This window comes from Nicotiana tabacum, chromosome 5, assembly GCF_000715075.1.
Source record: "Nicotiana tabacum cultivar K326 chromosome 5, ASM71507v2, whole genome shotgun sequence".
In the NCBI taxonomy this organism is placed as follows: Eukaryota; Viridiplantae; Streptophyta; class Magnoliopsida; order Solanales; family Solanaceae; genus Nicotiana; species Nicotiana tabacum.
This window is the reverse complement of record NC_134084.1, coordinates 148,921,221-149,065,399: the sequence shown is the minus strand read 5'-3', so window position 1 is coordinate 149,065,399 and position 144,179 is coordinate 148,921,221. Positions and strand designations below refer to the sequence as shown.

Below are 144,179 nucleotides of genomic sequence, written 5' to 3'. Positions count from 1 at the left end.
ACATGGTTTGGTTGGTTTCGGCATCGGTTGTAGAATCCTTGGGATTTCGAGTTCATTAGGCTTGGATTGGAGGGTGATTCATGGTTTTAGCATTGTTTGATGTGATTTGAGGGTTCGACTAAGTTCGTATGATGTTTTAGGATTAGTTGGCATGTTTGGTTGAGGTCCCAAGGGCCTCGAGTGAGTTTCAGATGCTTAACGATATTGGATTTGGACTTAGGCAATTTTCTAAACTTGCTGAAACTGTTGGTTTCGTACCTGCGGAGCTTGGGCCGAAAGTGCGGCGCCACAAAAGCGATTTGGCAACCGTAGATGCGGACTATGGCATAAGGTCAATTGGTCGCAAATGCGGCTCAAGGACCCGTAAAAGCCGAACCGCATCTGCGAGGTAAAGAGCGCAGGTGCGGAATTTGGTCATTTAATGAAATTCTGCATGTGCGGAGCATGAGCCATAGGAGAGGTACGTCAGGTGCGGTGGACCCCTCGCAGAAGCGTAAATTGCTGGGCAGAAAAGAGTGAAATCGAGGGTTTGAGTTCATAACTTCTAAAATTGATTTAAAGCTCGGTAGGAGGCGATTTCTTGAGAGATTTTAAAGGAGAACTATTGGGTAACGAATTATAACTCTAATTTGGTTCTAATACATTAATATATTATTATTTTTCTCATCTAATTAAGGAATTTGAGGGTGGAAGTGTGATGACCCAAAAGGTCTTGAAAGTAAATTCTGCGTTCCGAGGCCTTAAAAACCTCTTTTTTGTCTCACCTCGATTTGCGTGCATAATCCGGGCGCGTTTCTGGAAAGCTTTTATGTGAAAACTAAGTAAAATAAGGAAATTAGCTTTTAAAATTGAATAAAGTTGACTTTGGTCAACATTCTTGGTAAACGGACCCGGACCCGTGATCCGACGATTTCGTAGGGTCCGTAGTAAAATTTGGGACTTGGGCGTATGCCCGGAATCGAATTCCGAGTCCCAAGCCCAAGAAATAAATTTTTAAAGAAAATTGTTTCCTGGAATATATAAAGGTTTTTGGAAGTGAATTGATGCATTTTCTTGATAGTATCGGCCCGTATCTTGGTTTCGGAGCCCGGTACAAGTTTAAAATAATAATTAAGTTGAATCTGTAAAATTTGGTAAAGATCGGAATTGGTTTGGTATAAAACGGACCTGTAGTTGAGAAAATAATGATTTTGATGTGCTTGAGTGATTTCATGAATTTGAGGTTTAATTCATAGTTGTTGATGTTATTTTGATGATTTGATCGCACGAGGAAGTCCATATGATATTTTTGGACTTGTGTGCATGTTCGGTTTGGAGCTCTGATGGCTCGGGTGAGTTTTGGATAGGCCATGGAGTGAATTTGGACTTAGGGAAATGGCTGTTGCAGGTTCAGCTGTGTTGCAGGCTGTATCTCGTAATTACGAGGTCAGGCTTCGCAATTGCGAGCCCAACAGGCTTGGCAATTGCGAGGGCTTTATCACATTTGCGAAGAAAGCCTTGCCTGCCAGTGTTCGCAATTGCGAACCACCTTTCGCAAATGCGAAGTCATCAGAAAATGCCCAGTATCGCAATTGTGACTATTTGTTCGCAATTGCGAGTTTAGCAGAAAATGCCCAGGTTCGCAAATGCGAGGCCTTGTTCGCATTTGCAAGCTTCGCAATTGTGAAGCTCCTATTGCAATTGCAACATCTGCGACCAGTTAATTGGGACTTAGACGTATTTTTCTTCATTTTTCAAACTCCCTCAAACCCTAAGCTCTCTTGGGTGATTTTCTAAAGAAAAGTTCTTCTCCAAATCGATTGTAAGTCATTTCTAACTCATTTTCTTTAATCTATAACATCTTTTCACATGATTTCAACTCAAAATCAAGGGTTTTCATGGGGAAATTGAGTGTTTTGGGTAGAACTTAGGATTTTCAAATTTTAGGGATTTGGACCTCGATTTGAAGTCCGATTTCAAAACAAATTATATATTTGAGTTCGTGGGTGAATGGGTAACCGAGTTTTGGTTCGAACCTCGGCTTTTGACCATGTGGGCATGGGATCGATTTTTGACTTTTTGGGGAAATATTTAGAAAACTTATTTTCTGGCATTAGAATTGATTCATTTAGCATTTATTGATATTGTTAAGTAAATTGTGGCTAGATAAAAGCGAATTGGTGGTGGAAACAAGAGGTAAAACGATAGTTGTGGCTTGAATTGTGTTCCTGGCATTGAGGTAAGTGTTTGGCCTAATCTTAGCTTGAGAGATTAGGAGTTGTGTCTTATTTTCTATGTGTTAATTGTTGAGTACGACATATAGGCATGATGGCGAGTATCTATACGTCAGTGTCAAGCATGCCCGTGAGTCTTATACTATGATTAATGTGACTCCATTTCGTATTGTTCATGCTTTAAATGATGATTTCTATTGTTGAACAAGGCTTGTGGAAGTATTATTGGTAAATGAACATTGTAGAGCGTTGGCTCAAGTTAAGAATTGAGTTGTGAAGTAAATGTGGAAAAGAGAAGAGGTTTATGATATTGTCTCCCTTGACGAGATGTTATTGCTTTTGATATTATCTCCCTTGCCGGGATGTTATTACTCATGATATTGTTTCCCTTGCCGGGATATTGTTGTTATGATATTGTTCCCTTATCGGGATTTTATTATGATATTATTGATTCCCTTGCCCAAATTTCTTTGTGATTGTTGCTTGGGGTGAGAAAGAGTGTAAAGCACGAAGGGTGATGCCGTGCATGATTTTGAGAGTGTTAATGCACGAAGGGTGATGCCGTGCCGATATTGTGAGGTAAAAGCATGAAGGGTGATACCGTGCCGCACGATGTATAATGCCGTGTCATGATATGAGTGATAATGCATGAAGGATAGTTCCGTGCCATGATTATGTGAGGTAAAAGCACGAAGGGTGATGTCGTGCCGATTATATTGATTCTTATGGTGAGGACGAGAGTAAAAGTACGAAGGGTGATGCCGTGCACTTGTCTTTGGTATCCTAATTCTTGCTGATAATTGAATTATGGTGTTCTTTACATTTATCTATTGGTTTTCTGTTGTTACTTGATGTTCCCCGCGGCATGTTTCCCTCCTCCTATCCTTAACTGTAAATTTCTACCTTTATTTTCCCGCTGTATATGATTTAACTGCACAGGTTTATTTGGTAGTCTTATCCTAGCCTCGTCACTACTTCACCAAAGTTAGGCTAGGCACTTACCAGCACATGGGGTCGGTTGTGCTGATACTACACTTTGCACTGTGTGCTGATCCCGATGCTGCAGCTTTTGGACTGCAGTGAGGCTCCTGCCTTCAATCCATTAGGCGACCCGAGGTAGTCCTGTAGGCATTTGTAGGCCTTGGCATCTCTTGACGGCCTGAATAACCACTCTGAAAACTCTAGAGCGGAGGTGCACTGATAGGAGCTGGCAGTGCACTGTAGGTTAACTAACCGAAATACTGCATACGAGAACTACGGCCACCTGGAGCACCATGAAAAGCCTGAAGTGCTGAATGAAATGGCCTGGGAGGATGGCCCCTACCAAAAGAATCTCTACCTCCAGATGAGGCACCACTGAACCTGCCCGAATGACGAGGCCTCTTGTCAGACCCCTGACCACCCCCTTGTGATAGAACCATCTTAACTCTCCTAACCATATTGGTCGCATCCTGAAAACAAATCTCGCTTCCCATCTCCTTAGCCATCTGTAATCGAATAGGCTGAATGAGTCCGTCAATGAATCTCCTCTCTCTCTCTCTCTCTCTCTCTCTCTCTCTTAGTGGGAAGTATAAGAAGAGCATGATAGGCCAAATCAATAAATGTGGTCTTGTACTAAGTAACAGTCATAGAACCCTGCTGGAGACGCTCAAATTGCCTCCGATAGTTCTCCCTCTGAATGATGGGAATAAACTTCTCAATAAATAGCTGAGAAAGCTGATCCCAAGTCAAAACTAGTAACGCAACTGGTTTAGCCAAACAATAATCTCTCCACCAAGTCTTGGCGGATCCAGATAAGCGGAAAGCAACAAAGTCGACCCCATTGGTCTCCATTATCCCCATGTTCCTGAGAACCTCATGACAGCTGTCTAAATAATCCTGGGTATCATCCGAAGATGCACCACTGAAAGTGGTAGTGAAGAGCTTGGTAAACCTGTTTAATCTCCACAAGGCATCAACAGACATAGCTGCTCCATCACCAGTCTGAGCTACCACACCCGGTTGAACTGCTCCAACTGGCTAAGCTACTGGAGTTTGAAACTGGGGATCCATCTGCTCTGGAGTGCGGGTAGCGGGAGTTTGTGCTCCTCCCTTGGCCTGAGAGTCAGCTGGGGCTACCAGAAGTAAGACTGCCCGGGTGACACTCTCCATAAGGCCCACTAGATGGACCAGAGCATCCTGGAGTACTGGGATAGCAATGAACCCCTCTGGGACCTGAGCTGGGCCCACCGAAACTGCCTGGGCCGGAACCTCATCATCAAACTCAACTTGAGGCTCCGCTGCTGGTGCTGCTGCCCTGGGCTGAGCTCTACCCCTTCCTCAGACTCTAGCACGGCCTCGGCCTCGCCCTCTGCCCCTCGTGGGAGCTGCTGCTAGGGGCTCAGACTGCTGATCAGTGGATGAGGAAGCGCGTGTTCTCTCCATCTGTGAAAGAATAGAGTAGAAATTCAATTAGCATTGAGAAACCAAACCGCACGACAGGAAAGAATAAATGTGAAGTTTTTCCTAACTCTATAGCCTCTGGGGGATAAATACAGACGTCTCCATACCGATCTCTCAGATTCTACTAAGCTTGTTCGTGAATTGTGAGACCTAAGTAATCTATTGCTCTGATGCCAACAGTCACGACCCGAATTTCGCACCCTCGGGAGTCATGATGGCGCCTACTAGTGAAAGCTAGGCAAGTCGATTAGTTCAATTATTTAACCATTTTCAGTTATATCCCTTAGCAATTCCAAAACAACATAACAAAAACAGCGGAAATAATGATAACAACAACAGTGGGGAAGACGAAGTGTGATAATTTAAATTAATATAAACTGCATAAGTCTAAGTACAACTCTACCCAGAGTTTGCTATCACAATGTCACGGACCATCTATGAATACTACAAATAAAGTCTAAATAAAAATACACGAATCTGTCTCTGAATAAATAAAAACAGAAAGGAAATGATAGAAGGAGACACCAAGGCCTGCGGACGCCTGCAGGACTACCTCGGATTGCCTGAATGGACTAAAGACAGCACCCTTATTGCGGTCCAAAAGTTGCAGCACCGGGATCTGCACACAGTGCCATGTGTAGTATTAGCAAAACCGATCCCATGTGTTGGTAAGTGCCTAGCCTAACCTCGGCGAAGTAGTGACGAGGCTAGGACTAGACTACCAAATAAACCTATGCAGTTAAATCATATACAGTAGAAAATAAAGGCAGAAATGTACAGTTAAGGATAGGAGGGGGAAACATGTTGCGGGGAACATCAAGTAATAACAGAAGAACAACAAATAAATATAAGGAACACCAAAGTTCAATTATCAACAAGAATCAGAAATAAAAGACAAGTGCACGGCATCACCCTTCGTGCTTTTACTCTTGTCCTCACCATAAAATTAATAAAATCGGCACAACATCACCCTTCATTCTTTTACCTCACATAAACATGGCATGGAATTATTCTTCGTGCATTATCACTCATATCATGACATGGAATTGTACATCGTGCGGTACAACATCACCCTTCATGCTTTAACCTCACAAAATCGGCATGGCATCACTCTTCGTGCATTAACACTCTCTCACAAATATCATGCACGACATCACCCTTCATGCTTTAACACTCTTCCTTACCCAAACAACAATCACAAAGCAATAAGGGCAAGGGAATCAATAAAATCACAATAAAATCCCGGCAAGGGAACAATAGTATAACAACCATATCTCAGCAAGAGAAATGATATCAAAACAATAACATCCCGACAAGGGAGATAACATCAAAGGTAATAACATCCCGACAAGGAAGACAATATCATAAACCTCCTCTCTTTTCCACATTTACTTCAAAACTCAATTCACAACTTGAGCCAATGCTCTAAAATGATCAATTTCCAATAATACTTCCACAAATCATTATACAACTTGAGCCAACACTCTTTAATGTTTAATTACCAATAATATTTCCACAAGCCTTGATCAACAAAAGAAATCATCATGTAAAGCATGAACAATACGAATCGGAGTCACATTAATCATAGTATAAGACTCACGGGCATGCCCGACACCAACGTATAGATACTCGTCACCATGCCTATACGTCGTACTCAACAATTAACACGTAGCAAATAAGACACGACTCATAATCCCTCAAGCTAAGGTTAGACCAAACACTTATCTCGATGCCACGAACACAATTCAAGTCTCAACTACCGCATTACCTCTTGTTTCCACCACCAATTTGCTTGTATCCAGACACAAATTACTTAACTATATCAATAAATGCTAAATGAATCAATTCTAATGCATGAAAATAAGTTTTATAAAGTTTTCCCCAAAAAGTCAAAAATTGACCCTCGGCCCACAAGGTCAAAACCCGAGGTTCGAACCAAAACTCGATTACCCATTCACCCACGAACTCAAATATATGATTTGTTTTGAAATCGAACCTCAAATCAAGGTCCAAATCCCCAAAATTCGAAAATCCTAAGTTCTACCCAAAACACCCAATTTCCCCCATGAAAACCCTTAATTTTGAGTTGAAATCATGTGAAAAGATGTTAAAGATTAAAGAAAATGAGTTAGAAATTACGTACAATCGATTTGGAAGAGTAGTTGCCTTTGAAAAATCGCCCAAAGGTATTTAGATTTTGAAAAGGTTTGAAAAATGAGAAATTTTCGGCTAAGTTATGATTTAGCAGGTTGCAGATGTCGCAATTGCGACCAGGATTCCCTTCAGGACCTGCTATCATCGCATTTGCCATCAGATGTTCGCAAGTGTGAACTCGCATTTGCGAAGGGAGTGTCGCATTTGCGACAGCTGGGGATTTATGGGTTATTCGCATATGCGATGTCACGACCTGAATTTCCCACCCTCGGGAGTTGTAATGGCGCCTACTAATGAGAGCTAGGCAAGCCAATCCTTAACTGCTTACATCATTAATAATTACTTCTTTTAACAATTATCGACGATAGCATGAAAGCAACGAAATTAAATAAATATGTGGAAGACTTAAATTTAAAGAAAACTGAACAATAATGCGAGAATCAACATATGCCTCTACCCAAGAACTGGTGTCACATTACTCACGAACTTCTAAGAGTGCTAAATACAACCGTTTGAAAGAAAATATAAACTGTTTGTCTCGAATATATGAGATAACAGACGGAAATAAAAGATAGAGGAGACGCCGGGCCTGCGAAAAACTGCAAGGCTACCTCAGTGTCTCACTGGACTGAAAGTTGGCTCCCGCGCTACTGCTGCTGTCCAAAACCTGGATCTGTGCAAAAGAGCACAGAGCATAGTATCAGCACAACCGACCCCATGTGCTGGTAAGTGTCTGGCCTAACCCCGGCGAGGTAGTGACGAGGCTAGGACCAGACTCCAGATAAATCTGTACAGTTATATAATATATGGCAGAAAAGTAAACAAGTAATAAGCAGTTAAAGCTGGGGAAGGGGAACATACTTCGGGGATAGCAGTTAAAAGAAATAACAGGGAATAATAAGGAAGTTAGCACTATAACTTCTATCATAAATGAAGAAAATAAAGGCAACTTTCACTTTCAGTTTCCTCTGGTTGTAGGCGTGCAACCCGATCCCATTTCTCATATCTCGTGGTAGGCGTACCACCCGCTCCCATTTCATTCTATCTCGTGGTAGGTGTACCATCCTCTCCCATTTCATTATATCTTGTGGTAGGCGTACCAGCCGCTCCCATTTCATTAATCTTGTGGTAGGTGTACCACCCGCTCCCATTTCATTATATCTTGTGGTAGGCGTACCACCCGCTCCCATTTCATAATATCTTGTGGTAGGCATACCACCCGCTCCCATTTCATCAATCTTGTGGTAGGTGTACCACCCGCTCCCATTTCATAATATCTTGTGGTAGGCGTACCACCCGCTCCCATTTCATCAATCTTGTGGTAGGTGTACCACCCGCTCCCATTTCATCAATCTAGTGGTAGGCGTACCACCCGCTCCCATGTCATAATGTCTTGTGGTAGGCACACCACCCGCTCCCATTTTAGTTCATCACACAATCACAAGAAATCCCGGCAAGGGAACATAAGTAATATAATAACTTCTCGGCAAGGGAACAAGGATATCGAAATAGTCATCCCGGCAAAGGAGAATCAGCTATAACCAATCTCACTTTGCTAGTACTCAGTTCAATTAATGGAAATACTTAATCATAGAGGATCATTAATTAAAGTATACAAGGTGTCATTCAAAAACACAACAACTTTCAAGTTAAGACCCACAGTCATGCTTGACACCAACGTATAGATACTCGTCACCATGCCTATACGTCGTACTCAACAAGAAGCAAGTAGAAAATATGACTCAACTCCTAATCCCTCAAGATAGGGTTAAACCAAACACTTACCTCGATGCCTTGAACACCACTCAAGTCTCAATTATAGCTTTATCTCTTGATTCCACCACCAATATGCTCGAATCTAGTCATAAGTTACTTAATCACATTAATAAATGCTAAATGAATCAACCCCAATGCATGAAAATGAGTTTTCCAAAGTTTTACCCAAAAGTCAAAATTCACCCCCGAGCCCATGTGGTCGCAACCCGAGGTTCGGACCAAAACCCGATTTCCCATTCCCCCACAAATTCAAATATATGGTTTGTTTTGAAATCAGACCTCAAATTGAAGTCCAAATCTCTAATTTTAGAAAAACCTAGGTTCTACCCACATCACCCAATTTCCCTATGAAAATCTTTGATTTGAAGTTGAAATCATATTAAAAGATGTTAAGAAGTGAAGAAAATAAGTTAGAAATCACTTACCAATCGTTTCAGAGAAGAAAAGTTATTTGGAAAATCGCCTCTTATGTTTTGGGGTTTTGAAAAGTGTAAAATAACTTAAATTCACGTGATTTATACCCCTCTGAAGTTCCCACCGCGGACCGCGCAAGAAGGACCGCGGCTGCGCAGGCTCCCTGAAAACCTGCGGATCATTGCCCCGTGCGGACCGCACCAAGCCGACCGAGGCCGCACAACACCCACCACGGACCGCTCAAGGCGACCGCGGCCGCGCTGGCCTCTCCGCGACCGCACGTGATTGCTCGCGGACCGCGCAAGAGGGTTCAGAGACCTGTCAAAATTCCTGAACCTGCAACATCTAATCTTCTAAAGCCTAAGGCATCCCAGAACCTACTAGAAACTCACCCGAGCCCTCGAAACTCTAAACCAAGCATGCACACTACCTCAAAAACACCCTACGAACATATTCGTATAATTACATCACCAATATAACATCATAAACATCGAATTGAGCCTCAAGATCCATGAAATTTCTCAGATTTCCTTTTAAACATCAATTTTCCCAATTTGGGTCCGGATCACGTCAAACGACGTCCGTTTTTTACCAAACTTTACAGGAGTGATTCAAAACATATATAAGACTCGTACCGGGCGCCGGAACCAAAATACGGGCCCGATACCATTTCTTTCTGATCAGATTTCATTTCCATTTTCTTTAAACATTTTTAGAGAACAATTTCACTTAAAAATTCATAACTCGGGCTGGGGACCTCGGAATTCGATTCCGGGCATACGCTCGAGTCCCATATTTTCCTACGGACCCTCCTGGATCGTCAAATCAAGGGTTCAGGTCCGTTTACCTAAAATGTTGACCGAAGTCAATTTATTCATTTCAAGGTCAAAACTTAGCAATTTTCACAAGATTTTACATTTAAGCTTTCCGGCTACGCGCCCGGACTGCACACACAAATCGATGCGACTCTAAATGAGGTTTTTAGGGCCTCGGAGACACATATTTCAATCAGAAACAGGTGATGACCCTTTTGGGTCGTCACATGCGAAGAATTGCTCGCAATTGCGAGAAAGGCTGTCCAGGGCATACTTCGCAATTGCGAAGTGACCCTCGCAATTCCAAAGCCTGATAGGCTCGCAATTGCGACACCTGACCTCGCAATTGCGAGATCAAGGCCTGCAACACATACCGGCTGAAAACATGCAACTTCCTAAGTTTAATTCCACTCCGTGGCCTATCCAAAACTCACCCGAGCTCTCGGGACTCCAAATCAAACATGCACACTATGAAATCATCAAAATAACATCAACAACTATGAATTAAATGCCAAATTCATGAAATCATTCAAGAACACCAAAATTTCCAATTTCTCAACTTTAAGTCCGTCTTATACCAAACCAATTCCGATCTTTACCAAATTTTACAGATTCAACCTAATTATTTCAAACTTATACCGGGCTCCAGAACCAAAATACGTACCCGATACCATCAATTTCAAACATCTTTCATTTCCAAAAACTCTTATATATTCCAGAAAATAATTTATTTTGAAAAATTTATTTCTCGGGATTGGGACCTCGGAATTCAATTCCGGGCATACGTCCAAGTCCCATATTTTCCTACGGACCCCCCGGGACTGTCGAAACACGGGTCCGGATCCATTAACCCAAAATATTGACCGAAGTCAACTTAAATTCATTTCTAAAGCAAAATCTATTATTTTTCATAGATTGTCACACAATGGCTTTCCGAATACACGCCCGGACTGCGCAGACAAATCGAGGTGAGGCAAAATAGAGGTTTTTAAGGCCTCGAATCACAAAATTTACTTGTAAAACAAGTAAAGGTCATCACAGAGGAAGTCCCTATTCCTTGCATTCTACACTTATAGCGATGAAATGTTTTAGTAGGAAGCCCGTATATCTTCCCCATTTTGGACCACCAACAGACTCCAACCATATTATTTCAGCATCCCCGTCTGAAGGTTTGGTTGGCTTGCCCGATTCATAAGCCGGATGACTACGAATGAATTCCTCCACGTTACTTTGGTAGCGACCCTATATTATTTTAAAGTAAATCAGTATTTCAAAATTCTTATAAAAGTAAATTATAATACTTAAAGAAAATTGAAAGCTTACATATGCAGTCAAGGCCCGGTCCTCGAGCCACCTTCCTTGATTTGTCTCTTTCTTCTTCTTTACAATATGCGTCTCCTTGAATAGCTAATCATGGCTCATTGGACGCCCTAACTTCTTTTCTTGAAAATAAATTAATTTAGTTAATAAACAGAATAGATATACTTAGAAAAGTAAAATAATTTAAGCAATTACGTATCAATCTTCTTTTTATTGTCTTTGGGCTAATCGCACCTCCAGTGTGCAAGGAGCCTCCCTTCTCGAATGCGCGAGCTTTCATTCCTTTTTCGATCTTCTCTAAGAACTCTGCGGTAAGCCATTGCCTTTGCAAATCATCCCATAAATTCTGAAGTAACCAGCCAGGCCTCTTGTTCTTCTTTATAGCATCGGAGAAAACATCCCCTAACCTCTTGCGGCTTTAACATAAAATCTTTCAGCCACTTTCGAGCTATAGCGGTCTTTCCATACACACTTGCTTTGTATTTCAAAAGTTAAATATTAGATGGAAACATCATAAATATAAATTTATTAAACTGCTTAAAAGAACATTTATACCTTAAAATTGATTGAAAATTTGCTCCTTCAGCGAGAATGGAAAATCAGTCCAAGTCGCATAAGGGCCATCATAAAGCTTTCTGATGGCATTGGTGATTATCCTCGTAGTATTATTACTTGGCTTGAACCTGCATTTTAACAATAAAAACACATTAATATCTTAGTTACAAAACAATAGATGCAAAAATAACAAATAACTCTTACCCATCACCATCGGGGACTATGATGATCTTGCCATATTGATCATAATGCACCCCCTCGTAATCATCGTTCGAAGCATGTGTATCAGAGGCATGTGTAGATAGTGTAGGGGGTTAGAGCTATTGCCTCGCAAGCGAAGGACTGAAATAAATAGAGTTGATGATGAAGATGGTTGTGATCCCTGTGACTGCGACATAGCTGGATGCGAACCAAGTGGCTATGATACTGATGGATGTAACCTGAGTGGCTGTTACATGGATGGATGTGATCCATATGGCTGTGATATGTAGGGATGTTATATAGATGTCTGCAATGCAGATGGTTATGATCCACATGGTCGTGAGGCAGCTGGACTGTATGCCGGACGTATAGTCCTATGGCCCTGTGATGGAAGACTTGGTGTCCGGATGAAGGTGTAGGGCTCGTGATGCTATAGCATATCACTATAGCCGTGTGGTGGAGGATAAGACATAGGCATCTCTAAATAGGGTGGAAAAGAGGGAGTATTATTATCTACCCTCCTCTTTCCCTTCCTAGTCTTTTCTCGACCCTGAGAACTAGTAGGGTCATTGTTACCTTGACCCTTGTCTGCCATCTGCATAATATAATACATATTTAGGCTGAAACATATAAGAAACTAGCTAGAAAATGAGAGTGCTTTAAAAAACCAACTTTTTAATCCTCATCGTCGTATTGTTCCTCGTCCGAGAATTCTTCGTCCTCACTTGTTTGAGCTTCATCAGTTGATTCTTCGTCCTCATTTTCTATAATTGTTACTTCATTTATATCAACTTCTTCCAATATGCGTTCAGGATGTTTCAAATCATTTTCTAACTGATCGTCCACTATTTGGTGAACACTGGAGATATCATTTTGATATGCAACTTCTAACACATTCTCGACTTCCACCCTACCTACATGCTTAGTTTTTATTACAACTCACCAATCGGACTTATTTTGCCGCAACGGATAAGGAGCATAATACACTTGCCTAACGTTATGTGCAATTATTAAAGGATCATAGCCATCATACTCCCTCGTATGATTAACCTCAATTATATTGTATTGGTGGGGTACTCTTGTACTTCTTGTTGGATTTGGATCAAACCACTTGCATCTAAAGAGTATCAATTTCTTATATGGTCAACCTGTATATTCTAGTTCTATTATTTCTTTGACCACACCATAATAATCAATATCTCCAACTTGGTTGTCATCACCACCTTGAACCCACACCCCGCTGTTATTGCTATTTTTATTTTTAGAGCAATCCTCTATATGGAACTTATAACCATTCACTACGTACTTAGACATTTTTGTGACCTGAAGCCCAGGTCCCCAAGATATATCTTTCAAAAATTGATTTATATCATTATTTGAATTATTTACTTACATGGTGTTAAAAAATTCATAAGTTGGCATAACATACAAATACTATTTACCTACATAGTGTTAGAACATTATCATGATAAACTTACAAACTATTTGAACCACGTATCAAATCTCGTATATACAATATCATCGCCAAATTGACCCACGAAGTGACTGTGACACATCAAATATTTTTAGCAGTTGCATCAATATGTAATCACATTAAATTTTACATTTTGATAACTAATAAATCAATAATTACTTGAGAAATGGTACAACTTTGGGACAATTTAGCAACACATAAGTGTACCTGACTTGTACTCCATATCACTCAAACTTCTCTTTCTAACATCCTTTGAACATCGGCCTGATTAATTGAATATGGACATTGGTGGATATAATGGATCATCCACGCATTTGACTGTGTGCCTATTGGTCCTATTCCTAGAACATGACACGTTTCTCTCAAAATAATAAGAACAAAAATGTGCAGTTTCCTTTGCAAGATAGGCTTCGCATATAGATCCTTCAATCCTATTCCTCTGCTTAACAAATTATTTGCATTTGCCAATTGTCCTACATAATGTCATATTAGCCAAGAACATTAAAATAAAATAGAATATTACATCAAACTTATTATATTACCTCTCAAAGGGATACATCCATCTGCATTGAATAGGCCATCCAAGTCGTGCCTCGTGTACAAGGTGGATTGGAAGGTGTTCCATCACATCAAAGAAACCACATAGAAATATTTTTTCCATCTTACTAGAAGTTACATGATTGTTCTGATCCATCCGAAATAGGTTTTCTTCCCTTATTGTGGTAGAACACAAGTTTTTGAAAAACAAACTAATCTCTGTGATGGGTTTCCAGATTCTTTCAGGCAAACCACAAAATGCAATAGGCACTAAGGTCTCTATGAAAACATGACAATCATGACTTTTCAAATGGCTCAACTTCCCTACCTCCATATCTATTTTTTTTTCAAAGATTCAACGCATAACCCTCAGGCATCTTCAATTTCGTAACTCAATCACAAATTTGTCGTCTTTCCTCCAAAGTGAATGTGTAACTTGCTTTGGGCTTGAACACCTTACCATTCTGCAAGTATAATTCAGGTCGTCTGCAATATTCTTGTAAGTCCATTCTAGCCTTTAGGTTATCTTTTGTCTTACCTTTAATATTCATCACTGTGTTGAACAAATTATCAAAATAATTCTTCTCAATATGTAAGACATCAAGGTTGCGTCAGAGAAGATTATACTTCCAATAAGGCAACTCCCAAAATATACTCTGTTTCGTCCAATTATGAGTAACACCATATACGGGGAATCTATAAGGTGGAGCCTCAGTAATTTTACTGAAGTTCTGGACCCTTTCCCAAATTTCCTCACCTGAAAGTATCGGAGGTGGAGAATAATATTCCATTTTATTATTTTTGAATGCGTTTTTCATCCTTCTAAACTCATGATCATGAGGTAAGAATTGACGGTGACAATCAAACCATGATTTCTTTCGGCCATATTTCAAGGTGAACATTTTACCATTTTCCATGCAGTAAGGAAAAGCTAGATTCCCAGCAGTCATACACCTAGACAACATTTCGTAAGCAGGAAAATCGTTAATAGTCCACATCAAATTAGCATGCAAATTCAAATTCTGCTTGGTTGATATGTCATATATTTCAATACCATCATACCACAACTGTTTTAGCTCATCAATCAAAGGTTGCAAATATACATCAATCAAACCTTTTGGATTACGTGGACTGGGGATAATATAATTTAAGAATATATATGGACTAATCATACACAACTCAGGTAGTAGATTATATTATAAGGTGTAAGAAAGACATGTCGCATGAATATGGAGTCGCAGATATACAAAAAGGCGTGAAGCCATCCACACACAAACCAAACCGAATGTTCCTTGGTTCACTAGCAAAACTAGATATGTCTGTTGGCCCAAGAACAGGCGAAATTTTGAAGATTGACAAAAGAACTTAGTCATGGACCAGGTCCATCTTGTGAAGCACAGTCATGATCAACCTATACATGTGAGATGTACGTGAAGGAGATAAGTCCTACTGATCAAGCAGCAATATCTCCTGATCTGATCGAAAAGGTTGCATATTAGATAAGGGGAGAATGTTTCCTTATATGAAGAGAACACAATCTAGGATGAAGATAGTGTTAGAGTTTGAGAGTATCATGAACTCTTCCACGATAGAAGAGCAACAGTTGAGTCCCAATCAAACTCTGATTACTAACCTATTAAATATCAGTGTTGTTGTCTTTTACAGGTAGTGCACTTAAGCAGAAGTTAAACGTAAATTGAAAGCAAAAGAGCAAGGCGATTTTGCGATCAATTTATGTGTGATTCAAGCGTGCAATACTGAAGCTACTTGAACGAGATAGAAGAACTTGTTCCATTGTGTCTAACTTTTATTCTTGTTCAGTTGTAGTTGGTGGTTTAAAATTGTACCTTTCAGCTTTCATAGAAGCAATTGTATTAGGTACCTAGAGTGTTCAAGTTATAGCTAACTTGAAGTTGTTGCAACAGTTGAGGCTGTGTGCCACAACGGGGTTAGAGTTAATCTTTAAGTTTACAAAGAGTTTTTGTAAATGCTGTTTTGGCTTAGTGATTTTAGTGGAACTATGGGAAAATCCTACTAAGTAGTAGGTCGTGGTTTTTTCACCTTTTGAGCCAGGTGTTTTCCACGTAAAAATCTCTGTGTTCTTTATTTTCTGTATTTATTATTCCGCAAATAGTAGTAGTTGGAACACCTAGAAGAACCATGTTCTTCTATAGTTCAGTTAAGCGAAAATTGGGTACCACACAAATCACCCCCTCCCCTCTTATGTGGTATTGACGCCTAAAACATCAATTGGTATTAGAACAGGTTATCCTTGAAGAGGCTAACACCTTAGGAAAAGATCAAAATGAGTGCATCACCTGGAAACTGAGAAGGGCAATCCACTTCTAGGCCTCCACTCTTTAATGATCAGTAATATTCTTGGTGGAAGAATAGGATGAGAGATCACATCATAGGGGAAGACTATGAACTCTGGGACATAGTCACTGATGGTCCTCTGGCAACTACAAAGAAGAATGTTGAAGGAGTGGATGTGCCAAAGACAATAGCTGACTGCACTGCTGAAGACTTGAAGAAATGGGAGAAAAATGCTAAGGCCAAGAAATGGCTTGTGTGTGGACTAGGTCCAGACGAGTACAGCAATATTCAAAGCTGTACCACTGCAAAGGAAATATGGGACACTTTATAAGTGGGTCATGAAGGAACTCCTCAAGTAAAGAGATCAAGAGGAACACTGCTATATTCTCAATATGAGAAGTTCAGTATGAAGGAAGAAGAATCTATCCAGGAGATGTACACAAGGTTCACAATACTAACAAATGAAATTAAATCTCTTGGGAGAATTATCCTTGAAGAATACAAGGTTGAGAAAATCTTGACAAGAGTCTTACCAGTGACTTGGGAAATCAAAATCACTACTATTCAGGAATCAAAGAACATTGCTATCCTCAAGCTGGATGAACTGATTGGAAACCTCAATGCATATGAACTGAGAAGGCAAACCATGAAAATGGATGCACCCAAGAAGGAAAGAAGTCTGGCTCTCAGAATAGCTGAAGGTGCAGATCTGGAGGATGATGAAATGGCCATGGTCACAGGAGATTTCAAAAAGTACCTGATGAGAGGAAATGGTTCTTCAAGAGGTACAACCTTCAACAAACCAAGGGTTCCTGAGAAACAGACCAACGAGGTTTGCTACAAATGTAGTAAGACTTATCACATGATCAAGAACTGTCCTCAATGGGAAATTGAGCGGAAGAAGGAAATGGCTGAACGAAGGAACAGGTTTAACCCAAAAGGAACAATGAATCAACAAAGGGTATGGTTGCTGCTTGGGGAGAAACATCAGATGAGGACTCAGAAGATGAAGCTGGAGATGAACAAGCACTTATGGTCATCGGAGAATCAGATGATGAACAAGAGGTAAGTATCCTTCATCTCAAAGACAAGATTAAATTCCTGTCTAAAGAAAGGTTGTCTGAGCTATTGCTAGACTTCATTGACGAGTCTAAGATAATTAACAATGAGAAGGAAGATCTATAATCTAGAATCTAGGGCTAATGAGAGTGATAGTAAAAATGCTGAGTTGAAGAACCAAGTTCTTGAACTGGACACCAGTGTCTTAGAACTTAGGTCTGAGAACTTAAAACTGAAACTAGGAACCGGTAAGAAGAAAGCTGATCACACACATCTCACCCTAGAAGAAAACTCAGGAAAAATGAAGGATGAGTTGTAGAGGAAGGATGAACAGATAAAAGTCTTAAAAGAAGATCTAGGGAAGGTAAAACATGAACTAGACAGAACTTGCAAATGGAACAAAGCTTCTGATGCACTTTCCTGGCTACAAGAACATCACAGTAGCAACAAAAGAGGACTTGGCTATGGGACTCAAGTACCTAAGTGGGATCCTAAGAAAAGGCCAGTCAAAAGAACAAAGCTTTTGTTCAAGAGAAAAATAGGCTGCCTGTGTGGGCTAAAAGGCATTTGATTTACCCTTTTGCCTATAGAAAGGGACCCAAACTAGTTTGGGTTCCTAAGACTAACCCTTGATTTCTTTTTGCAGGTCCAAGTGAAGGGAAGTAACCAAATATGGTACATGGATATTGGCTGCTCAAAACATATGACTGGAAGCAAGAACCAGTTCCTTTCACTTAAGGACTTAAAGGGAGGTAATGTCTCCTTTGGAAATGGGAAGAAATGTGAGATTATTGGGGTTGGAAAGGTAGGTAAGACAGACTCACACTCCATTGAGAATGTCTACTTGATAGATGGCTTGAAATACAACCTGATCAGTATGTCACAACTGTGTAACAGAGGTAACCTTGTAGCATTCACCTCTACCAAATGCTTTGTGATTAACCTTACCACTGACAAGTTTGTTTTGCTGGGAAAAGGAGTTAACAATATTTACATTGTAGATTTGTCTACTCTTTCAGAAAATGAACTCACCTGCTTAAGTGTGTTGGATAATGATCCCCTCCTGTGGCACAAAAGACTTGGTCAGGCTAGTCTGAATCAGCTCAACAAATTAATCTCCAAGGATTTGGTGATAGGGCTACCTAACATCAAGTTCAAGGAAGATAAAGTTTGTGAGGCCTGTGCAAGGGGGAAGCAGGTAAGATCATCCTTTAAAAGCAAGAAATTGGTAAGCACAACCAAGACGTTGGAACTGGTTCATATGGATCTTTGTGGTCCAATGAGAACCTTGAGCAGAGGTGGATAGAAATATGTGATGGTTCTTGTTGATGATTATTCTAAATTTACATGGGTACTATTTTTAACATCTAAAGATGAAGCATTTGACATGTTTACTGCTTTTGTTAGAAAAACTCAGAAACAACTAGGTAATCAACTTGCATCCATTAGGTCTGATCATGGAACTGAATGTGAAAATGCTAACTTTGCTGAATTTTATGATAAGCATGGTATAGATCATAACTTCTCTGCCCCTAGGACTCCTCAACAAAATGGAGTAGTTGAAAGAAAGAACAGGACTCTTGAAGACATGGCTAGGACTATGCTTCTTTCTAGTAAACTGCCCCACAGCTTCTGGGCAGAGGCTGTAAACACTGCGTGTTACATTATCAATAGATGCATGACTAGACCTCTTGTAGAGAAAACTCCCTATGAGTTACTTAAAGGGAGAAAACCAAATATATCCCATCTTAGGGCATTTGGATGCAAGTGCTTTGTGCACAATAATGGAAAGGACTCCCTAGGTAAGTTTGATCCCAGAAGTGATGAGGGAGTATTCTTGGGATATTCTTCACATAGCAAAGCATATAAAGTGTTCAATAAAAGAACTTTGTGTGTAGAAGAAAGTGTGCATGTAGTGTTTGATGAAACTAACATTCTTTCTGAGAGACAAGAACATGAAGATGAAGCCATTGGACTGGTAAAGGATTTGACTGAAGTCTCAGCACAAGTTAAAGTGGTACCAAAAGAAGGAACAGGTGATGGAACGGTTTCTTCCATCCAGGGCAACCTAACAGGGGGAACTGATCAAAGAGGAATTGAAACTAATCCCCTAAAAGAACCTGTTCATGACCCTATTCCTTAGCAACAGAACATTTTACCAAATTAATGGGGAGTGAGTTTGAAATGAGTATGATGGGTGAGCTTAACTTTTTCTTAGACTTATAGATTAAACAAAGCCCAAATGGAACCATGATCCATCAGCAGAAGTATGCAAAAGAGCTGATCAAAAAGTTTAAAATGGATGAATCAAAGGAAATAGACACCCCCATTGCAACTGCCACTAAATTAGACATAGATGAACCTGGTTCATCAATTGATCAGAAGTTGTATAGGGGTATGATTGGTTCACTCTTGTATTTCACTCTTGTATCTTACTGCCAACAGACTTGACATAGTTTTCAGTGTAGGGATTTGTGCTCGCTTTTAGGCTAATCCAAAAGAGTCTCACTTGACTGTTGTCAAGAGGATACTAAGATATTTGAAAGGGACCACTAATCTATGTCTTTGGTATCCTAAAGGTAGTAACTTCAATCTAGTAGGATAAGCTGATGTTGATTATGCAGGTTTCCTTGTAGATAGGAAAAACACCTCAAGTATGGCTCACTTTCTTGGTTCATGTCTTGTATCATGGGCTACTAAAAAGCAAAATTCAGTGGCCTTATCCACTGCTGAGGCTGAAAATGTTGATGCTGCCTCTTGTTGTGCTCAATTGCTATGGATCAAATAACAGCTGGTAGATTTTGGCATTGAACTTGGTTGCATTCCTATATTCTGTGATAACACTAGTGCTATTAGTATGACAAAGAACCATGTTCATCATAAGAGGACTAAACACATAGATGTTAAACACCACTTCTTAAGGGATAACTATGAGAAAGGATTGATCTCCATAGAATTTTGTGCTACTGATAAACAAATTGCTAACATCTTCACTAAAGCACTGAGTAGAGAAAACTTTGAGAGGAACAGGCTGGAATTAGGGATGATTAAGATCACCTAATAGGTCCAGCTCAGAATGCACAAAAAAATTGAAAAATGAAAAAAAAATTGGCTAGGAAGTCTGAACTTGTGTAAATATCTAGATTAATTCGTACTCAATTTCATACTTTAATTAGTATACTCCTGTGACATGTGTTTATATGATTCACTGATCTCTTACAAAATTTTCTCTATTATGGCATTTGAGGCATGTTCAAGAGATTTCTAAATGAAGAACCTGGTTCATCAGTATGGGTTCATATGAAAGCTAAGGTATGTTTTCTATACTCTGCATAATTAGAAAGATTAATATTTAAATCATGAGCAGAAGTCCTATAGTTGTTCAATTCCTAGAAAATTCTATCCGTTAGTTTTGAACCAGTTCCATCTTTCTACAATTCTAAACCGAAAAATTTGCCTAAAATCTGGGGAAGATAAACCGATATTTCAAAATCTGGAATTTCAGGTTGATTAGACCTCTAATTGACCACTGCTAAAAGCTGCCGTTACCTATTAAATATGTATTTCTCTTTAAATATACATCATTTCTCCTGCCATCTTCATAATTCCAAACCGTCAAAAATTCTTCTTCTCTTTCACTTTCCCTCTTCTCCAAAACTCTAATTCTCAAATTCTCTCAAGAAAACCAACGATCATGACTAACCTACAAGACAATCCTAGAACTCCTCCACCACCAACTCCCTCAAATTCATCCATACCTCCTTCACCCAGTACATCTCTAAAACCTAGACTATGAAGGGTGAAAATTCTTGCTCAAAAGACTGTAGCGTATGGGCTCTAAGGAAGAAATTAAATGTGAAGTTGAAGGCAATCTAGGCCCAAAACTTCGACTCCAACTCTGATTCAGAATCATATCAATCCGCTACTGAGGCGGAAGGACCTGGGTCTTCTGACTCTGAAAAGACTCAAGAATCTCCATCTAAGGTAATTTCTTTTGTGTCTGAAAATCTAGAAACTAGGTTTGTTCTGGTTGAGTCTGTTAAGGATGTAGAATTACCAGGGTCATGAAGGAGTGGAGGTAAAAAGAATTCTGAAAAAGAAAAGGAGAGAGAGAGAGAGGGTGCATGTGATGAAGTGAGGGGTAATGGGAAAGGAGTAGTGCCTGCTATTTGTGGGATTGCACAAAAAAGGTAGAAGATAGTATCATGAAGTCAGGGGGAAGTGGTTCAGGGGAAGCCGCTGAGGGGTTGGTTCATCTGAGCACACAGAGAGATGAACCTGTTTCATCTACTGAAGACACCCTAGCAGACCTGCTAAAAAAGGTTAGGGCAAGCTATGATCCAAAGAAACGCAAAACTCCCACAACAAAAGCCCCCACTATTCCTAAGCCTTCCAAAAAAAGAAAGGCTTCATCCCCAACACCTACTGCCTCTTCATTGCCAAAGGGTAGAGCCACAAGAAGCAGGGTGAAACAAAGTGAAGCTGATCTGCAAAGGGCTTTAGCTGAAAGTAAGAAAAAGAAAATGGATAAAGGAAAAAGAAAAATTGCAGAATCCTCAGAGACTATTGAGGAAGAGGATATGTAACTGGTCCATCAAGAAAGGGATACATCAGTCGAGGTTCCTACCCCCAACCCCAAAAATCCCAAGACTTCCTCCAAGAAGTTTTCCTCTGTGTCTGAGGCTGTTGAACCTACACTAGCCAAGAGGACAAGATCTGCAGTGAAAAATAAACAATCAAAATTTTTTGAAGATGATGACGGGAGTGGAGAAGAAAAAGAAAATGATTCTGAGAAGGAACATGATAAGCTTGCCATGTTTGGAAAAAGAAAGATTTTAAAAGGTAGACTGCTGAAAGACCTGGTGGAACCAGGAATGATGAGATTGGTGGATGTTTTAGCTTCTCAAGGATGGAAGGACATGGTCCTTCAGATGGATAGTAGGCTAGCCAAAAATGAGCTAATTAAATTTATGGCAAATGCTGCAGTTAAGGATGGCAATGTTAGTAGCCTGGTAAAAGGAGTTCAACTGCAGTTTGATGCAAAGAAATTGGGAGAGATCCTGGACATACCCTCTGAAGGGTTTGATGACTATACAAGGCAAAGGTGGCCCTGCCTGGACTCCCTCCCTACTGCTCTTGCAATTACCAGGAGGTTTTGTGATTCAGAAGATGTGAATGAAGCCAGGCTGTGCAAAAAAGTGAAATGAGGCCTGAGCACAAGGTCTTGTTTGAATTTGTCAACAAGTGTTTATTGCCCAGATAGGAGAGAAGGAACATTGCAAATTACATGGATCTAGTTCTTATGGAGTGCCTGGAGAGAGGAAAGCAAATCAACTAGTATGCCTTCATTATCAAGCTGCTAGACAGGGTCATAAAGGGCTCCAAGGCTCATGCTATTCCCTATGGTTTTATTCTAACCACAGTTCTGGACAGACTCAATGTGCCTCTGAAGAAATGGGAAATGGCCTTGAGCAAAGATCACTTTGGCATCAATACTTTTCTTGCTTGTGACTATGCAGTCAATGCCATCCCAAATGAACCCGGTTCATCCCAGAAGGCACCCATCAACAGCAAAGTTAGGACTCTGGTTCAGGAATCTATAGCCAAGGATGCTGAAATAGCTAGGCTCAAGGCTCGTGTGATTGAAGTAAAATCTAATAGGGATGGTCTCAGAACCGAGCTTGCAAAAGAAAAGGAGAAGAGTGATGGAATTCTTCGTAACATGCTGAATCTTCTCCAAACCCAAACCCAACCCTCCAGTTCCTCCAAGCCTTAGGACTCCTAGTTTTTTTCTCCTGAACTTGTTCAGTGCCTCAGTGACCCGGATTAGGGATTTTTCTATCTTCTATTTTTGCTCATGGTTTATATGTTTGTCTTTCTTTTTGTGGATTGTTGGTGGCAACATATCTCTGTCAATGATAACTACTGTTTTGCTCTTGTTCAATGATTAATCTGTCCTTGATAGTTTAAATATGTTTGCTTGCTTACTGATGATTACACCATGATTGCACTTGCAGTTGCCCCAGTGGCCATGAGGACTTATAAAAATCTAGGAATCACACTTTGTATGCAACTTTTCGATGATGCCAAAAGGGGGAAGAGAGACATTGTGCTTTACACATTCTAAAATAAGTGATATTTATAACCTAATTAACCTAGTCCTTGATGATAAGTGAATTTTCTAAGTTTAGTATTGATGGTTAAGATGAGTTCTTACAGGTTCCAAATCAGTAAAAAACACATGTTTGTCATCAACAAAAAGGGGGAATTTGTTGGCCAAAGAACAGGTGAAGTTTTGAAGATTGACAAAAGAACTTATTCATGTACCAGGTCCATCTTGTGAAGCACAGTCATGATCAACCTATACATGTGAGATGCACGTAAAGGAGATAAGTCCTACTAATCAAGCAGCAATATCTCCTGATTTGATCGAAAAGGTTTCATATTAAATAAAGGGAGAAAGTCTCCTTATATGAAGAGAACACAATCTAGGATGAAGATAGTGTTAGAGTTTGAGAGCATCATAAACTCTTCCATGATAGAAGAGCAGCAATTGAATCCCAATCAAACTCTGATTACTAACCTATTAAATATCAGTGTTGTTTTCTTTTACAGGTAACGCACTTAAGCAGAAGTTAAACGTAAATTGAAAGAAAAAGAGCAAGGCGATTTTGCGAGCAATTTATGTGTGATTCAAGGGTACAATCCTGAAGCTACTTGAACGAGATAGAAGAACATGTTCCATTATGTCTATCTTTTATTCTAGTTCAATTGTAGTAGGTGGTTTAAAATTGTACCTTTCAGCTTTCATAGAAGCAATTGTATTAGGTACCTAGAGTGTTCAAGTTATAGCTAACTTGAAGTTGTCGCAACAGTTGAGGATGTGTGCCATAACAAGATTAGAGTTAATCCTTAGGTTTACAAAGAGTTTTTGTAAATGCTGTTTTAGCTTAGTGATTTTAGTGGAACTTTGGGAAAATCCTACTGAGTAGTAGGTCGTGGTTTTTTCACCTTTTGAGCCAGGTGTTTTCCACGTAAAAATCTCTATGTTCTTTATTTTCTGTATTTATTATTCCGCAAACAGTAGTAGTTGGAATACCTAGAAGAACCAGGTTCTTCTATAGTTCAGTTAAGCGAAAATTAGTTACCACACACAGACCTAACCGAATGTTCCTTGGTTCACTAGCAAAATCTGGAAATGTCCTATCAAAGTGCTTCCAAGCTTCTCCATCTGAAGGATGACACATAACACCAGGTGGTCTTCTATTTTCAAAGTGCCATCTCATATGAGGAGCATAACTCATCGATGCATATAACCTCTTTAACCTAGGTATAAGAGGTAAATAATGCATCGCCTTGACAGCGACCATATTCCCGCTGGAAAGCCTCTTGAAATGAGGCTTTTCGCAAAATTTACAACTGTCTAAAGTTGCATCATCTTTATAATATAACATGCAACCATCTTCACAACAATCAATTCTCCTTGACGAAAGTCCTAACTTAGAAACCAATCTCTTTGCCTTATAGAAATCACCAGGTAAGTTGATATTAGGGTCAACTAGTTCACTCATAAGGTCAATGAAAGAGTCCAAGGCTGCTTGAGAAATATTCCATTCAGATTTGATACTTAGTAATCTGACTGCAACAGACAGCTCAGAGTGCGGAATTCCATCACATAGTGGACGGCTAGCTTCTTCTAACTATTCATAAAAACGTTTTGCGTCATCATTAGGAGTTTGTTCAACATTTTCATTGGGCTCACCCCCGAAGTGCATCCCAAAAGCATATGTAACCATATCCTGAATTCTAGAATCAAGATTTGTATTCTCCATAGACCTACTACTTTCACCAACAACCATGTTATGAAATATCCCACAGCTATCATCGATCTCTCCATGATTAGTCTACAGAAAGTAATTCTCTATAAACCCCTTCCTATAAATATGAACCTTAACTTCCTCCGGTTTTTTAAACTTCATACAATCGCACCTGACACAAGGGCGCCTAATTACTCATTCACTTTGGTATGGTGGAAGTGACAGTGCATATCTAATAAAGTCATCAACCCCTTCTACAAAATTCTCCCACAATCCCCGCCGATTAGGATGATTCCTATTGTACATCCAAGTACGATGTTCTATCTATACAAATAAAACAAGAACAAATTAATTTATTCTACAATTATAAATAAATAAAATCATTTTTAGTTAATTCAAGATAATTATTTTTTTCTAATTACACCAAAAATTAAATTATATTAAATATAAACTAAAAGTTCAATTCATATCCTACGAGTTTAAACATAAACTAAAAGTTCAATTTATATCCTAAAAGTTCAATTCACAAGAACAAATCCTAAAAACTAAAAGTTCAATTCATATCCTACGAGTTTAAACATAAACTAAAAGTTCAATTTATATCCTAAAAATTTAACCCATACCCAAAAGGTTCAATTAATATCCTACAAGTTCAATTCATATCCTAAAAGTTCAATTCACAAGAACAAATCCTAAAACTTCAATTCATATCCTACGAGTTTAAACATAAATCAAAAGTTCAATTTATATCCTACGAGTGTAAACATAAACTAAAAGTTTAATTTATATCCTAAAATTCAACTCATACCCTAAAAGTTCGATTCACAAGAACAAATCCTAAACCCTAGATTCTAACTAAACTATTCAAGACAATACAAAGTTAATAATTCAATTCTAACAAAACTATTCAAGATAATATAAACTCAAACATTCAATTCATACCATATGTAATCAATTCAATTAAAATAAGACTTAAACCCTAGGTTTCTATAAAATACAATGTTAAAAAATCAATTGAAACACTAATCAATTGAAACTAATTCATAGCTAATTAACAAAATATTAGATTTATATACGAAATAAGTTGTAATTCAAACCTGAAATTTTTAAAAGTTGGAGAAGGAGAGGCGTGGCAGTAACGACGGCGCGACGACGGCGGTGGCTGGGCGGTGGCGACGCGGGGTGAGAAATGGGATTTGTGTGAGGCAAATAGAGAAGGAGAAGGGAAGGTATTCAGTGAGCAGTTAAGAAAATTTGGAGAAGAGAGGTATGAAAAAAATGTGGGGAATCCCGTATATTTCAGAACTATTTTTAGAATTACCGACCGAAGTTGGTCGATAATTTTGGTCGGTACAATAAGTGTTGGCCGTTTGACCAAAAACCGATCAACTTTGGTCGGTTATTTTTAAAAAAACTAAGTTTTTTTGTTTATATTTCTTAAAATATTATAAAATTTTAACTATATATATATATATAGCTTGTTATAGTATATGTTAGTGTATTCATTATTTGTATTACAAAAGTGTTAATGGATTATATTTATATTATTTAGATAATAAATATAAAAGTGATTCAAAATTTTGACCAATGTTAACCTAATAACCGACCAACTTTGGTCCAAGCTGGACAGTTTTTGATCATTTTTTTGGCTGACCAATGTTGGTCGGAAAGTTTTGGTTGGTTTTTACCGGATTTCTAGTAGTGGGCCTTGTCCGTTGACATGATTCAGAAATATAGGAATCGTCTCACTATCAGTTAGCAATTGGAGATGTAACGACCCGACCGGTCATTTTGTGAATTATAGCCTCGTTTCCCCCATTTATTCTTCTTTATGTGTTCTTCAGATATATTTCATCGTATCGTGTTGGTTGGTTCTGGTTCGGAGTGGTTTCGGTGTGGAATGAGACACTTAGTCTCTTATTTAGAAGTTTAAGTTGGAAAGATCAATCGGATGTTGACTTATGGGTAAAAGATCTCAGATGTGAATTTTGATGGTTCGGTTAGCTCCGTTAGGTAATTGTGAACTTGGCAGCGCGTCCGGAATGAGATTTGGAGGTCCGTGGTAGAATTAGTCTTGAATTGGCGAAATTGAAAATTTGGAGTTTTTCGGTCGGCAGTGAAAATTTTGATACCGGGTTCGGAATGGAATTCCGAAAGTTGAAGTAGGTTTGTAGTGTTATTTGTGACGTGTGTGCAAAATTTTAGGTCATTCGGAGGTGATTTAGTAGGTTTTGGCGTCGTTTTGCGGAATTCGAAAGTTTAGAAGTCCTTGAGCTTGAATCCGAGGGTAATTTGGTGCTTTGATGATGTTTTTAGCGTTCCGGAGGTTCGACTAAGTTTGAATGTTGATATGTGACTTGTTGGTATGTTTGGTAGAGGTTCCGAGGGCCTCAGGTTGATTTCGGGTGATTGACGGATAAAGGATGAAATTTAAGGAATGCTGAAGATTTCATTCAACTGTCATAACTTCACCTCCGGAGTGGGGGACTGCAGGTGTGGGCCCGCAGAAGCGAAGAGAGGGCTGCAAATGCGGCCAAGGCTGAGGAGGGCAGGAACCGCAGATGCATTTGGTGGACGCACCTGCGAGACCGTAGGTGTGAGTAGTGGATCGCAGAAGCAGTTTTGGGCGGATAAGTGATTTCTGCAGGTGTGGTTGCGCAAATGCGCTAAAAGGGGCCGCAAGTGCGAGATGCGTGAGCAGAAGGTATATAAGGAACATTTCGTAAAATTTGGGTTATCTTCCACCATTTTTATTCGGACTTGGAGCTTTTTGGAGAGTTTTGAAGAGGGAATCAAGGGGGTTTCCATTTAGGTAAGTTTCTTGAGCTCAATACTTGTGATTATCGTAATTTTCAGTTGTGTAAGCATGTAATTAGTAGAAATTAGGGATGAAATTGAGGGGTTAGGGCTTAGAAATTGGAGAGTTTGATTTGAGGATTTGGGGGACCATTTGATGTCGGATTTTGATGAATTTGGTATGTATAGACTCGTGAGTGAAAGGAGTTTCTAGTTTTGTGATATTTATCGGATATCGAGACGTAGGACCGGGGGCCGGGTTTGGGTAAATTTCGGGATTTTGATCTAAATTGATAGTTTTTCGTATGGAATTAGGGATGCCTATATTGATTGCATTGTATTGCTTTTGGTTAGATTCGGAAGTTTGGAGGCCAATTCCAGAGGCAAGGGCGTAGGGGAGTAGGATTTGGCTTGGTTTGAAGTAAGTAACGCTTCCAAACTTGGTTCTGAGGGTTCAAAACCCAGAACTATGTGCTTTATGACTATATTGAGGTGACACACATGCCAAGTGATGGGCGTGCGGGCGTGCACCGTGAGAATTGTGGCCTGATTCATTCTATGGCACCGCTTAGTGACTCTTTCTTGCTGATATTGTAACAACCCGACTGGTTGTTTTGCTGTTTAGAAACCCGTCCCCCTGAATAAAACTTCCCGCACTTGCTTAAACTAATTTATGATATGCGGGGATGGTTGGTTCGGGAGTTGGAAGAGTTTGGGCTGAAATAAACTCATTTGATTCCTTAAGATTTTCTTAAAAGGCTAAGTTTGACTTTGGTCAACATTTTGAGCAAACGGACCCGGATTCGTGTTTTGACAGTCCCGAGGGGTCAGTAGGAAAATTTTGGACTGGGCATATGCCCGGAATCAAATTCCTAGGTCCCTAGCCCGAGTTATGAATTTTTATTAAAAATTGTTAAACTGGAATTCTAAGGATTTAAAGAAACTAAATAATGATTAATCACATTGGTATCGAGCTTGTATGTTGGTTCCGGAACCCAGTACAGGTCCAATATAACATTTAAGACTTGCTCGAAAAATTTGGTGTCAATCCGAGTAGTGTAAGTACGTTTCAGCACGTTAGAAGTGAATTGAAGAACTTGAAGTTCATAAGTTTGATCCAGTTGGTTTTAGGGGGTGAATCTTAGATTTATCTTTGTTCTGGGCATTCCAAAGGTTCGAGCGGGTCCGTTTCATGATTTCAATCTTGTCGGTATGTTCGGGCGGGGCCCGGGAGCCCCGAGCGTCAATCGGACAAGGCTCGAGTGATGTTGGAAATTTTGGGAAGGAGCTGAAACTCCAGTTATCTGTCATAACCGCACTTGCGGTTGGTCTGCCTCATGTGCGAGACTGCATAAGCGGTCAACCCCTCGCAGATGCGGCCAAGCCAGGCTAGGCCCAAAGCCGCAGAAGCGGCTATTTTTTCGCAGAAGCGAAGCCGTAAATGCGGCTTGCCTCTCACAAATGCGGCCCAGTCGCAAATGGCTTGAGTTACTAAAGGACTATGACATCACCATTTTTTATCATCCGGGCAAGGCAAATGTGGTCGCTGATGCCTTAAGCAGGAAAGCAGAGAGTATGGGTAGCTTGGCATTCATTCCAGCAGAGGAGAGACCACTAGCTTTGGACATTCAGTCCTTGGCTAACAGACTTGTGAGGTTGGATATTTTAGAGCCCAGCCGAGTTCTTGCGTGTGTGGTTGCTCAGTCATCATTGTTGGGACAGATCAAGGCCCGACAGTTTGATGATCTGCATTTGGTTATTCTCATAGAGACAGTGCTACAGAAAGGTGCCAAGGAGGTTTCTATTGGCGAGGATGGTGCTTTGCGACTCCAGGGTCGTCTATGTGTTCCTAATGTTGATGGTTTGAGGGAGAGGATACTAGAGGAGACACACAGTTCGCGGTATTCTATTCATCCGGGTGCGACGAAGATGTATCGTGACTTGAGATAACATTATTGGTGGCAGAGGATGAAGAAGGACATAGTGGAGTATGTGGCGAGGTGTTTGAATTACCAGCATGTTAAGTATGAGCACCAGAGGCCGAATGGCCTATTTCAGTAGATGCATATACTAGAGTGGAAGTGGGAGCGCATTACCGTGGACTTCATAGTTGGGTTGCCCCGGACTTTGCGGAAGTTTGATGCAATGTGGGTCATAGTTGACAAGTTAACCAAGTCGGCACACTTTATTCCGGCTGTGACTACTTACACTTTAGAGAGATTGGCTCAAATTTACATTCAGGAGATAGTCCGGTTGCACGGTGTGCCTTTGTCCATCATATCAAATAGAGGCCCTCAGTTCACTTCCCATTTCTGGAGAGTCGTTCAAAGTGAGTTGGGGACCAGGGTAGAGCTTAGCACAACATTCCATCCTCAGACCGACGGGCAGTCGGAACGAACAGTTCAGATTTTGGAGGACATTGACTTTGGAGGCCAGTGGCCTCAGTTCTTGCCTTTGGTAGAGTTTGCTTACAACAACAGCTACCGGTCCAGCATCAAGATGGCTCCATTTGAGGCTTTATATGGGCTGTGATATCGTTTTCCTATCGGGTGGTTTGAGCCTGGTGAGACTAAGTTGTACGACACAGACTTGGTGAAAGATGCCTTGGATAAGGTGAAGTTAATTCAGGAAAGGCTTCATGCAGCTCAGTCCAGATAAAAGAGTTATGCGGACCAGAAGACGCGTGATGTAGCATTCATGGTTGGCGAGAAGGTCCTCTTGAATGTTTCGCCAATGAAAGGTATTATGAGGTTCGGAAAGAAGGTCAAGTTGAGCCCAAGATTCATTGGCCCATTTGAGGTATTGAGGCGAGTTGGAGAGGTTGCTTACGAGCTTGCTTTACCCCCAGCTTATCGGGAGTTCATCCAGTATTCCACGTGTCCATGCTTTGGAGGTATCATGCCGACTTTTCCTATGTGTTAGACTTCAGTACCATTCAGCTGGATGAGATTTTGGGTTATGAGGAGGAGCCAATTGCCATTGTTGATAGACATGATCGCCACTTATGATCCAAGAGGATTTCAGTGGTGAAAGTCCAGTGGAGGGGCCAACCGGTCGAGGAGGCGACCTGGGAGTCCAAGGAGGACATGCGGAGCATATATCCACATTTATTCGGCACCTCAGGTACTTTTCTATGTCTGTTCGAGGACGAACGTTTGTTTAAGAGGTGGAGAATGAAACAACCCGACTGGTCATTTTGCTTTTTAGAACCTCGTCCCCTTGAATAAAACTTCCCGTGCTTGCTTAAACTAATTTACGACCTGCGGGGATGATTGGTTCGGGATTTGGATGAGTTTGGGTTGAAATAAGCTCATTTGATTCCTTAAGTTTTCTTAAAAGGCTAAGTTTGACTTTGGTCAATATTTTTAGCAAACGGACCTGGATTCGTGTTTTGACGGTCCCGGAGGGTCCGTAGGAAAATATGGGACCGGGGCGTATGCCCCGAATCTAATTCCGAGGTTCCTAGCCCGAGTAATGAATTTTTATTAAATATTGTTAAACTGGAATTCTAAGGATTTAAATAAACTAAATAATGGTTGATCACATTGGTATCGGGCTCGTATGTTGGTTCCGGAGCCCAGTAAAGGTCCAATATAACATTTAAGACTTGCCTGCAAAATTTGGTGTCAATCCGAGTAGTGTAAGTACGTTTCGGCACATTAGAAGTGAATTGAAGAACTTGAAGTTCATAAGTTTGATTCAATTGGTTTTAGGGGGTGAATCTTATATTTAGCATTGTTTCAGGCGTTCCAAAGGTTTGAGCGGTCCGTTTCATGATTTCAAACTTGTCGGTATGTTCGGGCGGGGCCCGGGAGCCCCGAGCGTCAATCGAACGAGGCTCGAGTGAAGTTGGAAATTTTGGGAAGGAGCTGAAGCTCCAGTTATTTGTCATAACCGCACTTGCAGTTGGTCAGCCGCAGGTTCGAGACTGCATAAGCGGTCAACCCCTCGTAGATGCGGCCAAGCCAGGCCAGGCCCAAAGCCGCAGAAGCGATTGTTTTTCCGCAGAAGTGGAGCCGCAAATGCGGCTTGCGTCTCGCAAATGCAGCCCAGTGGCCCAGTTGAGATTCCACAGAAGCGGGCCCTTTTCTGCAGATGTGGTGGGCACAGGTGCGGCCCAGGACCGCAAATGCGAAAATCACTGAAGCAGTGAGCTTCATTTAATACGGGCTCCAACCATTTTTCCCCATTTTGCACTCGTGTATTAGGCGATTTTCGAGCTCTTGAGAGAAGATTTCCACATAGCACCTTGAGATAAGTTTATCCCCCTTATTTCTAAGTTTAATACTCGAGTTTTGGGTAGATTAACACCTAAAGATTTGGAAAAATCAAGGTGTTAGAGCAAAACCTAGGGTTTTGATAAAGCTTAGATTTTATCACGTAATTGGTTAAGAAATGAAGTAGAAATCATATATTATTGATCCTTAGGTTATGAAGAACAACTTTCTTTGAAATTTTTTGGAATCCGGGCACATGGGCCCAGGGTCGGATTTTAGGAAACTTGTGTTTAATGTTGGAAAATCGCTTAAATAGTTAGAATGCGATCTTGTGAGCTTGTATTGACTAGTTCCTACCTCATTTAACTAGTTTTCGATCGTTCGGTTCCAAATTGAGGCTTTTGGGCTCGTTCTTGGTATTGGAAGTACACTTTGGAGCGAGGTAAGTCTCCTTTCTAACCTTGTAAGAGGGAATCGTCCCCATAGGTATAATAATTGAATAAATTGCTACTAAATATGTGGGTCACGTACGCACTAGGTGACGAGAGTCCGTGCGTAGCTACTATTATGTTAATTGTCCGGGTAGTCTAGGACCCGTATCATGCCATATTTGCGTCTGTCTATATTTTCTTGCTAATGTGATCACTTATGATATGCTAGAGAATTGGAAAGGAATATAAGTGAACATATATACTTGTTGACCACTTGTATGAATTTATTTGGATATATGTGCCTTCGTGTGTTTTCCTGATGATAATTGATATTTGTGGATCGGGCTGATCTCCTCGGTAGAAATAAATGCATCTATAGTTCGCGCCATTCGACCCTCTGGCAGTGCACAATTTCTTTTCTGTTGGATCGGGCCGTCGACCTCGGCATAATGTGTGCATGATATCTATATGAAACCTTATTCATGACTTGCTTGTTAAGTGTTTTGAAATGTAATTGGCTAATTCTGATATTGTTAAGGACATGACTTATTACTTTTTGCCACAACTGTTAATTATTTGTGACTTCCATGCTTAGCATAACACTATATTATATTATTTGACCTTAGTAAGTATCAAGTCGACCTCTCGTCTTTACTTCTTTGAGATTAGATAAGATACTTACTTGGTACATATTGTTTATGTACTCATACTACACTTCTGTACTTAATTGTACAAGATCTGAGGCAGGTACATTCGGCTATCAGTCTGGTGCGCATCCCTGAGCATATTACGAGACTTTCACGGTGAGCTGCTCCCTTCCTGTGTTGTTCAGCAGCTTGATGGAGTCTCTCTTTATTTTATTTTGCTGTCTATTCTATTTCGGACAGTAGGGTAGACTTATTCTTTTGTATATTCTACTAGTTGCCCACAACTTGTGACACCAGGTCTTGGCACACACATTAGTAGACTATTCTTTTGGGAATTATATAATTATTTTTGGTACATTACTGGTTATTACTTATTTTAATTTTAACTTAAGAAATTATTGTAATTATTTTGGTAAAAGTAACATGAGAACTCATTTATATTTCCGCGTTGGCTTGCCCGGCAATGGTGTTGGGCGCCATCATGACCTATAATGGAAATGGATCGTGGCAGACATCCTTGTTTCTATTATGTGATTAAGTAAATGTGCGGTAAATCATGCTACTGTTGAGACCCGAGTGGTCGTTTCTTGCTGTCATTTCATTAGATTCATTTATATTATGTACTCAGTCTTATTCATGCATATCATATCATGTCTCAGTCTCAGTTGTTATTATTTGGCACATCGTATCATTATTTCGGGCTAGTTTCATGGCATTGTGAGCCCGTGTGTGTGAGACTGGTGAGTGATGACTAAGTGAGGCCAAGAGCCTGATTATGAATGACAGTTATGGGATCGGGCTGCATGCCGCAGCGGTTATGTTGATGATTATGATAGCGCTTGGGCTGTAGGAGCCCTTCCGGAGTCTGTAACACACCCCTAGTGAGCGCAGATGATATTTTGAGGGATGGATTTTCCTGGACATGGATTTGTCCGAAGCATTGATATCTGGAGATAGATTTTTCCCCAGCGTTGGATTGCCATTTTACCTCGGTACCGAGTGACTTATAGTCAGCGATGAGTATGTTCTAGGATGGATTTCCCCTGGGCCGGATGGCCATATGCGGTACCAAGTGGTTGAGTGTGTGTGTGTGTGTGTGTGTGTGTGTGTGTGTGTGTATATATATATATGTACCCGGAGATGGATTTCTCCTTAGGGTTGGAATACCCTTGTTCCTCAGTACTGGTTGACTTGTAGTCAGTGTTGTATATGTTCCGGGATGGATTTCCCTGGGCCGGATAGCTATATGCAGTACTGAGTGGTCGAACACTTGATAGTGGGAGCACATGGTGCAATGCATACATTCTGTGCATTGGCATATAGAGTTACCTGAGCTTTATATCTTACATTGTCAAATCTGTATTTATTCTACTACTTGAGTTGTATTCCTGAACTGATAGCATGCCTACTCTTACTGCACAATTTAATTCTATTTCCTGTTGAGGTTACGTTCGTCACTACCTATCAGTCCATCGTTTTGACATGTTACTTACTGAGTTGGTGTACTCACATTACCCCATGTGCCTTGTGTGCAGATCCAGGTATCTCAGGTCACGGTAGCGGCTGTTGACTATTCCAATCGCGGACTTTCATCGGAGAAAGCGAGGTAGCTGCCTGGCGATCGCAGTCCTGCCTTTCTCCTTCTTTATCTTCCTTTTAGTGTACTTTTGGCTACTCTTAGACTATGTTAGTCTTATTATATTTCAGAAGAGTAGTATTTGCTCATGACTTAGTTACAACTGAGGTGGGGCTTTTATTTCCGCATTTTGCTTTTTGAATTAATCTCTTTTACAGAATTTCAGTATGAAAAAGGTTATTATCTAGTTTTTAATGAAATATCAAATTATTTGGGAATGTGTCAGTTAGCCTAGTTCCATGATAGGCGTCATCACGACCGGGTTAGTTTTGTATCGTGACAAGAGATTAACAGAAATTTACCTTCTACAATTTTGCCCTAATTGTAGCGAATCAAAAATTCTCGAAGAGGAGAAAATGAGAGAAAATTGAGTGAAGCTTTGACAGAAATCGATTGAATCGAGTGATTAAGGAACGAATCGGAGCCTATGCTCTGATACCATGACAAAAAACTGAAAGTCAACAAACAATGGTGATAAGCTCAGATTGAGCTCTAATGAATGAAGAAGAAAGACATTCTCACTGGGAAGTTTCGAGAAATAGAGGGAGGTATACAATGTCTTATATACGTATACAACTAACTCTCCTAACTACCTATTACAATAATAGCCTAACTAATTACAAAATTGGCCTATACAAAGAATAGCCTATGTAAATGTAAAGTAATTACAATGTGGCTATCTATTAAATAATTTCAACATGGTCACATTTCGACACGTACAATATTCATGATATTTTCTCAAAATGTACTATTATATATTTAAAATAAGAGTATGAGTAAAACAGATTGTATTTTTTTAGGTGTTTGATCTTAACGTATAGCTAATTTCAGGTTCAATGTAGCAACAGACATGGATTAATTGTTTTGGTTTACTTTAGTAAGTGCAGTTGCTTTTGCATCAATTTTATTTAGAATCTTAAATCCGTGTAGCTAACCAGACCTTAGCTTGATTGGAGCTTATCAACGATCATCAAATAAGATTATTACAGCTTTCATTTTCTATTTGTTATTTTTTTTGGGGCATTTATGCTGGTAGTGCCATATGTCTTTGTAATTGTTGGATTCTTAGCTTCCACTGGAACTATACTATCCGGAAAAATTGCTGGTATTTGCATCGGAGTTAATTCGAGTCGTGTAAAGATATAACGACTCCCCATTCTCTTCTTCTCTGTTGTTAGGATGAAAGTTAAATTAATCATCTTGTAGGGTTGTGCATGGATCAGATCGAATTGGATTTAACACATTTCGAATTTGAATTTCGGATTTTAGAAAATGCAATACAAATTAGATCCGAATTAATATTGGATCGGATCGTATTTTAAAGTTTAGATCAGATCGGATTTTTAGATTTCGGATCAGATTATTATGTCTCAAAGTTGCAGATTTGTATGTATATTTTCTTTGTAAAAGAGGTAATACAATAAGAAAAATTTATGTTTCTGCAATTGTGAGAGTACTATGGTGCCAATATAACTAAATCCATCAATTGTAAAGGTAATAACTTGGAGGAAAATGTAAAGGAAGTACTAACTATCCAAAACTAAAGTTTAATTTTTATACATGCCCAAATAATTTTGAATTTCGGATCGAATCGAATCGGATTAAAATTATACCAATCCGAAATCCGAAATTTATTAAACACAATCTGAAATCCGATCCAATCTGAAATCCATAATCCGAAATTGACGTATCGGTTCGGATTTCGGATATCCGATCCAAATGAACAACCCTATCTCGTATATCACATTCAAATACTATATTTGTATGCATCATTTTTGCGCATCAATCTTAATTTTTTGTATATTGTTCCAATTTTATCTGGATGCTCTTACAAGGGTCATTCAAATGCATGCTATTTTAGAGGTATATATAGCTCAGTTAGGATAAAGAGTTTATTTCTGATCAAAGGGAGACCTATGCTATACCTAGAGGGGTTACCGGCACCTGTAAAGTTCGGCAATTTTGTTTATGTATGTATGTATATATTTTTAGAAAATAGTGATATATTAGTGATGGACACCTTATATATACACAAAGCATATATTTTGGTTAAATTCAAAAGTGCACCCCAACCTTCAAATCATGGGTCCGTCTCTGTTTCCGATTTCACTAACCTTTAAAAAAAGAGACTTTTTCTTTTCTATACCATATATGAAACTTTATTACCAAAAATGTGCATAGTTTCATATTTACCCGTCATGTTCACGGTTTTTCTACAATTGTTATACCATTCGAGTCGACAATAGTAGTATGAAGTCTTTCTTATCCATTGCAGATATCGTAGATGGTCCTGTGAAGGTAACACAAGGCCAACAGTCATCTATTGTTCACCGTCGAAATATTGACATTCTAAAGTCTTTGAGGCATCCCCGTCACTATGGCCGCCATTATTCTCGACGGAGGTCTACTGCTGCAAAAGCTCAATTCGTCGACATTCTCTCAGTTCTGCAAAAGCTCAGTTCGTCGACATTCTCTCTACATCTCTCTATTTCTCAATTGCAAATTTCAGTAATGCAAAGCAAATGAAAAGAGAGCATCAATTCCACCATTGACAACCATTAAAAAGCTTGAAAGCTTTGAATTCAAATTTGGGTTTTCAAAAATTATTATTTGTTTGGATTGGGTGTTGTTGAAAATAATCGGGAATATGGTTTGGAGTTTATATCTCAATTTTGAGGAGTTTTGGTGAAGATTAGACTTGGTTTTGACTGAATTTCAGATTGAAACTCGAAGAAGAAGAAGACATATTGCAGAAATTGTAGATAAATTGTAGATTATTTGTATTCTAATTGTAGATGCTTTATTTTCTGTTTTCACAAATAAAAAACGGCTAAAACTTCTACAAATCTTCTAAAAAATTAAATTATGTCAAAAATCCCAATTATGCTACAATTGAATGAGAATTGGAATATAAAAATTTAATGTACCCAGTTTGTAGATATTTTGTAAATAAATTATAGATTATTTGTATTCTGATTGTAGATGCTTTGTTTTCTGTTTTCACAAATCAAAAAACGACTAAAACTTCTACAAATCTTCTGCAAAAAACGCAATTATGTCGAAAATACCAATTAAGCAACAATTGAATGAGAAATTGTAGCAATGTTGAAAATACTAATTAAGCTACAAGCTACAATCGAACCTCAATCCCACGCACTAGCAGGTTAGATTAATTAGTGATATACATTGATATACATGGTGATATATATGTTATTGCCATGAAGTCGTCTGTGTGGATTGCTAAAGTTCCACATCGGTTGTGGGCAAAATGTTTATGGAAACTTCATCTATAAAAGGAGGCCTAATGTTTAGGATTGAAATACACCTCTCATTTGCCTTCTTATCTTCTTAAGGCATTTGTATCTTCTCTCTTTAGTATTATTTCACTTGTATTTTTGGAGTGGAATAAAAATATTGGTTGTGTCCGAGGAAGTAGGCAAAATTGGTCGAACCTCGTAAATTCTGGTGTTCCTTTTATTGTTGCTTTATTGTCTTATTTATTATTTGGTGGCTGTCATAATTTTTGGTATAGTAGTTGTGACTCATTCACACTATATACATTTGGCTTCCACAACAATTGGTATCAGAGCCAAGGTACTGTCTAAGTATGCTCTGTGGTTGCAGCATAATCTGATCTTCCACAACAGAAAAGATTTATCTTGGTAACTGAGTCAAGGTTTTGTCTGAGTATGCTCTGTGGTTGCAGCTTAGTCTGGTCTTCCACACCATAAAGGAAATAATCTTGATTTGTGTCATCAACTATTAAATAATATTTGTGTCACAGATGAGAGACAATAAACAAGAAGAATCTACATCAAGTGTCAATAATACGTCATCATTGGCATCTTCGCTTATGACAAGAATTGTGTCAAATGCGAAATTTGCGGTATAAATTTTTGACGGGTCAGGACATTTTGGGATGTGGCAAGGCGAGGTTCTAGATGTCCTTTTTCAACAAGGGCTAGATCTTGCCATTGAAGAAAAAAGACTGTATGTTATTGGAGAAGAAGATTGGAGAATTATCAACCGTGTTGCTTGCGGTACTATTCGATCCTACCTTGCTAGAGAGCAGAAATATCCATACACAAAGGAAACTTCTGCAAGTAAATTATGGAAAGCACTGGAGGATAAATTTTTGAAGAAAAACAGTCAAAATAAATTGTACATGAAGAAGAGACTGTTTAGCTTCACCTATATTCCCGGTACCACAATGAACGAACATATCACCAGTTTCAATAAGTTGGTCACAAATTTGCAAAATATGGATGCAACTTTTGATGATGGTGACTTGACCTTGATGTTGTTGGGGTCACTTCCTGATGAGTACGAGTACCTTGAAACTACTCTACTCCATGGGAATGACGAAATTTCTCTCAGAGAAGTTTGTTCGGCTTTGTACAACTATGAACAAAGAAAGGGAGAAAAACAAAAGGGCGGAGAAGGAGAAGCACTGGTTGTGAGGGGTCGTCCTCAAAATCAAATGAGGACAAAGAAGGAAAGATCCAAGTCAAGATCTAGACCCAGCAAAGATGAATGTGCCTTTTGTCGAGAAAAGGGACACTGGAAGAAAGACTGTCCGAAGTTGAAGAATAAGGCCAAACATAACAATGGAAAGGCCATTATGGATTCAAATGTAGCTGATTGTGATGATTCAGACTTCTCATTAGTTACAACAGAGCCATCAACATCAGCAGACATATGGCTGATGGACTTGGCTTGTAGCTATCATATGTGTCCCAACAGGGATTGGTTCGTGGATTTTCAAGAAGCAGAATATGGAGTCATCCACACAGCGGATAACAGCCCTCTTACGTCATATGGCATTGGTTCAATACGATTAAGGAACCATGATGGAATGATCAGAACATTAACAGATGTTCGATATGTACCGGATTTGAAGAAAAATCTCATCTCTGTGGGAGCTCTAGAATCAAAAGGGTTCAAAACCATTGCAGAAAATGGAGTGATGAGAGTATGCTCTGGTGCACTAGTGGTAATGAAGGCCAATCGGAAGAACAATAACATGTACCGTTATCGCGGTAGTACAGTTATTGGGACAACGACAGTAACATCCAGTGACGAAGAAGAGGCAGAAGCAACCATGTTATGGCACATGCGCTTGGGACATGTTGGAGGAAAATCCTTGAAAACTTTATCATATCAAGGATTGTTAAAAGGGGTAAAGGCTTGCAACTTGGAGTTTTGCGAGCATTGTGTCAAAGGGAAACAGACAAGGGTTAAATTTGGCACAGCGATCCATAAGAATAAAGACATTTTGGATTATGTACACTCTGATGTTTGGGGTTCTTCCAAAACATCTTTATTGGGTGGGAAACACTATTTTGTAACCTTTGTTGATGATTTTTCCCGAAGAGTGTGGATGTATATAATGAAGAGCAAAAATGAAGTGTTGGGAATTTTTCTCAAATGGAAAACGATGGTGGAGAATCAAACAGGCAGGAGGATTAAGTGTATTCGCACGGACAATGGAGGTGAATACAAAAATGATCATTTCAATAAGGTCTGTGAAAATGATGACATCGTCCGACACTTTACTGTCAGACATACACCACAACAGAATAGAGAGGCAGAACGTATGAACCGGACCTTGCTGGAGAAGGTACGGTGTATGTTGTCCAATGCTGGCTTGGGCAAAGAATTTTGGACTGAGGCAGTTACATATGCATGCCACCTCATTAATCGTCTGTCATCTGCTGCTATTGATGGCAAGACACCATTTGAAAAATAGTATGGAAAGCTTGTTGTAGATTATGACTCTTTGCACGTATTTGGCTCAACTGTATATTATCATGTGACAGAGTCAAAATTGGATCCAAGGGCAAAAAAGGCTATTTTTATGGGGATTACTTCTGGAGTCAAAGGATATCGCTTATGGTGTCCTATGACAAAGAAAGTAATATTCAGCAGGGATGTTACCTTTGATGAATCTGCTATGGTAAATAAGGTAACAAAAGATACCAAACAAAATGAGGGTGCTTCTAAGCAGGTGAAGTTTGAGGGAAAATTTATTTTTTCTACACAAGAAGCAGAGGAGGAAACAAATGAAGATTATCCTCTGGAAGAAGAGCCAGTAGAGAGGGAGGTTCCAACTCAGGAACCTCAACAACAACTTGAATCAATTGCAACCAGCAGACCAAAAAGGACAATAACAAAACCTGTTCGTCTTATAGAGACGGTTTCTTGTGCCGCCTCAATTGTAGCTGATGATGTTCCTACCACTTATAAAGACGCAGTCCAAAGTTCAGAAGAAGATAAGTGGAGGATTGCCATGAATGATGAAATACAATCCCTTAATCAGAATCATACATGGAGATTGGCCAATCTCCCGAAGGGAAAGAAAGCAATTGGGTGCAAATGGGTATTTTCAAAGAAAGAAGGATTTCCTAACCAAGAAGATGTTCGCTACAAAGCAAGATTGGTGGCCAAAGGATATGCTCAAAAGGAGGGAATTGATTACAATGAAGTATTTTCTCCAGTTGTAAAACATTCCTCCATTAGAATTATGTTGGCTTTGGTAGCACAGTTGGATTTGGAACTAGTTCAGATGGATGTAAAAACTGCGTTTTTACATGGAAACTTGGAGGAGGAAATCTACATGACTCAACCAGAAGGATTCAAAGTTGCTGGAAAAGAAAATATGATGTGCAAACTTGAAAAATCGTTGTACGGATTGAAACAATCTTCTAGACAATGGTACAAACGATTTGACAAGTTTATGTTGCAGCAAGGGTACAAGAGAAGCAAATACGATCATTGTGTGTATTTGCGCAAGCTTAAAGATGGTTCCTTTATATATCTTCTCCTATATGTTAATGCTATGTTGATAGCTTCCAAGAATTCGGAAGAAATTGATAAGTTGAAGATTCAACTAAAGAAGGAGTTTGAGATGAAGGATCTGGGTGAGGCAAAGAAAATTCTTGGCATGGAGATAATAAAAGATAGACGTTCAAAAAAACTCTGTTTATCTCAGAAAGAATATTTGAAAAGTGTACTACAATATTTTGGCATAGATGAGAAGACTAAGCCAGTTAGTACTCCACTTGCTCCCCATTTTAAGCTAAGTATTACTATGTCGCCAAAGGATGAAGCTGAACGAGAGTATATGGCAAAGGTACCATACGCAAATGTTGTTGGTAGCTTGATGTATGCAATGGTCTGTACGAGACCTGACATTTCACAAGCTGTTGGAGTTATTAGCAGATATATGCATAATCCCGGAAAGGAGCATTGGCAAGCTGTGAAGTGGATTCTACGGTATATTCATAATATTGTAGATGTTGAGTTAGTTTTTAAGCAGGAAGACAATCAGTCTGTAGTTGGATATTGTGACTCAGATTTTGCGGGTGATCTGGACAAACGAAGATCAACTACTGGTTATGTGTTTACTTTTGCAAAGGCACCAGTTAGTTGGAAGTCTACTTTGCAGTCAACAGTTGCTTTGTCTACAACAAAGGCAGAGTATATGGCTATTATAGAGGCTGTGAAGGAAGCAATTTGGCTTCAAGGATTGCTAAAGGAGCTTGGTGTTGAACAAAAAGGTATCACAATTTTTTGTGATAGTCAAAGTGCTATTCAATTAGTGAAGAACCAAGTTTATCATGCAAGGACGAAGCACATTGATGTTCGATATCATTTCGTACGAGAAATCATTGAAGAAGGTGGAGTCACGGTGAAGAAAATTCATACTACAGAGAATCCTGCTGATATGCTGACAAAAGTGGTGACTGCGGTCAAGTTTCAACATTGTTTGGATTTGATCAACATTGTTGAATACTGAAGATTGAAGATGAAGACACAACCAAAATTTGTTACTGAGAGAAAATTGAAGATATGGAATTTTGCAAGGTGGAGATTTGTTGATTGCTAAAGTCCCACATCGGTTGTGGGCAAAATGTTTATGGAAACTTCACCTATAAAGGAGGCCTAATGTTTAGGATTGAAATACACCTCTCATTTGCCTTCTTATCTTCTTAAGGCATTTGTATCTTCTCTCTTTAGTATTATTTCACTTGTATTTTTGGAGTGGAATAAAAATATTGGTTGTGTCCGAGGAAGTATGCAAAATTGGCCGAACCTCGTAAATTCTGGTGTTCCTTTTATTATTGCTTTATTGTCTTATTTATTATTTGGTGGCTGTCATAATTTTTGGTATAGTAGTTATGACTCATTCACACTATATACATTTGACTTTCGCAACAGTCTGAACTTATAGGATTGAAGATTTTATTAAATGTGTGCGATTTTTTTTGGGCGAATCTGAATTTTAGAAACGGACAAGCATAAAATTGGAGAATTAAATTAGGGGTTGAATACTCATATTCTCCTAATCTTTAGTTTGTTTGGTAGGATTTAGCTATTCATTGCCAATGTTTTAGGATGTAGCTATTACTTAGCCTAACCTTTGACTAATTCTTGCCAGTAGTTGTGAGAAGTTGTTATGAACACTTCCGATGCCCAATCAGCTATCCTAGTCAGCAGCCACGTCATGGATCCTCAAGGAACTGGAAACGTGAGGCACAACACGAGAAGTTGCAAAACACCATAAGCTCTAACTGATTTTGTTTGGCACCATTAATTGTACCCTTAAAATACACTATGGTATAGAAATGGTAATATGGTATACTAAGTGTAATTAAGTCAAACCTTAAACATTAAGGGTAATAAGGTTTCCTATGTGACATAGGAATGTAAAAATTCCTTAAAAAAATAAAGACCGAACAATCACAATATGGAAAGGGAAGGAAAATACATTAGAGCATTCAATATGGAAGAAACAAAGGGATGGGACAGTATTAGTGCCCTATATTTTGGATCAACTTGGACTATATGTAGGATGCATTATACGAGAACTGTCCGAAATGGGGGAATTTCCATAGGAGTTAATTGGAATTGTGTAAAGATCTGATAATTCATTCTGGTCATTCTCTTCTTGTTCATTTTGGTTAGACCAAGGGATCCCAGTTAACTTCCTCAGACCTTCAATTTCAATGGCCACTTCTTTCATTGTAGGCCTATCTTCTCCGTGCACGCGAAGGCAATTCTTCACAAGCTCAGCCATCTTTTGAATTTGCTCAAGACTCCCTTCCCTCAAAATACGACGATCAAGAATCTGAAACAAGCTATTCTTATTCATGGACATAACAAAAAAATCGGCCAAATTCTTGTCCTCACCGTTTCTATCCTTAGAAACAGGTTTTAATCCCGTTAGAAGTTCTGCTAGTACGACTCCAAAGCTGTAAACATCACTTTTCTCTGTCAATTGACTTGTGCGAAAATATTCAGGATCCAAGTACCCTGATGTCCCTAGAACTAATGTAGCCACATGTGTTTGATCTAGAGGTATTAACCTTGAAGCTCCAAAATCTGCCACTTTAGATGTGTAAACATTATCCAACAGTATGTTGGCAGACTTGACGTCCCTATGAATTATAGGCATGGACGCAAATGAATGAAGGTAAGCGAGTGTAGTGGCTATTTCTGCTGCAATTCTCAATCGGTTTTGCCAAGATAACCAATCCGATCCACGTTGATTGTGAATGTGCTCGTAAAGTGTTCCTTCAGACACAAACTCATAAACTAATAAAGGAACTTCTGCTTCCAAACAACACCCAAAGAGTCTCACCACATTTCTATGGTTGACTTGAGTAAGAATAAGCACCTCATTGATAAACTGATCAATTTGACTCTCGTCCACAAATCTAGATCTTTTAATGGCAACTACGCGATTATCACGTAGCACGCCTCTATATACAATCCCATTGCCACCGCGACCAAGAATTCTGTCATTGGCATAACTGTTTGTAGCTTTCTTGAGCTCCTCAGCTGTGAAAATTTTTGTTGCTTTTAAACCACCCTCGTTAGTGGAGATTCTATGTTTCAACAGTAAACCACCATTTTGTTGGAAGAATTTCTCCCTGACTCTCATCAATTTTCTTTTCTTGATGCTGAAATAGAGCCAAGTGATCACAACTACCAGGGAGATCAAGCCAACTCCGGTACCTGTAATAATTAATGGAATTGAACTTTTATTGTCTGCTTCAACAAGATCAAAATTACGTGATTGTACATTCATTTTGCTATTGAATGTATATGCTGAACACGAATTGGTGTTCCAAGTGGCTGTTTCAAGCACATAAAAGAAAGTTCTCTATCATTCAAATTACATAGTCCGGATTTCTGAAAAAAAAAAAAAGAGTAGTTCTAGGTCCTAGATCATAATCATCATACCAAATATTTGGTGTTTTTTAACTTCTTAATTTTTAAAAAAAAATACAGGGGAAAAAAAACTGTTTTGCCACATGTGTGGTGTGTGTATGATGTACTATCATACAAGAGAAAAATCTAATTAGAATTCAAATATTTTGTTAATTAAAGATGTTAGCAAAAATAGTTTGAGTTGAAGTGACAACATTCGTATATTATGGAAACAGAACAAGAACCACATACTTGATTTTTCACTAGCTAGTATTCGTCGTTATGAAAGTTTTCCAAGATATTTACCTACAGAGAACTTGATCCATGGGAATTCAGAGTAGGGAGCAACACAACCACGCCCATCCTTTTTGCCTTCATCGATATATCCATCAGGACAAGAACAAATATAACTGCCCGGAGTGTTTGTGCAGTTCTTTTCGCACGTGTCTGGATCAGCACATTCATCAATATCTGGCAAAACCAACACCGTCATATTTCTATATTATTCGAAATTGAGCAACATTTTAATCCGTTAATCGTCCTACCTTGACAGCCTGGACTGAGATAAGGATTGCCCTCATAACCTTCTGTACAGCGACAGCGGTAGCCACCAAGGCCAGTGTCTGAATCAACACACTCGCTATTTTCCCTGCAAGCATAATCCTTGCTTTTCCGAGCTTGAATGCACGTAAGATTGCCAATTGCCCAGTCCAACACAATGGGGACACTGGCCTTAGTCCTCTTAAAAAAAGTAATATCACTTAGATCCTGTAGACCTCGGAAATAAAAGCTATCTGCCTCGCCTAGAAATGCATATCCACATTGATTAAAATACCAAACATCCGTATGGTTTCGCGTGCTAGAAATCGTGGGCGCAAAGTATTTCAATCCCTTGGGTATTTGTACCTGATAACAGCCATTGCCCGTACATTCTCCTTCTATCACATCCCTCGTGCTGTTACAGCTGGTGGAGCAGTTATACTCAAAGTTACGCCCCCTGATTAGAGCATTGTCGTCGCAACCAACGATGGTAAACCTGTTTCGGGAAGAGAAACTATAAGGATAAGTTGAGTTTCCCAAACGGGTCCAACCAAGCTGAAATTCAGCGCGCACGGCTCCGGTGGAGGTGTAACATCGCCACGAAATGGCATTGGAGACGCGTAATTCAGAATCGGATATGTTGTACACCTCAAGGTTTCCTATGAGGGGTTTCTGTGAACCATCAGTAGAAGTACTGCAGTTGATCTGGAACCCTGCATTAATGGCGCAACCTGATCCTATGCCAATACCAAATGGATATGGAACCGTAAGGTTCCCACACTGCTTACGGCATCCTGGTTTTGCAATATTGCCAGCTTTAGTGGTGTTGGTGCTGGTTCTGGTGCCGGTGCTATTAGTAATGGTTTGGGCCATGGCTAATGTCAGTATACAAGCGTACAAACAAACAATTTGGTAAGGAAGCAAAATCATTTGTTTTTGGTACATGGTTTTTGAGTTTCCAAAATGATGCAAACTATGGTTGGAGTAACAACTCACTACAACTATATACTCCCTCCGTTTCAATTTATGTGAACTCATTTGACTGGGCACGGAGTTTAAGAAAAGAGAGCAGACTTTTAAACTTGTGGTATAAAATGAGGCTCATATATTTTGTGTGGCTATAAATCATTGCATAAAGGTAAATTATTTCCAAATAAGGAAAGAGATCATTCTTTTTGGCAGATCAAAAAGGAAATAGATTAACATAAATTGAAATGGAGGGAGTATGATTTTACATACTACTAATAAAATGCAAAGACTTGGGGTCAACTATCTGTTCATAATAAGTCATGCGTTCACCATTGGTTAAGAAGAGTACACGACGTTGAGTCCTATGTGGATAAGAAGATTCGGAAACCAAATTAAATTAAAAGGCATGACATCGTTGACCACTTCAATTTACGTAGTATCTAAAAGGCACGACTAAACACTGAGTCTTGCAAGTTTTGTCACTCTTGAACGTGTGATCAAAGTCCCACATTGGTAGTTCAAAAAAATTAAAAGTCTATATATAAGATGGGAGAATCTCTTAATTGTGTGAGGCCTTTTGGGAAAAACCATGCAGATTTGGCCAAAAGCGGACAATAGGTATCTACACCAGATGTTTAAACCAAGACATATGTCATCTAATTTATCATGGTCAATTTTATGCATTTTCACTTTAATTTTAACATTTATACTTAAATTATTTGGTTTCATATAAATAAGGATAGGATATGTAAGGAGATGAACATGCATTATTGTGAACCCCTAATATCCAACTTGGCAAACAATGACCACCCTCACATAAGTATTACTAGTAGTACTTATTGTATTTATTTAGCACAATTGATACAGCTAACCGTTTGAGCTTGAAAGGTCAACGAAAAGGACACGTAATTAATAATTTTTCAATTGTATTTCTGGTATTTGCATCATTTACTATTTCTTTTTGTCACTAATCATTTGCAGACTGAAATTTTTGAAGTAAGACTGATTAAATTGAGAGGAAAGGAAGGAACGTACAATGTAGCAGTACATTCAATATGAAAGAAATATAGGGATGGGAAGAGTAGGATATACATGTTATATGAGAACTATCCGAAATCTGTTTTCCAGATAGAATTCCGCATTAACTAGAGTTAATTGGAATGGTATAAAGATCTGAAGATTCATCCTCATTCTCTTCATTTCCATGTTGATTAGACCAAGGGTTCCTAATTAACTTCTGCAAGCCTTCAAGTTCACCGGCCGCTTCTTTCATTGTAGGCCTATCTTCTCCTAGCAATTGAAGACAATTCTTCACAAGCTCAGCCATCTTTTGAAGTTGCTCAAGACTCCCTTCCCTCAAAACATGACGATCAAGAATCTGAAACAAGATATTCCTATTCATGGACATCAAAAAATAATCGCCCAAATTCATGTCCTCGTCGTTTCTAGCTCTAATAATAGGTTTCAACCCTGTCAAAAGTTCAGCTAGAACTACCCCGAAGCTATAAACATCACTTTTCTCAGTCAATCGACTTGTACTGAAATATTCAGGATCCAAGTACCCTAACGTCCCTTGAACTAATGTAGCCACATGTGTTTGATCTAGAGGTATTAACCTTGAAGCTCCAAAATCTGCAACTTTAGCTGTGTAATCATTATCTAACAATATGTTGGCAGACTTGACGTCCCTATGAAATATAGGCATGGACGCGAATGAATGAAGGTAAGCAAGTGCACTGGCTATCTCTGTCGCAATTCTCAGACGATTTTGCCATGATAACCAAGGCGCCCCTCCACGTTGGTTGTGAATATGCGCATAAAGAGTTCCTTCTGAGACATACTCATAAACCAACAAAGGAACTTCTACTTCCAAACAACACCCAAAGAGTCTCACCACATTTCGATGGTTCATGACTTGAGTAAGAATAAGCACCTCATTGATAAACTGATCAATTTGACTCTCGTCCACAAATCTGGATCTTTTAATGGCAACTATGCGATTATCATGTAGCACACCTCTATATACAATCCCATTGCCACCACGGCCAAGAATTCTTTCATTGGCATAATTGTTTGTAGCTTTCTTGAGCTCCTCAGCTGTAAAAATTTTTGTTGCATTCACACCACCCTCGTTAGTGGAGATTCTATGTTTCAATAATAAACCACCATTTTGTTGGAAGAATTTCTCCCTGATTTTAATCAATTTTCTTTTCTTGATGCTGAAATAGAGCCAAGTGATCACAACCACTAGGGACATAAAGCCAACTCCAGTGCCTGTGTAATTATGTGGAATTGAACTTTTAATGTCTACTTCAACTAGATCAAAATTAAAGTACATGATTGTACACATTCATTTTGCTTTTGAATGTACATGCATGCTGACGAATCTTTCAAATACACATAAAAGAAAGTTCTGTATTAAAAATGAGTAGTTTTCATAATCATCATGTCAAAAAATTTGGAGTTTTTTTCCTTCTGTTTCTTAATTAATAAAGATACAAACCAATATATTTACCTACAGAGAACTTGATCCATGGAAATTCAGAGTAGGGAGCAACACAACCACGGCCATCCTTTTTGCCATCATCGGTATATCCATCAGGACAAGAACATATATAACTTCCCGGGATGTTTGTGCAGGTCTTTTCACACGAATTGGCGTTTGGATCAGCACATTCATCAATATCTAGCAAAACCAAACAATTATATATACTACCGTCATTTTAATGAATGAAAGTTGGATGGAGCATAAAGCTTTTCACTTCACAAAAAAGGTGTACAACCCAGTATAATCCTACTAGTGGGGTCTGGGAAGGATAGTGTGTATGCAGACCTTATCCCTACCCTGGGCAAAGGCGGCTCAACAAAATTGGTGGCCTAAAGCCGAACATTTAGAAGAAAATTTTGTTTAATAAAATTATATATATTTATGATTTCTTTTCTTTTTTTGTTATTAATAATAGTTTTATGGACCGTCTTGTACGTATTTTGGCCATTCACTTGGTTACCTGCTAGCGTCCACTGTCGAAGATATCTAGTAACTCTACTCACCAAGGTTTCAAAATTTATTATAAGAGATCTGTAGTTAAGAAAACGTTTTTATAAGTTTCCAGCATCTAATGATCGTAATTTTATACTACTAATGTAGATTTTAAAATAATTTTATACGTTTGAAATAATTCAAAATTATTTGAATTTAATAAAAAGACTTGATCTACTCTTTATAAGAAATAATTTACTTTAAAAAATATTACAAGAGATTTTATTTTTTATTTTTTATTATCAATGTCATCATCAAATAGTTATTTTGCCATATTGTATGTTTATTATGAAATTCAAGTATTTATCTAAATAACCTCTATTTTTTCTAAATAACTTTTATATCCAAAAAGAAAAAAACATAAATCTAGTATCTTTTTTATAATATTTTTTTAATAATATAAAATTAATTAATAATGAAAATTGGGGCCTTCAATTAGGGGCCTAAAGCAATTGCTTTAGCTGCCTCCCCTTGGGCCGGCATTGACCTTGGGATAGAGAAGCTGTTTCCGATAGACCCTCGACATCCTTCCCTCCAAAACCCCTCTTGTCTAAGTAACTTTTTAAATTCCTTTAATCTTTTCCATTTATGAAAATGACATACGGTACTCACTTTATTTGGACAAAATGGTCAAATTTATTCCTTTATTAATCGAAATTGAGAAACCTTTCTATCCGTTAAAAATGTCTTTTTTTTATCCTTGACCCGAATGAGCTCCAATCAGAAGGTAATTTTAAATTTAGTCAAAAATAGTAAATTTTAATTTTTTATTTATTTATCAATTTGGACACATGGAATTCACCTATTTCAATTAGAAGAAAAGTGCATTGAAAAGCGAATTAAGACTTTGGATAATACATGGACAAATTTGGATCTCTTCCCTACTTAAAGAAAACTAATAAACATTTTTTCATACTTTTAAATTTTTATTTTATACATTTATATTTCTTAAACAATAATCTCCTAATCCACGATTGATTATGTAATTTGCTTTCTTGGAATCATTTTTTAGGAGTATCCTTTTTCCGCTTACTATTTTGGCTTTTTTTGGGGGAGAAGTGCACGGTTGGCCACTAATAACACATGTATTTACTTTTAAGTCACCGTTTAAAATGCCTTTAGTTTTTAGCCATTGCTTTAATAAACTTTAATTGCCCATACGAAAATACACTTCTGCTCATGTCCTTAACTTTTGTACTTAACTTAAGGACTACATGTCCTTAACTTTTGAACTTAGAACTCTATGTTCAGGACTTAAGGACTACATGTCCTTAACTTTTGAACTTGGAACTCTAAGTTCAGGACTTCAAGGCTACATGTCCTTAACTTTTAAACTTGGAACTCAAACTTCAAGACCAAGCGTCCTTAACTTTTGAACTTGTAACTGTAAGTTAAGGACTGCTTGTCCTTAACTTTTGAACGTGTAATTGTAAGTCACTGTCTGTCCTTAACTTTTGAACTTGGAAATCAAAGTTAATGACCTATTGTCCTTAACTTTTGAACTTGTAACTGTAAGTTAAGAACTGTTTGTCCTTAACTTTTGAACTTGTAACTATAAGTTAAGGACTGCATGTCCTTAACTTTAGAACTTGTAACTGTAAGTTAAGGACTGCATGTCCTTAACTTTTGAACTTGTGTCCTTAACTATTGAACTTAACTTTAGGACTTCAAGACTACATTTCCTTAACTTTTGAACTTGAAACTCTAAGTTCAGGACCATGTCCTTAAATTTTGAATTTAACTTTAGGACTTCAAGACTACATGTCCTTAACACAATTATCTTTGTCCTCAACTTTTTGGCTTTTTACCATATTTTTGCTAATTATCTGTTGTTTAAGAAAATCTAAAAGTCACTTCTTTTAGAAAACCAAAACTCACGTCCTCCCACGTCTGTGATTATTATGAGTGAAACCAAGCAATTCAACTCCTGAAAGTAGACACAAAAGAAAATGAGAGGCTTATAAAATTTATATGATTAATCATTTCGTTTCTTCTGTTCAAAATTGGGTTTCATATATGAAAATAATGAAAATACTCATACGGACGCCAAAACGCCATTGCAGAAGGAGAAGTGGAGCGGTAAGGAATGGATCTGAAAATGGAGTATTTCCGTTTGGGAAGAAAAGAGTAATATTGTCTTTTCATATTAATTTTAATTGACTAGTGACTACTTTTGCTCAACATTAAAACTGTTGGACATCTTCCCACTTCTTAGGGCCCATTATATGAAGAAACAATGAGTGTCTCCATTTTTAAGGCTCAAAAGGCCTCTCCATATTATTAAGGTAGAGGAATCCTATACACCTCTCTATATCACTTAATAATATAGTGATATTTCGACTTCTAACTTCGTATTATCTCCAAGTATTTAAAAATTTCACTAAAACATTTTTCAAGAACATATTTTCGGCGAAAAACATTTTCTAAGAAGAAAAAAGAAAAGTTGTTCTTAATTTGCCATTATACCATTCTACAGATGATTTTTCTCTACATACATATAAAACTGAAGAAATGGGTCCTTATTGTTGAAGTTTGGCAAAATGCCAAAGTCCCACATTGGTTGAGAGTTAAGTTTGGAGGGGATTTTTCCCCTATAAAAGAAGGCCTAATGTTTAGGATTGATACACACCTCTCATTTGCCTTCTCATCTGTTTAAGGCATTTGTATCTTCTCTCTTTAGTATTATTTCACTTGTATTTTTGGAGTGGAATAAAATATTTGGTTGTGTCCGAGGAGTAGGCAAAATTAGCCGAACCTCGTAAATTCTGGTGTTCCCTTTATTATTGCTTTATTGTCTTATTTATTATTTGGTGGTTGTCATAATTTTTGGTATAGTAGTTGTGACTTATTCACACTCTATACATTTGGCTTCCGCAACACTCATAACCTTCATTACAGCTGCAGTGGTAGCCACCAAGACCAGTGTCTGAATCAACACACTTGCTATTCCTTCTGCAAGCATAATCATCTCTTTTCTTAGCATCAATGCATGTAACACTTCCGATGGCCCAATCGAGCACGATTGGCAAACTGGCCCTAATCCTCGTTCCAAAATTAGCAACACTTAGATCCTGTACGCCTCGGAAACGGAAGCGATCTGCCTCGCCCACAAATGCATACCCACATTGATTAAAATACCAAACATCGCTATGGTTTCTTGTGGTAAACATGTTTATGTTATAGTATTTCAAGCCCTTAGGTATCTGTATTTGACAGCAGCCTATGCCCATGCATTCTCCTTCCCTCACATCCCCTCGACTGTTACAGCTGGCTCTGCAGCCATACTCAAAGTTATGTCCCGTTATGAGAGCAGCGTCGCCGCAACCAACGACGCTAAACCTGTTCATCGCCGAGAAACTATACGGACCTGATTGTGGTAATCTTGTATACCCGAAACCTTTTTCGACCATAGCTCCGGTGGGTGTATAACATCTCCGAGCGACAGCACTGATGATGCGCACTTCAGCATCGGAGATGTCGTACACTTCAATGTTTCCTATGAGAGGTTTCTGTGAACCATCACTAGAAATGTCGCAGTTGATCTCGAACCCTGAATCAAAGGCGCAACCGGAACCTAAACCAATACCAAATGGGTATGGAACCGTAAGGTTCCCACACTGCTTACGGCATCCTCGTTTTGTTATATTGGCAGCTTTAGTGATGGTGTATGTCGGCATTAATTTGGTGGTATTAATAGTAGTAGTTTGGGCCGTGGCTAATGTCAGTATTATTAGTCCACAGACATAAAAGCAAGCTACTATTTGGTGAGGAAGCAGAACCATTTTTTGATGGGGTATGTGGTTTTGAGTTTAATTTCCAAGATGATTCAAACTCTAGTTCGAGTTACTGCTTATCATTTTTCATCATATATTAATAAGACGCAAACAGTTAGGGCCAATACTGAATCCTGCCGTAAGGACTGGTTAAAAAAAGTCAACACGAGTCTTGCAAATTTGTCATTTACTCGTACAAGTAGTCCTTTCCCCACGCAACAACCAACAAGGAAAAGACTATATGAAGAGATTTGCATTAGCAAATTATTTATATTCATCCATTAGTAATGAATTGGCATAACATCTGTATAGGAGAGTGTTTTCAAGTAATGCTTGATATGGTGTCCATCTCATTCAAATAATTTGGTAGACAATTTTGTTGACTTGGTTTGGTTTGGTAGTTATTCTTGTTGAATTAGTATAATTTGGTAGCCAATTTTATTGACTTGGTTTGGTTTGGTAGCCAACCTTGTTGAAATTGTGAAAAGGGTGTGTAAATTGTCAAATATTGTAGGCTTTAGAGAGTGAGGTTTTGGCTATAAAAGGAGAGCCTTAACTCTCATTTCTACACACCAACAAAGAGTGAAAGATAGAGAGCAAGACATTCCATAAACTATAAGAAAATAGTTTGTGAAGAAAAATAGAGTGTGAGAGATATTGTAGTAAGGTGAAAAAGCAAAAGAGTATTTTTTCTTTTGAGGGTGTAGTGGTCTTAGGAGTATTCGTACTCGTTACTACACAGTGTAAAATCTTCGCTATAGTGATATCAATTGCTCTTCTTGGCCGTGGTTTTTTCCCTTATTCAGAAAGGTTTCCACGTAAAATCTTGGTATCATTATTGTTGCATTTCTATTTTTGCTGATTTAACCATAACTTAGTGTTCCGCGTTTATCACTAATACCGTGAATATTATTTTTACGGGGTTTATTCCCAACAAGTTGTATCAAAGTCAAGGTTCTGTCTGAGTATGCTCTGTAGTTGCAGCACAGTCTGAACTTCCACATCAGAAAAGAATTACTTTGGTCTCCTAATAAATAGTATTTGTAGTTGTGATAAATGATGGAAGTCAACACTAGTAGAATGGTTACTTTTAAATGGCACAAATTATGTCATTTGGAAGGGCAAAATGGAAGATTTGCTCTATGTCAAGAATTTTCATCAACCTGTCTTCACCACTATAAAGCCTGATAATAAATCAGATGAAGAGTGAAATTTATTACATAGGCAGGTTTGCGGCTTTATTAGACAATGGGTTGACGATAATATTTTGAACCATATTTCTGAGGAGACACATGCTCGGACCTTATGGGAGCACCTTGAAAGTCTGTATGCTCGGAAAACTGGAAACAACAAGATGTTTCTGATAAAGCAGATGTTGGGTTTAAAATACCACGATGGTTCCGCGATGACAGATCATCTGAATAATTTTCAGGGAATCATGAACCAGTTATCTGCTATGGGCATTAAATTTGATGAAGAAATTCAAAGCTTGTTTCTACTTGGTTCCCTACCAGATTCTTGGGAAATTCTTATAACTTCATTATCAAATTCTGCTCCGGATGGTGTGATCTCTATGGATCTTGCCAAAAGCAGCCTTCTAAATGAAGAGATGAGAAGAAAATCTCAGGGTTCCTCCTCATTAGATGTCTTGGTGACTGACTCTAGGGGGAGAAGCAAGAATCGGGGTTCTCAAAATAGAGAACATAATATAAGCAAATCCAGAAGCAGACTTAAAGATATTGAGTGCTATCATTGCAGGAAGAAAGGGCACACAAAGAAGTTCTGTAGGATTTTGAAAAAGGAGAATAGAGACAAGGAAGAAAAGAAAGAAGATGGCAATCGTGTGGCCACCATCAGTACAGAAGATCTTGTTACAGTCCTTGATGCGGATCTGATAAATATTGCTTGTGATGAGTCAAGCTGGGTTGTGGACAGTGGTGCCGCATCTCATGTGACTTCAAGGAAGGAATTTCTCTCATCCTATACTCAGGGTGACTTTGGAACTTTGAGTATGAGTAATGAGACTGTATCTAGGTTGGCTGGTGTTGGAACGATTTGTTTGGAAACTAGTATTGGAACTAAACTAGTTTTAAACAATGTAAAACATGCACCTAATGTTTGTTTGCACTTGATCTTTGTTGGTGTTTTGGATGATGAGGGATATATCAGTATCAATGGTGCTAGAAAGTGGAAGCTCACTAAGGGTTCCATGATTGTGGCTCGTGGGGAAAAGCGTCGTGGTCTATACTGGACTACGGCCTCTACCTGTGTTGATATGGTGAATGCCGTTGAGAGCAATAGCTCTTTAACGTTATGGCATAAGAGGCTTAGCCACATTAGCAAGAAAGGACTAAATGTTCTAGACAAGAAGAAATTGTTGTCAAATTTTGAAAGTGCAAAATTAGAAAAATGTGAGCACTGCTTGGCTGGAAAACAAAAAAGAGTTTCTTTCCAGTCTTTTCCTCCTTCATGAAAGACAGAGTTGCTTGAGTTAGTGCATTCAAATTTATGTGGTCCAATGAAGACAAGAACTTTGGGTGGTGCACTTTATTTTGCTACCTTTATTGATGATTGTTCAAGGAAACTTTGGGTCTACATCTTGAAGACTAAAGATCAAGTGTTGGGTTTCTTTAAGCAGTTTCAGGCTTCAATTGAAAGAGAAACTGGAAAGAAGCTGAAGTGTACCCATACTGATAACGGTGGTAAATATTGTGAACCGTTTGATGAATACTGCAAACAATAGGGTATCAGACATCAGAAGACTCCTCCTAAGACTCCTCAGCTTAATAGTTTAGCAGAAAGGATGAATAGGACCTTGATGGAAATAGTCAGATGTTTGCTTTCTGAAGCAAAGTTGTCGAATTTCTTTTGGGGTGAGGCTTTGTTAACCGCCGCACATGTTATTAATCTATCCCCTACAGTTGCTTTGCAAAGTGATGTTCCAAACAAAGTTTGGTATGACAAGGATGTTTCTTATGACCACTTGAAAGTGTTTGGTTGCAAAGCTTTTGTACATGTGCCTAAAGATGAGAGGTCAAAATTAACTGCCAAGACAAGGCAGTGCATCTTCATTGGTTATGGCCTTGATGAGTTTGGTTATAGGCTATATGATCCAATTAAGAAGAAGGTCGTGAGAAGCCGTGATGTTATCTTTGCGGAGGATCAAACCATTGAAGATATTAACAAAGCAGAGAAGCTAAAATCTCCAAGTTCTGAAGGTTTAGTTAATCTTGATAAAGTTCCTCATACAAAATGCGGATAGTGTTGGTGGGCTCAATGATGATAGTGATGCCCAGAACCATATTCCAGGTCAACATATTGATGGTGATGGTGATAACAATGCTAATGTTGATGAGGTAGATGCTCATACTCACGAAGTTGTGGACGAGTTAGATATTTAATTCAGGAGGTCTTCTAGACCTCGTACTCCTTCCTCCCGTTATTCACCCAATGAGTATGTATTACTCACTGATGGGGGAGAACCTGAATGTTATGCGGAGGCCATAGAAGATGAGCACAAAGATCAATGGATTGAAGCCATGCAAGATAAAATGAAATCTCTACATGAGAACCATACTTATGAGTTGGTGAAATTACCTAAGGGCATAAGAGCTTTGAAGAACAAGTGGGTGTTCAAAGTTAAAGCTGAAGAACATAGTTTGAAGCCCAGATACAAAGCTAGATTGGTTGTCAAAGGAAAGGTATTGACTTTGACGAAATATTTTCTCCTCTCGTGAAAATGTCCTCCATTCGGACAGTTCTTGGTTTGACTGTCAGTCTTGATTTGGAGATTGAGCAGATGGATGTGAAGACTACTTTTCTTTACGATGACTTAGAAGAGGAGATTTATGTGGAACAACCTGAAGGATTCAAGGCAAAAGGTAAAGAAAATCTTGTATGCAAACTTAAGAAGAGTCTATATGGATTTAAGCAAGCTCCTAGATAGTGGTACAAAAAGTTTGAGTCTATTATGGGGGAACAAGGCTACAAGATTCCTTGAGCACGAAGATGTGTCCAACAACAACGGAGGAAAAAGAGAGAATGGCCAAGATTCCTTATTCCTCTGCCGTCGGAAGTTTGATGTATGCAATGGTATGCACTCGACCAGATATTGCTCATGCAGTCGGTGTTGTTAGCAGATTTCTCGAAAATCCAGGAAAAGAGCATTGTGAAGCTGTAAAGTGGATATTCAGGTATCTAAGAGGAAGCTCACGTGAATGCTTATGTTTTGGAGGATCAAATCCACTTTTGAAGGGCTATACAAATTCTAATATGGCAGGTGACCTTGATAATAGAAAATTCACTACTGGATATTTGTTTACTTTTTCAGGAGGAGCTATATCATGGCAGTCAAAGTTGCAGAAGTGTGTCGCACTATCTACAACTAAAGTGGAGTATATTGCGGCTACTGAAGCTGGCAAAGAGATGATATGGCTCAAGAGATTTCTTCAAGAACTTGGATTGCGACGGATGGAGTATGTTGTCTATTGCAACAGTCAGAGTGCAATAGACCTGAGCAAAAACTCCATGTACCATGCGAGAACAAAACACATTGACATCAGATATCATTGGATTCGTAAGCAAGTGGAGAACGAATCACTTCAAGTCAAAAAGATTCACACGAGTGAAAATCCTGCAGATATGTTTACCAAGGTGGTACCAAGGGACAAGTTCGAGCTATGCAAAGAACTTGTCGGCATGCACTCAAACTAGAAGATAGTGCTATCTCCTCTAGATGAATGAGACTGGAGGGGGAGATTGACATGGTGTCCATCTCATTCAAATGATTTGGTAGCCAATTTTGTTGACTTGGTTTGATTTGGTAGTCAACCTTGTTGAATTAGTATAATTTGGTAGCCAATTTTATTGACTTGGTTTGGTTTGGTAGCCAACCTTGTTGAAATTGTGAAAAGGGTGTGTAAATTGTCAAATATTATAGGCTTTAGAGAGTGAGGTTTTGGCTATAAAAGGAGAGCCTTAACTCTCATTTCTACACACCAACAAAGAGTGAAATATAGAGAGCAAGGTATTCCATAAACTATAAGAAAATAGTTTGTGAAGAAAAATAGAGTGTGAGAGATATTGTAGTGATGTGAAAAAGCAAAAGAGTATTTTTTTCTTTTGAGGGTGTAGTGGTCTTAAGAATATTCGTACTCATTACTACACAGTGTAAAATCCTCGCTATAGTGATATCAGTTGCTCTTCTTGGCCGTGGTTTTTTCCCTTATTCAGAAAGGTTTCCACGTAAAATCTTAGGGTCATTATTGTTGCATTTCTATTTTTGCTGATTTAACCATAACTTAGTGTTCCGCGTTTATCACTAATACCGTGGATATTATTTTTACGGGGTTTATTCCCAACAATGTTGTCATTTCCTCAAAATTAATTCACAATATTCCTTGATAGCTATTATACTCGGTTTCATTTGGTACGGTAATGTTTCACTAGACACCGGTGTTTAAGAAAAAAAGAAAAACTTGCACCACATACCGAAATTACCATTAGAACTTGTAGTATTAAATATGTCATAACTTGTAGGTGTGTTGGGTTTTTAAGCATTAATATGACTTAAAAAAGAGGGTGAATGGGAAATGAATGGAAATGAAAATTTTAAGTGAATTTTTAAGTTTACCCCCCTTGACAAAGGGACATTGTCCCATATTGGAAGAGGAAGAGGTTTTTGATGGGTATATAAGCAATTGCTCTTCTTCTAGCTCTTAAAGAGTTGAGAAGAATGCAAGCCTCACGCCGTCATCGTCGCTCGCTCGGCTTCAGCTTCGGTCAAATGATTGATTGATTAATTTTTTGGACCAAATTTATTTGTTAATAGTAAATATTAACAGAAATGTTATTAAATATCCATTTTAATAACAGAATATAAATATTAAATCCAATGGAATATTAAACGTTTTTACTATGATGCAAATTGGATCACCGGTTCAGCTGATTCGAAGTCCACAAGTGGATATGTATTCACTATTAGTGGAGGAACGATATCTTAGAAGTCGTTCAAACAAACTTGTATTGTCTTCTCTACAATGGAGGCTGAATTCATAGCCTTAGATAAAGCCGGTGAAAAAGTTGAATGGCTCTGGAATTTCTTGGAAGACATTCAATTTTGGCCCAAACCGTTGGCACTAATATGCATACATTGTGAAAGTCAAGCGGCAATTGGAAGGGCTGAGAGCGTTATGTATAACTGTAAATCTCGTCATATACGACGAAGACATAAAACTGTTAGGCAATTACTCTCAAGAGGAATTATCACGATTGATTATGTAAAGTCAAGTGATAATGTGGTGGAACCACTTACAAAAGGCCTAACTAGAGAGGTAGTTGAGAAATTATCAAGGGGAATGAGACTATGGCCGAGAACAAGTCATTGTGGCGGTAACTCTACCTAGAAGACTAAAGATCCCAAGATCTAGGTTCAAGGAGATCAAACAAATTCATTAATGACGGTTCAACATTGTCAACTAAAATTTTGGTCCATTCTCGTGATGAGACAATGTTCAGTACCAAGGATAAAGCATTAAGGCTTTTTAATGATTTCTAAATTTGGTTTGGGATATATCAAATAGTGTATCTACGGGATGACACGTTTAGGAATCACCTATGTATGTGTAAAGTGTTAGCCGCTTCAAGGAGAATTTTGTAAGGCCAGTTCTCTACGCACTTATGAAACCAGGAGGTGTTCATGGCTGAAACGAACACAACAATGAGAACCAAAGGCGGTTAAGGGTTGGTTGTGTGACTTAGGTATACACCAAAGTTCGACGGTTCAAAGATATCAAATCTATCCATTGACCAAGTATGCGACATAAGTTCACTACGGAAAGTTCAAAAGGAAACCTACTTATCCAGATGCAATTAATCCTTGCTTGCAAATCACACAATTTTTCATACATATTTCTGTGATATAGCCATTCCCCATTCATATGGGCGATTGTTGGGTTTTTAAGCATTAATATGCCTTAAAAGAGGGTGAATGGGAAATGGAGGGAAATAAAATTTTTAAGAGAAATTTTAAGCCCCCCCCCCTCCCCCGACAAAGAGACATTGTCCCATATTGGAAGAGGAAGAGGTTTTTGATGGGTATATAAGTAATTGCTCTTCTTCTAGCTCTTAAAGAGTTGAGAAGAAGGAAAGCCTCGCGCCGTCGTCGTCGTCGCACGGCTCGGCTTCGGTCAAATGATCGATTGATTGATTAATTTTTTGGACCAAATTTATTTGTCAATAGTAAATATTAACATAAATGTTATTAAATATCCGTTTTAATAACAGAATATTAATATTAATATTAAATCCAACGGAATATTAAATATTTTTCCGTTATCCATTTTTAGTTTTTCAGTTGTGTAACTGAAAATTAACCTCCCTCTTCAATTCCCGATTTATTCTTGCATAATTAGCCATTTATGTTATGGCATTTATGCTATGGCCGTTTCGCATAAACAGCCATTCTGAAGAGTTGCACCTCTTCAGATTTCAGCCCAACATTGGCTATAAATACAAGTCCATTCTCTCAGAATTTCCATACGCTTTTCTGAGTTCTCCTCCTTTTTATGCATTGTTTTAACTTCAAAGAAAGCAACAGTAAGTGTGATTTGCTACCGAACTTTGTGTTCGCTGAAACACTGGGGTTTGAAGTACCACTACACTAGTATGTAATTCGTTCTGTCCTGGGAGAAAATAATCCATAACCTTGGGTATTAGGAGGGGATTAAATTCCTTAAAGAAACACTGTGAATTCAATGGGTTCGAATTGACTTTTGTTTCATTTACATTTTCTGTTTATATGTTATTCTATCTTTTCCAGAATTAGTTTACAAATACAGTTTACTAACAGTGTGTAATGTGTCTGGCAAGAAAGAAATCAAAAATTATTTCAAGGAAAGCTGAGAAGTATTGTGACTCTAAATAAGCTAAGAGTCCAAGATGTTCATTATCGAGGGGATGCAAGAAGAAGATTGCTGGACAGTTGCAGAAAATTAACTTTTATCCTAAGCAATATCATTGTCTTATTTATGGATAGGAGGGCATAGGAGAATAGTAGCTTAGCAGTTCACTGAAGGTTATTATAGGGGTTTTTTTGTTTTGATTGTACATATTTTTCCATTGATAATACAAATTTTACTTCCCAAAAGAAAAATATGTCCTGAATTTTTTATGAAGCTGGTTATTGTTTTACTTTTTCTAAAATACCAAAATAAATTTATTATAAACTGTTACATGTTGCTGCAAATTACTTTGATTTAATAATTTATAATGACTATACACTATAGAAAAGTTACATAAAATGTAAATATTCAGGGTCAATCGTGCCTAAGGGGGCACGGTTCATATTCCTTAGACGACTTGTTAAAGAGTCAAGGGAGGGACGACCCTTGACGATTCTGCAAGGCAGGCACGACTAAACACGAGTCTTGAATATTTTGTCATCTAATCATTTAAAAAGAGTTAATATCTTAAAACTCTCTTAAACTATTACGTTTTTGTCAGTTTCTTACTTAAACACTCACTTGAGAGGGCGTGACAGTCGGAAAAAAAACCATCAAAATGGCCAACCTAATCCTCTTTCCTCTTTATTTTTTAACTTTTCTGATCCATATAAAAGATTTTATGGCGGAACTCAAATCTTTATCCACAACTATAGTTGCCAAATTGTTGCTGATTAAGCTAAAAGCATGTTGCAAATGAAGTTCTAGCTAGTTCCATAGTTTATTACTCCTATTTGGGATTTACAGTTCTCTAGCATATTAAAATGAAAGACAAATCATCCTGTAAGCCTTAATTTGACAATAAAATGGAAGTTTATATCGTACTGGAAAAAGTGCACTAATTTCTCATACCGTGTAAAGACATTATTCAAAATTGAAAATGGAATCCTTAAAGGAGATCCAAACGACTTCTATGAGACATCAAAAAAGTGACAAACATGCAAAAACAAGTAAAACTACGTATGTAATTACTATGGCATTATTAGTACCATAATCACTTCCACACCACCATACGCAACAACAGCCCCATCATAGAACTGCAGTTATCCTTAAGATGTTGTAATCACACAGCTATGAGGACTCGATTTTCTTCATCATATTAGTTTAGGAGAGGAAAAGGAAAAAGCAACTCTGTACATCCTCGAGCCTTCCTTCCAAATCACTGGTTCTTGAAAGACTGTTGTGAGCAAGCAAGTAGATGTTGGGCCTAAGTTTGGGCAAGCTAATGCACTGGATGAAAACATTGGGCCTGAGATAAAACTGAGAAAGAGTCTGCGAATCAAACAGCCCAATACTTTGCTGAAGGACTTTGTGTAGAATCTGGAGGGACAGGTGTCAAGAGACTAATGGTAGCCAAGAGAATGTCTTTATTATTAGTAGCAGAATAGTAGTGGAACGAGTAGGCTATTTTGTATTCAGTGTCAGTCTGTTTTTCTCTCATCCCCGTTTCCTCTATCAAAGTATGTTTCCCATCCCCTTCTTATTCTTCTTATGCATTTCTACTTCTTCATAAGTTCTATTGTAATATTGCTCTCACTTTGCAATAAAAACTCTGTTAATCGTTTGTAGTATTTGGAGTGTGTTACAAAGACTCCAGAGAAAAATATTGTATTGGTCAAAATATGACCGTCACGACCGAGCTAACCAACGTCCCGCCTAAGTGATCGGGCAGCGAAAGATAGTATAGCCCACTCCATACTCCTTTCCCGACATCCGACGAGTCGGAAAGAGCGGCGCCTAAAAGCATGGCTAAAACACATTGGAGGCAAGAGGACGTCGGGCCAAGCAAAGGGCAAGGGTGCCACGACTATATAGCAAGGGAAAACTTTCAGGGGGGGGGGGGGGGGTCGTCTGATCTCTCTCTAAAAAGCTAAAAAGCTCTCTTTTAATATTCTTGAGAGAGGGGAATTAGTCTCTAGAAAAATATGTAAAGTTGTCTCCTCATCGATTGATGGGAGACACAATATTGAATCTCAATAAGATTATTTACATTTTCTTCATCTTACATATGATCCGTACTGCTAGCTCTTTAATTTGAAATTTATTATGTCTGACTAAAATTTACTCCTTCATCTTTGATTGATTTGTTCAAAAATGTTTCAATATCTTTTGAGTCAAACAATTTGGCGCCGTCTGTGGGGATTTCTTAGTGAAATTTCCAAGTCTCTCCCAGATCAAAGACAAGAAATACGGTTATTCACCAAAAGGAGCGCGAAGGAAAAATCCAACCCACGCGAGACAAAGGAGCAGTGCAGTAGGGGGAGGAGAGCCAAACAAAATTATCAAGCTTAGAAATCTTCGCCCCATCGGACCACCAGACGGGGGCAAGGAAAGTTTCATTCTAACTTTCCTCCTAATCTCTGCTCAAGTAGGAATACAATGCCCACGCAGGCAAACGAATGAAGAAACACCTCAATTAAAGGACGAAAAACTACTGCAAAACAACTGTGATACCGCCCGTCGGTGATATCTCCGAGCAAGAAGACAGGAGCCAGACAAGGAAACCACAATTTCTGCGTAGAGCGAACTTAAGCTAAACCGCAACGTTTCGCATTCTTTGACGTAGTACCCTCCGTTGCGAGCAATACCAAAGGGACCAGGACTCTCCCAGAATATATATGGCTCTCCAAAAACTAGGATTGATGATGGGTTACTATTTCGACAAGTTCGAAATAATACCCTTTAAGGTCAAGGGCCTTCGCCAAAAAGAGAAGAGTTCGACCTCGATTGAACGATGACGGGTTACTATTTCGATAAGTTCGAAATAACACCATTTAAGGACAAGGGCCTTCGCCAAAAAGAGAAGAGTTTGACCTCGATCGAACTACGACAGGTTACTATTTCGATAAGTTTGAAATAACACCCTTTAAGGCACAGGACCTTCGCTAAAAAGAGAAGAGTTCGACCTCGATCGAATGATGACGGGTTACTATTTCGATAAGTTCAAAATAACACCCTTTAAGGCCCTGGACCTTCGCCAAAAAGAGAAGAGTTCGACCTCGATCGAACGATGATGGGTTACTATATAGAAAAGTGTGAAATAACACCTTGTAAGGCCAAGGTCCTTCGCCAAAAAGAGAAGAGTTCGACCTCGATGTAACGACGACGGGTTACTATTTCGATAAGTTCGAAATCACACCCTTTAAGGCCAAGGGCCTTTTCAAAAAAGAGCATAGTTCGACCTCGATCAAAGGACGATGTGTAACTATATCGATAAGTTCAAAATAACACCCTTTAAGTCCAAGGGCCTTCGCCAAAAAAAGAAGAGTTCGACCTTTATCGAACGATGACGGGTTACTATTTTCGATAAGTTCGAAATAACACCCTGTAAGGCCAAGGGCCTTCACCAAAAAGAGAAGAGTTCAACCTTGATCGAACGACGACGGGTTACTATTTCAATAAGTTTTAAATAACACCCTTTAAGGCCAAGGGCCTTCGCCAAAAAGAGAAGAGTTCGACCTCGATCGAACGACGACGGGTTACTATTTCGATAAGTTCCAAATAACAACCTTTAAGGCCAAGGGCCTTCTCCAAAAAGAGAAGAGTTCGACCTCGATCGAACGATGACGGGTTACTTTTTCGATATTTTTGAAATAACACCCTTTAAGGCCAAGGGCCCTTCGCCAAAAAGAGAAGAGTTCGACCTCGATCGAACGACGACGGGTTACTATTTCGATATGTTCGAAATAACACCCTTTAAGGCCAAGGGCCTTTTCCAAAAAGAGAAGAGTTCGAAGTCGATCAAACGACGACAGGTTACTATTTAAATAAGTTCAAAATAACATCACGACGGGTTACAATTTCGACAAGTTCAAAATAACACCCTTTAAGGTCAAGGGCCTTTGCCAAAAAGAGAAGAGTTCGACCTCGATCGAACGACGACGGGTTACTATTTCAATAAGTTTGAAATAACACCCTTTAAGGCCAAGGGTCTTCGCCAAAAAGAGAAGAGTTCGACCTCGATCGAACGACGACGGGTTACTATTTCGATAAGTTCGAAATAACACCCTTTAAGGCCAAGGGCCTTCGCCAAAAGAAGAGTTCGACCTCAATCAAACAACGACGAGTTACTATTTCGAAAAGTTCAAAATAACACCCTTTAAGGCTAAGGGCCTTCGCCAAAAAGAAGAAGTTTGACCTCGATCGAACGACGACAAGTTACTATTTCGAAAAGTTCAAAATAACACCCTTTAATGACAAGGGCCATCGCCAAAAAGAGAAGATTTCGACCTCGATCGAACGACGATGGGTTACTATTTCAATAAGTTTGAAATAACACCCTTTAAGGACAATGACCTTCGCCAAAAAGAGAAGAGTTCGACCTCGATCGAACGACGATGGGTTACTATATCGATAAGTTTGAAATAACACCATGTAAGGCCAAGGACCTTCGCCAAAAAGAGAAGAGTTCGACCTCAATCGAACGACGACGAGTTACTATTTTGATAAGTTTGAAATAACACCATTTAAGGCCAAGGGCCTTCGCCAAAAAGAGAAGAGTTCGACCTCGATCGAACAATGACGGGTTACTATATCAATAAGTGCGAAATAACACCATGTAAGGCCTAGGGCCTTCGCCAAAAAGAGAAGAGTTTGATCTCGATCGAACGACAACGGGTTACTATTTCGATAAGTTTGAAATAACACCCTTTAAGGCCAAGGGCCTTCGCCAAAAAGAGAAGAGTTTGACCTCGATTGAATGACGACGGGTTACTATTTCGATAAGTTCGAAATAACACCCTTTATGGCCCTGGGCCTTCACCAAAAAGAGAAGAGTTAGACCTCGATCGAACGATGATGGGTTACTATATCGATAAGTGTGAAATAACACCTTGTAAGGCCAAGGTCCTTCGCCAAAAAGAGAAGAGTTCGACCTCGATCTAACGATGACGGGTTATTATTTTGATAATTTCGAAATAATACCCTTTAAGGCCAAGGGCCTTTTCCAAAAAGAGCAGAGTTCGACCTCGATCAAACGACGATGTGTTACTATTTCGATAAGTTCGAAATAACACTCTTAAAGTCCAAGGGCCTTTGCCAAAAAAAGAAGAGTTCGACCTCTATCGAACAACGACGGGTTACTATTTTCGATAAGTTCGAAATAACACCCTGTAAGGCCAAGGGCCTTCACCAAAAAGAGAAGAGTTCAACCTTGATCGAAAGACGACGGGTTACTATTACGATAAGTTCGAAATAACACCCTGTATGGCCAAGGGCCTTCGCCAAAAAGAGAAGTGTTCGACCTCGATCAAACGACGACAGGTTACTATTTCGATAAGTTTGAAATAACACCCTTTAAGGACAAGGGCCTTCGCCAAAAGAGAAGAGTTTGACCTCGATCGAACTACGACGGGTTACTATTTTGATAAGTTTGAAATAACACCCTTTAAGGCCAAGGGCCTTCGCCAAAAAGAGAAGAGTTCGACCTCGATCGAACGACGATGGGTTACTATTTCAATAAGTTTGAAATAACACCCTTTAAGGCCAATGGCCTTCGCCAAAAAGAGAAGAGTTCGACCTCAATCGAACGACGACGGGTTACTATATCGATAAGTTTGAAATAACACCATGTAAGGCCAAGGGCCATCGCCAAAAAAAGAAGAGTTCGACCTCGATCGAACGACGACGGGTTACTATATCGATAATTGCGAAATAACACCCTTTAAGGCCAAGGGCCTTCGCCAAAAAGAAAAGAGTTCGACCTCAATAGAACGACTACGGGTTACTATATCGATAAGTGCAAAATAACTCCCTGTAAGGCCAAGGGCCTTCGCCAAAAAGAGAAGAGTTCGACCTCGATCGGACAACGACGGGTTAATATATCGATAAGTTCAAAATAACATCCTGTAAGGCCAAGGGCCTTCGCCAAAAAGAGAAGAGTTCGACCTCGATCGAAGGACGACAGGTTACTATTTTGATAAATTTGAAATAATACCCTTTAAGGCCAAGGGCCTTTGCCAAAAATAGAAGAGTTAGACCTCGATCGAATGACGACGGGTTACTATTTCGATAAGTTCGAAATAACACCCTTTAAAGACAAGGGCCTTCGCCAAAAAGAGAAGAGTTTGACCTCGATCGAACTACGGCGGGTTACTATTTCCATAAGATTGAAATAACACCCTTTAACGCCAAGGACCTTCACCAAAAAGAGAAGAGTTCGACCTCGATCGAACGACGACGGGTTACTATTTTGATAAGTTCGAAATAACACCCTTTAAGGCCAAGGGCATTCGCCAAAAAGAGAAGAGTTCGACCTCGATCGAACGACGACAGGTTACTATTTCGATTAGTTTGAAATAACACCCTTTAAGGCCAAGAGACTTCGCCAAAAAGAGAAGAGTTCGACCTCAATCGAATGACGACGGGTTACTATATCGATAAGTGCAAAATAACACACTGTAAGGCCAAAGGTCTTCGCCAAAAAGATAAGAGTTCGACCTCGATCGGACAACGATGGGTTAATATATCGATAAGTTCGAAATAACACCCTGTAAGGCCAAGGGCCTTCGCCAAAAAGAGAAGAGTTTGACCTCGATAGAACGACGATAGGTTACTATTTCGATAAGTTTGAAATAATACCCTTTAAGGCCAAAGGCCTTTTCTAAAAAGAGAAGAGTTAGACCTCGATCGAACGACGACGGGTTATTATTTCGATAAGTTCGAAATAACACCCTTTAAGGACAAGGGCCTTCGCCAAAAAGAGAAGAGTTTGACCTCTATCAAACTATGACAAGTTACTATTTTGTTAAGTTCGAAATAACACCCTTTAAGGCCAAGGGACTTCGCCAAAAAGAGAAAAGTTCGACCTCGATCGAACAACGATGGGTTACTATATCGATCAGTGCGAAATAACACCCTGTAAGGACTAGGGCTTTCACCAAAAAGATAAGAGTTTAATCTCGATCGAACGACGACGGATTACTATTTCTATAAGTTTGAAATAACACCCTTTAAGGCCAAGGGCCTTCGCCAAAGAGAAGAGTTCGACCTCGATCGAACGACGACGGGTTACTATTTCGATAAGTTCGAAATAACACCCTTTAAGGCCAAGGGCCTTCGCCAAAAGAGAGAGGAGTTCAACCTCGATCGAACGACGACGGGCTGCTATTTCGATAAGTTTGAAATAACACCCTTTAAGGCCAAGGGACTTCGCCAAAAAGAGAAGAGTTCGACCTCGATCGAACGACGACGGGTTACTATTTTGATAAGTTCGAAATAACACCCTTTAAGGCCAAGGGCCTTCGCCAAAAAGAGAAGAGTTTGACCTCAATCGAACAACAACGGGTTACTATATCGATAAGATAAAAATAACACCATGTAAGGCCAAGGGCATTCGCCAAAAAGAGAAAAGTTCGACCTTGATCGAACAATGATGGGTTATTATATCGATAAGTTCGAAATAACACCCTGTAATGCCAAGGGCCTTCGCCAAAAAGAGAAGAGTTCAACCTCGATCGAACGACGACAGGTTACTATTTCGATAAGTTTTAAATAACACCCTTTAAGACGAAGGGCCTTTGCCAAAAAGAGAAAAGTTCGACCTCGATCGAACGACGACGGGTTAGTATATCGATAATTGCAAAATAACACCTTGTAAGGTCAAGGGCCTTCGCCAAAAAGAGAAGAGTTCGACCTCGATCGGACAACGACGGGTTAATATATCGATAAGTTCGAAATAACACCCTGTAAGGCCAAGGGCCTTTTCCAAAAAGAGAAGAGTTTGACCTCGATCGAACGACGACAGGTTACTATTTCGATAAATTTGAAATAATACCGTTTAAGGCCAAGGGCCTTTTCCAAAAAACGAAGAGTTAGACCTCGATCGAACGACGACGGGTTGCTTATCGATAAGTTCGAAATAACACCCTTTAAGGACAATGACCTTCGCCAAAAAGAGAAGAGTTTGACCTCGATCGAACTACGGCGGGTTACTATTTCCATAAGATTGAAATAACACCCTTTATGGCCAAGGGCCTTCGCCAAAAAGAGAAGAGTTCGACCTCGATCGAACGACGACGGGTTACTATTTTTATAAGTTCGAAATAACACCCTTTAAGGCCAAGGGCATTCGCCAAAAAGAGAAGAGTTCGACCTCGATCGAACAACGACAGGTTACTATTTCAATAAGTTTGAAATAACACCCTTTAAGGCCAAGAGCCTTCGCCAAAAAGAGAAGAGTTCGACCTCAATCGAACGACGACGGGTTACTATATCGATAAGTGCAAAATAACACACTGTAAGGCCAAGGGCCTTCGCCAAAAAGATAAGAGTTCGACCTCGATCGGACAACGACGGGTTAATATATCGATAAGTCCGAAAAAACACCCTGTAAGGCCAAGGGACTTCGCCAAAAAGAGAAGAGTTTGACCTCGATCGAACGACGATAGGTTACTATTTTGATAAGTTTGAAATAATACCCTTTAAGGCCAAGAGCCTTTGCCAAAAAGAGAAGAGTTAGACCTCGATCGAACGATGACAGGTTACTATTTCGATAAGTTCGAAATAACACCCTTTAAGGACAAGGGCCTTTGCCAAAAAGAGAAGAGTTTGACCTCGATCGATCTTTGACGGGTTACTATTTCCATAAGTTCGAAATAACACCCTTTAAGGCCAAGGGCCTTCGCCAAAAAGAGAAGAGTTTGACCTCGATCGAACGACGACGGGTTACTATTTCGATAAGTTCGAAATAACACCCTTTAAGGCCAAGGGCCTTCGCCAAAAAGAGAAGAGTTTGACCTCGATCGAACGACGACAGGTTACTATTTCGTTAAGTTTGAAATAACGCCCTTTAAGGCCAAGGGCCTTCGCCAAAAAGAGAAGAGTTCGACCTCGATCGAACAACGATGGGTTACTATATCGATCAGTGCCAAATAACACCCTGTAAGGACTAGGGCCTTCCCCAAAAAGAGAAGAGTTTGATCTCGATCGAACGACGACGGGTTACTATTTCTATAAGTTTGAAATAACACCCTTTAAGGCCAAGGGCCTTCGCTAAAAAGAGAAGAGTTCGACCTCGATTGAACGACGACGGGTTACTATTTCGATAAGTTGGTAATAACACCCTTTAAGGCCAAGGGTCGTCGCCAAAAAGAGAAGAATTTGACCTCGATCGAACACGACAGGTTACTATTTCGATAAGTTTGAAATAACACCCTTTAAGGCAAAGGGCCTTCGCCAAAAAGAGAAGAGTTTGACCTCGATCGAACGACGACGGGTTACTATATCGATAAGTGCAAAATAACACCCTGTAAGGCCAAGGTCCTTCGCCAAAAAGAGAAGAGTTCAACCTCTATCGAACGACGACAGGTTACTATTTCGATAAATTTGAAATAATACCCTTTAAGGCCAAGGGCCTTTGCCAAAAAGAGAAGAGTTAGACCTCGATCGAATGACGACGGGTTACTATTTCGATAAGTTCTAAATAACACCCTTTAAGGACAAGGGACTTCGCCAAAAAGAGAAGAGTTTGACCTCGATTGAACGACGGCGGGTTACTATTTCCATAAGATTGAAATAACACCCTTTAAGGCCATGGGCCTTCGCCAAAAAGAGAAGAGTTCGACCTCGATCGAACGACGACGGGTTACTATTTCGATAAGTTCAAAATAACACCCTTTAAGGCCAAGGTCCTTCGCCAAAAAGAGAAGAGTTCGACCTCGATCGAACGACGACAGGTTACTATTTCGATAAGTTTGAAATAACACCCTTTAAGGCCAAGGGCCTTCGCCAAAAAGAGAAGAGTTCGACCTCGATCGAACGACGACGGGTTACTATATCAATAAGTGCAAAATAACACCCTGTAAGGCCATGGGCCTTCGCCAAAAAGAGAAGAGTTCGACCTCGATCGGACAACGACGGGTTAATATATCGATAAGTTCGAAATAACACCCTGTAAGGCAAAGGGCCTTCGCCAAAAATAGAAGAGTTCGACCTCGATCGAACGACAATAGGTTACTATTTCGGTAAGTTTGAAATAATACCCTTTAAGGCCAAGGGCCTTTGCCAAAAAGAGAAGAGCTCGACCTCGATCGAACAACGACAGGTTACTATTTTGATAAGTTCGAAATAATACCCTTTAAGGATAAGGGCCTTCGCCAAAAAGAGAAGAGTTCGACCTCGATCGAACTACGACGGGTTACTATTTCCATAAGTTCGAAATAACACCCTTTAAGGCCAAGGGCCTTCGCCAAAAAGAGAAGAGTATGACCTCGATCGAACAACGATGGGTTACTATATTGATCAGTGCGAAATAACACCTTGTAAGGACTAGGGCCTTCACCAAAAAGAGAAGAGTTTGATCTCGATCGAACAACGACGGGTTACTATTTCTATAAGTTTGAAATAACACCCTTTAAGGCCAAGGGCCTTTGCCAAAAAGAGAAGAGTTCGATCTTGATCGAACGACGACGAGTTACTATTTCGATAAGTTCGAAATAACACCCTTTAAGGCCAAGGGCCTTCGCCAAAAAGAGAAGAGTTCGACCTCGATCAAATGACGACAGGTTACTATTTCGATAAGTTTGAAATAGCACCCTTTAAGGCAAAGGGCCTTCGCCAAAAAGAGAAGAGTTCGACCTCGATCGAACGACGACGGGTTACTATATCGATAAGTGCAAAATAACACCCTGTAAGGCCAAGGGCCTTCGCCAAAAAGAGAAGAGTTCGACCTCGATCAGACAATGACGGGTTAATATATCGATAAGTTCGAAATAACACTCTGTAAGGCTAAGGGCCTTCGCCAAAAAGAGAAGAGTTCGACCTCGATCGAACGACGACGGGTTACTATTTTCGATAAGTTCGAAATAACACCCTGTAAAGCCAAGGGCTTTCGCCGAAAAGAGAAGAGTTCGACCTCGATCAGACGACGACGAGTTACCATTTCGACAATTTCGAAATAACACCCTGTAAGGCCAAGGGCCTTCGCCAAAAAGAGAAGAGTTCGACCTCGATCGAACGACGACGGGTTACTATTTCGATAAGTTTGAAATAATATCCTTTAAGGCCAAGGGCCTTCGCCAAAAAGAGAAGAGTTCGACCTCGATCGAACGACGACAGGTTACTATTTCGATAAGTTTGAAATAACACCCTTTAAGGCAAAGGGCCTTTGCCAAAAAGAGAAGAGTTCGACCTCGATCGAACGACGACGGGTTACTATATCGATAAGTGCAAAATAACACTTTGTATGGCCAAGGGCCTTCGCCAAAAAGAGAAGAGTTCGACCTTGATCAGACAACGACGGGTTAATATATCGATAAGTTCGAAATAACACCCTGTAAGGCTAAAGGCCTTCGCCAAAAAGAGAAGAGTTCGACCTCGATCGAACGACGACGGGTTACTATTTCGATAAGTTTGAAATAATATCCTTTAAGGCCAAGGGCCTTCGCCAAAAAGAGAAGAGTTCGACCTCGATCGAACGACGACAGGTTACTATTTCGATAATTTTAAAATAACACCCTTTAAGGCAAAGGGCCTTTGCCAAAAAGAGAAGAGTTCGACCTCGATCAGACAACGACGGGTTAATATATCGATAAGTTCGAAATAATACCCTGCAAGGCCAAGGGCCTTCGCCAAAAAGAGAAGAGTTCGACCTCGATCGAACGACGACAGGTTACTATTTCGATAAGTTTGAAATAACACCCTTTAAGGCAAAGGGCCTTCGCCAAAAAGAGAAGAGTTCGACCTCGATCGAACGACGACGGGTTACTATATCGATAAGTGCAAAATAACAACTTGTAAGGCCAAGGGCCATCGCCAAAAAGAGAAGAGTTCGACCTCGATCAGACAACAACGGGTTAATATATCGATAAATTCGAAATAATACCCTGCAAGGCCAAGGGCCTTCGCCAAAAAGAGATGAGTTCGACCTCGATCGAATGACGACAGGTTACTATTTCGATAAGTTTGAAATAATATCCTTTAAGGCCAAGGGCATTTGCTAAAAAGAGAAGTGTTAGACCTCGATCAAACTATGACGGGTTTCTATTTCCATAAGTTTAATATAACACCCTTTAAGACCAAAGGCCTTCGCCAAAAAGAGAAGAGTTTGACCTCGACCGAACTACGACAGGTTACTATTTCGTTAAGTTCGAAATAACACCATTTAATGCCAAGGGCCTTCGCCAAAAAGAGAAGAGTTCGACCTCGATCGAACAATGATGGGTGACTATATCGATCAGTGCGAAATAACACCTTGTAAGGACTAGGGCCTTTACCAAAAAGAGAAGAGTTTGATCTCGATCGAACAACGACAGGTTACTATTTCTATAAGTTTGAAATAACACCCTTTAAGGCCAAGGGCCTTCGCCAAAAAGAGAAGAGTTCGACCTTGATCGAACGACGACGAGTTACTATTTCGATAAGTTCGAAATAACACCCTTTAAGGACAAGTGCCTTCGCCAAAAAGATAAGAGTTTGACCTCGATCGAACGACGACGGGTTACCATTTCGATAAGTTCGAAATAACACCCTTTAAGTCCAAGGGCTTTTGCCAAAAAGAGAACATTTCGACCGTGATCGAATGCTACCGGTTACTATTTCAATAAGTTCGAAATAACACCCTGTAAGGCCAAGGGTCTTCGCCAAAAGAGAAGAGTTCGACCTCGATCGAACGACGATGGGTTACAATTTCGATAAGTTTGAAATAACACCCTTTAAGTCCAAGGGCCTTCGCCAAAAAAGAGAAGGGTTTGACCTCGATCGAACAACGACGGGCTATTATTTTGATAAGTTTGAAATAACACCCTTTATGGCCAAGGGCTTTCGCCAAAAAAAGAGAAGGGTTTGACCTCGGTCGAACGACGACGGGTTACTATTTCAATAAGTTTTAAATAACACCCTTTAAGGCCAAGGGCCTTCGCCAAAGAGAAGAGTTCGACCTCGATCGAACGACGACGGGTTACTATTTCGATAAGTTCGAAATAACACCCTGTAAGGCCAAGGGCCTTCGCCAAAAAGAGAAGAGTTCGACCTCGATCGAACGACGATAGGTTACTATTTCGATAAGTTTTAAATAAAACCCTTTAAGGCCAAGGGCCTTTGCCAAAAAGAGAAGAGTTAGACCTCGATCGAACGACGACAGGTTACTATTTTGATAAGTTCGAAATAACACCCTTTAAGGACAAGGGCCTTCGCCAAAAAGAGAAGAGTTTGACCTCGATTGAACGACGGCGGGTTACTATTTCCATAAGATTGAAATAACACCCTTTAAGGCCATGGGCCTTCGCCAAAAAGAGAAGAGTTCGACCTCGATCGAACGACGACGGGTTACTATTTCGATAAGTTCAAAATAACACCCTTTAAGGCCAATGACCTTGGCCAAAAAGAGAAGAGTTCGACCTCGATCGAACGACGACAGGTTACTAATTCGATAAGTTCAAAATAACACCGTTTAAGGCCAACGGCATTCGTCAAAAAGAGAAGAGTTCGACCTCGATCGAACAACGACAGGTTACTAAATTGATAAGTTCGAAATATCACCCTGTAAGACCAGGGGCCTTCGCCAAAAAGAGAAGAGTTCGACCTCGATCGAACAACGACGGGTTAATATATCGATAAGTTCGAAATAACACTTTGTAAGGCCAAGGGCATTCGCCAAAAAGAGAAGATTTCGACCTCGATCAAATGACGACAGGTTACTATTTCGATAAGTTTGAAATAATACCCTTTAAGGCCAAGGGCATTCGCCAAAAAGAGAAGAGTTCGACCTCGATCGAACAATGACGGGTTACTATATCGATAAGTTCGAAATAACACCGTGTAAGGCTAAGGGCCTTCGCCAAAAAGAGAAGAGTTCGACCTCGATCGAACGACGACGGGTTACTATTTCGATAAGTTTGAAATAATATCCTTTAAGGCCAAGGGCCTTCGCCAAAAAGAGAAGAGTTCGACCTCGATCGAACGACGACAGGTTACTATTTCGATAAGTTTGAAATAACACCCTTTAAGGCAAAGGGCCTTTGCCAAAAAGAGAAGAGTTCGACCTCGATCGAACGACGACGGGTTACTATATCGATAAGTGCAAAATAACACCCTTTAAGGCCAAGGGCCTTCGCCAATAAGAGAAGAGTTCGACCTTGATCAGACAACGACGGGTTAATATATCGATAAGTTTGAAATAACACCCTGTAAGGCTAAAGGCCTTCGCCAAAAAGAGAAGAGTTCGACCTCGATCGAACGACGATGGGTTACTATTTCGATAAGTTTGAAATAATATCCTTTAAGGCCAAGGGCCTTCTCCAAAAAGAGAAGAGTTCGACCTCGATCGAACGACGACAGGTTACTATTTCGATAAGTTTAAAATAACACCCTTTAAGGCAAAGGGCCTTTGCCAAAAAGAGAAGAGTTCGACCTCGATCAGACAACGACGGGTTAATATATCGATAAGTTCGAAATAATACCCTGCAAGGCCAAGGGCCTTCGCCAAAAAGAGAAGAGTTCGACCTCGATCGAACGACGACAGGTTACTATTTCGATAAGTTTGAAATAACACCCTTTAAGGCAAAGGGCCTTCGCCAAAAAGAGAAGAGTTCGACCTCGATCGAACGACGACGGGTTACTATATCGATAAGTGCAAAATAACAACTTGTAAGGCCAAGGGCCATCGCCAAAAAGAGAAGAGTTCGACCTCGATCAGACAACGACGAGTTAATATATCGATAAATTCGAAATAATACCCTGCAAGGCCAAGGGCCTTCGCCAAAAATAGAAGAGTTCGACCTCGATCGAATGACGACAGGTTACTATTTCGATAAGTTTGAAATAATATCCTTTAAGGCCAAGGGCCTTTGCCAAAAAGAGAAGTGTTAGACCTCGATCAAACTATGACGGGTTTCTATTTCCATAAGTTTAATATAACACCCTTTAAGACCAAAGGGCTTCGCCAAAAAGAGAAGAGTTTGACCTCGACCGAACTACGACAGGTTACTATTTCGTTAAGTTCGAAATAACACCATTTAATGCCAAGGGCCTTCGCCAAAAAGAGAAGAGTTCGACCTCGATCAGACAACGACGGGTTAATATATCGATAAGTTCGAAATAATACCCTGCAAGGCCAAGGGCCTTCGCCAAAAAGAGAAGAGTTCGACCTCGATCGAATGACGACAGGTTACTATTTCGATAAGTTTGAAATAATATCCTTTAAGGCCAAGGGCCTTTGCCAAAAAGAGAAGTGTTAGACCTCGATCAAACTATGACGGGTTTCTATTTCCATAAGTTTAATATAACACCCTTTAAGACCAAAGGCCTTCGCCAAAAAGAGAAGAGTTTGACCTCGACGGAACTACGACAGGTTACTATTTCGTTAAGTTCAAAATAACACCATTTAATGCCAAGGGCCTTCTCCAAAAAGAGAAGAGTTCGACCTCGATCAGACAATGACGGGTTAATATATCGATAAGTTCGAAATAACACTCTGTAAGGCTAAGGGCCTTCGCCAAAAAGAGAAGAGTTCGACCTCGATCGAACGACGACGGGTTACTATTTTCGATAAGTTCGAAATAACACCCTGTAAAGCCAAGGGCCTTCGCCGAAAAGAGAAGAGTTCGACCTCGATCAGACAACGACGGGTTACTATTAAACTTAAGTTCGAAATAACACCATTTAATGCCAAGGGCCTTCGCCAAAAAGAGAAGAGTTCGACCTCGATCAGACAATGACGGGTTAATATATCGATAAGTTCCAAATAACACCTTTTAAGACCAAGGGCCTTCTCCAAAGAGAGAAGAGTTCAACCTCGATCGAACCACGACGGGTTAGTATATCGATAAGTTCAAAATAACACCCTGTAAGTCCAAGGGCTTTTGCCAAAAGAGAACAGTTCGACCTTGATCGAACGACGACGGGTTACTATTTCAATAAGTTCGAAATAACACCCTCTAAGGCCAAAGGCCTTCGCCAAAAAGAGAAGAGTTCAACCTCGATCGAACGACGACGAGTTACTATTTCGATAAGTTTGAAATAAAACCCTTTAAGGCCAAGGGCCTTCGCCAAAATGAGAAGAGTTCGACCTCGATCGAACGACGACGGGTTACTATATTGATAAGTTTGAAATAACACCCTTAAGGCCAAGGACCTTACCCAAAAAGAGAAGAGTTCGACCTCAATCGAACGACGACGGGTTACTATTTTGATAAGTTGGAAATAACACCTTTTAAGGCCAAGGGCCTTTTCCAAAAAGAGAAGAGTTCGACCTCGATCAAACAACGGCGGGTTACTATTTCGATAAGTTCGAAATAACACCCTTTAAGGTCAAGGGCCTTTTCCAAAAAAAGAAGAGTTCTACCTCGATTGAATGACGACGAGTTACTATTTTCGATAAGTTCGAAATAACACCCTGTAAGGCCAAGGGCCTTCGCCAAAAAGAGAAGAGTTTGACCTTGATCGAACGACGACGGGTTACTATTTCGATAAGTTCGAAATAACACCCTGTAAGGCCAAGGGCCTTCGCCAAAAATAAAAGAGTTAGACCTCGATCGAACGAAGACGGGTTACTATTTCGATAAGTTTGAAACAACACCCTTTAAGTACAAGGGCCTTCGCCAAAAAGAGAAGAGTTTGACCTCGATCAAACGATGACGGGTTACTATTTCGATAAGTTTGAAATATCACCCTTTAAGTCCAAGGGCCTTCGCCAAATAGAGAAGAGTTCGACCTCGATCGAACGACGACGGGTTACTATTTCGATAAGTTTGAAATTATACCCTTTAAGGCCAAGGGCTTTCGCCAAAAAGAGAAGAGTTCGACCTCGATCGAACGACGACGGGTTACTATTTTGATAAGTTTTAAATAACACCCTTTAAGGCCAAGGGCCTTTTCCAAAAAGAGAAGAGTTCTACCTCGATCAAAAGACGGGTTGCTATTTCGATAATTTCGAAATAACACCTTTTAAGGCCAAGGGCCTTTGCCAAAAAAAGAATAGTTCGACTAGATCGAACGACGATGGGTTACTATTTTGGACAAGTTCGAAATAACACTCTTTAAGTCCAGGGGCCTTCACCAGAAAGAGAAGGTTTCGACCTTGATGGAATAATGACGAGCCACTATTTCGATTAGTTCGAATTACTGTGGCCAAAAGCCATCAGGAAGAATAGAAGGAAAGAAAAACCGGGACTCGCCATACAAACGCCTATCATGCACCAAAGCCATAAATAGTTGGAATACAGGTGAAGTACAAGGCAAATAACGAAGAAAAAACTCTCCCTTATACAAAGCATTGTGCGGACTATCGCCACTTACATATGGCCCAAGCCAACAATAAAAAAAGGGGGGAAAGAAAGAGGAATGAAAAGGAAAGGGGAAAGAATCAACGACAACAGACAACGAACAATTATAAAAAAAACAAAAACATACAAGCAACTGAAAGTAAGTACAGGCAAGGACAACATTCTTCATTCGGCGCCATCACCATCTCCAAGAGGCCCTCCATTACCATTATCCGCACCCCCATTAGCTTCAGGCGTCGCCGCATCATACCCACAATTTATGCGAGCCTCCCGCGCTTTCACTCGCGCTTCTTCATAGGCAGTCTCAGTCACAGTACCCGCCTCCCAAAACTCTTATATATATCCTGCTGGGCTTCGCCGTAAACCCAAAGCTCGTGCATATGGCGGGGAACGGCGGTGGAGGAAGACTCCATCTGAGCCAACAGTCACCCATTTTTTGCCTCCAATGTTGCAACCCGATCTCCCAGAACCTATGCCTCTTGATCGATCTCGCTGATGCGCTCCTCGAGCCTTGCCTCCATGAGGGTAGACATTGCTCTTTCCGAGTCCTATTCGGATTGGAGGACGCGGATGGTATTCTCCAGGGCCGCCGCCCTCGATGAAGCCTCGGACCAAGCACCCTCGATGCTCTCCAACCCAGCGCCTTGTTCTCCAGCGCGGTCAGTTTCCCTATCCATTCCACGCTTATTGCCTCGACCTTGATCAAGTTCTGATCCATCTTCGCCTACATAGACCTCAATCTCTCATGCAGATGCTCACATTCTGCGGTGACCCCCTCGCCCAACTCGATCTCCTCATCCTTAATTTGAAGTTGCTCCTCGAGCACACTCTTGCTGCGGATAGCTTGCATCAACTCCTGGTCCCTTTTCTCCAACTCCTCACCAAGAGACCGATTACTGGGGTTTGCCTTCAGCCGCTCATGCATCTCGCGGAACTTGTTGCGGTAGCTACGATACTTCTACATCTTCAAGAAAATCTTTGCCCGAATGTTGGCCCTGCGAATGCTTTCCACTTCCACCATATATGTCTGAAAAATGCAAAGACATGTTAAAACCGTATCATCAAGAAAGGCTAGGAAAAAGCGAAAGTGAGCATAAACGTACCCTCAAGCCCATAGCGACCACCTCATCCATCAGATCAACATCAGGAACAGACCGGAGGTCCGTTCTCAGCTTCAGAGCACAACATGCTGAATTACGGCACCAGATCCTCCGTGTCCCCCAAGAGATTGATGTCCGAAGGGATCTCAAGAATACGATCCGAGCCCCTAACATGAACCACCGAGTAAGTAAGGGCCTCCTCAAACTTCCTGACATCATCAAGGTCGAGGTCCAACTCGGATTCGTAATCGTCGACCACCACGCCTTTCCCTCTTTCGACAGCCGAAAGGGGAGCAAGACCAACTACAGAAGATGAGGGTACATCCGAAATTATGACGGCGGACTTGGAGATTTGATTCTCTTCCATAATAGGTTGCTGATCACCGATAACGGCAGGAATTTTTGATTGAGCCGAAACAATGGATGGTTCCATCCCTACGGGGGGAGCCACGACAACACGCTCTCCAGAGCCCGTCGTGGGAGAGTCGTCCAGATGAATCACTGTTGGAGGCGCAGTCTCAAACTCCACTCTCCGTCTCTTCGACGACCCCTCCTCTTCCCCAGTAGACGGTGATTCAACCGTCGGGCGAACAACATAGGTCGGGACCTCGTCCTAAGAAGTAGCCCTCGTAGGAGTAACCAAGGCCGCAGACTCAACTAAAGCAGCCATCGATGAAGGTCGGGCGATAGGTACCACGACAGGGTGAGCAGATGAGGCCAGCTGACGAAAAGCTAACGGAGGAGCCCTTGCTCTCCGAACTCTCCCTGACATCGACAAACAACACATAAGTAGCCAAGTAAAAAGAGAGGAAGAATAGCAGACAAAAATGTCATCTCACCTGTAAGAGGCCTGCGTCCGAACCTGTCATGAAAGGTCGACCATGTGCGAATCCCCACTGTATGGGGAAGGATGGCACCCACCTAGTCATGAATACCTTCGATGGGCGGAGGGGGCAATCTCTCATCTGCAAAGACATGATAAAGTTTAGTACCATAACAGAAAACGGTCGGGCAACTCACCGACTAAAGATACAAAAACTTATGCGCAAAGTTCCACTTCTCAGGGAATCTCGTTGGGTCCGCCACAATGTGCTCAGTCCGCACGTAAAAATAATTATCGTAGAAACGACGGTTGGTCCTGTTGTCCATATTTACCACCAGACTCCTCGACCCCCTAGGACGCATGTGAATCATCGTACCGCGAATAAGTTGAGGGGCGAAGATGCTGAGCATATGGTCCAGGGTGACCTCACGTCCGGCTAGTTCCGCGTACTTAAGCAGCATAAGGAATAACTTTTACAAATACGGCGAAAGTTGGGCGAGGCATACCTCGTTAAAACGGCAAAAATCCACCACCAACAAAGGAAGAGGAAGTGTGTACCCTACAAGGAAGGGGTAGGCAATAGAACACACAGTACCAAGGGCGGTCGAAATAACTATGTCTTTCCCCACTGTCGGCCGCATATCAACGTAATTGGGGATTCCCCACCTTTCTTTCAAATGTGCAATGTCCTTTTCTCTCATAATGGAGTGGACAGGCTCCAGTTCAACCCCGGCGGGAGTACGGAAGTCGGTCAACTCTCTCCCAGGGCGAGGCAAGATCTCAATCGCTGATGGGATCTCCTCATCTTCCACCATCTCTACCCCTCCTACGGCCTGAGCAACGCTTTCCGGTACCGGACTAGTGACAAGGAGATCGGCGCGAGAAAAATCGCCAGCCATTTATATCAAAAGACACGCCAAAGAAATAAAGAAAAGAAGGGATGAAAATTTTTAGTGAACAAGAGGACAAGCAGAAACTCGGGGTATCAGAAAGAAAGTATATCTACAGAATCCTCTCAAGTAAAAGGTGAAGAAGTGTGTCAATCGAATGATAGGCTTCTTCTATTTATAAGAGATATAAATCCCCCGAGCACGAAACTCAAGAGTCGTTAATTGAATCTGATAGGGCACGAAATGTTTTTTCCTAGGAACGTGTGTAATAATGGCGGTAACCACGAAACAATTTTTTGATACCAAACGACGTTTCGGTTCTGAAACCACTGCAACGGTCCATAGGAATCAAAAGAACGCCGCCACTCCGCCAAAAACCCAAGAAATATAACTAAGGAACAAAGAGTCAAAGGTCAGATTTCGCTCGAATTCGTAACACTCATGATCCGTCTGCCGAGCCCGACAGAGGACGACCCCGACAGACGGAGGGACTAACTGTATTGGTCAAAATCTGACCGTCACGACCAAGCTGACCAACGTTCCGCCTAAGTGACCGGGTAGCGAAAGATAGTATAGCCCACTCCATACCCCTTTCCCGACAGCGGCGCCTAAAAGTACGACTAAGATACATTGGAGGCAAGAGGACGTCGGGCCAAGCAAAGGGCAAGGGTGTCACGACTATATATAGCAAGGGAAAACTTTCAAGGGGAGGGGGGGCTCCTCTAATCTCTCTCTAAAAAGCTAAAAAGCTCTCTCCTAATATTCTTGAGAGAGGGGAATTAGTTTCCAGAAAAATATGTAAAGTTGTCTCCTCATCGATTGATGGGAGACGCAATATTGAATCTCAATCAGATCATTTACATTTTCTTCATCTTACATATGATCCGTACTGTTAGCTCTTTGATTTGGAATTTATTATATCTGATTAAGATTTACCCCTTCATCTTTGATTTATTTGTTCAAAAAGAATTCAATATCTTTTGAATTAAACAAATATCAGTTAGTAAACTAATTATTAGTTCGACGCACATTACAGTTACTTTTAAATGTTTCACAGCTAAAACCTCGGAGTTTTTGGACACATCCTTGATCAGCTCAGCAACTTCTCTCTTCTTTTGCTCAGCTGCAGAAGTACCAAAACATATGCTCAGATAAGCCTGAAAACTCGAATAGAATCAGGACGAGATGGTATATGATATATTAGTTACCCATTTTAGATAGATCCTCCATTCTCCTTGAGGTCCTCACTGAAAATCTTTAGAAACCAGGGCTGAGATAAAAAGAAAGATACAGTTTAACTAGTAAAATGACAAAACTAACCTTTCGTAATAGCAAATAAATTTTTATTTGTTTAATTCAAAAGTGAACATATTGAAGGATTGCATATAGGTGTTTGTAACACGCAGCGGTAGATAATAACAATCCTAGGCAGATCTTTTCGTGTTTAAAATTTATTTACATGTTAAAGATTGGATCTAAGACGTAACTGGTAAAGAGAGTCTCGTTTCAAAAAAAATTCGATAGTGCGAAGACTCTACGTATTCACACCGAGACCGATCCTTGCTATCAACTCTTTGATCAATGAAACCCGCGAATAAATTGAACGAAAAACTTGTGCTAAAATTTTTCTCAAAAATCTCAACTCAAATTAGAAGAACAAGAAACATTTTTCTTGTAATTGTATTTTCTCTCCTGGCTTTGTATTGCACTCTCCTTTTCACAAAGTATTTTTCTTCTCAAGAATTAATGAGGTAAATTTTCTCCATAACCCTTTATATAACATTACCTATAAACTCTTTTTTTATTTAGTTGAGGTAATAATTTACTTAGGATAAAAGTTTAATTCAAAAACAAACTTATGGAAAAATCGAATCACGTTTCCCTGGGTGACTGCCGAAGGTATTTTATGGACTTTCCATAAGTCCAATTCCAAATGAGACACCACAAAGGTTTTTCAATGAAAATGTATATCCCATTCCTAATGGGAATTACGTGTACGTCATGGTCCTTTTGTGGACTTTCATCTCCAATTCCAAATTGGTAAGAGTGAATTAATTTTATATATATACCCTTTATATAAATCAATCTTATTTTATATTATATATATCACATATATATTTCAACCAAGAGATATAATTTAATTTTCTATTCTAAATAGAAAACTTCAATTTGTTCACAATATTAATTATACCCCCTGTACTAGCAAGGAATATAATAATATTTTATTTTGACTAATAATTTAATTTAGTTGACTAATTAAATTCTTTAATTTAATTATCAAATAATTTAATTAATCCTTTAGCAAAGATCAGAACACTCGTTAGTGTGCGACCCCATAGGTTCAATACTAAACTGGTAGCAAATTGATCACATCAATATATTAATCAAGGGTGGTGTCTAACTCTTTAACGACCGGATAGCATGAAGTATACAATTTACTCTCAAAAACTCACAGAAGAATAATGTAGTATTTCTTTCTGTCTTTATAGATCTAGATCACCCTAGGATATGGTTCAACTGTCAAATCCTAACAGGCGACCAACTGTGTGTTCATGTCAAATATAATCGACCATTGAATGACCTAAGAAACTCTTTTCTTCTTTCATTCAATTGCCTGGTCAAGGTCTTAGTTTTGTCGTTATAATTCATGACAACATAGAGCTTAAACTCATTACCAAGAGTTGACAGATTCTATCTTGATCGATCACTAATTTTACAAGTATTCAGTCGTACCCAATATCCTTTCAACTATCGTCCTAGGGCCATAGGTGTCTAGTATCAAAGCACAATAAATAACTTGTTAATTACTATGACGATCTCAGATTAAAGGAAACTTTTACATCACATTCTTCAAGAGAATATCTTATTGACAGTTTATGGTAATTCTAATCATTAGAAATTATTTAATGAGTCGGTTCAATGATCATATCTCTAATATACATCATCTATCTATGTAATTTAGTTAATGAGATCAACTAATCTTTATCTCATAAAAACGATCACATAAACATTGATTTAACCGGATTACTAATGTCCAAATTAATAATCCTACAATCAAGAACAAAATTTAGTTTAAATTGTAATAGACTTTTCTCTCATTATCATGATCTCCAGCACGATGACAAATCACAAAATTTAATAAAGAACCATATTATATTAATCAGGCAATTAATAATAACTATGATAAAAGAATATCAAATGCCATACATATTTTATATCAAACAATGTTCACAAAAATATGTTTAAATCATCAAATATGATATTTGATCTAGCGCATGTCTACTATATTCCTGACACATATATTTATTTCTCCCATTATTTCTTTATGTTGCCATTCTCATTGTGGTCATTTTAAGTACCGTTTGGACGACTTCAATTCTTGGAAAAATATTTTGCAAGAGAATGAACTTAGACACTAATTTGAAGAAAATTTAAAGTGTGTATATATATATTAGGGTGTATTTAGAAATTTCAGAATTAGACCACACACTGTAAAATTTATTATATTTATTTACGTAAAACTAATTTAAATATTGGTCAAATTGGCTTGTGCATTAGTACTAGATGACAAATTTGCAACTCATGTTTAGTCGTACCTTTAATTGGTTACAAAAATCTTATCCAGTCAGTCGTCCCTCCTCACTCCTTTGAAGTTTGCACCAGTCGTTAAGGCAGGACTCATTGTATTGGGAAACAAATTGAGTTTATATTAAAAATGATGTGGCATGACATGTGGATTAGTTGAATGGTCAAAGAACAGCAATTGACTAAGAGGCACGGTGAAAACAGCCACGGGAAGAAGAATTTAAATAAGCACGAGACGACGTATAGATACGAGTCTCGTACCAATTTAAATTATTTGCAGCCAACGGATTAGAAGGCATTGAAAGCAAGGATCAGATGACAGAAAGGAGTCCAAATTCATTATTAAATGTCTGATACGTTATAAAGTTGGTATTTAATAGGAATGATTGTATAACGGTTTATTTAATGTCATTTATTGCTCATGATTATGTCATTAAAACTGATGCTTTATTCCTTTACCTAGAATGATCTATAAAAGGAAGAAGTATCATCATTTGTAAGGACACGAGATACTATTGAGAATACACTGAAATACTTATCTATTTACCCTCTACCATTGTTCTCAAAAGTATTTTATTTTTTGTCTCCTGATTATCAGTAACCCGAATTTTTCTTTTAGCTTTGACCAAGGATTCAGATTTTTGGTTAAACAAATTGGTTCCGTTACCGGGAATCTGATAATCTTTCCTTTTAAGCTATATCTTATCTATTATTGTCACCATGTCAAACAATAACGCCGACAACAACAGTAACAACACATTGGGAAGCCATGAAAATCAAATACATCAAAATCAAGATACCGTGGTTCCCTCTCCTTTAAATTCACCACGTCAATCTCGTGAAGGCACTCCTGTTACTGAATCCTGTGCTGATCAACAAGAGCAATCTGGAACATTTTGAAGGAGTTACAACTGAAGCTTTGCAAAAGCTAATCGATGCACAAGTCGGCAAAGCTCTTCAGGCACTTGTTAGTCGATTGCCTGCTGCGCCACCTACGCCGACTCCTAATAATAATACATTGGAGAACCCCCATTCTGGTCTTGATAATTCTAGAAACGGAGCAACCCCCAGTGAACCACAAGAAGGGGGACCAGGTAATTTAAATAATTCATATTTGCAAAATTTAGTACTAACCTTGCAGAAACAGCTGAAGGAACAAAATGAGCGAATAGAGCAAATCCCTGGTGTTCCACCAATAATAAAAGGAGTAGACATGGACAAATACTCACAACAACCATGGAAGCCTAGTGCTGCTCCCCTTCCAATTCCGAAAAAATTCAAAATGCGTGACATCCCGAAATATGATGGTACTACAGACCCACGTGACTGCATTTACAACTGGCGTGAAAGGCAACGACTTGACCAAACAAGAAATTGAATCAGTATTGGTCAAGAAATTTGGAGAAACACTCACCAAGGGTGCATTAACCTGGTATTCTCTTTTATCTGAAAATTCTATTAATTCTTTTGCTGAGCTTGCAGATTCTTTTATTAAAGCACATTCGGGAGCACAAAAAGTTGAGAAAAGGATGGAAGATATCTTCAAAATCAAACAAGGGGATTCGGAGTTGCTTAGAAACTTCGTTGATAGGTTCCAACGTGAAAGAATGACTCTACCTCGTGTGCCTGACAATTGGGCTGCTATAGCTTTTGCAAGTAATTTAAATGACAAAAGTTCTGAAGCCACGAGACGACTCAAAGAAAGTCTTCGAGAATTTCCTGCAACCACATGGAATGATGTTTACAATAGGTATAGCACGAAGCTGCGAATCGAAGAAGATACCGTACCTAAGCTCCATCATGAAGAAAGGGGCGGTACCCGAAGGTCAGATTCCGAAAAAAGATCAGGTAAAAACAGGTACGATCCATATATGGGACCCGCAGGAAAGGACCCACGGTCGAAGCAAGATAACCAACAATACGATCAAAAGTCAAGGAACCGGGATTCTAGCTCTTCTTCAAAGTTCAGGAATGATAGGAATATACAAGAATCACGTGATAATGACCGGAGTTTAAAGGCACGATTCGGTGGATATAATTTCAACGTCTCTACCTCCGAGCTCGTAGCTGTTTAAAGAAGCATGAGAGATAAGGTACGGTGGCCGAAAGAAATGCGGTTAAACCCAAGTAGACGCAATCCGGACCATTGGTGCGAATTTCACAACGATCACGGGCACAAAACTTCAGAATGCAGATTCCTGCAAAGTGAAGTAGATCATCTATTAAAGCAAGGATATCTCACTGAGTTATTTAGTGAGAAAGGAAAACAAGCTTATATGAAGAACAGACAAGAACCACCACAACCTCCTTCACCCAAAAGGACAGTGAATGTCATAAGCGGGGGAGAAGATATTCATGGCATAACTTACACAGCTTCAAACAAGGTTTCTAAGGTAACAATTACACACGGAAAACGGGTGCGGCAGGTCCTTGACAATGAAAGCATTTCGTTCGATGACGCAGATAACGAAGGAGTGACAACTCCACATAATGATGCACGGGTAATATCTTTACTTGTATATGATACTAATGTAAAGCGAGTTTTGATTGATCCAGGAAGTTCTGTAAATATTATATTACTAAGGGTACTGCGGGAAATGCAAGCTGAAGACAAGATGTTACCCAAGGCGCACACCTTGTCAGGTTTCGACAACTCAAGTGTAGTAACAAAAGGTGAGGTAATACTAACAACTTTTGCTATGGGTGTTGTGAAGGAAACTAAATTTCAGGTAGTTGATATGGAAATGGCCTACAATATGATCATGGGAAGGCCATGGATACACGATATGGATGTTGTCCCATCAACCCTGCATCAAGTTATCAAATTCCCATCACCATGGGGAGTTTGTCAAATACGTGGGGATCAGCAGATGGCCAGAAATGTCAACGCTGTAACAAGTACGAGCGCCGTAAATAAAGCAAAATAGCAATTACAGGAAACAGTTGAAAGTAAAAGAGATCAAACTTCAACTGAACAAGAGAAAACAGATTTGGACTCAAGGCCTGACACAATTCAAGAACCTGAAGAGAACGAAAGCATCAAAACGACGATTGAAGAGCTTGATGCAGTGACGTTATTTGATCAACAGCCTGAACGGAAGGTTTATATCGGGGCTAATTTAGACACGAACATGCGAGGTATGATAATCGAATTTTTAAAAGCTAACTTAGATTGCTTTGCTTGGTCCCACGCTGATATGACAGGGATACCTCCAAATGTGATGACTCACAAACTCAACGAGGACCCTTCTTTCACACCAGTAAAGCAAAAGAAACGGAAACAAGGTGCTTTCAAGAACCAGGTGATTCAGGATGAGGTCCAAAAATTATTAAAAATCGGATCAATCCGTGAGATAAAATATCCAACTTGGTTAGCTAATACGGTGGTTGTACCCAAGAAAAATGGTAAGTGGCGTGTTTGTGTAGATTATACTAATTTAAATAAAGCATGTCCAAAAGATTCCTTTCCCTTACCACATATAGATCAACTAATTGATGCGACCGCAGGTCATGAACTTTTAAGTTTTTTAGATGCATACTCAGGATATAATCAAATCAAAATGGATCCTGGTGATGAAGAAAAAACTTCTTTCATCACAGACAGGGAGATTTATTGTTATAAAGTAATGCCCTTTGGTCTCAAAAATGCTGGGGCAACCTATCAAAGGTTGGTCACCAAAATGTTCCAAGAATATTTAGGGAAAACAATGGAGGTATATATAGACGATATGCTCGTCAAAACCCAGCAATCTCATGATCATATTTCTCATCTATCTATTACTTTTGAAATTTTGCGAAAATTTAATATGAAACTCAACCCAGAAAAATGTGCATTTGGAGTTGCATCAGGTAAGTTTTTGGGTTTTCTTGTTTCTAACCGTGGTATTGAGGTGAATCCTTCTCAGATCAAAGCAATAGAAGAAATCCCGGATATCCTTACTAATAAAAAGGAAGTACAACGATTAACGGGAAGAATTGCATCTTTGGGGAGATTCATTTCCAAATCCTCAGAAAGGAGTTTTAAGTTTTTCTCTGCACTTAAAAAGCAAGATCATTTTTAATGGAATGAAGATTGTCAGCAAGCCCTTAGAAATTTGAAAACTTATTTTTCAAAACCATCGTTGTTGGCAAAACCGAAGGTAGGGGAAAAACTTCTTATTTATCTGGCCGTATCTGAAGTCGCGGTAAGTGTTGTTTTAGTCCGCGAGGACCAAGGTAAACAATCTCCTATTTATTACGTAAGTAAGTCCTTATTGGAAGCTGAGACACGATACCCACAGCTAGAAAAATTAGCATTAGCTTTGGTCATGGCATCTAGAAAGTTAAGACCTTATTTTCAATGTCATCCCATTGTTGTAGTTACTGCTTTTCCGCTTCGAAACATTTTGCATAAACATGAACTTTCAGGAAGATTAGCAAAATGGGCTATAGAACTAAGTGAATATGAAGTTATTTATCAACCCAGGACCGCTATAAAGTCTCAAGTACTAGCTGATTTCGTGGCTGATTTTAGACAGGGGATGCATTTAGAAGCGGAAAAAGAATTATTAGTTTTTAATGGCGCGAACCCGGGGACTTGGGTTTTATACACTGATGGTTCATCTAATGTAAAAGGGGCAGGCTTAGGAATAGTCCTCGTACCACCTGCGGGTGAGACCATTAGACAGGCTATAAAATGTCATTCTATAACTAACAATGAAGCAGAATATGAAGCTGTAATTGCAGGTTTAGAATTGGCACGAGAACTCGGCATAACACAGATTATAATCAAGAGTGATTCTCAACTCGTGGTTAATTAGATGCTGGGGACTTACACAGCCAGAGAGTCACGAATGCAAGAATACCTCGCAAAGGTACGGGAGTTAGTAAAGCAATTCCAAACTTGGAAAGTAGTGCAAGTCCCAAGAGATGAGAATGCAGAGGCAGATGCTTTAGCAAACCTTGCATCCGCAGCAGACGTGGCAAACAATACAGATGCTTCAGTCATACATCTATTTCATTCCGTTCTCGAACCTGACAAAAACGAGATAAATTTTAATCATCTAACATGGGATTGGAGAAATGAAATTGTTGCCTTTTTACAGCACGGAACCGTGCCTAATGACAAAGGAAAGGCTTTCGCACTTCGCAAAAGAGCTGCACGATATTGTTTATATCAAGGTAATCTTTATCGAAAGATGTTCGGCGGACCACTAGCAAGGTGTCTCGGCCCTTCTCAAACCGAATATGTCATGAGAGAAGTACATGAAGGACATTGTGGGAATCACGCAGGAGGACGGTCACTGGTAAGAACGTTAATTCGCACAGGATATTATTGGCCTAAGATGGAAGAAGAGGCAACCATTTTCGTGTCCAAATGTGATAAATGTCAAAGGTACGGCAATAATATGCACAGACCAACTGAGTTACTACATACTGTTTTAGTCCCTTGGCCCTTTATGAAATGGGGAATGGATATCATAGGTCCACTTCCACAAGCGAAAGGTCAGGTAAAATTTCTACTCGTACTTACAGATTATTTCACTAAATGGGTAGAAGCAGGGGCATTTAAACAGGTACGAGAAAAGGAAGTTAAAGACTTCATATGGCGCAATATAATATGCCGATTTGGAGTACCAAAGGAGATCGTGTGACAATGGACCACAATTCATTGGAGCACAAGTTACAGAATTTTTTCAAAGTTGGCAGATCACAAGAATAACATCTACGCCATACCATCCAGTGGGAAATGGACAAGCGGAATCAACTAACAAAGTTATTATCAATAACTTGAAAAGGAGGTTACAAGATTCAAAAGGTAATTGGCCTGAGGTGTTACCCGGAGTACTATGGGCTTATCGTACAACGACCAAAACAGGCACTGGAGAAACACCATTTTCGATGGTTTAGGTACGGAAGCCTTAATACCAGTTGAAATAGGTGAGCCAAGCACACGGTACGATCAGGCAACGGAGGAATCTAATAATGAAGAGATGCAGGTTAGCCTAGATTTACTTGAAGGAAGAAGAGAGGCTGCTATGATAAGGATGGCAGCACAAAAGCAAGTAATAGAACGATATTACAACAGGAAAGCACGCCTCAGATTTTTCAAAATTGGGGACTTTGTGCTTAAAAAGGTTTTCCAATCTACAAAAGCTGTTAATTTAGGAAAGCTAAGTCTAACATGGGAAGGACCATACAAAGTTCGTGGCATTGCGGGAAAATGAGCATACCAGTTGGAAACAATGGATGGTAAAGTTTTACCCTCACATTGGAATGCTGTCCACTTAAAAAGATATTACTTTTAAGAAAGTACCTACGGTCAGGTATCATCATGTAAAAATTCTTCTCTTGATTTTTTAATATTTTACTAACGATTTTAGATGCTAGGCTAAATATCCTAACTCGTGCCAAATGATGAGTCACAACCTGCAAGGCAAAATGGAGTATGCATAAATTCCTAGCCCAGGGTTACAATTAATCTGATGGAAATACACACGAGTTAGGCAGTCTTCATCTATAATCACATAGTCGAGTCCCGTATATCTTTCTGTTTCAGGAAAAGGGCCAAAGTAAAAAGAAATAAACAATTGTTCGAGGCTTCATACTTCACCGCTCAAACACTTGGGGACTACATATTATACACAGATAGGTGCAAAGAAACAGATACGAGTATCGAATAAAAGTCGGCCAAACTGAAGCAAGTGTTGAGAAGAAGTTACGAAGTCTTCAGCATTCATGAGAACAACAGAGTCATCTCTCAAACTCATAAACAAAGTCACCTATCAAACCTTTCTTAACATGTAAAGATAGGGTCATGACTATGTACTGAAACAGGTTATAAAGAAAACCTTGTTTAGTTTATGTTATTTACAAATCTGTTACAAGAAAAACAGTTACGAGAAAAGTTGTAGATGTATTGTAATACATGTAACAGTCAAACACTTGTTAAAAGTTTATGAATGAAAACTTGCCAAAGTTGTTTCATACAAAACGTGTGTTTTCCTATTACTTTCATCGTATTTTAACACCATTATGAAGTTGAGACGTCTTCTTCATTAAGTGTCGATAAAATAAAAGGGCCCTCTTTTATAAGCCTCATGTCAATAAGTCATGGGAGAATCATAAAGCATTTTCAAAGGATAAAAATGCTAAACTATTCTATAAGTCCTAAATAAGTAAAGAAAAGGCAAGAGTAGAACACATTGAAGTTTAACAAACTTCTTGATCTAATTAAAAAAAAACTAAGTAGAAACTTAGTCAATAAAAGTTTATACAATTGCCCCATTATGATAACTGGGGACTTTCACCCAAAAATCCCTTAAAAACTAAGGGATAAAATCATCATTCAATTGAAGGGCTTAGTACATCAGAAGTTGCAATATGAATTTCACTTTCAGCCACAGGCACGGTGGCAACTTCTGAAGAAGCAGCAACAGGAACGGTTTCAGCTGAGCTTGAGGGTATTGTCACGGAAGTTTCAACTTCCATAGACTGGGTTGTAGAAGTTTCACCCTCTGAAGCTGGAATAGCAACATTTTCAGGAACTTCAAGGGCAGGAGAAGGAGTATCAGTAGACTGTTGGCTTTTCTCGATGGTGTCTATGACTTTAGCCAGTTCAGACTGCAAGTCAAAACCCTCTTGAGCAGCTTCCATCAAAGCATCACGACGAGAATTCAGAAAAGCCCAACTCACTTCTATGTTGAAATGTTCCTCTAGAAGTCCATATTCCTTTTCCCACATAGCAAGATCGTTTTTTAAAATTTGATTTTCAGCTAAATGGGAATCAAGGGAAGCTTCAAGAGAAGCATGAGAACTCTTCAAGGCTTGAATCTCGACAGAAGAAGTCTGTAAGTCAGCCTGATCTTGAGTTAAGTTTTGCACTAACTCTCCTGCATATTCTTCCTTTTTAGCCAAAAGTGCCTTCAGCTCTCTAACTTCTTCACTAGCTCTGGATAATTGTTCTGATAAAGAGCATTCCAAAAGCTCTTTATCTCTTTTCAATTGGCTTGAAGAAGCTTTGACTGTTGCCAGCTCAGAAGTTAAACCACGGTTTTGCTGCTCTAGGAGGTTTTTATTTTCTTGCAACTCTTCTATAGCCCCTTGAGCATTTTCGAACTGCTCCTTCCAGTTGGTTCCTTCAAGTTGGGCACCCCTAGCAATTTCCTCAGCCTCGTGGACAGACTTCTCAGACTCACAAGCTTTTCTTTCCAGTAAGGAAATTCTTCTCATTAATTTTGTGCTAATAAGGTTAGCCTACAGAGGTAAGTCATGGAAATGAGAAATTGAAGATAATTTTTAAAAAAAAAAAAAAGAGAAAAAAAACTTGTTGGTTGAAATACCTTCAAAGTAGAATGAACTACGTCGTTCATCAAAGTTAAGCAGCTATGGCTCTCCATCTTCTTCTTCTCGATATCTCCAATGAGAGGTTCGAGCCAAAAATCGGCTCTGCCAGTCTTCCTCAGGAGGCTATGATTGGCAGGAACTTCCAAAGTAACACTTCTCATTGACATATTTCCGCTGCTAGAACCTGTCTCTGTATGATGAACAGAGGGAAGAGGAGCAGCGGAGGGAATAGAAGGAATGGAGGGAAAAGATGTCGAAACCAACACCGGAGCAGAAGCAGGTGCGGTTGAAGTAGCCAAGGGAATAGATATAGGAGCAGTAGAAATTGGCAAACAAATGGAAGGTGTTAAAGCTGGTAAAGAAACACTTACGGTAGGCAGAGGAATGGAGGAAATAGGAACAAGTAAGGAAAGAGGAGCTTCGTCAAAAACAGGTCCGAGCTCGCCACTCTCGAAACCACTATCAAAAAGGTGCTGAATTGATTCATTATTATCTCTTGGTTCGGCATCCTCATCAGATTGAATCAAAACAGGCTCGGTGGCGGAGGTACGAGCAGGAGTGTTTTCAATTTCATCATCAATGACTATTCGTCTCCTGGCCCTTGGCCTGGTAATTAGGGAGGTACCCTCCTCTTCTTCTTCAGAACTTTCCTTTGTAGCTTTTCTTTTAGGCAACAAGGCTCGAGCCTTATCTAAATCCAGAGCAGCATTCGCAGACATGCGAATGGCCATAGCTACTTCAGCTAATGCCAAATCCTGATTAAAGAGTGGATATACATAATTAAAGTTGAGGAAAAAGTGTTTAACATGTAAAACAAAATTTTGTAAAAGAGGGGATACCGTGTGTTTACTTTCCAGCCATGTAAGGAAGAAATTGATTTCCAAGTTCTTTGCTCCCTAGTAGCAATTTTCAAAAGTGAGTCTACCCAACCACGAAAGTTGGGAATAGGTTCCACATCTCCCATGGTTGCTACAAAAAACCAAGAAGGGACGAGGTTAAAAAACAACATTCTTTTGAAATTCTCAAAAGTAGGTACGGTAAATAAGAGAAAACTTACGTTCAAAATTCCACTTCTCAGGAAAGGGAATATTTGTTTCACCAATCAAATCCACTGTACGGACAGCAACATAACGGATATACCATCCACGATCTCTGTCATCCTCAGGGTTTACCAAAACTTTTTTGCTCCTTGCAGTTAAGGTGAAAACCCCATGGCGTATTAAGTTGGGATGGTATAGATGAATGAGATGAGAAAAGGTGAAATTGACATTGGCCTTGGATGATAAATATCTCAAACAAGCCACTGTTCTCCACACCAATGGACCAATTTGGGCCAAACAAATGGTAAAGAAACGACAAAAATCGAGAATAACTGGGTCAATCGGAGGATTAAAACCCAAAGTGAAGGGGTAAGTGTAAACAGAAGAATACCCATTTCTAAAAGAAGAAATTCTTTGATTTGGGGAAGGAATTGACATTCGAAGACTATCCTTCCAATTACAATCTCTTCTTATAGTGGGGATTGTAAGATCAGTTACTAATGTTGGGTAAGTATCGGCTCTTTCTAAATTTTTAATTTGTTTTTGAAGAGACGTTTTGTCACTTTCAAAAGACAAATCACTGGGAACTATATCATCAACTGAGGGTTCTTGAGAAGTATCAAGAATTTCCCTACTCTTAGAAGAAGGGGCTTTTGGAACAAAACTCCTTGAAGAAGAACCAGAGGAACTACCTCGCGTAGATTCTAACCCTGTTCGAGGCCTACTTCTTCCGCCTCTTCTGTGTCTAATAGGGGCGTTGGGGAACTGATATAGAATTGGAACTTTTTTACGGTTAGGGTTTGAAGAAGACATTGTCAAGAAGAAGGTATGTGTCGAAGATTAGTGAAGAAGACAAAGGAAGACAAAGTTATGTGTAAAATGGGAACCGTCAACTTTTTAAGTATAATGATGAAAAGCCTATAATAAAGGCAGCTATCACTTCGTAAATAGTGAGAATGAAGAAGTCTCGAAGAAAGGAATGAATAGCGGAATCAATTATAAAATGACACATGGACAGAGCATTAAATGGAAAAGACTGCTGAGACGTTAGTACTGTCATGAGCATTAATTGTGGCAAAAGTTCTTTTTACATGAAGATCCACTTCCCAATTATTTAATTGATAAAAAAAATGGAAAGTGGGGGGACTATCTGTATTGGGAAAAAAACTGAGTTTATATTAAAAATGATGTGGCATGACACGTGTATTAGTTGAATGGTCAAAGAACAGCAATTGACTAAGAGGCACGGTGAAAACAGCCACGGGAAGAAGAATTTAAATAAGCACGAGACGATGTATAGATACGAGTCTCGTACCAATTTAAATTATTTGCAGCCAACGGATTAGAAGGCATTGAAAGCAAGGATCAGATGACAGAAAGGAGTCCAAATTCATTATTAAATGTCTGATACGTTATAAAGTTGGTATTTAATAGGAATGATTGTATAACGGCTTATTTAATGTCATTTATTGCTCATGATTATGTCATTAAAACTGATGCTTTATTCCTTTACCTAGAATGATCTATAAAAGGAAGAAGTATCATCATTTGTAAGGACACGAGATACTATTGAGAATACACTGAAATACTTATCTATTTACCCTCTACCATTGTTCTCAAAAGTATTTTATTTTTTATCTCCTGATTATCAGTAACCCGAATTTTTCTTTTAGCTTTGACCAAGAATTCAGATTTTTGGTTAAACACTCATTATGAACTTTCGCCCTTAGGCGTGAAAGACACAAAGTCTTTGCCTTTTACTAATATGAACTTTTCTTTCTGCCTTCATAATATATTCTTCTTATGCTCAGAATAATTTTATCCAAAACTATAATGATTTGCACTTATTGTTTTAATCACTTTTAAGCATAAGGTAATGAAATATGATGATACGGTGAGCAGATACCTTTAGTTGCACTTTTTCATGAATGATGTTCGAATGAGAATGCTTTCCGTAATTTTTTGGAAGGAAATCAGTGAAATTAAAAGGGACTTCCTATGTATAGCCGTCTGGTAATTTCTTAGTTAAATTTCATTTTAGTGTACAAATGATTTTAATCTCGCGTAGTACCATCTGAAATTTGTACAATTATCATATCATATCATATCATACTATACTAAAAATGGGAAGATCTTAAGTAGAAGATTAAATTACTTAAATGCCCATAAAAAATTAATAGACTTTTATATCCTTATAAAACAAAAGAATACCTTTTGTTAAGTACACAACATACGTAAGTTACAAGGTTAGTTATGTAATTTTAAATATTTGTAGATAAATGTATATGAGGTATTCAATTTATACATAGTTATGTCTTAAATTAATACATGTATCACCCTTTGAAACCAGGTGCATTAAAACTTTTCTTCTTTTCTCTTATAAAGGTGTATGGGTCAAAATCTGATCAAGGAGACCACCTAAAATAAGGTAATGAAGAATCAATTAGGCCGAGGTCGTGCTTAAGAAGTAACACTGGCGAGCCGAGCAGCTAATGTCGAGGTCGAGCACTCAGATCGGCCAAAACGGCTAGTTTAGCAATAAGATATTTTAAAGGAATATTCTGTCACGCCCCAAACTAGGGGGGGCGCGACTGGCACTCGATACTGTATTTGATCGAGTTAGCCACTAAACATACTAGCTAACTAAACTGGGGGCCCAACAGATCGGGCAGCACAACATCTGAAATACTAACTCTGGACCATTAAGGTCATGACCTGAATAACAATAAGCTATATAAACAAAGGTAGACGAGCCAAAATAATAAAGTACTAGCTGGTCGACGAGGCCGCGATTGGAGACATACATGCCTACACACATATATATGCATGACAAGCCTGTGGGCTGGAGACTGAAAGCTACAAAACGAAACCCAGAATACTGTGTACACAATAGCCTCTAACAGTGTCATAAGAACTGTCGGAACAAGGCCCCGACTATACCCAAACTGTACACAAAAGTAACCATCTTATGAAAGCTCCAGGAAGAGGTGGAGCTTACCAACTCATAGTTGAACCCCGAAATCCTAGCGGAGGGGTCTATTAGAGTCCCTACCTGGACCTGCACGCACGAAACAAAAATGCAGTGTCCCCAGGCAACGGGACATCAGTACGAATAAAAATATACTGGTATGTAAGGCAGAAAGTAGAATCATACATAGCTGATGTAAAAAGGTAATAAAGATACCACCTGACATTGAAACTCTGATAGCCTCCAGGGCCGACATCCGACCTCAAAGTAATAAAATATGCATGGTATGCTCATGTAAGCATATGTCGTGAATACATATATATTGATGCAAATGCATGACATACCCAACCAAATGCTAGCAATGGCAGTCTCTCTCGGTAGCTAACCGGTATCATATTGCCAACCTATGGCCATCTGTACAATATATATAATTTTTCGGGCAAATAGGCCCCTTACCTCCGATTATAGCTCGAAGTCCATGCATAATATGTCATGTATGATATGAACTTTGAATGCACATAATAGGCCATAATAAGAACTTAACCAATCTTGGCTCATAGGTACTCTTATCCTCATGATCTCATAATCACCTTCGTATCGCATACAATTGTCTCGTGGAACCTCATATGTTTTCTTTGAATAAAAAAAAAACTTGAAAACTTAACTCGACTTTTAGAAAGATAACTTAACTCTAAAGATGTTAATAAAAAATTTAAGGTGCTTCACTTAGTCCTTATACCTGATTTCTTGATAATTAGTAAAGGAAAGTATATCAAAAATCAAGTGTTTTAATAGCTTAAACGTAAAATTTATATTTGAGATTTTTGGAAATCGATGTGTCACTTTAAAGATTTTAAAATAAACTTTAACAAGGAAGAAGGACTGATCGTAAATACTAAATGCCTTTATTTTGTTTGGTCACACAACCCAAAGACAAACAAGAATTCATATATATAGACATATGGATAAGAAAACCGACAAAATGACATATATAGATGTTGAATACCCTAATTAACCGAACGAGTGGAATATCAACCTAATAGCATCATGAAATTCTTCAGCTACGATCCCAATGCCTTTCACAGAAGGTCTTTCTAGCAATAGAATAGTAAAATATCACATTTGACGTCTTAGGAATTTCCAAGAATTTGTGCAAAGAGGAAGGACGGAGCTTAGCCTTAACATACCTTCCCAACGAACGTCCGAATGCCTGTAGTTCCCTCACAAAAGTTGTTCCTTACGTCCTAAGCTTCGCAAACACTATATATATGCAGCTTATACGCACCTATAAACAGTTCATAATTGAGTTTAAATCGGCAGATTTACCATATGGCCCTAACTTGACGAAACGTCCGTAGAACTTTATAAAAACGATCATAAAAGAGTCTCAAGTTGATTACCTTGGAAAATTAAGTATAAATCCTAAAGAAACAGCAAGAACAACAAATTTCTATATTCCAAAAATAGCTCCAAACACATCTAATAGAAGGGGGAAAAGATTGCAAAGCGTAGAGATTGAGTTTCTAGGCACGAGGACAAACTTTAATGGTAGAAATCGTTAAAAACATACCTTAATCACTCAAGAACACCATGGAACCCTCTCTTCATCTCCCTCACTGGTTTAGGACAAAAATGAAATGTTTTGGGGTCTTACAAGTCGGATTTTCCGACTTATACCACTTGTTTGACCCGACTCGGTTCGTGATCCGGTTTTAGCCTGGATAGTCCGGGGTAAAACAGCCATAACTCTTTACTCCAATGTCCGTTTGATGTGAGGTTTTTTTGGTTGCAAACTAGACTTGTATACATTCAATTTGATAGGTTGTGGGTCCCATAACTCATTATATATTGGGATAAATGATCTGATACATTTGACCCAAAGTTTAGAAAAATTATTAGAGAAATTTACGATAACCTTTGCCGACCTTTATTTCGCAACTTGCTTGGCTCCAAGACTTAACATGTGACCCATGTGATATTATAATACCTCATAATACACTATTCTTAGCATATTAGACACTCTTAGTCTTATCCCACAGGTGCAAGTTAACTTAAATCTTCTGAACGCGCGGGGTGCTACCCGAGCCATTTCTTTAACCACGAACCTTTGTTTGAGTGATTCCTTTGACCTAAAGCTTTAGTTAGTTCCTTGATATTACCACACATTTTCAGTGTTATTCTCCCAATGTTCTATACCCAATCCTATATACTTAATCTAACCACGCCACGTTACGTATATTACGTAAGAGAAGAGAATAAAACACATGGGGTCTCACAGTCTTCTCCCCCCTTAAGAACATTCGTCCGCGAATGGGTCAAGTCAATTCCTTGGTTTTATTTCTTGTCCGCTAATACGTTATTTGCGAGGCTATGTTTGTTGCATTTGCAAAGCATAAATCAAATTCTGAAGATTCCAACTACTAGGCTTCGTATAGCTATCTCGCAATAAGAAATTTAAATGGCACTTTCTTGTCATTTAAAATCCAATTAAGTGTTGTAAAGAAATAATTGCCAATTATTTAAATGCGACTCACCTTAAGTCGTAAATAGGTAGGGGTACTTCTTCCTCATTTCCTCCTCAGCTTCCCAGGTCATTTCCTCGATGTTGTTATTTTGCCATAACACTTTTACGGAAGCCACTTCTTTAGTTCGAAGCTTTCTTACCTGCCGATCTAAAATAGCTATTGGTACCTCTGCATAAGATAAGTCTTCAGCAATGTGAATATCCTCAATGGGCGTAATACGTGAAGGATCTCCAATGCACTTTCGCAACATAGATACATGAAACATAGGATGGAATGCTCCCAATTCTGAAGGCAAATCAAGCTCGTGCACCACCCTACCAATCCTCCGAATAATCTTATACGGTCCAACATACCTGGGGCTGAGCTTCCCCTTCTTTCCAAATCGCATGACGCTCTTCATAGGCGATACTTTCAAGAAAACCCAATCTTCTACATCAAACTCTAAGTCTCGTCGTCGAACATCTGCATAAGACTTCTGCCGACTTTGTGCTGTATGCAGACGGTCTCTAATAAGTTATACCTTTTCCATTGCTTGCTGGACTAAATTTCAGACCTAGCAACTCTGCTTCCCCGACCTTGAACCAACCGATCGGCGGCCTACACTTCCACCCGTATAGTGCTTCGTAGGGGCCATCTGAATACTAGCTTGGAAGCTGTTATTATAAGTGAACTCAATAAGAGGTAGATGATCATCCCAACTTCCTTTAAAATCTAACACGCAAGCACATAACATATCCTCAACTGTCTGAATAGTATGCTCTACCTGTCCATCAGTTTGCGAATGAAAAGCTGTGCTAAGATTTACCTGCGTGCCTAGACCCTTCTGGAAAGATTTACAAAAATGTGTTGTAAATTGAGCCCCTCGATCATAGATAATAGATAATGGTACCCCGTGAAGGCGCACAATCTCCCGAATGTAAATCTTGGCATAATCCTCGGCTGAATATGTCGTCCTGACTGGTAGAAAATGAGCAAATTTTGTAAGCCTATCAATAATTACCCAAATAGAATCATACCTCCGTGGAGTGTGAGGCAAACCGATGATGAAGTCCATATTTATCATGTCCCATTTCCATAATGGAAGTTCAATACACTGAGTTAGGCCTCTAGGCCTATGATGTTCGACTTTAACTTGCTGGCATTTAGGACATTGGTCTACCATCTCTGTGATATCTTTTTTCATTCCATTCCACCAATAGATCTATCGAAGGTCCCGATACATCTTTGTCGCTCCGGGGTGAACTGCATATCTAGAATAATGGGTCTCCAAAAGAATCTTGGCGCGGAGCTCTCCGACTATCTGTACACATAAGCGGCCCTAGTATCTAAGGACTCCATCTCCAGTTAGCTCAAATAAAGGTTGTCGCTGCTGTGGAATACTTTCCCTCAGTTTTATAAGCTCAGGATCCTCGTGTTGTCTCTCTTTCACTTCAATAACAAAAGAAGATTTTGCCGTATTCTGAACAAGAATGTGTCCACCCTCTGCATCTACCAAACGCACCTGCAAACTAGCTAGTTGTCATAGATATTTGGTCATCTTGACCTTATCAACTTTAACATGGCTTAGACTGCCCATGGACTTCCGGCTAAGAGCATCAACAACAATATTAGCTTTGCTGGGATGATATAAAATATCAACATCATAGTCCTTTAGTAATTCTAGCCATCTTCTTTGTCGTAGGTTCAGCTTCCTCTATTTAAATAAATACTGAAGGCTCTTGTGGTCGGTGTAAACATTAATATGAACCCCATATAGATAATGCCGCCAAATCTTTAGGGCGAAGACAACTACAGCTAACTCAAGATCGTGCATAGGATAGTTCTGTTCATGTTTCCGCAACTATCTGGAGGCATACGCGATAACCTTACCACGCTGCATAAGAACACAACCTAGGCCAATTCTCGAGGCATCACAATAGACAACATAACCCTCGGTGCCATCCGAAAGAGTCAAGACAGGTGTCGTCGTAAGCCTTTTCTTTAGCTCCTAAAAACTTTGTTCACATGCCTCAGTCCACTGAAACTTAGCTCCCTTATGTGTCAGCTTCGTCAATGGTGCATAAATAGAGGAAAATCCTTCCACAAACCTTCGGTAATACCCTGCCAAGCCTAAAAAGCTACGAACCTCTGTCGGATTCAAGGGCCTTGGCCAAGTCATCACAGCTTTAATCTTTTGGCCATCAACCTTGATACCATCGCTGGTAATAACATGACCAAGAAAAGCTACAGAAGTTAGCCAAAATTCACATTTAGAGAATTTAGCATATAACCTGTAGTCCTGGAGAGTCCGCAATACATCTCGCAAATGATCCGCATGCTCGGCTTTCTATCGTGAATATATCAAGATATCATCAATAAACACAATCACAAATTCATCCAAGAATGGTTTGAATACCCGGTTCATAAGATCCATAAAGGCTGCTGGGGCATTTGTAAGCCCAAAAGACATGACAAGGAATTCAAAATGGCCATACCTCGTCCTAAATGATGTTTTTGGGATATCAATATCCCTGACTCGTAGCTGATGATAACCGGATCGCAAGTCGATCTTCGAAAAGCATTTTGCACCTTGTAACTGGTCGAACAAGTCATCAATCCATGGAAGAGGATACTTATTCTTGATAGTGACTTTATTTAGTTGCCTGTAGCCAATACACATCCGCAAGGAGCCATCTTTCTTTCGAACAAAGAGCACTGGAGCACCCCATAGGGATGTACTTGGCCTAATAAAGCCTTTATAGAGTAAGTCCTTCAGTTGTTCCTTCAATTCCCTTGGCTCTGCAGGAGCCATTCTGTATAGAGGAATGGATATAGGCTACATATCAGGAAGCAAATCTATAGCGAAATCGATTTCCCTTTCGGGGGAATTCTTAGAAGCTCGTCAGGGAATACCGTCGGGAATTCATTCACAATAGGAACTGATTGAAGAGTCACTGGCTCATTATCTATATCCCTTTCCATTCAAGGACAGGCTCACCCAGAAAATCAAATCGGACCAACTTTGCACGACAATCAATATTAGCATAACAAGCTGCCAACTAATCCATACCCATAATGACATCGAAGTCTAGCATAACCAATTCAATTAAATCAATAGAGGTTGGACGGTCATTAATTAACACTGTACAATCTCGATAGACATGATTAGCTACAATAGAGTCGCCAACTGGCGTAGACACCTCAACTGGCTGTGGACCTGGTCGGGGAGCACGGACTGAGGGTGAAGAGGCTTCTGTGGATCCTGAAGGCTGAGCTGGTGCACCTCTGCCTAACCCTGGGCACCGACTAATAAAATGTCCTGTCTGCCTACAATGATAACATGCACTCGAACCCTGTCTACACTACGCGGTGTGCAGCTTACCGTACTGAGTACATGGAGGAATAAGCTGTCTCATTTGTACGGAACACTCCTGTCGATGGCTCTTAGGCTGGCCGGAGCTCTGCCCCGGTCCTGACTGAATATAACGATCAAACCGCTGGCCCTGCATCTGTGGAGGGAAACTACCTGCTGATCGAGGTGGATATCGATGGAGTGGGGGCTTGAAATCACCTCGTGGCTCCCTATAAGACCCAATAGTACGAGCCCTCTTACTCTGCTCCCTATCCCTTCGAGTATCACGAATCCGACGAGGAAAGTCCTCTGTAGTCTGAGCGAAAGCCTGTATGCGAGAAATATTTACATCATCCGGTATGGATACTACCCTATAGTCTCTAATCAGATGATCCCCTAAACCATCCACATAATGATGAACTCTATCCCTCATGATACGTACAATATATGGTGCATACCTCGCCAAAGAATTAAACTTATGGCTATAATCATTCATACTCATATCCCCCTGCTTCAGGCTAAGAAACTGGTCAAGACGGGCCTCTCGAACCTCCCGTGGCAAATAATGGGATAAAAAAGCCTCAGAAAAGTCCTCCCACTTTGCTGGCAGAGCATCAGGTCCTCTAGATCTCTCCCATGCCTCATACCATAGGACGACTACATCACGTAGTTGAAAAGAAGCCAACTCCACAGCCTCGGTGACGGAGTCATGCATCACCCTCAATACTTTATACATTTGGTCTATAAAGTCCTGGGGATCTTCAGTGGAACTGGATCCTGTAAATAATGGAGGGGACAAGTGAAAAAAACTCTCGTACCGTCGAGCTTCCTGTCCTATCTCTCCGGGCATCTGCTCCTGACTCTATCTGTCGCTCATGAATAGAAACCATCCTAGTCAGCAACTGAACTGCCTCCCTCATCCCCTGCTCCCCAGTCTCTGATGGCGGAACAACAGATGCTAGAGGTCTTGTGTCTCGGGCTGCCTTAGGTACTAATGGAACTGGTGAGGTTAGGGGCACTTCATCTCCCTAGGCTCCAACAAGTGTTGGGTAAGCTGAAACTCGGGGTATTGGAGACTCATTGTGTGCCTCTAAGGGAAATCTATCCCTCTGTCCCAGTGGGGAACGACTGGCACCTTCCCCAGGATTCATACCTATCTCTCGTTGTTCCATCTCCTGAGTATAGGTAGCCTGTAAGATAAGAAACACAAAGCACGATTTAGATTTCATATGTTCTTATAACTTCGCTCTATAGCACGATCTATTAATTGAAAGAAAAATAACCAATCCTAAATGCCTCATAGCCTCCTGATTATAAGTATGGTGCACAACACACCCATAAGCAAGACTCTACTAGACATGGTTTGTGGACTCCCTGGGACATGACCCACTCTGATACCAAGTTTGTCACGCCCCAAACTAGGGGAGGCGCGACTGGCACTCGATACTATATTTGATCAAGTTAGCCACTAAACATACTAGCTAACTAAACTGGGGGCCCAACAGATTGGGCAGAACAACATCTGAAATACTAAGCCTGGACCATTAAGGTCATGACCTAAATAACAATAAGCCATATAAACAAAGGTAGACGAGCCAAAATAATAAAGTACTAGCTGGCCGATGAGTCCGCGATTGGAGACATACATTCCTACACACATATATATGCATGCCAAGCCTATGGGCTGGAGACCGAAAGCTACAAAAAGAAACCCAAAATACTGTGTCCACAATAGCCTCTAAGAGTGTCATAAGCACTGTCAGAACAAGGCCCGTCTATACCCAAACTGTACACAAAAGTAACCATCCTATGAAAGCTTTAGGAATAGGTGGAGCTTACCAACTCACAGCTGAACCCTGAAATCCTAGCGTAGGGGTCGATTAGAGTCCCTACCAGGACCTGCACGCACGAAACAAAAATGTAATGTCCCCAGGAAACGGGACATTAGTACGAATAAAAATGTACTGGTATGTAAGGCAAAAAGCAGAATCATACATAGCTGATGTAAAAAAAATAATAGTGAAACCACCTGACACAGAAAATCTTATAGCCTTTATGACCGACATTCGACCTCATAGTAATCAATTATGCATGGTATGCTCGTGTAAGCGTATGTCGTGAATACATATATATTGATGCAAATGCATGACATACCCAACCAAATGCTAGAAATGGTGGTCTCTCCCGGTAGCTAACCGGTATCGTATTGCCAACCTCTGGCCATCTGTATAATATATGTAGTTTTTCGGGCAAATAGGCCCCTTACCTCCGATTATAGCTCGAAGTCCATGCATAATATGCCATGTATGATATGAACTTTGAATGCATATAATAGGCCATAACAAGAACTTAACCAATCTTGGCTCATAGGTACTCTTATCCTCATGATCTCATAATCACCTTCGTATCGCATACAATTGTCTCATGGAACCTCATATGTTTTCTTTGAATAAAATAAACTTGAAAACTTAATTCGACTTTTAGAAAGATAACTTAACTCTGAAGATGTTCATAAAAAACTTAAGGTGCTTCACTTAGTCCTTATACCTGATTTCTTGATAACTAGTAAAGGAAAGTATATCAAAAATCAAGTGTTTTAATAGTTTAAATGTAAAATTTATATTTGAGATTTTTGGAAATCGATATGTCACTTTAGAGATTTTAAAATATACTTTAACAAGGAAGAAGGACTGATCGTAAATACTAAATGCCTTTATTTTGTTTAGTCACACAACCCAAAGACGAACAAGAATTCATATATATAGACAAATTGATAAGAAAACTGACAAAATGACATATATAGATGTCGAATACCCTAATTAACCGAACTAGTGGAATATCAACCTAATAGCATCATGAAATTCTTCAGCTACGATGCCAATGCCTTTCACAGAAGGTCTTTCTAGCAATAGAATAGTAAAATATCACATTTTACGTCTTAGGAATTTCCAAGAATTCGTGCAAAAATGAAGGACGGAGCTTAGCCTTAACATACCTTCCCAACGAACGTCCGAATGCCTGTAGTTCCTTCACGAAAGTTGTTTCTTACATCCTAAGCTTCGCAAACACTATATATATGCAGCTTATACACACTTATAAATAGTTCATAATTGAGTTTAAATCGGCAGATTTTCCATATGGCCCTAACTTGACGAAACGTCCGTAGAACTTTGTAAAAACGATCATAAAAGAGTCCCAAGATGATTACCTTGGAAAATTAAGTATAAAGCCTGAAGAACCATCAAGAACAACAAATTTCTATCTTCCAAAAATAGCTCCAAACACAGCTAATAGAAGGGGGAAACGATTGCAAAGAGTAGAGATTGAGATTCTAGTAGAAATCTTTTCTATTTGGATCTGAATGCGAACAACGGAGTTTAGCATTTCTTCTTCGTAATATTCCCCCCATAAAATACTTCTCATCTGGTTAGTGAGTTCCGCTCTCCGTATGTTGTCATATAGAAAGGGAGGGTGGAGTTCCGGAATAAGAGGGGGTTGGTTTATGCTAGTTTCGGAAGCGCCTAGCGAGTTTGCCCCGCTTTCTAGGAGGGATGTCCAGCCAGATCTAGAGCCAGCTTCGGAAGCGTCTAGCGAGTTTGCCCCAGTATGTAGGAGGGATGTCTAGCCAGAGCCAGAGCCGGAGCCTAGCGAGTTTGCCCCACTTTCTAGGAAGGATGTCCAGCCAAAGCCAGATCCTAGTGAGTTTGCCCCGCTTTCTAGGAAGGATGTCCAGCCAGAGCCAGGGCTGGAAGGCCCATTGGAGGGTACATCTTCTACCTATTCCAGGTCTTGATGCCCTTGGATTAAATAGACGCATGTCTAGTTCCGACATAAGAACCCCAAAAAGGGTATGTAAAGAAAGAAGGAGATGTGTTTTGGCAAAGGAGAAAGCTGACACGTATCAAGAAAAAGAAAAGAAAAAAAAAACATTTCAAGTAGAAAATAACTCGCCAAAAATTTAGTACATAAAAAAAGGAAAAGTCTCTCATGAAACCTTCTGCCAAGATATAAAGTAAAGAGGAAAAGGCATAACCAAAAGAATTGTGTGAAATAAGTGAATTTATCCAGTTGGGGCATTCTTGATTAATTGAGACAAAATGATTCCCTCAATATAGCTTAACTCCGTCAAGATTGTACGAGTAGTGAAGAATTATAGAGGACTTTGGTTGGTTGTTGACCAACAGAAAGCATGGGAGAAAAAAAAGGAAGAATTTTGAATCTAAAAATCAAAAGAGATTTTTTTCCCCAATGATAAAGGAACTTACGGGTGGGGAATTTTCGGGGACTAGCCCGATTCCCATTACTCAATATGGCAATTCCTCACACATAATTAAGGGAGCCATTGAAAGGTGACTAAAACACCAAAAACGGGGACTACCCGAGCTAATGATAGAGGTAAGAACACTTTTCAGCCAAGTCCCATTAATTGATCATAACGATATCGTAGAAATGCTGCACGGACGCATATATATAGGAACAAAAAAATAATCACCTAGATACTAAACCAGATCGAGCCCGGGATCTTCTTGGAAATGGGAATCTAGGTTAGGCTGCTAACCTCCTGGAAAGAGCGATGTGCATAGACCAGGTGAGTAAGGATGTAGCTCTGTGGACCACTCATCGGGCCTGATAGGTGGTGGTATCACACCCTTCTCAAAGGAACCGTACGTGACACTCTCGCGTCATACGGCTCTGTCCCGAAAGCATGACCTTCCCTTTCCTTTGACCAACGGGTCCTTAAACCTTTATGATTTCATGCCGAACCTGGTCTCCATCTTCGAACTTCTTGTTCGATGAGACCCAGGTCTCGCTATTTCCGTTTCTAAGTCACATCTTAACCTCATTAGAAAGCGAAGTTGGCTAGCTTCCGGCATATCTTTTACATCATCGGCCACATAGTCCGCAGCGTCTTTCACTACATTGCATTTGTCGGGTCCGAATCCCCTTTCTTGAGCGATCGTCTTCGCTCGTTAGCAGAACACCTTGATGCGTGTGTGTAGTTTGTTAGGATGACACTCCGATTCTTTATACTCTTAGGAGGCGAGAAACTGTCGTTCCCTTCTCCTTCCTTACTCTTCCGAGGATGGCTCAGGGGGAGCCGGTTCTGCCTCCGGCTGAGGAGCAAAATTTCAATCGTTAGGCGGTAGCTTCGATGAGCTGGGACGTGGAAGTGAAAACCCTAAATTTTAAACCATACCCTTCTTTGCTACTCACTATCTAAGAAGAAAATCCAAAGTCGGTTCTCAAAGCCCAGAAGCTCAGGGATTGAATACCCCTATGTTCCAAGTGACTAGCTTGGTTGGTGATGCGTTCACCCACTTGCATGCTTCCTTGCAAGCACGAAATCCTTAGTTTGCCAGCTACCACACGGGTCGTGTACTCTTATCTCTAACCCCGAGAGTGTCTATACTCTAACAGCCAACCGACTCATCATCCCTGGCCGCAAGGATTAAGAAATAGCAATGTATTAGGGGCTGAGCGTACTTTCCGCTCTGAAACAAGAAATGGAGCTATTAAGTTAAGGTGTTGCTTTCCTTTTTCTAGCTCTTCTTTGGGTTCCCTATGGATGCATGTATGCCTTCATCGAAGAAAGAAGGGGAATCACAAGAAATTTGCATAGACCTAGGTTTAATTCCATAGATGAATCATTCGAGAACGAATTTAGCGAGACTAATCTAATCTCATTCAACCTTATATGGGAATTAGGGTGAAGCCTGGGGCGGTCTCTGCCTTCTTAACATGTGGCACACCAACTTGAAGTTTGATTTGATAATCTCTCTCTACCTTCACAAAACTTCCCGTGCCTTTCTATGGGTGTTTATCGGGTGGGCTGGGATGGGCTGAACGGGAAAACCCCTAGCCCGTTCGGTTAGCGGGCGGGTTGTTAGCGGGCTGGGGATAACGGGCTGTTATAGGGCTGTGATTTTTTGGGTTTTTGTGGGCCCGTACGGGTTAGGGCTCACACGAGCTCGGGCAGGCCGGGCTTAAATTTTTTTTCTTTTTTTTAATTTAAATTTTATTTTTCTTATTCAATGTTATTGATAGTTAAGTATTTGCAAACTTTTAAGGGTTAGAATTAAACTTTGGAATTTAAAGTTTTAAATTTGAAATTTGTATTTTAAAATTATAAAATTGAAATTAGAAAGTAAGTGGCTACAAAAAATTATTTAATAAGAGTATAAGACCAATAGGCAAATGTAAGGAACAAACTCCGAAGGCTTTCATTTATATTTTTAATACTTCAAATTAATTTGCAAGTTCTTTTTTGATTTTTGTTATTTTTAAACTTGCAAATTAAAACAAAAAAAGTTTACAATAATTATAAAAAATAAGAAATAGTACATCACATGCTTTGCATCATTTTTGTAAGTTCTTCCATGTCAATATGAGGTTCTTGGTTTCCGCGATTGGTTGAATCAGAACCATAAACCATTATATCTCCAATTTCTTGGTCCTCCTCTTCGTCTACCTCGTCACGCCCTTGATTTCGCCGTTATGATCTTATCCAATCTTTGAAGCACACTAGAATTTCCAAAGTGTTGTTGCCCAATGAATGACGGGTATCTCCTAGTTGCTGCCTTGCTTGGCTAAATGTGCTCTCTAATGCGACTGTTGAAATCGGCACATTTAGCACGTCTCGAGCCATGGCCGAAAGAACAGGAAATTGATTTGAGTTGCTCCTCCACCAATTCAGCGGTAGAAAATCCTTTGTGAGGAGCTCTGGTGACTTTTGCAAGTAGAATTGTAGTTTATCAATATTCCTGCTACTGGTTTGTTGATGCTCTCCTAGTGTAGACCAAATCTGATAATCTTGAACACAATCATCATCATCCATAGTTGTTCCAGATATTGAAGGATTAGTTGAAGGAATATTTGCATCTACAACCGAAGAAGCATCAACAATGTTAGCATAATAATTATATAAAGTTTGTAAATGTGTGTGTAGCTCAGAAATACAAGTGTCAATATCAGGAGTTTCAGTTTGGCCAATATCCATATAAATATATAAAGCTCTAATTAATTGGCGACACTTTATCATTTTGACAGTAGGGCTTAAAATAGCACCAATTAGGTAAATATAGGGAATTGGGTAAAAATACTTTTTGAACTTATCTAGCATAGATTCAACAACATTAGCATATCCTTCTTTCTGCTTCAAATTATGTAGTAAAAGAGATTTCAGCAATATGAACTAAACCATTTGAAATGGTAGGATAATAAGCTCCAGAAAACTCAAGTGTAGCCACATAATATTTTTGTAAAAAATGTATAACATCATGAATGACTTTTCGAGTTCTAGACGTTAACAAACGGTTAGGATCAGTACAATGAGAATTAGCAACTTCAGTTATAGGCATTCTATATTTATAACAACATCTTAAGAACAAATAAGTATAATTCCACCTAGTAACTATTTCTTCAAGTATGAGTCTTGGTTTTAGTCCATAGTGTACACATTTTTCCTTAAATGCATTTAATCTAGCACTTCTATTATTTTCTTGAATTACACCAACACCTCTCCTAACTAAAGTAATTTCATCTCTAAATAATTCAAGGTCACTCTTCATAATCAAGTTATAAATATGACATGCACATCTAGCATGAAATATTTCAGGAATTGGTGGGTATAGATGCAATTTTAATATTGTAATAGCAGCAGTGTTGTTAGAAGCATTATCAAATGACATACATAAAACTTTTTCTGCAAGATTATAAAATATAGCAACTTCATGTATAGTATTACTTATAAATGCACCAGTATGACTTTGATCTTCATCATATTTAAAAGCAATAATACGTTTTTGCATACAAAAATTATCATCTATCCAATAGCATGTAACAGTCAAATAATCATTTCCATTCACAACACGACCAATATCAGAAGTAAGAGAAACTTTACAAGGAAGACTTGCAAACAAATAACGTATATATGTCTGATATTGTCCAAAAAGCCTAAAGATATCAGCTCTACAAGTACTTCTAGGAATACCTTTAAACATAAGGTTATAAATTCTTTGAATATAAGTAACAAGATACGGTGAAGAAGCAAAACTAAAAGGTAAACAACCTAAAACAATCATTTTAGATAATTCTTTCCGATCTTTCTTAATATCGTATTTCCCCAATAACCCCCCAGTATCGGGTTAAGTTTTTGTTGCCCAGATTCCTCATCTACTCCCCAATCAAGAGGGTGTTTCTCTTCCATATGCCTACGAAGTTGACCCATTCCCCCTCCTTTACCGGGCTCATGTTTATAATGTTAACTATAAATTTTACATTTTACATAATTTTTTTGATCTTCTAGTCTTTCAAAAAATATCCAACACTTACTTTTTAATTGTCGATTCTTCTTAATAGGGAGAGGAGGCCTACTTGTTGCACCCTTAACATTTTGGGTTTGACTAGCATTACCAGGTATAGGTGGTGGTGTTTCAAGAGTATCGGGTGATTGAATAGCATTTCACAAAGCATCTAAATCATCATCTATACCAAAATTTTCTTGCATTCGATAATAATCTACATTTAAATTCTCAGGTGAACTTTCAGAAATATGTGTAAAGCTACTAGAAGAACCAACACCACCTCTTATTTTTTTTGAAGTTTCTTACTACCACCTCTACTAGTGCATGCTTTTTTGGCCGCTCTAAGTAAATCCATTATATAAACTAAAGTAAGTAATTAAAGTAAGAAATTGAATTAGGAAATTCAAGTAAGAAATTAAATTAAGAAACTAACTTAAGAAACTAAATTAAGAAACTAATTAATAAAATAAGTGTACACCAAATAAGAGAAAGAGATGGAACGAGTGTACCAGGATTCCTTATGCTGCACTAATTTTGAATTTTTGATATCAAAATTCAAACTTCCATTGATAGAACGAAACTTGATAGTTGATAATACTTGAATACTTGATAATTGATACCACACTTCACTTGAATAATTGATATTTGATAATAATAATTTTGTAATGGCTAAATTGAATAATTGATGAAACTTGAAATAATAAATAATTGAGAATCTGAGATTTGAGAATTGAGAATTTAAGAACTATAATATTAAGAGAGAATTGAGAGTTTGATACTTGAGACGGAATTAGAGTAGTAAGAGAGTGAATTTGTGAGAAAAAATGAAGAAGAAGGGGGGTTATTTATAGATTTTGGGGTGGGAGGGCTATATTATTAATGGGGGTGCCAAAATTGGCCATTTCTGCAATTTCTGGCCGTTCCCCAACGGTCATTCTGAATTTGACCGTTGGGAACGGTCTAATTTAATTTTAAAAAATTCAAACGGTAACCGGGCTGCTAACAGGCTGCAGCCCATGTTCAACCCATTAAGCGATTTCGGGTTCAACGGGTTCGGGGCACCGTTAATCTTAACGTGAACGTACACAATCCCCCCCTTAACAACCCGTCCCAACTCGTCCTAATATGAATAGTAGCAGCCTGAACCGGGCTGACCCGGGTTGAAGCGGGCTGAAAACGGGTCAGCCTGGCCCGATTAACACCCTTACGCCTTTCTCGTAGTTTTGACTTGTTCTTAGGCTACCGTTAACTGGCTTCGCAAGACCATTTCGGTCTACACACACATGACTAAGCGCTATTGGGCGGAGCTTTCTCAATCCAAGCTAACTAATAGAAGAAAAGAGAAGAAAGGAAGATCTTATAGGACACTCACCCCATCTTTACATAAGCAATTTCTTGAACAGAAAAAATATATGCTTTCATGGACTACTTTCACTTTAGAGATTTGCTTCATCATTAGCTAAAGAAGAAGAGAAGGGGGGAGCTTAGTCTAATTGTTCGAAGTGATTCTTTCTTAATTGGATGCCAGCTTTCTCTTAATTCCTATCATGCACTTACATACAAATCTATAGGTAGTTCATCTCCTTCTAAGAAAAATATTTAAAGTTTTCATTTTTGATCGAATTCCGTCTAGTAAGCCTCGAGATCTTTTAGATGCTGTTGAGAATCATAATTAACCAATCATGTATCGGACGCACCATCCCTTGAAGTAAGTAAAGGGCACAAAGATGCGGATTTGACCCCCACCATCTTTCTTTTTCTTTAAATAAAGAAAGTGGTGGCTAGATTTGCATTCCCTTTCAAGACTATCAAGGAATTCAAAGATCTTTCATACTGTGACCAATCCCGAAATTGTTCCTATACATATGACCAGCAACGAGAAAAATAAATGCAATAGCTAAATGGAGATGGGCAATATCAGTCAGCCACAGACCCCCAGTTACAGGATCTAATCCTCCATGAAAAGTAAGAAATTCCGCATAGTTTGACCAATTCAAGGTGAAAATGGGGTTTCTCCCTCGACAAACTGGGATAAAGTTGGGCCAAAAGATCTAGATTCAAGATAAATTCATGAGGAATTGGTAGTTCTTTAGGATCTACTCTAGCGTTTAGAAATTGGTTAATCGGTAAAGATAGATGTAATTGATGCCCCGCCCAAGAGCGAGATCCAAGTCCTAGTAGCCCTGCCAAATGGTGATTCTGGTAGTGAAAGAAAGCCCATACCTAACTCGTTATGCTTGGCGTGGTCCCATGCTACTCTATTTGATCGAGATTCGAAATATCCTTCCTCGCCACCACGTTCCTTCAGAGATAGCCCGATTGGACTCTTGTACACTTTCCTTATCTTTGATCCATCCTATACCTAATGCCATTCTCAACTCTATCCCTGACTGGATCTTTGATTTCAGGCCCTTTCGATGAGGGTATCTTTTTGGTTAATATCATCCCATCTCGCATGGACTTTCGGTCTTTCTTAGTTGACAACTTTATTGCAATTTTCAGTTCTCTAGTTACTCCTGCACAAGCAACATCAGTTATGGATCTGATTGAGGAGCGCTGGGAAGAATGGATCGGGGAGATGCCCTTGAAGATCACTTACATCCCTCTTTACTTACTAGGGCTTGAAAGGCTGGACAATTTGTTTTCCTTTCATGTCCGGTATTTTCAATCCAAGCCGAAATAGAAAAAGCCGCAAGCACCAATAGGCCCGAACGTCAGTTGAACATCACTAGGGTCCGATATTCATTCCTTACTCAAATAGGAAGGTGGCAGTCTCAATCTAGCAGCGTGGTCCAGAACAAGCCTTCGCTGATCCATGGGGTTTTTGTTTTGGTTACAAGAAGTGCTTCTTTGCTCGCTTGTAGTGTCTCGACTCGAGCTTCCGCTGTAGGATTGAGTGAGGTGATGAGAGTTGAAGCCAAGGTTCCTTGCTACGCTCCATAGATGTCCGTACGATTCTTGTGGATTTTGGGTGTGTTTGAATTCAGCCTCTCGTTAGACGAAAGTTCAACTCTGTAATAAACAACGCGGTTCGTGAAAAAGTTGAAAAATTGTTAGTGAACGGCTCTATCGGAAAGTCGAAATACCCTCAGTGGGTCGCCAATGTGGTCATGGAGAAAAAGAAAAACAGTAAGTGGCGGATGTGCGTAGACTTTACAGATCTGAACAAAGCTTGCCCAAAAGACTCGTTCCCGCTGCCCCACATCGACCAACTCATCCACTCTACAGCCGAGCATGAACTGTTGAGCTTCTTGGACGCCTACTCGGGCTATAACCAAATCCTCATGGAAGAGGAGGACTAGGAAAAAACCACCTTCATCACCCACTAGGGGACATACTGCTACTGGGTGATGTCGTTCGGGTTAAAAAATGCAAGGGCAACGTACCAGAGGCTAGTAACCAAAATATTCAAATATCAACTCGGCAAGACCATGGAAGTATATATAGACAACATATTAGTCAAGTCAAAGAGAAAGGAAGACCATATCGACCACCTGAGGGAAGTTTTCGACATACTTAGAAGGTATAGCGTGACATTAAACCCCGATAAATGTGCTTTCGATGTGACATCTGGAATATTCCTCATCTTCTTGGTATCACAACGAGGCATCGAGGTCAATCCCGACCAAATCAAGGCCATAGAAGGAATCCCTGAAAATCTAACCAGCAAAAAGAAAGTGTAAAAACTAACCGGCCGGATAGCCGCCCTGTTAAGATTCATCTCGCGGTCCTCCGATAGATGCCACAAATTTTTTTGTCGTACTCGAAAAGGATAATTGACTCCAACGGAATTTCGAGTGCATCAATGCCATAAAATAACTAAAGGCCTACCTGTCTTCGCCACCATTGCTCGCCAAGGCAGAACCCGGAGAGCGCCTCCTCGTCTACCTAGCTGTGTCCGACATCGCAGTAAGTACAGTCCTGGTACGAGAAAATAAAGGTACGCAATCTCCGATCTATTACATTTGCAAAAGTTTGGCCCTGCTCGCAGCTTAATGAAAGCTTAGACCTTATTTCCAGTGTCACCCCATCTCAGTGGTCACGACTTTTCCTTTAAGGAGTATCTTGCACAAACCCGAATTATCGGGAAAATTGGACAAGTGGGCCATAAAGGTGAGCGAACATGATATAACCTATCAGTCGGGAACAGCGATAAAGTCGCAAGTTCTCACCGACTTCGTCGCCGACTTCAGTAAGGCAAACTGCCATTACTTCCACCAAAGTACACACCAATGGGTTTTGTATACCGGTGGCACTTCAAAAGCATCAGGATCTGGACTGGAACTCGTGCTCGAGGTCCCAACAGGCGAAATGGTTTGCCAGTCGATACGATGCCCTAATATGACTAACAATGAGGCTGTGATTGTAGGGTTAAAGTTATATCTCAAGTACGGAGCACAACGAGTCATCCTTCGATGCGACTCACAATTCATCGTCAACCAAGTCATAGGGACTTTCCAAATTAAGGAGCAACGGCTACAGAAATACCAGGCCAAAATTTGCAAACTACTACCCGAGTTTGACGAATGCCAGCTCGAACAAATACCCCAAGCATAGAACATCGAAGTAGATGGCCTCGCCAAACTGGCAGTGGCAACCAAAAGCATAACCGGAGAGGGGGATGTGGTCACTCTCCTCCATTCATCAATAGATCAAATTGAGGTACGATCTATAAATTTGACTTGGGACTGGCGCAATCGTATGATCTAATACTTGTAGGATGGAGTTCTCCCACCCGACAAAAAAGAAGCCAAGAAGCTTCGAATGCAGGCGGCCAGGTACAACATTATATTGTCAATAACAACTTGTACAAAAGAACATTTGGTGGTCCCCTAGCAAAGTGCTTAGGACCAAATCAAATGTGGTGTGTCCTCGAAGAAGTACACGAGGGCCACTGCGGAGCTTACACCAGCAACTGAGCTCTCATCAGATGCCTCATACGAGAAGGCTAATATTGGCCCACGATGAAAAAGGAGGCCGCCAACTTCGTTAAAAGGTGTGAGTAATGCCAAAAATATGCCACCATGATTCACCAAGCGGGAGAACACCTTTATTCAGTCACCTCACCATGACCTTTCATCAATGGGGAATTGACATTGTCGAACCCCTCCCAGCGGGATGAGGTAATGTACGATTTCTTTTAGTTTTAACTGACTATTTCTCCAAGTGGGTAGAAGCAGGTGCATTTTCCCAAATACACGAGAAAAAAATAATCATGTTCATATGGAGAAACATCATATGTCGCTTCGGCATCCCCAAAGAAATCAGTTGCGACAACGGTCCCCAATTCAATGGAAAAAAGACCGCCGAGTTTTTCGAAAAATGGCACATCAAAAGAATACTCTCCATGCCATATTATCCCACAGGCAGTGGTCAAGCGGAATCCTCCAACAAAACAATATTGAACATCATGAAAAAGAAGCTCGAGAACGCCAAGGGACTGTGGCTGGAACTACTACCGGAAGTGATATGGGCATATCACACTACACCGAAAACGAGCATAGAAGAAACACCATATTCACTAGTCTATGGGACTAATGCAGTAATACCGGTCGAAGTCGGTGAACCAAGCCTAAAGTATTCAAACGAGAGCGGGCCAAGCAACGATGAAAGCATAAGACAAGACCTCGACGAAATCAAAGAGAGGAGAGACATGGCCTATATAAGAATGATAGCTCAAAAACAACAGGCAGAGTGGTACTACAACAAGAAATCCAAAATCAGGCCACTCAAAGTCGAGGACTACGTACTCAAAGCCAAAACACAAGCAAGCAAAGACCCACAAGAAGGCAAACTGGGAACTAATTGGGACGGCCCACACAAAATCACGACGGCAGTAAGCAAAGTGTCATTCCAGCTAGAAACAATGGAGGAAAAATTACTACCAAACAATTGGAACCTCGCCCACCTCAAATACTTCAACTTTTAAGGATAGACGATTCCCGAGTCGTACTCTTTTTTCCCTTACCCGAGTTTTGTCCCAATTGGGTTTTGTCAGAAAGGTTTTTAATGAGGTGACGAAGAGAGTGTCTTGAAGTTAAGTATAAGTTCATCGCTCGACCTCTCAACTACTTTTCTAGGTCGACCAATGAAGGGACTAGATAGCCTGGGACTTTTCCAATGTATAAGACTTCCCCAATATAAGCACGAAGAGACCAAAAACATGTAAACTTCTCTAATGAATGTATAAACAAAGAGAAATATGCAAACACATGAGTTTTTCATCTCCGCCAAGTTCATACATTATACCAAGCTAAGAGTCAAACATTCGACCTCGCTCGAATCGATATACATTCGACCTCGCTCGAATCGACTCACATTCGACCTCGCTCGAATTCATTAACATTCGACCTTGTTCGAATCACTTTAAGAGTCAAACATTCGACCTCTGCTCGAATCGAATCACGTTCGACCTTGCTCGAATTCATTAACATTTGACCTTGTTCGAATAACTTAAGAGTCAAACATTCGACCTCTCTCTAATCGACTCACATTCGACCTCGCTCGAATTTATTAACATTCGACCTTGTTCGAATCTCTTTAGAGTCAAACATTCGACCTCGCTCGAATCGACTCACATTCGACCTCGCTCTAATTAATTGACATTCAACCTTGTTCGAATTAACTAAAAATCAACATTCGATCTCGCTCAAATCGACTCACATTCGAACTCGTTTGACTTCATTAACATTCTACCTTGTTCGAATCACTTTAAGAGTCAACATTCGACCTCGCTCGAATTTATTAACATTCGATATCATCGGAATCAGTTTAACATTCGAATTGACTCAACCTTCGACTTCATTAACATTTAACCTTGCTCGAATTGACTCACTTTCGACCTCGCTCTAATTAATTGACATTCAACCTTGTTTGAATTAACTAAAAATCAACATTCGATCTCCCTCGAATCAACTCACATTCGACTTCGTTCGAATTTATTAACATTCGACTTCGTTCAAATTTATTAAGATTTGACCTTGTTCGAATCAACTAAGTCAAGAACTCTTGCAAAGGAAAAGCATTCGAAGAAAAGTGAAAAGAGCCAAGAACATACAGCAAAAAGCCATAGTCATTCCATTCCAAAAAAATAAAGTATTTTACAAAGGGCCAAAAATACTCCCCCACCAAAAAAAAATAAAGAAAGAAAAGAAAAGAGCAAAAACTAAGTACAAGAAAATCACACTACATCATCTTCACATGCACCATCGCCACCTTCACCGCCTAGCCCAGCAGCACCATCTTCACCTTCGCTCGCGCCATCAGCATACTCATCGTCGTACCAAACATCATATGCAAGCCTGTCCAAGTCCTCTTCATCATCGTTGTTCCCCGGTGTGGAGGGGTCATAACCACAGGCAAGCTTGGCATCACATGCCTTAACACGAGCATCTTCGAAGTCGGCCTCAAGAACCCTCCCTGCCGCTATCAAGTTCCTATATATGTCCAGATTTGCCTCAGCATGGATCCACATCTCGTATGAGTCACGAGGAACGTCGGGGAAAGCGGAAGCATGAGGGGAAGAAAGTTGAGCTAACAACTGTGCCTTCTCAGCCTCAAGAGTGGCAACTTGCTCACATAGGCTCAGAACCTCTTCCTCAAGCCCACCAATTCACTCATCAAGCTGCATCTCCATCAGTGCGGTCGTTTCTGCATCCGTTGCACGTTCAAACCTAAGGACACGGATAGAGCTCTCTAATGTTGCCGCCTTTGCCAAAGTAGCTACCCGAGCCTTACCATCCCTCACCAACTCTGCCACCTTCTCGGTCAATTCACCACTCAGGCCGGAAACTCTAATTGAGCTTTTCTCAAACTCAGCCCGCAAGGTAGCCACTTGCGCTCGAAGGTCGACGCACTCGGCCACAACCCCCTTTATCACCTCGAGCTCGTCATCCTTGGCCCTGAGCAACCCCTTAAGCTCACTACATCTACTAATAGTTCTCACAAGCTCCTCATCCTTCTGACTCAACTCGTCTCTAAAGGACTGAAGGTTACCACCTACTCTAAACCATGCACACATCTCACGGTACTTGTCACGATAATGGACGTACTTCAAACCCATCTTCTGAAAAACAACCTTTCGTCTCTCTTCTCGGCGGGCACTCTCGATCTCCAAAATGAAAGTCTATAAAAAAAAGAGAATAAGAAGAAAATTAGTAAAGATAGAAAGAGGAAAGAGACGCAAATTGCATAAATGACGAAAGAAACTCACCCTCAGAGCCATCCTAGATATGCCCAATGACAGGTCGGAATCTGGGAGCGCCTAAAGGGTCCTATTTTCAGCGGTAGAGCAAAGCAAGGTGACTCACCAGCAGTGTGCCTACGCCCAAACCTCTCCCAAATCCCCATCGTGTGAGGAAAAATCTAACTCACCCAGTCGAGAATGTCAACGACTGGCGAAGGAGGATCCTTCGGCTGCAAAAACAGAAGGAGAAAGATCAGATCGCCAAAAATAAACAATGAAGTCATTTGGGAGAAAACCCTTACGAGCAAAGTTTCACTCCTCGAGGAATCTGCTAGGGTTCGATACCACGTGCTCTGTCTTCACATAGAAGAAATTGGCCAAAAAACGACGATTAGTTTTATCGTCCATCTTTATCACTAATCCCTTGGCCCCGTGGTGGCAGATGTGTATCATCGTGCCCCTATGAAAACTTGGGGCGAAGAGGTGAAGTAGATGGCGAAGAGAGACACCACTGTTGGCCAACTCCGCATACTTGATAAGCATAAGGAAAAGCTTGTATATGTACGGGGAGAGCTGAGCCGGGCACACACCGTAAAAACGGCAAAAATCCTCCACCAAGGAAGGAAGAGGAAGTGTATAGCCGACTATGAACGGGTATGCGCAAAATGCGCAGTACCCTAGGGGATGTACTTTCACTACATCGCTACTAGCAGGGATAAGTTCGACGTGGTCCGGGATTCGCCACTTAGCCATAAATGTAGCAATCGTCGCCGCATCCATCTCAAAAACGACGGGTTCAGGTTCACCCTCGGGTGGGTTCTTGAAATCCGACCTGTCCTTCCCCGAACGTGGAATTATCTCATCCACGGTGGGGAAATTCTCGTCTTCTACCATGGCTGCTCCTTCTTCATGAGGAGGCATGTCCACAACCAACTTTACAGGATTAGAGGAAGCACTAGCCATTTTTCTGATTGTATGCGAAAAGTAAATGCAAAAGTGAAAAAGATGACAATGGTGGAAAACGCTAAAGGGGGGAAGAAAACACATGTGCAGGAAACTTGAAGAAAAAGAAAAAGCTTGGGGTTTCAAAAACTTCAGAAATGCAACAGCTCAAGCAAGAAATGTCCATCCCTATTTATAATAATATGGGAACCCTAATCGAGAAATCCCAAACGTCGCCTCATTAATTTCGAAAAGGAAGAGGCGCGGGAAACGACGTAACGTATTGGGAACATGCACCATAATGATGCATAATGAAATGATGTCATTTTGAACTGACGTAATAGTCAGAAGTGGTTCTTGAAGCGCCATATCATCACCCCGCCATAAAAGGGACACTCCTCGGCCAACGTGCTCGGATTTCTCAAAATTGCAACTGGCAAAGTCCGCCATCGAGCTCGTCCAAAAACAACCTCGACGGATAGAGGGACTAACTGTATGTGTCAAAATCTTATCAAGGGGACCTCGCCTGAAATAAGGCAATCAAGAACCAATTAGGCCAAGGTCATGCTTAAGAAGCAGCACTAGCAAGCCAAGCAGCTAATGTCGAGGTCGAGCACTCAGATCGGCCAAAACGGCTAGTTTAACAATAAGATATTTTAAAGCAATATTTTGAAGAATATTCTCAGCATTTGTACTTTCAGTAGGTAAGGGATATGTCCCATATAAGAAAAAATAAAGAGAGAAAGAAGAGGTATCTAATATTCTATTTAGATAAGCTCTCTCTAGAAAAGTTGACTCTCAAGTAACTATAAACATTATCTTTACACAAGATTAGATTTGCTGTTTATTCCAAGCTTTCTACATCATATCCGATAATTATTCGATATGCCCACATTTGGTTACCTTACATCAATGTCAGAGGGAGAATCATCCACCTCATTGAACATTTGAGTGAATCATTCTCTCTATTTACATTTATTGCAATTTATCATATTTATTGTTTGTCCTTATCCCCTTATTCATTCGTAACAATATCATTAAACACATTTTTGGCATTTATTAGCTTTAAATGCGGTTTTTAGACTATTATTATCCATTAATCTTGGATCTAGGATTTCTTATATTTAACTAGAATTAACCCATTATTATTTATTTAATAAGTTTAACAAAGAGGTTTAATACTTTTTGGTCAAACAAAAGGGAATGAATAATTCAATACAGTAAATAACATTTATTAGGATAATAATATTTCGTCTATTCAATTTCCTACAGCTATTATGTTCTTCAAAATAAATATGATGTTTGCTAATACTTAAGTAACTCGAAATTGTGAGCAAATGAAAAGACTGATCGAGGACTATATATGCTGATGGATTGAGGTTCTGGTTGTACGATTTTGCCTCTTGGTTGTGCCTCTGGACATCTCTATCATTTTTCTTAGTTGCAATTTTTCTTATTGTTTTGAAACAACCACCAAGGACAAAAATACTTTATAATTTTTATTTTCATATATTCATTTTAGAAAGATCACTTATCTATACCTTAGATTTCATCTAGTTTCATTTATTTCTTTTTACTCTCTCAAAGAAAGTTTAACATGTTTATGCATATTTAACATGCATTTTATTAGAAATCAAGAATAACAATAAATTAAACAAAAAACTAGATTATAAGTCTTAAGTTTTTTCTTAAAACCGTCATTTAGAAGTTTGCAAGTGCTAATGAGTTTGTTTTTATTTTTTGAAAAACTAAGTTAGGTGAGAAGACACAAAAAAAATATGGCGAGCTCAGTAGAGAAAAGTTAGCCATGTCCCTTTATGTCGAATTGTTTTCTTCAAGTTCCAAATTTTGGTTAATCTTTCCTTTTTTTTATTTGTTTAGCTTCTCAATATGCTATTATTTTGAAAAACAAATTAGGTGTTCTTTAATTTTGTGCAATTATGTGGTACTTTATGCTCTCAATACATGTTTTCCATGTTTTAGTCTTCTTCTTTTTTTCTTTTTTTGTTAAATTTTATGTTCCAAAATAGGTTTTGCATTGGAAAAGCTAATATTCATTAAAATGTTTCGTGAGTTTTGCTTATTTTGTGTGATTCTTTGGTACTTTTGTGCACTTGAAGTTTTCTTCAAATTTCAATTTATTTGTTAATTTCTGTTATTTTATCTGTTTAGCCGCAATTTTTGCTTCTTATTATAAAAGGTTTTGTAGAATTTGGTTAATTTTGTGCAATTATGTGATATGTTTCATTTTTTGAGTCCACACGGCACTTCAATATAATTTTTCTGAAGTTCTAATAAAGTGTATATTCAAATGGAACTAGAGATATGTCGAGTCCACTCTTTAAATTCTTACAAAATTTTAGAATTATAATTTAGGTCTTCTTGCAATCTAAACACGTTATGCATATCATAGTGACTCTTGCTTTAGTTGAAATCCAAAGATAACTTAATTTGGTTGACCTCAACTGGCATTTGGATATGTTTTTTCATTTATTGAAGCCCATTATTCATTCTTTGTTTGAAAATTGTTTGCTTTGACTAAGTTCTTAATTAAGAAGGCATTCATGCCATTTTTAAGCTAAAATTTAAATATAATATGTGAATAACTCAATAAGGTATCTAAGGACTTTTGTGAAGTATAATTTTATGTTTTACTGGGTTAGCTAAATAACATCAACAATCATTATTGTTTTACTTTAAACTCAACTATCTTTTTAATAATATTTGTAATTTTTAAGAAGTTTGTACTCACTAATCTTAGGTATCAAAAACTTTTTTTGATAAATAAAAGAATTTATTACCAAAGGCATTAAGTACAAATAACAAGAAAAGTCTAGGGATGAGTTCTCACTCCAAAAATAAAACAAAAAGAATACAGGCCACTCCTTGCAACTATAACAACCAATTTTCCCTAATTACTCTCCACAGACTAAGCTATTAAGGATAAAAATTCATCTTATCGAGTTCTTTAATTAGTCTGCTCCTTTGTGATCCTCGGTAGAATACTTCTTGGATGATTCTTCTAATAATGCTCCTATGGCCTGTATGCTTAGCCTGAAAGACCCTTTGATTTCTTCCAATCCATAGATGGTATACACATGCTGCCAAGGTCATTCTATAGAGTTCAGCACCCCGACTTCTTCCATTGGCATGGATTTCTGCCCACTTCAGTTTTTCTGGCCAACTCATATTTTTTCTTGCAATTTGTTGCCATTGCAGCAAACTATTCCATACCTGTGTAGAAACTTCACATTGGAAAAATAGGTGGGATATACATTCTGTCTGAGAAGCACATAATGGACATATTTGATTGTCAACAATTCCCCAGTACATCAATCTATCTTTTGTGGGCAATCTCTCATGAGCTGCTAGTCTGAAGATAAAAATCCATTTGGGAGATCCATAGTTGTTGCAAACCATTTTCCTCCACTGAACTTTTGGAAAGTCACCTCTCATCATTAGATACATCTTCTTGATTGAGAAGGCTGTCATGTTTTTTAGGTCTTCTTCCATGATCCCGGCTAGCTGGACATAACTTTGTATCTTTACAATTTTTTGCACTACCCATGAAGCTTGTTTAGGTACTGCATCCCAAATTTGTCCACCCTTGATGTAATAGTTGTGAACCCACTTAACCCAGAGTTTATCTTTTTTACAACATAGGTTCCATAATAGCTTGCTAATCACTGCTCTGTTCCATATAGATATATCTAGGATATTAAGTCCACCAGCACTAGCAGGATAACATACTTTCTCCCAAGTAAGTAATTCTCTCTTTGTCAATCCACTCCTCCGGTCCAAAGAAATCTTCTACATGTAGCTTCTATTTATCACTTTAGTAGGCAGAACAAAAATCTGCAACCAGTAATCTGAATAGAGAAAAGAACATTTTTTTATCAATTATACCCTTCCTGCATAGGAAAGGAACTTTGTTGTCCAGTTTGTAATCCTTCCTAGCATTTTTTCAATTAAAGGTTGGCATTAGTTGATTGACAGTCTTTTTGTACTGAGTGGTACACCCAAATATCTAAATGGTATCTCCCATTTACTGAACACAATCATATCCATTATAGCCCTTTGTGTCTCATCTCTCACCCCTCCAAAGTAGATAGAGCTTTTCTCTTTATTTGCTATCAAACCAGGTACTGAGAAAACTCCTGGAAGCAGTCATAAAGCATCTGGACAGATATTAAATCGCCCCTACAGAATAATAGTAGGTCATCAGCAAAGCCTAATTTTATCAAATTCATTTTCTGGCATCTGGGATGATAATTAAAATTTGGTTGTTCACTCAGTCCTTTCAACATTCTGGAAAAGTAGTCCATAGCAAGAACAAAAAGGAAGGGGGATATAGGATCCCCTTGCCTCAATCCTCTTTTAGCTGCAAATGGCTCCGTAGGCCATCCATTAATGCCAATAGAGTATGAAACTGAACTTATGCATTCCATGACCCACTATATGAACAAATTAGGAAAGTTCATATGTATCAGTACTTGTTCAATAAACTTCCATTCCAGTGAATCATATGCTTTTTGCATGTCCACTTTTAGCATACATCTTGGAGAGATCCCTTTTCCTCCATATCCTTTTACTAGTTCGTGACTTAAGATAATGTTGTCACTTATCATTCTCCCGGGCACAAAAGCTGATTGGCTATAATCTATAAGGTCACCCATCACGCTTTGCAATCTGGTGGTTAGGATCTTGGAGATCAATTTTGTTATTAACAACATGAAATGGGCCTAAATTCCTTTACTGAAGAAGGATTCTTCACTTTAGGAATTAAGGTCACTAAGGTGCAGTTGACAGGTCTGTACATAGTTGAGGTTTCGAAAAAATACATTACAGTAGTAGTAACCTCTTCTCCAATGATTGACCATGCTTTTTTAAAAAATAGGGCATGGAAACCATCCCTTTCCTAGGCTTTCACATCATCTATACTCTGAAGTGCATTATACATTTCTTTTTGTGTCACTGACACAATTAAAGCTAGTTGTTGACTTCTGTTTAGTACATGGCCTCTTTTGCATATGTATGGCTTGATTGCAGGCATTTGTAAGGTAGCAGTCCCAAGCAATTTTTTATAGAAACCAAGGATTTCCTCTTTTACCTCAGCTTTAGTTTGCATCCAATCTCCAACATAGTTCTTCAGCTTCTTGATTTGATTGCGAGCAGTCCTGTTTTTAATGCTAGCATAGAAAAAAATTGTATTTACATCCCCTAGTTGTAACCATTGTATTCTTGATTTCTGCCTATATATGCTTTTTTCGACCTTTGACCATTTCTCTAGTTCTTTCTTCAAATTTCTTTCTGTGTCAAATAAAGTTGCATCATGTTTGTAGTCTCTCATCTGCTCTTGTAGCTCTGCTAGAGCTCTTTTGGTGTCCTTTATCCTGTTTTCCACACTTAAAAATTCTTTATTGTTAAGTGTCTTCATTTCATTCTTGATATTTTTCAATTTCAACCACACTCTTTTCATAGAATTTCCCATAACTGGTTTCTTCCAACCTGTTTCTACTTTTGCCTAGAAATCATGATGGTCTTCCAAGTGATTTAAGAACTTAAATGGTCTAGGTCTGTTATTAATTGTTTCAGCAAAATCAACACATAAAGGAGAGTGATGAGAGAAATGAGGATCTAGTATCTGCACCTCTATGTGATCCATATGGATCATCCATTCTGCATTCCCAATTGCCCAATCAATTCTACTGAAGATGTGACTATTTGTCCACGTGAAATTCCTACCAACTGTTTTTAATTCACCCATTCCAGTGTCAACAATAAAGTCATTAAAGTCTCTGGCTTCTGCATCCGTCACTACATTACCATTGACTCTATCTTCAGGTCTCAGGATTGTATTAAAATCACCCATGACCAGCCAAGGACCCTGGATTCCATTAGCGATATCTCTCAGATGCAACCATAAACTTCTTCTATCTTCCATTGTATGTTGCCCGTAGATAGCAGAAAAATAGAATTCAACAGGAATATTTGAACTTTTCACTGCTCCATGTATAACTTGATTAGTCATGGATATCAACTTGAAATCCAATTTATTAGGATTCCACATTACTCATATCTTCCCTCTATAGCTATAGTTATAATTTGCATGTCAGGCCCAACTTGTTGCAATTTTTCCAATAATACTTTTAGCATTTTGTTCCTTCGCCTTATTTTCCAGCACAACTATCAAACTAATTTTATTTTCTATAATAAAGGACTTTAATTCCTTTTGCTTGTACAACTTATTCATCCCCCTCACATTCTAAGTAATGAGCTTCATTTGGATATTGAAGTGATAGAAGTACTCCCCCTCATCCTCCTTCTGTCTACATTGACCTCTCTCGTGTATTGTACTTGCTTGATTTTGTGTTGTATCTTGGATCAATAGTGGACTGAATCCATTGCCAGTCTCAAAGCTAGTACCAGACTTAGGACAAGTAACATTCTTTGCAGCATATTTGCTTCTAACACTCAGCCAAGTATTTTCCTGTGATGTTTGATTTTGCACCTTTGAAATAGGTGTTAGTTTTCCTGTCTTAGATACTTCTTTGTTCTAAGTCTCCTGACCATCATTTGATGTTTGCGCCTGCACAACCTTACAAGAAATATGTTTTCTTCCCTTATTTGTATCCATTTGTTCTCTCCCCTGTAGTGTTTGATTTTGCACTTCATTCACATTTATTATGTTGTCATTGTTAGTTGTATCCTTTAGCTCACCCTTCTTTTCAATATGTATGACAAGGCCAGTCCCTTGTTTAGCTTTCCATTCCATTACTTATTTCTTTGGTATCACCTTCTTCACAAGCTTTTCGTTACGCTTCTGCTTCTGCTCAGGGATTTGGCTTTCATAAGAATTATTGCAGTCATGACCCATTTGAAGGCAAACCTCACAATAATCTGGCACCCAATCATACCAAACTTCTTGTTCAAATATTCTTCCAGTTGGATCCTGGATTTTTATCATCTGTGGTAGAGGGACAGTCACATCTATCTCGACCAGGACCCTGGCAAACGAGATCATTTCTACCTTAGTCGTGCACTCATCAGCATAAATCGGATTTTCCAGTACACTACTAATCCTGCTAAGTGTTTCCAATTCCCAACAGTTTAGAGGCAACTTTGGGAATTGCACCCATAATGGTACTATTCTTAAGACCTCCTCATCGAAATTAAAGTTTGTTTCTCATGGTTTAATTATAATCGGCTTGTTATTTATTGCATGGGGGCTTGAATATAGGACTTCATCTATGTCTTCTAGGGTATTAAATTTCACAAGAAAATATCCATCATTATGCAAATAGATCTTCGGTTTAGCAGTAAAATTCCATTGGTTACCTATGTATCGCTCCAGTGCTCTTATGGATGGTGTTGCACCCACCACATATAAGATCGCTACCTGTTTCCACTTTGTTGTTCCCTTCTCCAATTCTGCTTGATTTAGCTGCGCAATTTTCTCACCCTCTTTTATCACCGGAGGAATGTATGCTAAGCTCATACCCCGTGCTGCCAGCCTATTCCCCGCAAACAGGTTTACCCACTTCATATCCTTTGTAGTTTGTTGTTCCACCTGAAGTTCAATTGTCTTTTTACTTAGGTCCTGGGCAGTCACCTGTTCCGTCCCACTAGTACTCTGAGTGTTAATTAGGGGTGGCAATTTGAGCCCAAACTCATCTAACCCGCTCAACTCGCCCAGAGATTAATGGGTTGGATTACATAATTTTAGCTCATGGGTCAATTTGGGCTGAGTCCAAGTTAACCCATTATATTTTATAACTCATTCTTATCCATTAAGCAGCCTAAATACAACCCATGAAACTCACCCAAAACAAAAGGTATTTCAACCCAACTTATATAGAAATTTATTTAGTTGCCCCAATTTTACTTTTTTTTTGTATTTTTAATTTTATGTTCTTTTGTTTTTCTGCACCATCCATCCCCTGCCCCCCTCTCCCCAAAAAAAAATTTTCAATTTTCTGTTTTTTTTTCTGTACCACCCACTCCCCCAGCCTCCCCCTCCCCCCACCACCCCCCCCAATCCCGAAAAACCCCCTCGCCTCAAAAAAATAATTGTATTTTCAATTTTCTATTTTTTCTGCACCACTCCCCCACCCTGCCCCCTCCCCCCCCCCCCCCCACTCAAAAACCTCTTTCCCCTCAAAAAAAATTTTTTTTTTTGTATTTTCAATTTTCTATTTTTTTCTGTTACTTTTTTTTTAATTTTTAATTTTCTGTTTTCTATTTTTTTTCATTTTTCTACATCACCCCTCATCCCCAAAAAAAAAATTCAACTTACACATTTTAAGGTAAAAGACTTTTTTTATGCAAGATAAACATGGTTCTAAAACATGAGTCAAGTTGGGCGGGTTGAATTATGACTCATTGTTTAGCCCATCTTGACACAGCCTATCTTAACCCAAATACACTTTGAACTGGGTTGGGTAATGACCCAACCCATCTTGACCCGTCCAAATTCAGTCCAACCAGCCCATTTGCCGCCCCTAGTCTTAATCACCATACCAGCAATAGAATTACGCTGCCTGTTCCTTGTCGACCCCATGTTTTGGTTTGGTATAGCCGCAGCAATTTTCAGATTGCCCCCACTACCACTAGCTTCCTGATTACCCCCAGAAGGGGTCGTTTGAGTAGGTACCACAGATTTCATCTTCTCTGCAGTTGAATTGGCAGGTGTAGGCATGGTTTTCAGCTCGGTTCGGCGATTAGGAGCTTCCGGCGAAGAAGCTTTAACCATCTCTCCTTCGTCGATGATTTCTCTGATCTCTGTTGATTCTACTGTTAGTGGTCGTCGATTAGCTTTCAGTACCTTCCTCTGAGTTATCACTCGTAATGCCTAGCATGGCATGGTACGTGGAAATTCTTTATTCTAGACAAGTCAGCCTTCTCTCGAGGAAGTTAGTAGGCTGAGTTAGGATTTGAATTAAATGAATATACATTTTAGTCCTTTTAAGTTATCATACTTTAAATTAATAATTTATATATATTAAATAATTTATTAAAAAGATTTATTGGATTTGGCTGAACCGTGAAATCGTGTACTTTAAATATTCTAGCTCTGCCCGATAGTCAGTCAAGGAATTGTAATTAATTTGTACTAGCTAGTCTTTTATTAAATTTCTTATGTCATATGGAAGATGATTGAGTTTCTTTTTTACGCAAAAATTGTAAATTAAATTTTGGCGAAATAGACTTGTGCATGAGAGGAAGACAAATTTGCAAGACTCGGTTTTATAGTCGTGCGCCTTTAATTTGGTTTCCGTATCTTCTTATCCACAGTGGAGTCAAGGTCGTCCATCTTTGACTCTTCTACACCAGTGGAGAAGGCAGGACTCATGAGGCATGATTATTGACCCCAAATCATTGCAATTTATTAATATGAAAATTATAGAAGTGAGTTGTTACCCCAACCAGAGTTTGCATCATTTTGGAAACTCAAAAACCATGGACCAAAAACAAATGATTTTGCTTCCATACCAAATTGCTTGTTTTTATGCTTGTGTTCTAATACTGTCATTAGCCACGGCCCAAACAACCACTAATAGCACTACCACCACAATTACTAAAGGAGTCAATATAACAAAACGAGGATGCCGTAAGCAGTGTGGGAACGTTACAGTTCCATACCCATTTGGTATTGGCGAAGGATCAGGTTGCGCCATTAATGCAGGGTTCGAGATCAAATGCAATATTTCTAGGGACGGTTCTCAGAAACCCCTTATAGGTACCCTTGAGGTTTACAACATATCTGACGCTGAAGTGCGCATCCCAAATTCCATCGCTTGGAGATGCTACAACTCCAATGGAGCTGTACGCAATGAATATCTTGATTATACCCGTTTGGGAAACTCAACTTATCCATATAGTTTCTCTGCGCTGAACAGGTTTATCGTCGTTGGTTGCGACGACAACGCTGTAATCACGGGGCGTAACTTCGAATATAATTGCTCCACTAGCTGTAACTTGTCAAGGGATGTGACTGAAGGAGAATGTATGGGCAATGGCTGTTATCAAGTACAGATACCCAAGGGCTTGAAATACTTTGTCCCAATCATTTCTAGCACTCGAAACCACACCGATGTTTGGTATTTTAATCAATGTGGATATGCATTTCTAGGCGAAGCAGATCGATTTTATTTCCGTGGCCTACAAGATTTAAGTGATATAACCTTTTATAGGAGGACTATGGCTAGTGTCCCTATTGTGCTTGACTGGGCAATTGGCAATCTTACGTGCATTCAAGCTCGGAAAAGCAAGGATTATGCTTGCAGGGAAAATAGCGAGTGTGTTGATTCAGACACTGGCCTTGGTGGCTACCGCTGCAGCTGTGATAAAGGTTATGAGGGCAATCCTTATCTTAGTCCAGGCTGCCAAGGTAGGACGATTTCCCCCCACACACACACATAAAAAGAGTTTTTTTCGGTGTTTAATTTGTGAGTAGAAATATCTCTTGAAAAAATTATATACATTAAAAATTAATAGCAAATTGAATAGTGTTTTTAATGAAACTTTTATGTAATTAAGATTATTGGAGTAATAATTTTGAGTGTTGTTGAAAACTTGAATCTAAGAAGAAGTTAGAAGTCAAGATAGTTATTACTCCCCGTGTCCCAATTTGTGTGTCAATACTTTTTCTTGATTGTTCCGAAAAGAATAACATACTTCGTTATTTAAAAATAATTTAACTTTAAACTTTCTTCTTTACCCTTAATGAAATAATTTACAATCACACTAATATCTATAATTTTGTTTAGACCACAAATTTCAAAAGCTTTTATTTCTTTCTTAACGTTGCGTCAAGTTCGATACCGCCATATAAATTGGGGCGAAGGGAGTACTAAATAATGTAATGAAGGGAATAGGATCTCTCCACCTTAATCATAGATCTTCCTAAAAATGGAGACTCATGATCAGAGACCATTCTCCATTTGATGGTCCCTAAAAAATAGTGTGAAGGTGAATTAGTCGAGCTAGTAAATTTCGTATACCAAAGTATATAAAAAATTCCAAATAGTCAAGATAGTTAGGAAAGTGATTCAAAGGAAGAAAATTAATTAGACCGTCAATTGTGGATTAGGAGAGCATAGTTTAAGAATATAATTTATAAAATGCAGAACTCTTTACAAGTAACTTAGCTCTTAAAATAGGAAACACATCCAAATTTATTCATGTATTATTCAAAATTGCTCAATTTTTTCCTTCAATTAACTTTTGGTCTAATATTATGTTAACGGTAAGAAAAATGTCTCGTTTCTCTCTTGAACCTCTAACAGAACTCCAATATGAAATGAGTAAATTTCACATGCCCAATTTTTTCGAGAAAAAGGTCCAAATTTATCCTTTAACTTTTGACAATAATTTGAATAACACTCAAATTGGACCTTGTGAAAATGAGACTTTTCTCAAGACTGGGATAATATAAGACCACAAATTTTAATGGACATTAAGGTTGCTCAATTTCGAGTAATACAGAAATAAATATGACCCTTTTCTCCAAATAAAGTGAGTATCTCATGACCGTTTTATATTTGTTTGGTTTTGCCAGATATTGATGAATGTGTTCATCCAAACACGTGTGAAGAGAACTGCACAAACACCCCAGGGAGTTATATTTGTTCTTGTCCTGATGGATATACAGATGATGGCAAAAAGGATGGCCGTGGTTGTATTGCTCCCTACTCTGAATTCCCATGGATCAAATTCTCTATAGGTAAAAATCTTGAAACACTTTCATAACCATGAATACTAGTATTATTTTCCACGGGTCTATGTCACACGTCACTCCCCTTGGGTGCGTCCCTTTCTTGGATCCTGCATGAATACGGGATGTTTTGTGCACCTCGCAAGAAAATAACTGACAAGTATGTGGTTTTTGTTATGTCTCCATAATATATGAATGTTTATTTTGTCACTTCATTTCAAACTATTTTTGCAAACGTCTTTTTTTAACAAAAGTTTTGAATTTTAATTAGATGTTTCTCTTGTATGATAGTACAGCATACACACACCACACAATACACATGTGGCAAAGCAGTACCTATTTCCGGTATTCTTTTGTTTTTTAATTAAAAACTTAAAAAATCCAAATTTTGGTACGGTGATTATGATCTAGGACCAAGAACTACTTTTTTTTTTTTCCTTCAAAAATCCGGACTATGTTTGAATAATACAGAACTTTCTTTTATGTGTTTGAAACAGCCACTTAAAACACCAATTCGTCAGCATATACATTCAATAGCAAATGAATGTGTACAATCCTGCACTTTTGATGCAGTTGAAGTAGACATTAAAAGTTCAATTCCATTAATTTCACAGGCACCGGAGTTGGCTTTATCTCCATAGTGGTTGTGATAACTTGGCTCTATTTCAGCATCAAGAAAAGAAAATTGATTAGAGTCAGAGAAAAATTCTTCCAACAAAATGGTGGTCTATTATTGAAACATAGAATCTCCACTAACGAGGGTGGTTTGAAAGCAACCAAAATTTTTACAGCTGAGGAGCTCAAGAAAGCTACGAACAATTATGCCAATGACAGAATTCTTGGTCGCGGTGGCAATGGGATTGTATATAGAGGTGTGCTACGTGATAATAGCATAGTTGCTATTAAAAGATCTAGATTTGTGGACGAGAGTCAAATTGATCAGTTTATCAATGAGGTGCTTATTCTTACTCAAGTCAACCATAGAAATGTGGTGAGACTCTTTGGGTGTTGTTTGGAAGCTGAAGTTCCTTTGTTGGTTTATGAGTATGTCTCTGAAGGAACTCTTTACGAGCACATTCACAATCAACGTGGAGCGGATTGGTTATCTTGGCAAAACCGATTGAGGATTGCAGCAGAAGTAGCCACTACACTCGCTTACCTTCATTCATTTGCGTCCATGCCTATAATTCATAGGGACGTTAAGTCTGCCAACATACTGTTAGATAAAGTTTACACATCTAAAGTGGCAGATTTTGGAGCTTCAAGGTTAATACCTCTAGATCAAACACATGTGGCTACATTAGTTCTAGGGACATCAGGGTACTTGGATCCTGAATATTTTCGCACAAGTCAATTGACAGAGAAAAGTGATGTTTACAGCTTTGGAGTCGTACTAGCAGAACTTCTAACGGGATTAAAACCTGTTTCTAAGGATAGAAACGGTGAGGACAAGAATTTGGCCGATTATTTTGTTATGTCCATGAATAAGAATAGCTTGTTTCAGATTCTTGATCGTCGTATTTTGAGGGAAGGGAGTCTTGAGCAACTTCAAAAGATGGCTGAACTTGTGAAGAATTGCCTTCGCGTGCACGGAGAAGATAGGCCTACAATGAAAGAAGTGGCCATTGAAATTGAAGGTCTGAGGAAGCTAACTGGTATCGCTTGGTCTAATCAAAATGAACAAGAAGAGAATGAATTATCAGATCTTTACACAGTTCCAATTAATTCCTATGGGAATACCTCTAATTCGGATAGTTGTCGTATAATGCATCCTACATATAGTCCAAGTTGATCCAAATTAAATCTAGGCACTAATATAATCCTACATAAGACTGTATGTTACTGTCCCCATCCCTATGTTTCTTCCATATTGAATGTTCTAATGTGTTTTCCTCTCAATTTTTAGATACATTTTTTTGTTTTTGTTTTCAGGAGTTTTGTTTTTCTTCTTTTAGTGCTGGAGGCATGAAATAAAGTAATCAATTTCTCTGTGATCGTTTAGTTTTCTTTAAAAAGGAAATATAGAACTACCAGCTAGTACATCGATAATACTGTGATTGTTTAGCTTTCTTTTCAGGTTAGTGAAATAGAAAATTTCTTTTTTATCCTAACAAAGCAATATATACGTCAAAAATAGTGTGCAATTGAATGGCCAGCATCTCGATAAAATTGGAACAATATAGAGAAAATTACGATCGATGTACAAAGATGATACATATAAATATAGTATTTGAATCATGTGATATACGAGATGATTAACTTAACTTTCATTCTAACACAGACAAGAAGAGAATGAGGGGTTAGATCTTTACACGACTTCAATTAAGTCGATCACAAATACCAGCAGTGTTTCTTGATAGTATAGTTCCAGTGGAAGCTAAAAATCGAACAATTACAAAGATATGGCACTACCAGCATAAATGCAAAGTAAATTGCAAATAAAAATTTATTACATATGAGATTTCAGCATAATCTGAAATTCCTACATAATATGCTGGAAATTTATACACAGAAGCTCCATAATCCAACATATTATACTGGAACTTTTCGTGTTTCGACCAGTCTTTTTGTCCAGATTTTACTTCCGCATTAAACAATAGCTATTTTTTATTGTATTTGCAAATGTCGATTATTTTTCAATTACCAATCCGAAAAATGATTATTCCATGCTATTTTGACATCAATAACTGGTGGGGAATGTTAGTCCTGCACACGCTTGAGGCGTAACTGTGTTGGACAAGAAAAAGTAGACCTTTTCCTGTTCTGCAACTTATAGGCTACTCTTTTTGTAGAGTATTAATTTGTAAAGTCAGGAATAAATGAAAAAAATACAAATCATCCTGTAAGCTTTGACAATAAATTCAAAGTTCATATCATAAGGGAAGAAGTGCACTAATTTCTCATACTGTATAGAGACATTATTCAAAATTGACAATCTAATCCCTTACAGGAGATCCAAGCGAGTTCTGTTGAGACATCACAAAAGTGACAAACATGCAAAAGCAAATAACACTAAAATGCAATAATATTATAGCGTTACTACTTACTACCATGATCACTTCCACACCGCCGTATGCAACAACAGCCCCATCACAGCTATGAGGACTCGATTTTCTTCATCATATTAGTATGGGAGAGGAAAAAGAAAAAGCAACTCTGTACATCTTACACCTTCCTTCCAAGTCACTGGTTCTTGAAAGACTGCAGACCAAATCACTGGTTCTTGAAAGACTGCAGAGAAAAATATCAGTTAGTAAACTAATTATTAGTTCGACGCACATTACAGTTACTTTTAAATGTTTCACAGTTAAAACCTCGGAGTTTTTGGACACATCCTTGATCAGGTCAGCAACTTCTCTCTTCTTTTGCTCAGCTGCAAGTACCAAAACATATGCTCAGATAAGCCTAAAAACTTGAATAGAATCAGGACGAGATGGTATATTAGTTACCCATTTTAGATAGATCCTCCATTCTTCTCGAGGTCCTTACTGCAAATCTTTGGAAACCAGGGCTGAGATGAAAAGAAAGATACAGTTTAGAGGGCATCTTCTCAAGGCCATTAGAGTATAATATCTCAAGACTGATACTACAGAAGGAAACATAGTAGCCAATTAAAAAAGAAAAAGACTCCCTACGGGAGCAGAAAGATATGTTTCCACATGACATAGGAATAGTTTCTCCTTTTACCCAGAGATATAGTCACATGAAGAAGTAATTTTTTTTTTTTTTTTGGGTTGATAGGTCAGTCACATGAAGAAGTAATTCCAAATTGTCCTACAAAATTAACTCCTTGCAACAATTATATACCAATTAGGATGTCTACAAGAAGTCATCAGCAACAGAAGCGAGAATAGGTAATACTTGTAAATATGACTTCGTCCATTGAAGCTATCACTTGTCTACTAACCTACAATATTAATGCAAGAATAATTTGACAGATTCTTAATGTTTGTATAATTAAAGCTGCACGATTTTTTTTTAAATCTATTCATTTGTTTGAAGTCGCATAGATAAGCCAGAAAGATTTTTCTCATCCCGTTCGCTCACTACAGTATATGAATCTAAGATGTGACAAACAAAAAGGAACACGCAGCTCACATTGAAGGGAAGAAAATCTCTCCCTCTAGCCAGCACAACACAACAATCTTAGCAACAAAAATGAATAGTTTAGAAAATTTTCTTTCTCAAATAAAACAAAGAAAAAATAGAGATAAGAAGATAATTCAAGCAGCCTAAGACCGTTGTATATGTTGATGTTAAATTTCCATCATCTTCACACAAGCCTAATGAGTCATCATTGTCAAGCTTCTACTTCAATTTGAAGACGAGCAGTACTAAAACAACCATTAATCCTTGATCATGAAATTTGATTGCTTGTTGTACCCTACAAATTGTGTGAAAGTAGGATAATCCAAGTTTAGAGGGCAAAGAATTTTAGAAAATGTCTTGGTCGGAGAAAACGTGAATGAAGGATCCCACAAAATTGAATATGATCCATGAATCTAAGCTCTCATTTGGGCATAGATTTTGGCTTCATTGTTTCAAAAAATAAAATCGAAAACATTATTTGTTTATGAGATACAATCATGTTTTGAGAAAAAAATTCAAAAAATTTCAAGTTCCCAAAAACTGGTTTATGACAGTTTTAGGGTGCGCACACAAAACTTCTAACTTTTCTTCAAATAAAATGCATGTCCATACACAATTTCAACTTTCAAAAATTATTTTCCAGCACAACTTCAAAAACTCTTTTTTAAAGTTTCAATCAAATTTATGTCCAAACGCTAGCTAAGAATTGGCGAGAATTATTGATCTCTCACAATGCGAAAATCTTAGGATTTGAACTGATGACCTGTCATTGATTCCTCCAAATTGCATTAATTTATCCTAAAGACCTGCTGAAGGGTTAAAACGACCAACCCATAATTGGCGAACGCAAACATAGAAAACACAAATTATGTAAAATCATTCACAACCTTATAAAGTAAGTTAGATTTTTTGATAAGGTTTCAGTTTTCCTATAAATTAGGTTTCCTAGTCCAGATATGTTTCAATCCCAAACATATATGCAGGGGCGGATGCATGTTTGATGAAGCGGTGTCACGCGACACCACTTCGTCGGAAAATTTTACTAAATTGTATGTATTAATACTGTGAGGAAACGGATAAGAAGTCAAAAATGAAACCACTTGACATAAGTTGTCTCTTAGTGTGTTGATTATGTGCTCATTTTACTCTAGGAGGTCAAAGATTCAAACCTCAACTAGTACTTTTTTTTACAAATATTTGAGAGAGCCTCTGTAGTTTAAACTTATGCTTAAGCAGAGACTTTTTCTAACTTAAGACTCAAGAAAAACAATAAATTAAAACTATTTCTTGTCCAAAAGTATGATAATTAAAGTTATTATTTTTATTCTTTTATAAATTTGGACACCGCTAAAATCCCTGCGTACGCCCCTGGCTATATGAATGTATGAATCTTTTTATATCCGTTCCATTGTATTCGAACAAATTTCATTCCAGCACTAAAAGATTTGTCCTTTACGGAAAACCAAAGATAAATAAATAAGATAAGAATATAAACCAAAAGTAAATATAATAAATAGATTGATTACCTGTTGGCGAGTCCATTAACGATCAATTCGTTGGCTACATAAAAAATAACCCTATGAATAAAGTTTCCTCCTCCAGCCATGGATGATTTCTACAACTTCTACACGAATAAGAAAAGAGAATAAAAAATATGAATTTTACGTTTTTGTTCTGATTTGAGAACTTCACAGATCGAATATCAGATTTCGACAAGTAAAGTAAACGTAAGTGAATGAATGGACGAGGTACGATGAGATTGTTACCTTGGGAAATAAGGAATCAGCTAAATTAGGATCTCAATTTCCCGAAGATTCGAGATAACTCGGGACTTTCAACTGGGGAAAGAGGAGAGGAGATGAACTCTTTTTGGTTGTGGGGCAATGCATTCAAAGGCTTTTTATGAGGGGTAGGAGGCCCACTTTTAATGGGCTTTCAGATATGGGCATGGAGTCCTGGAGCCCGTTTGGACATAAGAAATTTTTCAATATTTTCGAAAAATTTTCACTTTTTTCGAAATTAGCGTTTGGTCATAAAATTTTCAATTTTTATTTGAAGATTCATTCTATAATTTCTCAAAAATTTAAAAAACTCCAAAAAGTTGTTTCTCAAAATTTTCACTTAAATCACTCACAAAATTTCAAAAACAACCTAAAATTATATTCATATCCAAACACAACTCTAATTTTCAAATACCATTTTCACTTGAATTTTTTTTCCTTTTTTTTTGGAAGTTTACAATTCTTATGTCCAAACGCCCACTTAATTCACTTGTTTTCCTTATTTGATTTCTAAATATCAGGTATCTGGAAATGATTTTCCACACTTTTTGACGAATTAACCCAATTAGTCGTCCACTCAATTGCTTAAACTAAAAGTAGCCGATGAAGTTGTAATATATGTATATGTATGTTTAATATGTATATAATCGTGTATAATCATAGTATAATCTATATATATTGCTAAAAAAGTAAACAATGTATATGGCAGCTACTTATGTAAAAATCCCCTTTCTTTTTTCTTTTCAGAGTTTAATATGGAATCTTACATAAATGTCTCGTATAAGTCCTAACTTATCAACTTCTAGTCATTAATCATAGACTTACCAAAACTAGCCAAACACATATAAAAATTAAAAATCTAATTAAATAAGGTTCTTTCTCTTCAAGGATCACATGCAATGATCGCATTCCATATTGTTAAGCGTGATCAACAATATTAGATGCAAGATGGAAAGGAAATTCATGGATGAGGTAGAAAATAAGGTGATGAAATGCAAAAAAAAAATATACAAGATTCCAAAAATCTAAGCCAAAAAAAAAACTTTTTCAATGGTTATGATTCAAATTCATAGAAAATATATAGATAAGTCAATATACAAAATTTGAGGAAAATTGGAGGTGAATTGGACTGAATTGATATCAAAATTTGTAGTTAAAATCGAGTTCAAAAAATACTTATGCAACACATATATCAAACATGTATCACGCATGTACCACACACAGAGGTATACATGGATCTACTTGTGATACATATTTGATTCAAATATGATACACAAATGATACACAAATGATACACAGTGTGATACACATATCATTTTTTCATGTTCATCTTATATTTCGAATTTTCAATTCAAACCACCTCTAAACTCTATCAAATCATCAAAAAACAGAGATTCAAACTCCTTATAATGTATCCAATCTATTCTAATAATACCCACTCAAAAGAAAGCAAAAATTTAACTTTTTTCGTTACAAATAGCTACTTGGCTAATATTAATATTTTTTTGTGAATTAGTCAATTTTTATAATAAGCTACTTATAAATGGACATTGCTGGTAATTTTTCATTTATTATATAGTGATACGGTACAAGTTTTTAGTCTTTGGTGACTTAAAAACTAAATATTCATAAAATTAACCTTACTATGATATTATAAAATCTTTTTTACATGATCAATGCAATTTAACCATTTTCAACAGGTTATCCACCCTTTTTTTCGTTTGCACAATATTTGAGTGAATTTGACAAAATAATTACTTAAAGCTAAAGTTAGAAAAAAAAAAGTTTTGAAAGTTAAAGTTGTGTTTCAATATGAATTCACGTTTTTTTAAAAGTTGATGTTTCGAGAGTAAAATTCATTATCTCAGTTGAAATGCTCCTCAAACTAATTTTTCAATTTCAAATTCCCTAATTCAAGTTGAAGTTAAAATAATAAACAAAATTATAAAATAAATCTTTATTTGCAAATAGTGTATGACCAAACGCCTACATACACTGTCTCCAGTAGTAACATAAAAAGATTAGCTGATGGTAAATACATTCTTGTACCACCGGTATATAAAACTTGACCACCGTGATATTCTTAATAGTTTTGATCTTGTCGAGGCTGATCTCGATTCCCCGATTGGATACCATGAATCCGAGAAATTTATTTGATCTGAGTCCAAATGTACATTTTTCCGGGTTCAACTTCATGTTGTACTTCTTCAATATGCTGAAGGTTTCCTGCAAATATTTTAATGGTCCTCTGCTTGCAGGGACTTAACCAGCATATCGTCAATGTAAATTTCCATTGATTTCCCTATTTATTCTTCGAACATCCAGTTTACTAGGCGTTGATAAGTGGCACTAGCATTTTTTAATCTGAATGGCATCATGTTATAGTAGTATGTGTCGTACTTAGTGATGAAGGAAATTTTTTCCTGATCATCCAGATTCATCTGTATTTGGTTGTACCCGGAATAGGCGTCGAGAAAACTGAGGATCTCATAGACGGTCGTGGCATCGATCATGCGATTGATGTTGGGCAAAGGGAAAGAGTCCTTGGGACATGCCTTATTCAAATACTTATAGTCTACACACATTCTAAACTTGTTTCCTTTTTTAGGGAATACCACTACGTCTTCTTACCAATCCGGGTATTTAACCTCCCGAATGGATCCTATTTTAAGGAGTTCAGATATCTCGTCCTTGATGAAAGCGTGTTTGACTTCAGAATGAGGTCTCCTCTTTTTCTTGACCGGGCAGAATTTCGGGTCCAAGCTTAGCTTGTGAGTGATTATCTCCGGTGGGATCCTTGTCATATCAAGATGGGACCAAGCAAAATAATCTATGTTAGCTATGAGAAATTGAATGAGTTTTTTCCTGAGCTCGGGAGTTAACCTCGTACCCAGGTATACCTTCCGGTCAGGTCGATGTTCGACCAACGTGACCTATTCCAGCTCCTCGACCGTTGATTTAGTGGCGTCAGAATCATCGGGGACTATAAAAAATCTAGGAATCACGTAATCATCATCTTCATCAGTCCACTGTTTATCCGATTAGGTCGTGGACAGTGTCGGTAATTGCTATTTAGCCTCTTGCTTTTTATCCAAACTTGGTTCCTTTGATGTTGCGAGTGTTGATATCAGAATCACTTCTTCGACTGCAAACATTTTCTTTGTGGTTGGTTGTTCCCCGTAGATTGTTTTAATCCCTCATGGCATTGGGAATTTTAACACTTGGTGAAGATTCGAGGGCACTACCCTCATGTTGTGGATGTATGGCCTCCCGAACAGGGCGTTGTACCTTATGTCTCCTTCGATCACATAAACCTTGATTTCTTGGATGGTCCCGACGGCATTCACTAGTAATGTTATCTTTCCCTTAATGGTTTCACATGCCATGTTGAATCTATTTAGAACTCGGACTGCAGGCACGATTTGATCTTGTAGGCTGAGCTGTTCTACGACTCTTGATCGGATGATGTTGGCCGATCTACCTGGATCAATTATCACACGCTTAACTCGAGATTTATTTATCAGTACATATATTATCAGTGCATCATTGTGGGGCTGCACGATCCCTTCCGTGTCCTCGTCGTTGAAAGATAATGTTCCTTCTTATATGTAATCTCGAGTCCGTTTTCCCTTATGATGGATACTTTGGTGCGTTTTAACATCGGCCCTTGAGGAACATCGACCCCACCGATGATCATATTAATGACGTGTTGAGGTTCTTCTTATTTGGTTTGTTTATTAGAATCCTTATTTTTGAAATGATTCTTGGCTCGGTCGCTTGGGAATTCTCGAAGATGCCCGTTGTTGAATAACCGGGCCACCTCCTCCCTCAACTGTCGGCAATCCTCTGTTCTGTGGCCGTAAGTTCCATGATATTTGCGCATCTGGTTAGGATCTCTTTGTGCTGGGTTGGATTATAGAGATCGAGGCCATTTGGTGTCCTTGATGCATCCGATAGTTGATACGATAGCAGCAGCATCAACATTAAAGTTATATTCTGATAACCTTGGTGCTTCTTTAGGCCCGATAGACCTTTCGAAATTGTTTTTGCTCATGAGTCCCTGACTGCTCTGACCTCGATCATTTCTCCTTTCATTTTGCATTAGAATTCCATCTGGACCCACTGCTTCTTCGATCTCCATTGTACGATTGGTATCGATCCCTTTTTTACCTCGGTTCATGGTCGATATCTCTTTTGACTTTGTCGATGGGTCTAATGGGATCAACGGACCCGGAAGGAGCCCCAAGGTGATCATCTTCGATTCTTATTTTCGATTGATATCGGTTATGCACATCAGCCCAATTAACAACCGGATACTCTATCAGATTCTGCTTCAACTGCTGTGAAGCCACCAAGATTTGACCATTGAGTCCTTAGGTGAAAATTTGAGCGGCCCAATCATCAGCAACCGGTGGCAAATCCATTTTTTCCATTTGAAATTGGGGCACGAATTCCCTGAGCATTTCATTTTCTTTCTGTCTTACTTTGGAAAGGTCCGACTTGCTGGTTTCAACCTTGATAGCCCCGGTGTGTGCTTTCATGAAAGAGTTTGTGAGCAAAACAAATGAGTCAATAGAATTATGAGGTAAGTTGTGATACCATATTATAGCTCCCTTTGACAAGGTCTCTCCGGATTTCTTCAACAACACAAACTCGATCTCATCATCCTCCAATTCGTTCCCTTTGATGGCAAATGTCTAGGAAGTGACACACTCGTTTGGGTCGGTTGCTCCGTTGTACTTTGGAATTTCGGGCATGCGGACTTTACTAGGAATCGGCTTCAGAGCCGCACTCAGAGAGAAAGGTTTTTGTACGAACTTCTTGGAATCCAGGCCTTTCAATATCGGTGGCGCTCCCGAGATTTGGTCGACCCTGAAATTGTAGGTTTTTACCTTTTTGTCATTTGCTTCGATTTTCTTCTCCCCTGATTCTATCCGTTTTGTCAGCTCCTTGAGAATTTTTATGATCTCGGGGTTGATCCCCGCCTCGTTTTCATTAAACCTCTCTACGACCGGTTCTTCCCTACGGGTGATTTTCCGGGACGGATCAGGTTTAATTTTGCTCGGTGCGCGGCTTTTTTTCTGTAACTGAACTATCACTGCATGTCGAACCTGTAACATTTTAAAGATTATCCGTATGTTGATCCTATCTCCTCCATTGTTTTGAGTGTTCTGCTGTCGATCGGGCTCCACCACGAATGCTATTCTCGAAGTCGGTAGGCAGGTTTGTGTCGATCGCCACATGTGAGTTAGCGTCCAACGGGACCGCGACTTGAATTCCGATAGGATCAACGGGCAGTACCTCGTTACCGGGCGCTATGTTGTTTTTTTTGCCGTGGTGACCGGACTCATTATCAACAGGTAGGAGTGGCAATTGTTAGTTTGACATTTTGAGCTTTAACATGAAATTAGAGGCACTTCAAAGAGCAAGTGTAAAGTAGTGTGTGATATGGAAAATTTGTATCAAATAACTACTATTATTCTTAGCTCCACGGTGAGCGCCAAACTGTTTACCCTCAAAATCGAATAACAATTGAATTTGTAAGTGGTTTTAAGGATACGTGGATTAAATGGATACAAAGTGATAAATTAAATCACAATTGAAATAAAGTATGATATAGTAAATTCAAACCACACGAATTGAATAGTTAGAGCCTTGAGAGGTGAGCCACCCTTGAATAGAATGCACTTTGATCAGTGTCAAGACGCAGTTGAATAAGAACTCTAAAGAGAAAATAACAGTATATTGCTTCTGAATGATTGTTACAATGTCTTTTACAATTAATTAGACCCCCTTTATATAGTAGGGGAGTCCTACTTTAGATACAATTCTATAAAAGATAAAAATCTCCTGATTTGCTAATTTGCCGGTTCCTAAGTGATAGGTGCCGAAATTCTCGCTGTAATACTCGACCGGTCACGGATATTTCGGCCTTCTGTTATTTCGATCTTCTGTTGATCACACTGACGATGTTTTCTCGAGCTCGTTCAGGGTCAAGGT

The 144,179-nt window shown here is 39.1% G+C and overlaps 2 protein-coding genes, 1 long non-coding RNA gene and 1 pseudogene across 5 annotated transcripts; 1 reads left to right on the top strand and 3 right to left on the bottom strand.

Annotated features, from left to right (window-relative positions):
• Positions 1 to 43,372: 43,372 nt before the first annotated feature.
• LOC107779692 (wall-associated receptor kinase 2-like) lies at positions 43,373 to 46,812 on the bottom strand. The gene is made up of 3 exons (XM_016600167.2): positions 45,581 to 46,812; positions 45,342 to 45,506; positions 43,373 to 44,840 (listed from the first exon to the last, which is right to left on the bottom strand). Exons 1-3 carry the CDS (start codon positions 46,611 to 46,613, stop codon positions 43,654 to 43,656), a joined length of 2,385 nt encoding a protein of 794 aa, XP_016455653.1. The 5' UTR covers positions 46,614 to 46,812; the 3' UTR covers positions 43,373 to 43,653.
• Positions 46,813 to 47,590: 778 nt separating this feature from the next.
• On the bottom strand, positions 47,591 to 53,483 carry LOC107779693 (putative wall-associated receptor kinase-like 16; annotated as a pseudogene).
• An 8,946-nt stretch (positions 53,484 to 62,429) lies between these two features.
• Positions 62,430 to 138,303, bottom strand: LOC107817465 (uncharacterized). 3 transcript variants are annotated; one of them, XR_012709912.1, is made up of 5 exons: positions 138,165 to 138,303; positions 137,925 to 138,022; positions 135,759 to 135,820; positions 135,624 to 135,682; positions 62,430 to 62,534 (listed from the first exon to the last, which is right to left on the bottom strand). It is a non-coding gene; the product is annotated as an uncharacterized LOC107817465 (long non-coding RNA). The 3 variants fall into 3 exon arrangements; XR_012709911.1 differs by lacking the exon at positions 62,430 to 62,534 and adding an exon at positions 135,130 to 135,510; XR_001655195.2 differs by lacking the exon at positions 62,430 to 62,534 and adding an exon at positions 135,420 to 135,540.
• Positions 129,919 to 134,240, top strand: LOC107817466 (wall-associated receptor kinase 2). Its single transcript, XM_016643296.2, has 3 exons — positions 129,919 to 130,983; positions 132,154 to 132,318; positions 132,924 to 134,240. The coding sequence occupies exons 1-3, from the start codon at positions 129,951 to 129,953 to the stop codon at positions 134,099 to 134,101; spliced, it is 2,376 nt and encodes a 791-aa protein (XP_016498782.2). The 5' UTR covers positions 129,919 to 129,950; the 3' UTR covers positions 134,102 to 134,240.
• Positions 138,304 to 144,179: the final 5,876 nt, after the last annotated feature.

Excerpts from the sequence above, each read along its gene's own strand:
- LOC107817466 (XM_016643296.2), top strand. The coding sequence starts at position 129,951 with ATGATTATTGACCCCAAATCATTGCAATTTATTAATATGAAAATTATA. Across the intron at positions 130,984-132,153 it reads TCTTAGTCCAGGCTGCCAAG|ATATTGATGAATGTGTTCAT; the intron begins GTAGGACGATTT and ends TGGTTTTGCCAG. Across the intron at positions 132,319-132,923 it reads ATGGATCAAATTCTCTATAG|GCACCGGAGTTGGCTTTATC; the intron begins GTAAAAATCTTG and ends TTAATTTCACAG.
- LOC107779692 (XM_016600167.2), bottom strand. The coding sequence starts at position 46,613 with ATGAGTTCACATAAATTGAAACGGAGGGAGTATATAGTTGTAGTGAGT. Across the intron at positions 45,507-45,580 it reads TCTCAGTCCAGGCTGTCAAG|ATATTGATGAATGTGCTGAT; the intron begins GTAGGACGATTA and ends TGGTTTTGCCAG. Across the intron at positions 44,841-45,341 it reads ATGGATCAAGTTCTCTGTAG|GTACCGGAGTTGGCTTGATC; the intron begins GTAAATATCTTG and ends TAATTATTACAG.